Source organism: Myodes glareolus, chromosome 20, assembly GCF_982192425.1.
Source record: "Myodes glareolus chromosome 20, mMyoGla1.1, whole genome shotgun sequence".
Taxonomy (NCBI): Eukaryota; Metazoa; Chordata; class Mammalia; order Rodentia; family Cricetidae; genus Myodes; species Myodes glareolus.
In genome coordinates, this window is record NC_142045.1 from 14,868,363 (window position 1) to 15,012,541 (window position 144,179).

Consider the following 144,179-nt stretch of genomic DNA (forward strand, 5'->3'; position numbering starts at 1 on the left):
CAGTCATACTTGTCTGCTTCATACCATCTTTTCCTATTCCTTTACACAGGGCATGGCAAAAACTACGCCCAAACTTCCTGTTAACTTTGACTCTCTTGCACCTTGTCTCCACATCTTGAAACCAAATACTGTTGTTTTTAAACTGGGAGAAAAATTTTAGTAAAGTGAATACAAAATTAGCAAGTCAAAATTTGTACGTTGAATTTGGCTGAGAGGTGAAAACACTGGCTGCTCTTGCAGAGGACCCCTACCTGTAACTCTCTGATCAAGAATCTACCGCCCTCTTCTGTCTTCTCTAGGAACTAACGGCATGCATGCTGTGCAAATACAAATGTGTAGGCAAACATACAGGCACACACTCAGGCACACGTACATTTATGCAGGCACATACACAGATAAAAAAATAAAATTAGGAGAAAAAAGTTAAAAATTGCCTTGGTACTTTGCAAAGAAAAGAGCACTTTTAAACTTGTCCTAGAATGACATCTGTGGTGACCGCTGAGAATAGAAAAGAGAAAAACAGTCTTATGAGTAGCACACTGAAAAGCAATTTTATACTTAAAATTAATATTATTAATAACTAATAATACTTCATTACAACTTATTAAGAATGATAATTGGATCCCTTTACATGTACAGAATCCCTTAAATCTTAATGGAAATTCATTGAATCGATCTGATGAAAATTTTTGGTATTTTTCTATGTTTGTTTGTTTGCTTGCTTGCTTCTTGGGACCCATGCTAGTCTTAGAGGCATTATGCAGCCAAGCACAGCTTTTAATAACTTGCTGCGACTAGAGGTATGGGCCACCGTGTCCAGTTTTCATGGTATTGGGGGCTAAAATCTGATGTTTGTGCATGCTAAAGACACTCACTGTCAGCTGAGCTACGGGCTCAGCCCAAATATGGATACTTAAAGTGATTGTGAAGCAAGAGTTCACTCAGTAAATTATTGAGAAAAGGGGGAGACCCATGGTGGAAACTACTTGTCAACCACAGATTTTTAGTGAAAATAGATGGCAAGGTAAAAGGAAGAACAGGGCTAAACTACCAATGTTGGGAACAATCTGAAAGATATACGAGGCCTTACCTCTGTGGGTAAGACAAGGGAATTGACTACATAAGAGGAAGTACTGTAGCTCTTGGAGACAAGATCGATGCTAGACTAGTGTGCCAACTCCATTAAAGCCCTTGGGGAGTATATGGGAGAACTAACCCCATTATGTAGCCTTACCTGTAATGCAGCTAATTAAGCTAGATTAAGTTGTCAGTAAGGATCGTTCCTAATAAGCAGCTTCTACTTATTCTAAAAAGGAAATTACCCCATATAAAACAGTTAAAATGAGCTACCAAAGAAATACTGCTAGGCCATCTTGGTGACTGTGATACCAGCTGATCACACCAACCTGAAAACAAAGAGCACATTGTTTAATTAACTGCAAAACACCTGCAAGGCCAATGATTGACAGATAGTCAAAGTCAGAAGTTAGCGCAGCACACATGAAGGGCAAGCAAAATGGGGCTTCAAGTGCTGTAACTAGGTGGGTTAAATGTGAGTAGAATGTGATCATCTCACCGGGTTGGCAAGGAGCCCATGCAGAGAGCTCAAAGCACTTCAATTGGTTTAGCCCATAATATCCCAGCAAACTACCAATCTTACCAGATATATTACCTTTAACTTTGTCTGGTTTATGTCATAAATCCTAGAAAATAAAACCTAAACAAAACATCCAGTGTCTTCTCCTCTGTTGGAACATGCTCCTTATAAATTCACATATTTGAATACAGAGTCCCTGGTTGGCCGAACTGTTGAGGCAGATTATTGAGTCTTTAAGGTGTAAAGTGTTGGCAAAGAACAAACTCACTGGGGAAAGGAGTTGGACTTTTATAACTTAACCCTTTCACTGATTCGTGTGTGTTAATGAAATAGGATCTCTCTGTTTCCTGACTCCTACAATAAGTAATGACAACTACTGTGTAGTGTCTTCATAAAAAGTAGAACTCTCAAGTCGGAGAGTGGTGGCATATGCCTTTAATCTCAGCACTTGAGAGGCAAAGGATTGTGGATCTCTGTGAGTTCGAGGCCAGCCTGGTCTAAAAGAGCTAGTTCCAAGACAGGCCCCAAAGCTACAGAGAAACCCTGTCTCAAGAAACCAAAATAAATAAATAAAAAGATTGACAGAATTCTCCAAAACACATAAAGAAAAGTTTCCTAATTGTAAAAACATCACAAAGGTCAACAAAAGCATAAATTAAATCTCTCACTAACATTCATAGATCTCTTACCCTTGTATCCTAGGTTGCAGCCAATGTTATTCTGGCTTTTGTTTTCCTCTAGGTTAGTCTTTTCAGTTCAGGCACGTTGCTCTCCCTGCCATTTTGCTGAAAGCCTCTTCTAGTTACTTTGGCCACTTCTGTATATCCTTGAGATCTCAATATGAAAATTAAATTCCATGAGTTAGATTCTGTGCTCCTTGACTTCCAAATCAAAAGCATAAGTTATCTTTTACTGTCATGTACTTTTTCTTCCCTTTATTTGAATGAATATATTTTCCTTCCTCCCTTCTTTCCTTCCTTCTTTCCTTCCTTCCTTCCTTCCTTCCTTCCTTCCTCCCTCCCTTCCTCCCTCCCTCCCTTTCTTCCTTCCTTCCTGTCAGGAGCTATGCAGCCTAGTCTTGGATCAGCATATGACTACCTGTTCAATGGGTTTTCTCCAGGCAAAATACCCATGGAAATGGATTTTCCCTTGTCAAGAACCAGTAGAACATGGGACACACAGGAATTTGCAAAATTAGTGCAGCTCGCAGGGTATTTTCTCTTTCATTATGTTATTGATTCTTTGAGCAGATTTTAAAAGTTTTACTTTACCAGTCACACATGGAACAGCTGTGATTTCCCCCGGAAATTCTGTTCTTTCTCAAATATTTTCCCCTTAGAGTCAGTAGAGGACTAATGCATCTCAAACCTCTTATCTGGATTACTAACTACAACCCCTAACCCGGGGAGCTTTTCTGACTTAATAGAGACCGTCAGGTACATATGAGAAAAAAAAAAAAAACACTTGAAATATTGACCATGTCTCACAGTTCTGGAAAGGAGAGGGGGGCATGGAGGAATACACACAGTGCCAACTCTTGAGAGTAAGTTCCCAGGACATCATAAAGAGTCAATGATATGATCTGGTATGATCCAGTGGGAAAAATGCAGTGAAAAATATGTAATTGATAGGTCCATCTGGACCTAACACAGGAACTTTTACTGGTGGAAGAGGTACAGTATAGTAGGATGGGAAAAGAGAGTTTTATCAAAGTCTGCTTTTCATAGAAAAGTTGAGACATGGGACGCTCCTGTGTATACAAGTGTATCTCACAGATACGAAAGAATTAAATAATTGTCCATGTTTGAGTTTGTTGTCCTTAAAGACTTGTACCCATGTCCATCACTTTTTAACTTTGTAACTGCATGAAGCAGCCAGTTGACATCACTGATGCAAGAGCAGGACGTGTCTGGCTCACGATTTATTTAGGTTTGTAAAAATGCTGAACTCTCTGCCTTGAATAAGATTATATAGGAGGAAGGAAGGTGTATTTGGGGAAACAAAAGGAGAACAATGGGGGATTTTATGATGAATGAATACAATGTATTTCTTTCTCTCTCTTTTTCCTTTCTTTCTTTCTTTCTTTCTTTCTTTCTTTCTTTCTTTCTTTCTTTCTTTCTTTCTTTCTTTCTTTCTTTCTTTCTTTCTTTTTTTAATAGGCTGGTCTGGAACTCACAGAGATCCACATGCCTCTTCCTCCCGAGTGCTGGTATTAAAGTCATGCAGCACCACTGCCTGGTGCACAAAATGTAATGTGTTTCTTTCTTTTTTTTTTACTTATTTATTTATTTATAAAAAATTTCCACTACCTTCCCTCCTCCCAATACCCTCCCATTCCCCCCACTCCCTCTCCTCCTTCCTCTCCAGTCCTAAGAGCAGTCAGGGTTTCCTGCCCTGTGGGAAGTTCAAGTTCGTCCCCCCTCCCTCCAGGTCTAGGAAGGTGAACACCCAAACAGACTAGAATCCCAAAAAGCCAGTACATGCAGACGAAACAAGACCCAGTGCAATTGCCAATGGCTTTTCAGTCAGCCCCCACATCAGTCACATTCAGAGAATCCGGTTTGATCACATGCTCGTTCAGTCCCAGTCCACCTGACCTTGATGAGCTCTCATTAGATTAGTCCCCTTGTATCAGTGGGTGAACGCACCACTCGCGGTCCTGACTTCCTTTTTCCTGTTCTCCCTCCTTCTGCTCCTCATTTGGACCTTGGGGGCTCAGTCCCGTGCTCCAATGTGGGTCTCTCTCTCTATCTCCATCCATCGTCCGATGAAGGTTCCCTCTGATCCTGCCTTCCTTGCTCACGTTCTCCCTCCTTCTGCTTCTCATTTGGACCTAGGGAGTTAAGTCCAGTGTTCCAATATGTGTCTCTGTCTCTATCTCCATCCATCGCCAGATGAAGGTTCTGGCAATCTTGTCTACTTCCAATATCCAGGAGGATAACTATATGATTTTCTTCAGGTTCACCTTCTTATTTAGCTTCTCTAGGATCACGAATTATAGGCTCAAAGACCTTTATTTATGGCTAGAATCCACTTATGAGTGAGTACATACCACATTCCTCTTTTTGGGTCTGGGTTACTTCACTCAGTAAAGCGTTTTCTATTTCCATCCATGCGCATGCAAGATTTAAGATGTCATTGTTTTTTACCGCTGAGTAAAACTCTAATGTGTATATGTTCCACACCTTCTTCTATTGAGGGGCACCTAGGTTGTTTCCAGGTTCTGGCTATTACAAATAGTGCAGCTATGTACATAGCTGAACAAATGCTTTTGCAGTATGATAGGGCATCTCTTGGGTATATTCCCGAGAGTGGAATTGCTGGGTCCTGAGGGAGGTTGATTCCCAGTTTCCTGAGAAACCGCCACACTGATTTCCACAGTGGCTGCACAAGTTTGCATTCCCACCAACAATGGATGAGAGTTCCCCTCTCTCCACATCCTCTCCAGCATAGGTTATAATTGGTGTTTTTAAGTTTAGCTATTCTGACAGGTCTAACATGGTATCTCAAAGTTGTTTGGATTTGCATTTCCCTGATCGCTAAGGAGGTTGAGCATGACCTTAAGAGTCTCTTGGCCATTCGACGTTCATCTGTTGTGAATTCTTTGTTCAGATCAGTACCCCATTTTTTAATTGGGTTAATTAGAGTTTTAGTGTCTAGTTTCTTGAGTTCTTTGTATATTTTGGAGATCAGACCTTTGTCTGATGAGGACTTGGTGAAGATCTTCTCCCAGTCCGAAGGTAACCTTTTTGTCTTACTGACAGTGTCCTTTGCTTTACAGAAGCTTCTCAGTTTCAGGAGGTCCCATTTATTCATTGATTCTCTTATTGTCTGTGCTACTGGGGTTCTACCTAGGAAGTGGTCTCCTGTGCCTATGTCTTGTAGACTACTTCCCACTTTCTCTTCTATCTGGTTCAAAGTGGTCAGATTAATGTTGAGGTCTTTAATCCATTTGGACTTGAGTTTTGTGCATGGTGATAGATATGTATCTACTTTCATTCTTCTACAGGTTGACATCCAGTTATGACAGCACCAATTGTTAAAGATGCTTTCCTTCTTCCATTGCATACTTTAGCCCCCTTGTCGAAAATCAAGTGATCATAGGTTTGTGGGTTAATATCTGGGTCTTCTATTCGATTCCATAGGTCGACTTCTCTGTTCTTATGCCAATACCAAACAGTTTTCAATACTGTAGCTCTGGAATAGAGTTTGAAGTCAGGAATGGTAATGCCTCCAGAAGTTCCTTTATTGTATAAGATTGTTTTGGCTATCCTGGGTTTTTTGTTTTGCCATATATACTTGATTATTGTTCTCTCAAGGTCTGTGAAGAAATTTGATGGGATTTTGATGGGGATTGCATTGAATCTATAGATTGCTTTTGGTAGAATTGCCATTTTTACTATGTTGATTCTCCCATTCCAAGAGCAAGGGAGGTCTTTCCATTTTCTGGTATCCTCCTCAGTTTCTTTATTCAAAGACTTACAGTTCTTGTCAAATAGGTCTTTCACTTCCTTGGTTAGGGTTACCCCAAGATATTTTATGCTATTTGTGGCTATCGTGAAAGGTGATGTTTCTCTGATTTCCCTCTCTGCTTCTTTTTCCTTTGTGTATAGGAGGGCAACCGATTTTTTGGAGTTGATCTTGTACCCTGTCACATTACTAAAGGTGTTTATCAGCTGTAGGAGTTCTTTGGTAGAGCTTTTAGGGTCGCTTATGTACACTATCATATCATCTGCAAATAACAAAAGTTTAACTTCATCCTTTCCAATTTGAATCCTCTTGATCCCCTTATGTTGTCTTATTGCTATTGCTAGAACTTCAAGCACAAAAAAAAAAAGGAGCCAATACTAAAACAGTCCATGCAATGCAATCCTGGTAGAAAAAAATCTGATAGGGTATAAATAAAAACAGCTTAACCTATTTGGGACCATTTGAGTATAATTCAATAATTCACTTGGTGGGCAGATTTTTTTCTTTTGCCATCACCCCTTTCCTGTCACAGGACCAGAACCCAAGAAGAGGGTAGACCACAGCTTGCTCCTTCTTCCTTCCTTCCTTCCTTCCTTCCTTCCTTCCTTCCTTCCTTCCTTCCTTCCTTCCTTCCTTCTTCCCTCCCGCTCTCTCTCTTTCTTCCTTCCTTCCTTCTTCTTTCCCTCCCTCCCTCCCTCCCTCCTTCCCTCCCTCCCTCCAGCTCTCTCTCTTTCTTCCTTCCTTCCTTTCTCCTTGCCTTCTTCCCTTCCTTCCTTTCTTATTTCATTACCTGTGGGAGCCCACATGTGACTCATTTTCCATCTGGAGTCATTACTGACTTCAAGTCATTTGAGTTCAAGATTGTCTGCTCTGCTTACTCCAAATAGTCTTGAGGGCTGTGAGAAAGTTCTGATTAAGCCCATAAATAAGAATATTTTTGTACAGATGAGAGAACACATTATCTATTAAGATTTGGACTGGTGTATGCCAGCCAGAGGCACTCCTCCTTAGTGATTGATAGCTGCTTGCTACTAGCTGAATTCTGATATTTTATAATGCAACTGCTTGAGCTTCCTCCCGCGGACAGTGCAGGGAGGTGGTCAGCTGACTGTACTACTCTTCGTTCTGCCTTTTGCCTGCAGATAGTATATATAGTGGGTAAGAAATAAACTCGGGGCTGTTTGGTATTAACCTTCAGTCCTCCCAGTCTATTCTGTTTTTGTCTTCACTTCTCTTAATCTGCCACTTCCTATAATCTTGCAGCCCCTCCCAGGTACACCTGGATGATCACTGCCAGGACGAGCTCCAACAGTTACTTGCTTTCTTCTTTCTTCTTCCTTTATAGAGAAAGGAGCTCACTAAGTAGGCTCACAGTGATCTGCCTGTCCCTGCCTCCTCAGTGCTAGGATTAGAGATGTTTCCCACCACTCTTGGCTCATGCATTTTTTTAATGTTTCAATTTAATTTAACAATTTTTTTTTAAAACTTGAGGTTGACATTTCCTGTTGTGTGCCTAAACTAAAACGTTTACAATAGAATATATGACTAATAGTTTTGCTTAGCTTTTATGTTCTGTTTTCAGTAGTGAATTTTCGACCTTCTTGTTAAAGGAATCTGAACCTGACCAGTGTGTTAATAACACGTTCCTTTCATGATGACTCAGCACAAGTCTACTACGCTGCTGAGATTTAGATTCTATCTTCTCATTTCAGAATAATATATTTTCATCTCAAAGTTCAGACTCTAGAAGATACACATCCCAAACATGGGGAAAGTTGTTACTTAAATGTTTTCTGAATCCATTGCCTGAATATTAATTCTTTTTTATTTTTATTATGATGGAGAGCTGAAATACATGGCGTTAGCCTGTCAGATTTGCAGTACATTGCTGACAGATTTGGTAGCTGAAATGATCGATAGTGCTAAAATTCCCACAGTTCCAAGTGGGACCGAACTTTCATTAGTATAATTGGCCAACTCACCAGAAGCTAGTTATTGTGACAGTTTCCTTAAATGTAATCCAACTGATTAATCTAAGATTAAAATAACTTACGAAGCTTTGACTTTTGATTTTAAAGATTTGCCTCTGAATAAGGAAAATAAAGTATCCTAATTTTATTTTATTGTTAAACATTTTATCCTTGGTGCTTTGAAAATTGTAGATCATGTCAAAAACCAATCGCTTTAAATTCACAAGAACTCTAGTCACTTGACTGTCTCCTTGTCTCCATGATCTGAAATTCTGAGGATTTATTCATGTGATAACCATTATATCTCTTGTAAATTCAAAATAAGTTCAGTGACTGAAGTCTGAGTAAAATGTTTAAATCTGACTTCCTTACCTACCAAAAAGTTTGAAAGGAAGGAGAAACTGTAGCAACAATTTGTATTATTAAAAGCAGAAAGTATTGATGTGTTGAATAAATTCAATAAAATATGGATTCATGAAAAAGAAATTTAAGTAAGGAAACTTTATAACATTGAATACTAGGAATTTTAACGATATCTCTTTCCCTGTGTTTACATTGAATATCCACTGTGAGCATCCAGAAGTGCCTAGTACAGATGAAATGAAAGCCCCTACCAAGACTGGCTCTACAGATCCAGGAGACACTCTAATTTTTGTCTCTTTTACTCTAAAAAAAGTGATGGCCCTTTTTATAACTAGAAATATTTATATTTTAATAAAATTTGTCTATTTTTTTAGTTCATATTATTCTGTAGTTTAAGTCTTAAAATCATTTTAATGATAAATGTTTTAAGAGATTCATTTCTTTCTCTTTATAAAAAGGAATTTTATTTAGTTGAAAGGTACAGTCATGTTAAAAGGAGTTTAACAGTTCAAAAGTACTGATGTCAAAAGAAGACAGACTTGGAATTCCATAAGCTAGTGTGTGTAATTTTCCACCCAGGTTTTATTCCTTTTATGCATAGTGAGTGACACAGATATATTTAATTGTCACAGTACATTGGTGAGAGTTGAGGCTCTATGATTCAGACATAGCCACATGTCATCAGCTTGTCACATTTTCCTGTTATGAAGACAAATGTGCGTGATACAATTAAATGCCCTACTTGTGTGCCAAGAGCTTGTTGAAACCCTGGGTCTCTACTAGCCTGTTGCTTTAACCATGGGAATAAAATACCCATTCATGACCTATGTGTTCAGGTTATGTGGGGAAAACAAACTGGCAAAGCCCGTTTTCAACTGAAAATATATGATTTCTGAAGTTCTCATTCTAAACAAAGATGAGCATGGTAATTTTACTTCCAAGAGTACCTCCAACACCATGAGAAAATAAATACACAGAGGGGGTTCCAGTAGAGATGAGGCTTCAAGTTGTTGTCTTATTCAGAGGCAACAAGGAAAAGGAGGCTTTGAACACTTCATTGTAGAGTCAAGCAGGTTTTTTTTTTAATTTAAAATATGCTTAAAGGTGGTGTTAAATCTGCTTCCCCTCCTTTGTATTACTAAATGTAATAAAGGCAGAGGGAGAACAAAGCTAATATGTGGTGACATATTTGGACCCACAGAAGCTAAAATACTAAAGTAATGGCTTCAGCTTCACAGCTGCGAGTTTTAACCATATGGACTATTACTGATTTCAACTTAATTGACCCGATAATTCCCTTTATACTTTGTGGCAGCATTTGGTACAATGGTTTTATTTAGAATGGATAACTCAGTGTTTGACATCTTAATTTGAGGACATCTGTCAGTCTCAGTGAGGGCTGATAATTGGCATTTTTAACATCTAAATATTTAAAACGTGTCTATTTATTAAATACTTAAAATAAATTAACTCTCTGAAATAATTTAATCATTTTCTAAATTATGCCTATATAACAAATAAAATATGGTATATTATTGTGGACAATATATTTTAATCTCCATCATTTGTATAAATATTGCGCCAACACAAAAATGCACTACCTACAATTTTGTTTTGAAAGAGTATCCTTTCTCTTTGCTGAATTCAAGTGATGGTTATCCTCCTTCAGTGAAATAAAGTGATATGAATTCAGACCTAACTAATATCTGAGTGTTCTGCCTCTGTTCCTGTGTAATGTTTGATCTATAAGCAAATGATTTCACAAATGTCACCAGTCATATATTTAAAGATTTCCACCGATGTTTCAAAACAGCAACACTTTGGTGAAATTAACAATACTCATAGATAACCAAAATGTCAGTGAGAATTCTCCGCTAACAACCAGGATAAGCAGTTTTTAATCAACAGCTCCTTAAGGTGTTTTCTTTCTGAAGTCCCCACTTCCTATACATTTCTTTAATCTGTTTTATCTGCTGCACAGATAGACAGGAGGGTTTATCACCTGTGTGTTAGATATGTAGAGAAATGACTGAGAATAGCTGTACTCAACAAATTTAAAAATAAGTTCATATTAAACAAAATGCATTATATTCTTCTAATGTCACTACATTAAAGCAATTTTAAGACAATGACAATTGATACATATCATTTATATTCGTTTCCTGATTATACAAAATATGCAAATGGAGTAGTTTATCATTTTATCTTGAGGATTTTTTCAAGTTTTGATTTATTTTTTGAGAACTTCATACAGTATATTTTGGTCATATCACTTTGCTGCCCCAAACTCTTTCTAGGTTCTCCCTCAACTCCCTATCAACCCAACATGATAGTTTTTAGTTTCTCTTTCATTTTGTAGCATGTTTCTTGACTCCAAGGAAAACTTACAGCCTGAAACTGTGTTAAGAATTTTGGTAAGTTTATTCATTTGCATTGATTAGCATTGAACATTATCATAGATATGTTGTTTTGAGGACCACAGATTGCATTGTCCACTTAAGCAAATTTTTCATGCTTGAAGAAATATTGGATTTGAACTTAATATTAACCCTAGTTTTAAGATTGTTTTCTGTTGAAATACCACAACCATTACTTATTTCTTGTAGATAAATTCCAGGTTAACTTAACTGAAGGCCACAATAATTCAGCACTTATGCCCTAGCATAAGTGAAGATGCAAAGAACTTATGTTTTCAAGGAGTTAGCCCATCGACTGGCACTTGGAGAGAGTTATTAAGGTCTTATATCATCATCATTATCATCATCATCATCATCATCATCATCATCATCATCATCATCCTCTTCCTCCTCCTCCTCATCATCATCATCAGATAACCATAGGCATGGTGAGAGTTTCATACATATACTTAAAAGACTTCTTCACTGCTTATTATTTCATTTTATATTACACTACTTAAAAATTCACTTAAAATCTGGTATTTTTAAAATTCAATTTTCTCCTGCGTTTTATTTGAGCTTTCGGGGTATTGGTTATTTTGTTGTTGTTGTTGTTTGTTTTGTTTTGTTTTTCTGAGACCTAAAAATCTGTAGTGGTGCTTTTGAGGAACAATTTTTGCCTTTTTAAATATTGCAGAAAACTAAACTATTTGAAGTTTCCCCCACAACACTAACCTATGTCTATCTGAAAAATAAAATCAGAAATGACAAACATTTTTATGATGAATGAATTCAAATTTATACTTTCTGCCTTATAAAAATAAGACCTTTCAATGCTCCTAGATGCTCCACTAGAGAGGACCTGAATATATCCCGCTGTGGCTCAAGAGATAACTGAGGATCTACTGCTGGTGTGTGTGTGTGTGTGTGTGTGTGTGTGTGTGTGTGTGTGTGTGTTCATTCGTTCATTCTGTTTTAGCATTATCTACCAATAAGGTAAAAGCTATCTAAAATACGAAATATATTGCTTTCAAATCACACAGGGCTGGCAGTTTAAGATTCATGTTTAGTCAGGGTGTATTGGTTGAGAAATGGAGAAGTATGCTCCATATCCGCTGCTTCTAGTGGCTGAATTTGACAGTTCTGCATTTTCAACTCATTTTTTTTCCAGCCATGGTTTTCACTTGCCCCACTTACTCTCCTATGTAACACCTAAGGGACCTAAGTCACATTTCACAGAATTTGTGTGGTAGGATATTGTATGCAGTATTCTCAATCCTTGATATACAACATCTCTCTAAATACGGATTATCTCCACACACAACCCTACCTGAACCATTTACAAAGTTACACGAGTATACTTGAGTCATGGGGTTATTTTCTATCCCAATTTTGTCTTGAATTTATGTGCTCACATTGATCAATTGCTTTTTCTCTAAATAACTGATGTTATGAATAAATTTGCTGAAGACGAAATTTCTGAGCTAAAACACCTATTGATCCATGATAAGATTTAATGTGTGTTTAAAAGTAGAGCTCTATAAGGGTTATTGTTGATGTTTTTGTTGACAGAGATATGCTTCAATCTCACGTCCACCCAATAGGATTAAACCTGCAGACTTGATGAGCTGACAACCATGTCATACAGTGGTGGAGGATACAGTTAGAAGAGTAGGGTTTCTAGGGAAAATTCAAGCACATATGTAAAAATGAAAAAATAATGTGTTTTTTCTCATGGCTTTAAAGATCTTGTATTTTGAGAATTATTCCTTATTTAATCAATGTAGAACATCTAGGGTATAAAGAAAAAATTCTGTGTATTAGTTACCTCACCTAACTTCCTAAAAAGCTTGAGAAAAAAGACAAAAAAAAGGTAAAAATGTCAGTTTCATAAATCTAACCTTGGTGGATATCATTTAAATGAAAGTCAATGAACTTACTTTGCCTGGCCTGTGGATGGCCCGGGACTAGTTCTTGGGGCTATGCTGAAAGTTGTAGAGCAAACCCTATTACTGTTTCCTGACTTAAACTTTGAGGTCAAGATGGAACAAGAGACAAAATTCTCCATTTCTAATGTCCTTCTGTAAAAATCGAAGAATGCTCTCCAACAGCCTGGCAACTGGGTGAGCACTTGCACCTGCTTGAATACAATTTGAGGAAAGGATGGTGAGATGGCTCTGTAGATAGATATGCTTGCCAGGCAAGCCTGGAAACATGAGTTCATACTCTGGAATGAAAAGGTAAAAGGAGGAGGGAAGACAGGACTGTTCCACAACGTTATCGGAACTCCATACATATACTGTGGCACACATGCTCACATACATACATCATACATACATTTACACACAATAATAATAAATAACGACCTTATAAAATAATAGAGGATAAGCATTTAGGAAATATTAAAATCAGAAATGCAAAACTATTTTCCTCCATTGAAACAACCAGTTAAAAAAAAATAGCATCCAAATATTCCTGGTCCTGACGGGATTTGAAGACATCACAGGCTAAGCCCTAAAAAGCATGTTATGCATGTACTAAAGTATAGTTTGGTTTTGTATAGCAGAAGTGTCTTAAGCAAACATCAGACAAGAGAATTTTGCAATCTTCTGTTTTCAAACACCATCATGGAAATTAAGTAAACTCATAATAATTGTTGTTACATATTATTGCCAAACTCTATACATTATTTAAAAACTTGCATTAAAATGAATGTTGGTGTTAGAAGGGAGAACCAATTCCCAAAACTTGTCCTTTGACCTTGACATGTATACCGTTCCATGAACACCCAGACACACAAAATAAATAAGAAAATGTAACATTTTTTAAGAACACCAATGGTTATGTTTCTAGAATTGAGGTCAAATATAGAATCAAGGCCTTGTGTAATTTTTTTTATGAAGCAAATAGAAGTGTATTTATTCAGGAAACAATTTTGCATATCATTTTTCCAAATTCCACAAAGAATGTTAAACATTTTCTATTAATTTTTTGTTATACATATGTTTGTATATAATAAGATTATTATTGTTGGGGGTAGGAAAGCAGAAGCAGGAATGAGCCATAGAAAAAACTAAAGTATATTATTACCTATGCCACACTACAAAGTTTTCAGCTCTCTGTTACTGGTCTAAGTCCTCCAAAGACATCTTTTCATTCAACTATAAAGCCAAAGCTTTATTATTACTCAATGGGATGCAACAACAAAAGGAGTCGTTACTTTTCCTTCCTATCCGGCTACTTACTTCTCATTCAGTCTGCCACAGGAATACTTGCTTCTTTGCTCTCCATTAGGAAAAGTATGCTTGACTCCACCTAAATAAATCTATATACCTATTATCCTCATTTTCTTCTGAAATCTATTTTTACAATAATTTCCATTATCTAAAGTTTCTGTACATGAGAAGGTGGCAACCTTGTCTACGTTCCCCATGGGAGTCACACACAGCCAACAAAGGGTATGAATTGTATTATTCCTATTCATCCATCCAGAAACACCTGTCACCTTTAAAAAAAAAAGATCAGAAATCAGCTTGCTATACATTTGAAATCTTAAAACATTCAGCCCTTTAGGTGCCAACTTACCATCTACAATTTAAAACTTACAGCCAGTTTTGAAATTAAAAGAAAAAAAAGGCCTCCAGGTTTAACATACAGAAGACAGAACATAAGGAAGAGACATAGCCCCTGCTCCCATTTAATATCTTATTTTCTGTGTTCTTTACTTGATTCTCCCCTGACTTCTACTAAATTGCATGCCTAGAGGCCTGTCAGCTTTGTGTCCTATGGGTCTGGTTCCCATGCCTTACCTCTCCATATGTTAGATTTCCAGAGCAGGTGTGGAGTGTAGTTCTGAACCCTACCATCTGCCAAAAAGGTGCAGTGGTGATCACTGAATGGAGGCCAGGAACGAAGCTGGGAAGGGATGGCTTCCAGGCCCAACTGGCTCATGTGTGCTGTGGAAGTCAAGGAGCCAAGAAAAAGTAACTTGACCTAAACTTTTCATCAAAGCAAGGCTGTAATTCTGGAAGCAGGGACGATCTATTTTTAAATCTCAGTGTCATTTGCCAGACGTGTTAAGATTTGAGAGATTCTACTGTCATTTTTCATGGGATCCAACAAAGCCGTTTGCCAACTTCAGCTAACAGGTCCTGAAACCGTGTCCCTCCCTTGTTGCCATCCCAACCTTTTCGGGTCCTTGACTATGTATGGAGTTCTCTCTCTTTGTTCATAGATAATAGCTGCAGCTGGGTTTTAATCAGAGAATTTGTGTAGCTAGGTGATGGGGTATGACTTCTAGGCTATGTAAAATTCCACCTTGTTGGTTCACTTGCTTTAGAGCAATTCACTGCTGGTTGCTGAGGTGTGCAGACACCTAGGAAAGCCAGTCACAGGAAAAAAGAATCACCTGGAGACACCTGGAAAGCCTCAGCTCCATAGGGAGACCTCAGCCATGGGCTAAACAGACACTGGGGCACTCTCTCCAGCAGATACCAGGAAATGAATGCTTCCCCAAGCCAAAGTTCACCTGAGAGCAGATGTTTCTCTTAGTCAATCCTCTGGGTGAAAAGTCAACTCCAACAGACTCTGTGGCAGCCTAGATCACAAGGGAGTAATAGGTAAGCTGCGATCCAGAATCCTGACCCAGGAGTACTTTGAGATAACAAAGTTTAGTTGTTTCAAGCCTCAAGTGTGTGGTAAAAAGTTATACACCAACAAAGTGCAGACTGATACCTAGATGTTTGTCTATAAAGAGAAAAACAGACAGAGTCAGATTCAAACCAACCAAAATCAGCCCATCAATCAACCACCACGTTCCTACCTCAACTTGATGTGTCATGCTTTCTTTGTTCAAGACCCTGGGAACCCTGCCCCTTTCTGAATGGAGAAAGATGAGGAGTAGATGGGGCTGGCAGGAGGTGGGGTAGGAGAGTTGGGGAGTTACCAGGAAGAGAGGAAGGAGGAAATAAATTGAAAAAGTTAATTAACCAGGTGGTGGTGGCTCAGGCCTTTAATCCCAGCACCCAGGAGGCAGAGGCAGGCAGATCTCTGTCAGTGTGAGGCCAACCTAGTATACAAGAGCTAGTTCCAGGAGAGGCACCAAAGTTGCATAGGAAAGCCCTGTCTCAAAAAACAACAACAACAACAACAACAACAACAACAACAACAAAAGTGTCAGTATAATTCACGATAATAGTATGACGTCATACCAAATCCTGGTCGGTGGTGACTTCAGCTATATTAGTAACTTGTGTTTAGAGAAACTGTGTAAGACATGGGGTTAGAAGGAGGAGTGCTCTGATAGCTGTGATTGGGCCCATCAGAGGCAAGAGGCCAGGCAATGGAGAGGTTGGGACACCAGGTGGCAGGATCAATGACGGCATCTTGAGACCTCCAGTTGTTGTGGAGATGGAGGAGGGTCTTCATATTTTGGTCAACCAATCCCGATTCATTTAAATAAGAACAACATTCCTCACACAGGATGACACAAGTCTACCTCCCCCACATACACACCCTGATTCTGCTGTCAAATAGTCTAGAGCCCTTCTGTTTTGTAGTACAGCTTTGCTAAGGGTGGCCGTTTGCCGTTGGAGGGCACCCACCATGGCTGCCATGGCTTTATCTAGTTTAACTTTCAAGTCCCCAGCTTGGTGGCAGGTCTGTATCAGAGACACTCAAGCTGTCTCCACTGTTCCCCGTCTTTGGGAATGATAGTCCCCAGCCTGACTAGCAATGCGGTGAATCTTTCTCTTATTGTTTTGTGGAGGTGTGGAGGGCTGCCTCATCATCTTCATATAGATATACCTGGGGAATGAATATAACAGGAAAGCAAAACTTGTTAATGCTTGCATTGGCTCTGGGGCTTATAGCCCTCTCCACCCCTCCCACCCCCCACACACACACCAGAGGAACAGGAGAGGACATGGGATGTTCCTGTGGTTTCAGTAAGGAATAGGGATAGGGGGACCGGCCCTCCAAGAGAGGGCTCTCCTGTAAGGGTTGATTCAAGGAGAAGCCTGGGTGTGAGGAGGAACCATGCACTGTAGTGTTAGCAGGTACCGTGGCTAAGTGGGGATGCAGAAAGGAGGCATAGAAGAAACAGGGAGAGGCATTTGGGTAGGTTGTAAGGGGCAGCAGGACAGTGGTGTATTGGACATACTGCAATCAAGACATGGTGATTTGTGCATTTCTTCTCAGTTGTGTTTCTACTTCAAGAATATCTTTCTGTTGTAACTTGATAGGGAGGCTTGCAGCAGCTGCTGAGACATATGAATATTAATTCGCAGAGGGAAGTGTAGCATGATCAGTGGGATGTAGTTGTTCACAATTCTTGCTCTCCATCTTTCAGCCCAGGAGTCATCTATATTAATGGTGAGGTGGTTATTTAGGTTTTCAAAGAGGCTGCTTCTGTGGGAACTGAATTCAATTTTGTAGGACCAGTCAAGGAAGATGTTGTAATAATCCTAATGGGTAAGGCAGCAAGCTTCCCCTTTGCGACCCTTTGTAGACAGGTGGTTGTAGGTCACAGAGGTGGAGTTAGGATAGACAGGAATAAAAACAGAGCTTTAGCACCCTGGGTTGGAGCAATCATGGGACCTGATTTCCTGCCTCTTTCCTGAATGGAGAACTCCAGCGGTGGATGTTGAGGAAAGAATTAGGAGTCTGGGTAGTAGTGAGATAGCTGAGTAATATAACAAAGACTGCCATTGAAATAGCAGAGAGAAAGGCTTGAGGAGGGCACATGCATTATGTGGGTGCCACAAGTTCATGGTCCTTCCAGGTGGTTTGGTTCCTAGGTCTCCTTTTAGGTCTCTGCCTTCAATGATAGGCAGGCCATCTTCTTTGCAGGTGGAGAGCTGCCAGACATTTCACGCTGGTATACAGATAGCCCTAGACTGATCCTGTGGGAATATATAAGAAAAGCCTCTTCCTGTTGTAAGGAGGAGTCAGGTCCCTTCCAGATCTCATCTATGCGTCCCACTGTATTACTAACAATGGAAGGGTTAATTGTAATGTATGCCAATGAAGAACAATGGGGGGATATTTTGTGTTTTTATATATTTATTAAGCATGGTTAGTTTTGTTAAGGCTATTTCCAATTGAACATTAGGAGGTTAAGAAGTTGTGTCTTGCCTGGGTTTCAAGCATTTAATATGCTTTTATATTATACGTTGTTCCTAGTGATAATAAGGGGTCCCTGTATGGCAATCAACTTTCCATGTAGAGCAGAGTGGTTTAAATCAGATGCTGGTGAATGTGGGGGCATTATCAGTTTTGAATTTGTGGCAGGCCCCTAATGATGAATGCAGAGTTCATGTGTATGGTTTAAGTTTCCTAGAGCTTTCTCCAGTTTGGGCAGTGGCCATTATAAAGTGGGAACATATGCGCATACTATTGCTAACAAAAACGTGTATTTGTCACCTGAATTGGGATGCATGGGTCACATCCATCTGCCAGAGGGCATCTGCCTTGCGGCATTGAGGATTAACTCCCATAACACATAGTGAGAATCATTCAACATGAAAGTAAAAAGGTGCAGGAGAAATACAGTGTGGCATGTGGAAATGCTGGAAATTTGTCAAACAGCAACGGTCACCATACGATCTTCATTGTTTCCTTCTTTTTTGTTTTTTAATTTAGACATTTAGAAATTATGGCAAAGATATCTAACAGGACTTGTCAGTCTTAGGAGGATGAATGGAAGGAGACTGATGGGAATGAGTACTATCGCTAGAAAGTGTCTAAATTGATTATTTATTATCATAAATTTATTATCATAAATGACCAAAAATTTATTTTTCTGTCACAAAAGGAATTTATAAGTCTTTCCATCACCCTGAAAGCTGAGAGATAATGCAATTTAGCATGGTTTAATCATAGCAATTCGATCATGTACAGTCTATAAATCCATAAAGAAATAGAACCATCCTGTATGCTCCAAAGATGAGTCTGGACTTGAGGCCATGCAGCCTCAAATGAGTCATAGGGAAGAAGAATGACACAAATCCTTTTAAAATATAGGGCAGAGTATGCCAGTCATACCCTGTAACAGGAAGGGGAGAATGTGGCAGCCACATCCAGCTTTGAAACATTCAATAGGCACCTCATTCTCTTGTCCCAGGTTTGAAACGGGTTTATATTAGGACATTTGAAACTTGGTCCTGGTAGCTGTGGAAAGGTAGTCTCAGATTAGGAATGGGGAAGGATTCTTCCTCACTCCAGAATGGGCAGGCGAGGAAATAGACTATTGATTGACAGTATTTATGTGGAGTCCCCTCGACTGTGAGAGGTGGATGGCATTGTTTGTAATCTCTACTGAAATCCACATTGTAGAAGAGGCAGTTAACTGGTGTTTGATAAACTATTGAGAAAGACTCATGCCTTTGCGTCCTACCAAAAGCTATAACTCACAGGGGTTCCTTATTTTTTACCAGATGAGATCAGGTATTTTCTGGTTCCCAGACTATAATCTAAGATTTGCAACTCTGAGTTTCTAATCTGAAAGATGTTATGAGTTTGTGGTGCTGCTGTAAGATTGGGATGGGACTACTAGATGTTCTTTATAAAGTCGGGGCTAGGGAATACCTAGTTTATTAATATTTCAATATAGTTATTATGATTTTTAAAAGAAAATTTACAAATGTCTAAATATAGAATAATGCAGCAGACACATGTTTGTCTCTACAATTGTGCTAATAGTGAGATCAGTGAAAGAATTTGTTCCTCTTTATATTAAGAATTATTAAATTGCCTGCTCAGAACTTTAAAGTTAAAATTATTCCTTACAAAGAGAGTCAAAGACAGCAATAACAACTCTCTAAAATTTGTAATACAAAAATTTATACTATTAGTGAATGATGTATATGAAATTGGTATTGAAGTTACAGAAAAATAAATGTGTTTATTTACTGTGGTTGGTCTTGGTAGAAGACAAAATTTAGATTTCATTAATAGCAGTCCCCTATTATTCTTTATGTATTATATCTGGTGAGTTTGATGTAGAGTACCAGGGATTGAAGTCAGGGTCACATATATCCTAGGCCTGCACTCTTACCACTGTGCCATGTTCTCAACCTATTTATAGATTTTAAAATAATATGAGTAGTTATCTATCATAGATGATGACATATGTTATAGGTGAAGACTTGAATGATACTCATGACATATTTTACATGTAGAAAGAAATAATATTAATCATACTTGTAGTAATGAGAACCAGCCACATCCCACCACCTGGCTAGCTTAATCCCCAAAATAACCACAAAGAAATTGTATTAATTTCATTACTGCCTGGCCCATTATCTCTAGCCTCTTCTTGGCTAACTCTCACATATGAGTTTAACCCATCTCCATTAATGTGTATCACCACTTGACTATGGCTTACCAGCATGAATCTAACCAGTGTCCCTCTTTGGCAGGAGAATCTTGGCAGGAGAATCTTGGTGTCTCTGACCTGGTGACTTCATGGCGGCTCTCGCTGTCTGTTCTTCCCAGCATTCTGTTCTGTCTACTCCACCTACCTTAGACTGCCCTATCAAAATGCCAAGGTAGTTTCTTTATTCAACCAATGAAAACAACACATAAACAGAAGAATCTCCTACACCATATACTTACTGATGAAATCACTATCCACACACTTTAACTCTCTTGAAGAAAATACCAGTATACATGTGAGTGAGAAAGAGTATGTACTTTGAAAGTGTGTATAGAGGTGCTCATGTTTGTGCATATGTATGAAAGGCTAGCAGAGGTTATTGGGCCTCTGCTTCATCATTTCCCTTCTTATTTCCTTGAAATGGGGTCTCTCACTGATCCTCAGGATAAGCTGGCAAACAGAAAATCTCAGGGAGCTTCATGTCTCCTTTCCTTCACCACATTCCACCCAGAGATGGACTCACACGCATGTGTGTGGTCATGCCTAATGTTTGATTTACGTGCTTAGCGTTCAAACTCAGGCCCTCAAGCTTGGAAAGCAAAAAAGTCAAGAAATTTTACTTATAGAACCATCTCTCCCATATAAAAATTTGATTTTCTAGCAAAATTTATAACACTGGAGCAATCACTGCCTTTCTAAATAAAGAAGACCCAATAAAAATCATCCACATGCTACTTGTCATAGATAAACCAGAATTCCAAACATGGCCAAACATCATCACAAAGTTGAGTTAAATTTCATTTAGCATAATTGCCAAAGATCCATTTGCCCAATAAAAAGGTAATTATTCTCTTAGCTCTCCAAACTGCTGACTCAGAATTTGAGAATATAAAAATCTGTTTTTAGAAATGCATTAAAATTTGGTTGTAGAAAGTAGTAGTGATTCATTTAAACTTTCAGATTAGTTTATTGTTATAGTTGTATTGAAATTCAGGTTGTGCTGTGGGCCCCTAGAAATTAATTGGAAACGTAGGTGATGCGTCAGTTATGTTTGGGAGTTGACTATGATTTGAATATCAAAGAAGCAGTACTTGAGATGCAGCCGTACAAAAAAATGATGGATGAAGTGATCATATATATATAAATATGTATATATATACATATGTATATATACACAAATGTACACACATAACCGCACATCAATATGCTCGTGTGTGTGTGCACATATGTATAAGATTTAGCACCAAATCTATTCATGCACACCTTCAGCATGGTGTTGCAATGATTTTTATCAGCTATTTTCATTTTGATCAGCTAATGTCCTTTTGCTTTCAAAAGAGGACTATAGTTCTCACATCATTTTAATTTCACATTCAGTATAACAAAGTGTACACATATTCTTTTTATTTAGTACTACATAGCATTCTGTAGCTTGGTTATTTAATTCAAAGAGCTATCTCAACCCAGTTCCTGAGAAAGTTATTCACAGCTTAGATCTTTAGACATGCATAGTCATTGTCTACAATTGGAAGTTGCATGTTTATTTATTCAATCAACTATGGATGGAAAATATCTAGTGAAACTAGCATATGAATACTGAGTGTTTATCCTCTGTTTCCTTGATCTTAGTCCCCAAACAGCTCTGAGTTCATTATTTATGCAGCATTTATATTGTTTTCACTCTTAAACTCCAAGACTTGGTTTAAGAGCACCAGAGGATGTATATTGGTCATAGGCAAATAGTTATTTTCTATAAGAGTTTGGGTGCCTACATGTTTTCATATTTGGGAGAGTGCTGGATGCAATTGTTATAAATATTTGGACTTCACTGTGGAGGAAATTTATATCGGATTACCTATAGACATAGTGATAAGTAAGAAAGAAAAAGATATATCATTTCCCAGAAACATCAAATGCTGTAAGAGATCAATAGAGGTACCGCTGAACAATTCGGACATGCTGACCAGATGTTCAATAAAATGTTCTTTGAAGTGTTTCTGTGAAGATTTTATTGTAAAGATTGCATTTACATGGTTGGGGGCTGTATAAAGCAGAGTAGCTTCATGATGTAATAAGTGTCTTCCAGCCGTTGAAAACTTTAATGAAAGAATATCTTGCTTCTTCCGACTAAGAAGGAACTATCCTAGCTAGCAGGTTGCCTTTCGACTCCTCTCAAAGTATTCTCAGCCCCAAGGTTGCTTCTACAACTTGTAGTCCTTGAAGTTTTCACTCTTCTCAGGACCACCTTGGAATCCCTCTGTCACTCTGGGCATGTACTTATTACACACACACACACACACAGTATATTATTTTTCACTGGGGAGGTAGAATTAATAAAATTAGTTCTGTCATTTTGAACAACTTAGGCAAGATGAATGACAATTCCCTTTTCATAATGCAAAAAAAAGGTGGGAGAATGGTTTTATATATACCTTACACCCAGATTTTCTGTAAGGTGTGTGTTTGTGTGTGTGTGTGTGTGTGTGTGTGTGTGTGTGTGTGTGTGCATATGCATGTACACAGGTGATTTTTGAAGGACAAAGAATATCAGATGTTTCTTGCTATTGCTCTACGAATTTTCACAGGTCTCTCGCTAAAACTGTAGGTAGTCTGGAGACCAGCAAGCCAAAGTGATCTTCTGCTGTGTTGTGGTTGCATCTGCAGAAAACGACACCCAGGTTTTTGAGAGGTACAAAGTCAGGTCCTCATGTTTGCATAATGAGCACTTTTACCTACAGTGTCATCTCATCTCCGCATCTCTGTGATCTATTATTTTCATGATGGATTATGAAAGGACCATGAAGTAGAAAATTTTAAATGGTTGCTTTACATTTTTGTGCTTGACCGCTTAAATTTTGTGCAAGCTAATGACAATTTCATTGAAATTGAAAATATGAAGATTGTTACCCAACTAAAGTTCTACATACATATGTTTCTAAAGAACCTAATTAATATCTTATGATAAGATCCTGAATGACTAGGGACACTCACACACACACAATCAATATGTTCTTTCCACCTGATAATTTATTAATAACCCTTTTTATTAATAACTTTATCAATATATAATTTTAAATAATAGGGTGACCATGACAACTCATTCTTGATTACCATTTGGTTAAGAGTTAGTTCTTCAGCTGGTATTATATTTCTTTTAAATAGTTATATCACCTTTGTAATATTACCTTGCTTTTAAATGTTAGCCATCTATAAAATATTGTCATGCAAGTGTCAGCAAACACATTTACGTAAAGACACAAAATAATTTATTTGCCTGGAAATCCATCCAGGCTGGCAACTAAAGGTTTGAAGCAGATGGCAGTGTGATAGATTATCCAGCATGTAGAAATCATGGTCTGCATGTGGAAGCCTTGCACAGATGCCTACGCTGGGATGGTCATGATCACACAGCACCTGTGCATTCAGAGAATGGCAGCGCCTTCTGTGAGGAAAGACAGCTAAATGGCAAATCTTCCTTCGCCACATTTAGCCACGATGCTTTTGTGCGAGGGTGAAACATCCCCTAGTGAATATATGCATTGTATTTAGTGTGTTCAATAATTAAAGGTAAACCAATACTCACGAAAACTTGGTCGAACGGATCAATTGCCAATGTATGCGTTTTAATAAAGAGAGCTAAAGATGCTGTCTGTTTAAAGGGAACAAAACACAGCTTTCCAGATTGCAACCCAATTCTGAGTTCCAGCTGCAGACCTCTCTACCTTATCAGGAGAAAAAAAAACTATCATTTTTATGTGGAGAAAATATTGTTTCAAGTGTAAAATAAATGCTGATATCAAGATTGATGAATTTTGGAGCTGTATCAATTTTCCATAAAATATAGGTTACCGATTAACAGATAACATGGACCATTCAGAACAAAAGGCTTTTATTCATAGGCACAAGGCTAATCAGACTTGCTATGCAAAGGACTTTTGAGATAATATAAACAGAGAGCCAGTGACTTAGAATGTTGAGTGATGGTTCCTGAGAAAGGCAGATAAATCACTTGACATAACATGAATACAAATAACTGGCAGAGGCACTGGTCAGGAGGAGTTTCAGGTGCTTTAACACTAAAATATATAAATCTTACTCTGAATGTAAACCCTGAGTTTCTCTGGTTCAAGTATGTAGAACTTAAAGCTTGTAACAACTTCCAGGCTCAATTGCTTATAAACTTGGTCCGTATTTTTTAAGTCTCATACACTACTATCCACACAGCACACCTTTCAAAATTTGTATTCTGATCACCCATCTTCCTCCCCCAATCTCCTCCCAGATCCTCCCTCCCTAACCACCAGCTACCTCCATGCCCTTTGTTTCACTTTCTTAAAAGAAAAAAGATATTTCAGGAACATCTTTCCTGATGCTCCATGATGATGGAAAAGAACATTCAGGAACAGGAAGTATATATACACACACACACACACACACACACACACACACACACACACACTACACACACATTAAAAAAATCAACTGGGAAGAACAGATATTACACCTAATCTAAGCCACAACGCTGCATAGCTAGCTCCCTGGGAAGGGAGTATGGAATAGATTGTGGGTGTGAACTGGGCACAGGTGGGGAAGCAAACAGGAAGGATCAGGTGGAAGCAGGATGGGGGAAAGAGTACTGGGAAAGACAATGGCAATGGGGGCAGCCATTTCAGGGGTGAGACAGATATCTAGTGCAATGGAAACTTCCTGGGATCGATGAGGGTGACCCTACCAACAACTTCTAGTAATGGGGTTATGGGCATGGACTATGATCTTCTACAACCAGACAAGGCCTCCAGCAGAGGGACTGTGACACTAACCCAGCCACAAAACCTTCGACCTACAATTTGTCCTGCCTGTAAGAAGCAGTGGCATAAGTGTGACGCAGAACTTGGGGATGCAGCCAACCAATGACTGGCTGGGCTTGAGACTCGCGCCACAAGAGGGAGTAAGGTTCCTGATACGGCCTGGAGGGACGGGAACCAAAGATAAGATAGTCCAGAGACCTAGTCTAAAAACCAAACACAGAAACAAAACATACAAACAAAACAATCAATGACATGATTCTCAATGATGGTCTGCTATCCTGGAAGACCAGAGCCTAGCATATTCTTCATAAGAGAGGCTTCATACAGCACCTGATAGGGGCAGACACAGAGACTCACAGACAAACATTAGGCAGAGCTCAGGGAATCCTGAAAAAAGGCGAAGGAAGGGATGTATGAGCCAGAGGTGTCAAAGACATTACAAGAACTCAGCCTAAGGAATCAACAAAGAGGGGTACATAGGGGGTTCAGAAACTGGAGCCACAGTCAGGGAGCCTGTATGGGACTGATGTAGGTCCACTGCATATATGTAATGGTTGTATAGCTTGGTGTTCTTGCAGGCCTCTTAACATTGGGAGGGGGGTGTGTCTCTGACTCTTGTGCCTGCACTTAGGACTCTTCCTCTTAGTGGATTGCTTCATTCAACCTTAATACGAGGGTTTGTAACTAGTCTTATTCTACTTCCTTTGCCATGTTTGGTTGATATCCCTAGGAGGCCTGATCTTTTCTGAAGAGAAATGGAGGTGTGGATCTGGGAGAGAGGAGAATTAGGGGGAGCATGTATTGATGTTTCATTTGTATTTTAAAAAATAAGGTTGGCCTGAAGATCAGAAAGTAAAACAGTTGCTTTAGCCAGCCTTACAGACCAGGCAGTGGTGACACACACCTTTAATCCCAGAAGCCACACTAGTTGCCATAGAAACCAGATAGTAGTAGGGCACGCCTTTAATCCCAACACTAGAGAGGAATATAAAATGGGAGGAGACAGGTTGCAGGCTCAATAACATTCTGAGAATTTCTGGAGGCAGGATCACCATTTTCAGACTGAGGCAGAGGTAAGAGCCTGTGACTGACTCTTGTGTTTTCCTGACCTTCAGTTGAACCCCAGGGGAGAGAGAGCAAGGAAACTGGGGTAGGATTGTAATAAATGACAAAAGAATAAATAAATTAATTAATTTAAGCAACAGCAACAACAAAAACAACCACAAAAACTGTATGGTATTTTGAAGGATAGTGGCTCCCACAGGCTCAGACACTGACATGCATGATTTCCAATTGTTGAAAGATTGTAGAGCGTGGCCTCCATGAAAAGGTGTGTTCTTGATGGAGAAGTTGTGTCAATAGGGGTTTTTAGTTTCAAAACCGCATGTCAGGCCTGGTGTCTGTCTCTCTACCTGCCTGCCTGTTGATAAGGATGTGAAGCTCTCCTGTATTTCACCAGCATCATGGCCGGTGCCACGCTCTCTGCCATCATGAAAACGGACGAAGCCTCTGAAACTAAGTTTCAAGCTAAGCGCTTTTCTTTATTTGTTGCCATGGTCGTGGTGTCTCTTCACAGCACTTAAAGGGTGATTAAGTCAAACAGACATCAAAATATCCAAGCAAAAGTAAATAAAATTGCAATGTTCAAATTCCACAATATTCTGTTCCTTCTAATGCATACTGTTGTTAATTTCATGTTAGGAAAACTATAATAAAATTTTACTGGACAATTTTCTTTATAACATGTAGGAAATATAGATTGCTTTATAATTTGTACTTCAAAGTAAATATATACATATATGCAATTTGTACTTCAAGGTAAATATACTTTCTGCAAAAATAGTTTTAAATATTCATAAAAATTATGGAAGGATGAGCTTACTTGTAAAAAAGGAGCTGTCTCGCATCGTTTTACTTTTAGTGGATACTTCCTTTGATAGATTATTCTTATGAAATTTATCTGTGCTCAGTAGTTTTAAGGAAACATAAAATGATCCTTGACAGTCTCACCAATGGTTTTATTTATATGATTAGGAATTATTCTATTGTTCTGAGACATTTTCAGGGATTGAATAAAGTCAGAGCTTTGCCTAACACTGAGCCCTTGTTTTCCTTTGGGTGGGCATAGCGTGTGTTATAGGGACACATGCATGTGGAAACCAAAGAACAATCTCAAATGACTTTCCTCAGGAGCTATCACCTTTCCTTTTGTTTGAGACCTCTCTTTTACTGGCCTAGAACTTTCCAAATATGATACTCTGTCCAGACAGCAAGCCCTCGGGCCTTCCATATGAAGCTCCCCAGCGCTGGCTTTACAGCTGTGCAGCTCTGCACTTGCCTGCTATACCTGTTCTGGGGACATAACCAAGGTCCTCATGTTTGCAATGTTAGCCCTTTCCTGACTGGACCATCTCCTAAGCTCATGTCGCAGTGAGGCATGTTAACTGTTGGCATTCTTCTACAGATGGAGAGGATGGAGAGCATCCCTGGACCTTCACCCTGAGCAGCTAGCCTCTTCTTTTATTTCTTCCCACAATCATTAATTTATAAAGACTTCCTGAATTTCTAAAGGTGCAGGACTTAGCAAACTAAACTCAAAAGCTGATATGGTATACCACATCTTGCCACATAAAATTAGAAAAGAATATACAAATATAAAATCAAATCCTTTATTTGTCTAAAATGTTATTTTATATTAATCATTTGTTAATGATAACATACAATTTCAAAACTAGCTTTAAATAAACAAAAGATATTTTTTACATTTATATTTATCCATTTTTTATATTAGTGCAAATAATAATGAGCTCAGATCACACACAAAGGTATTTGCATTCTCAATCCTTTGTGGGCTCCAAAAGTTTTAACATTATGCTTTATTACATTCTACTACTTTAGATCACTTTTAATTTAAGTCTTAAAACTTAGTGATCAGGCTTCCCTAAACTTTGTACTTCATTCTGCTGCTAATCTAAAAAATGGAAAATGTAATTATGAATTGTGATTATGCTATCTTTTCTGATAGCCATTCTCATCAGCGTAGAACATGAAACCCAATATGGACAAGCTCAACAGAACTGCCACATACAGACTACCCCTGCTGCCTCAGCATTGCAAAACTAAAAAAAGGAAAAAGTCTTTTCTGGTGGTATAAGAATTTCTCCCCTGGAGAGATATAAACACTGTCTACCTGCCTCCCTATAATGTCCCTATGACAAACCAAGTATGATTCTATGAAAGTACAATTTGGGGAACCAATAGTTGCATCGGGCTCACTTACTACATGGGTGAGAGACTCTGGGTATGAGCATGAGTGACCTTCAAGCATTCCTTCTGGAACTCTGCACCCAGCCTGGATGGATGACTCTCCATGGCCACTCAGATAGATCCTGTCTCCAGTAACCTTCCCCAGCTGGTATACTCTAGCCTCTTCCTGAAACCACTGAGCCTCCAAGCAATAAGGGTGAGTTTCATACAAATGGCTGAGAGTAGTGGTTGTATACTCAAGTGGGGATCGGTGTCCTTCCTCACGCCTCCTTGTAGAACGAAATGCTAACAGTCAACATTTTTGAGTGCAAGAAGGCATTGTTGATCTCATGAAGATGGCAACAGCTTTGATAAGAAGAGCAGATTCTTCAACCCCTGGCATGAGAGTATCTATATTCCAGATTTTAATATTCAAATTATTGTGTTAAGTATTAGGGTTAAAATTTTAATAAAATCCTGTGTCAGTCTCAGAAGAGCACATTGTCCTGAAGCTATCCATAGTTCTAAACACAACAGGGGGATAGGAGTTCATTACTTTATGACATTCCTGACTCAAGGTAATAGAGTGTTTCACCTATAAAGCAGGATTTCTACAAAAGAGCCCTGCACTGTCAGCCCAGAAAGGAATATTTGCAGAGATAACCTATCTCCCAAAGTAATCTGTCTTGCTTGAAGCAGACAATTCAAGGAAACAGAGACTGCAGAATAAACAACAGATTCACCCCACCCCTACTTGCCTATGGCTGCAAACAGTAGCCCATCATCCTACCTGGAAAAGAGTCACAGCCACCTTTTCCCATGAGAGACTTTCTTGTCATTTTCTGTTTAAAATAAACAGTTCAATCTGCTGACACCAGACTCCTGTCTTTTTCTTCCTTCTGTCTCTCTAAGATGCCTAAAAATACAGCACAAAGCATGATGTCTTGACTGCTACTTTGCACATAAGATGGTGCACCACGCTGTCTTTTCTTTGGAATCCGAAAATTGAGTACCAAGCTTCCTCCATCTGAGTTTCTCTTCTTATGCTATGTGTGCTGCCAGAGAATTTTGAAGTTCAAGCCTGGTGTGGTGATGTAGGACCAGGCTTTTGAGTGTTAGACTAAACTCCTTTTCCTGGTTATCCTAAAAGGTAAAAATAAGTTTGTTATTGCTTGGAATTTAAATTGCCATATGAACAGTGAATGTTTTCTTTTCTGCTAAAGGGGAAAGGGAACCCCCTTGGGGTTCTTAGTCCTATTAATAGAATAATTCAAGAATGGATTAAAGGAAAAGCTCAAGGACAATTTTGCTAGAGTTTAAAAGAAAAAAAAGTGCAGTGTAGTCAAGCTGTAAATCTCAACAGGAAAATGGAAAACGAAATAAAGCCATGTCATTGAAGGCAGTATGAAGGTCATATGAAGGTCAGGCATGGGTGGAGAAGCACAGAGGTGACAGAGGGAAGGCCAAAACTTCACATGCACCCACAGCGTAATGAATGGTGCTAAAATTAGGGGTAGAAAGAAAGAAAGAGAATTTAAACTGCTGAGTTGTTGAGATGACTCAAAAGCAACAAAGCAGACTTTGAAGCTGCATAGTTGCATGACTAGGGCGCAGAAATACACTGGGGGAGATTCTCAGATGAGAAAAATACAGCGTCTTATTGAAGGCATAACTATTCCACCTCTCGCTAGTGCCGCTTAAGGTGAGCCTGCCTTCTTCGGCATGGACACTTGAGCAGGAGATTGACCAGTCCCAACTGCAATGGTAGGTCTCTAGCCAGACCAAAGACACCTTCTCTTGACCATAAGGAGTTATTTTGTTTACTTAGTTATTTTTCTTGCTATATAACCACCCCCAGATCTGTGTGGAAACCTGATCCTCCCAGGTAAACTGCATGGAAATGGGAAGAATTATTATCCCAGTACTGAGATAATCTACTTTCCTGCCCAGAAGCCTGCTATCAATACAGATTCTTTTAGCTGCCTCTATGTAGGGCAGCACAGTGAAGCCTTTGCCTGGAACTGTGGATCTTGTCAACTGTTCTGAGTTAGGAGAGGAAGCACCAGAAGTTTACATATAATTCTATTAAATAATATTTACCAGAATGAGAAGGCCTCAAGTTCTTGACTGGGGCTAGAAAGTGAGTCGGAGAGCCTTAGAAAGAAGCAAGACAGTGTGTGGAGTTTTAAACAATAAACACGATGTGACTTTAAAGGGAAGGAGGGACTTTCCTTTAGAATTCAGAGTGGAGCTTCAATACAAATGAAGAGAGAGAGAGAGAGAGAGAGAGAGAGAGAGAGAGAGAGAGAGAAAGGTGAAATATATTGCAGAATTAACTGGAGAGGAGAAGTAGAGGGGAGAGGCCTCTTAGGAATCTCAGATTAATCTCCAAAACCAGGTCAAGTCTGAGTTTTCTAACCTTTCAGAAGCTTTACATATGTGTTTTGTTCAGCATAACGTGTGTGTGTGTGTGTGTGTGTGTGTGTGTGTGTGTGTGGTTTGTATAAGAGAATGGAGCATGGACACAGCCGCAGGAAGACATGATCTGATCCAGGCTACAGGGACCGGCCTAAAGCCGCAATGTTTGAGCAATCGCAATGCTTGGAAGGCTGAGGTGGCCCTGGTGACAATGTGACTTCCAGAACAACTCAATGTTCACAATGAATTCTGCTACAAGTGAAGGAAAACAAATATAAAAAGGAAAATCTTTTTTTATATCTTTTTTTGTTTATTATGGGAGAAACAAAAAGCATCTGAAAAACAAAAATTAGCCTATAAATGGTTGTTTTTAAGACTTAAAGCCTTTGATTTGAGATCTGTAAAGAGGACGAATTCTCCAAAAACATAAAGGGAGAAATTCAACCCAGCAGGCCCCCAATTCGCACTACAAGATTCGAAGTAGCCACATGTAACATGTGGCTGGGTTTCTGCAGATGCTCCTTCCCTTGTCCTGAAATGTGAGTTAGAAGACCCTGGAATGTGACATAAAGAGCTAGCTGAGGCAGATCAACAGAAAGAAGCAAAGTCATGCACAACCCTGACATCCACTGGACCAAGAAATTCAGAGAAATGCTTGGCATCCACGATAAATGTCATACCCCAGGCTTCACCCACGGGATCCCGTGAAGCATGCAGGGTATACCTCCCAATATTGCCTGGCAAGGGACAAAGTGAACCACTTTCTGAAAGATTATTAAGGGATCATCCCACAGATGCGCTTGTCACTTTTGCTGTAAGATCGTTCTAACCCTGGCAATTCCAAATTGCCAGGGTGACACTTCAGTGCTTTCTTGCACGACTTTTGTAAGGCCTAACACAGGAATATGTGTGAATACATGAATATTTGTGAGGCTAAAACATTAAATACTTCATTGTCTCAGAGAGGATGTTCATGCCAGACCTGGGTCTAGTGAAGACTTATGTTCATACCATGCAGTTACTATCTACCCCTAATATATGTCCTCATTATTTAAAGCCAAAGCAATGAGTCTGTAGGAAAACACACACACACACACACACACACACACACACACACACACACACACACACACAGTCTAAAGCAGAAAGATAATTTGACATACGTATGAATAAAAAGGAAATGACGACAGAGAATACAATATTGAAATCTCCCTTGGACTCTAAATTTGTAATATCGTCTATCCTACAGCTGGGAAAGTGAACACCACATCCCTTTGGAGATGTCTTGGGAAGCCAGAGAAGCATTGGGGTCTTACCATTATTATGGCTCTGAAGACACCTGGATTGTCTGGAACCAGCTGCAGCTATGCAAATCACAACTGGAAAAGGATTTGTGTGTGTTCAGAGAATGCTTCGCCTGTGCTCGCAGAAAGTTGTTAATGTGAGAAAAAAAGTTGCTGAATGAAACGGGGCTTCACCGAATTAGAGTACTTTGGGGGACAGAACCCAGGAATCCTTGCCTGGTGATTCCAAGCACGCTTTGACAATGATTATTCTTTGTAAGTCATGGTGCCCTCTTGTGGTCAAATATGGTAATAGCAAGTAGCTTCTTGATTGTACATAATCATACTAGAGTAATAATTGGCCAATGACAGAAAAATAAAATGTCGCGGTATTCAGTTTTCAACTTATAGGATTAAGTGGAACTGTTACATGAGGGTATCTTTTCCCTAGAAAACAATGCTGTGAGGGGTAAAACGAAACTATGACATTTTTCAGATTAAAGTAACATCCATCTATGTACAAGTATCTCTTCTGTGCTATATTGCATACACCGTATTAGAGACAGATACATACTTAATCTGAGTTGCATTTTATCTGTCTCTAATATGGTGTGTGCAATACAGCACAGAAGAGACAATTTTACATATTGATCTTAAGTTTCAAAGTGGATCTGTTTTAGTATGTGTGGTTATAATCTTGCTATAAATTTTCTGAAACTTTGGAGGTTCTTTTTAAATATCAAGAGAAAACTTCTTTTTAATGAGGTTTCCACTTTAAGAAGCTATATGTGTGTGTGTGTATATATATATATATACATATATATCATATTAGATACCTTCCCTTTCATTTCTTAAAAAATAAAAGTTTAAGCAGTGACAGGAATGTAAATTTCCAGAATAGAACTTCGATGTTGAGGAAGTTTTTGATAATCCCCAATTGGAAACAATGAAAGAAAAAAAAGTAGGGAAGGAACAAGCATAAGAAAAAGTTCTGTTCCCTGGTTCACTGTAGCCACAGAAGACCAGAAATAGCTGCTCGACTTATAGATTGAAAGAGAGGTAGAAGCATGCCTGAGGGAGCTCCGAGCCCGGGTAAGGCAAGCAGAAGGCCCACGGGCACCCTACTGCCTCTGTGAAAACGCGCTTATACCAAAAAACCTTGTGGCCTACAAAGTTCCCTCTCTGGAGTGAGAAACCAGCAGAATTCAACAGTCTGTGATCTGATGCCACGAGGAGCATACACAGGGATACCGAATGCTGCCTGAGAATCTTAAACCAGCTGCAAGCAAAAGGAACTTGGCAAACATCAGTTCAGGACCAAGTGCCTGAGCAAAGCCCTGAGTATCCACGTGTGTGAGCGTCTGTGTTCTAAAACACATGGAAACGTGGCTTGGGACCAGGAGTAAACTTTCAAACGTCATGTCTAGAAGAGACCACTTACAGGAAATGTTTTGATAAGATTGCTCACTTTCTATTTTTGGAGTGCCTAAGGATAGGATATTATCTTTCTATATGAAAAAAATGTAAGATTAGAAAATAAAAGGACCATTGTTCCCATATCATCAAGAGAAATGTATTTTTATAAGACAATGAAGTCAGTTATAAAAACAAATTTCAAATATAAAACTAAATACAGAAGAAGTCAGTATTATTTCCAAAATCACCTAGGGTTTTCCAAGAAAAACCCTCTCTGCAGCAAGCAATCCACTTTGGTAACAGCTTGGGTGAGAGGATCAATTTTCTGTCCAAGGCAATTTTGTATTTGTCCCTACATAAACGCGCACTATTTATCAAAAACCATAGTTCTGTGCAATTTATGTACTGCATAAGAACAGCCTTTTGCTCCGTATGCTATGCTCTCGAAAATAGATTTTTGTTCTCATTCTAGAATGCCTTGAAATAAATCTGAAAAGAAGCTAACACACTCAAGAAGTTCCAAAAAATACTTTTACCAAAGCCAATAAGACTTGTTTACCGCAGTTCAGCTGAGTAACAAGGCATGTGTCATTTTAAAACACTGGCACCCATTCCAGGCCATCAGATACAGCACACAGCCAAAGTTTGAGTGCAAACAATCCAAGATATGCTACAGAAAATGATACCAAATGTGATAATAAATGCCTTCTATAAAAGAAGACTTACTCATAAAAGACATTCTGTGTGGACGGATAACTCACAGTGCCAGCATGTGAAATTCCGAATTCTTTAGGTTCTTTTTCTGTTGCCTTTATTTCTGGGCCAAGTTTATAATGATAACTGATCACCATCAAAAGATGGTCAAGGATACAATTCAAAGCAGAATTAGAGAGCTGGGGATTGACAATATGCGGTAGATAAAAATAGTTTATGTGTAGGTGTATAAGCAAGGAAAAATATCAAATGGTAAAGATCATACAGCAGAATATGTGGTTCCATAATGAACTTTACAGCCTTATCCTTACACCAACGTTTCTGAATAGCACAGTTTCAAAATGCAGCCCTGAATCTACTTGCAGGGTTGCTTATGCAGGCCTGCAAACATTTCATTGTCCTTGTCAGTTTGTCTGTGGTTCGCTCTTGCAGGTGACATTGTTCTTGAGCAATAATCAATTGATGTCGCAGTACCATCTGGCGTTCTGCTGTCTAGCACAGCTGCATTGCTATGAGATGAAGTGAGAGTGGCAAGAGGCAAGGTTCGTGTTCATCAGCACGTAACTGTTCTGACGGCACAGTCAGTAAGTCTTTCCTCTGCCAGACCAGGCCCATGAACTGCTTCATTCTGATAAGTGATGCAATACCCAGGTAATTCATTTTCAAAATGGTGCACATGATTAATTTCAATGAAATTTGAAAACTTTGCTTTTGCACAATGAGTTTCAAACTAGTTTCTGCCACAATGACTACGAATGTGTCACTAATGCCTATATCATTGTATCAGAAAAATCTTACTGAAAATTTTGAATTCACATTTGCTTCTCTTTTCTCTGACATTATTTCTACTTCTCCTTGACTCATATTATGCATCTATTTGTAGAGCCCTATATAATTTATCACTATATTTCTTATGGGAAATTCCAGTGTTATTGATAATTGTATCTAGAAATCAGGGGTGACGTGGAGAAACATAGTGTGTATTACACTAAATATAATATTTAAAGAAAGCCAAATCTTACCAAAATAGTCTTCAGAAAATTGCTATTGATAACTTTGATTTCAAAATACTCTAAAAAACATGCTCTTCTTGAATGTGGCAATTTTACACAAAATTTATTCAAACCAAGAAGATTAATGTACTTACTGAAGTTATAATGACCAAAGAATGTATGCCAGAATATTCTATTGCAGGAAGTACTACTCTGCTCCTGACAGCCAGAACCAAGATAACCCACCTTAGAGATGTATGTAATGGAGCTTAATAATAGTTTACTGAATTTATTATCCTAGATCAGTTTCTGCTTTCCTGAGACAAAAGATTTATGTCTACCCTTCAAATAAGTTGTTCTAAGAGTATCCAGTTGGCAAAAAAATAGTTTAGAGAGTCCAGTGGAAAAAGGTTCTGACAAAACACTATGGCAGGTAATCAGCTATAGCAGATGAATAGTTTCAAAAGACACCCCCAGATCTAAGAAGCACTTTTGAACTGTGCATTTCCACAACAACAACAACAACAACACAACAACAACAACAACTGTGAGACCCTGTCCTCCCTGTTCCTTGAGGCCAAAACACAGGATGCAAGTAATGTTTATGCTAACCAGCTAAGCTTCCTGCTAAATTGGGTCCTTGCTTCTGCTACAGCCTGGTGCAATAGCCTGAGGGGTCTATTTTACTTTAAAATGGTAATTTCTCAATCTGCCTGAAAGAAGCTCTGGCATCAAGGCCCATCTACCCTGTCTGACATTGCCTTGCACCCTCAACCACCTGCCTGAGGCCAATTTCCCCAGCCCCCTCTGGGTGGGAGGAGTTTTTCTTTACTGGGGCCAAAAGTATTTAATCCTGGATTAAGTTGAATAAATTGGGCATTCTCTTCTTGAGGATGACTGGAACTCTGTATCTGTTTGTGTGCATCTTGTGTTTTAACCCCTAGGACAATATGGAACTCGTGGGAGGTGGGTGGCATGGAACGGCGACCCCCACAAACAACAACAAACTGTCAACGAAAAGGGGGCCTTAAATCTCAATCAATTTATTTTTATAACATTAATTCCTCTGTTGCATCAGTGGGTAAGTCTTATCAGGAGAGTTACTATAGCATACAGGGTTCAGGACTCAGTAAGATTAAGCATTATTTGTCTCCTCCAGGAGCTTGTATAATATCATCCTGAACTATAAAAGCTAGCAAGGAGGGAGACAGCTTCCAGGCCAGTGTGACCTTGATTTTTCATAAATTTATGACTTAAAAATTTGATATCTTTATCAATAGAGTCTTATTATGCTCAAGTTCTAGAAGGTAATCAAGAGCAAGGCAATAACCTGAAATAGTAATGGGTGTTTGAGACTCCCCTTGACTAACCACACAGAAAGAGGTAACCCATTCCTGGTGCCACAGGTATTGTTTGATCACAAGGGGGAATTGTTCCCCTCTTAGAGATAAACTCCATTGAAATTCTTTGTAAGCATATATGTATGCATTTTTAGGAAGTTTCTACACTAGGTTTGCTTATGACTTTTTCAAAAGGCTTTTAGGGTTAGTTATCAATACCCACACTGCCTTCTCTATTCTTCACTCCTATGAATTCCACTATTGCACTAGTAGGCATGTCTTATTGGAAGCGTTACTACGGTTAACAGAGCTTATGGCTGGGTAAGATTAATAATTATTTTTCTTCTGCAGTAGCATGCATAACATCCACTGGTACCATGACAGATATCCAGGAGAAATTGTTTCAACCTCTTTCCCCTTTTCTCCCTCTAGCACCTCCAGAGTCATAGATCCAACTCCTTCTATGTACTCCAACATTCTAAAATTGATAACTTCTTCTTCTCTAATTATTAATGGTGTGTGTACAAATATATACACAATCTGTTGGGTTCATTTTTTGTTGTTGGTGTGTATACAGTTTCAGGGCTGACCTATTTGTTTTGGATGATCAATTAAGGGCTCATGCCTGGAAGTTGTTAACTCTGTCCTCTGACAGCAACCATTAATTGTCTGTGGTTCTTTGGCTAGAGGTGGGATCCCACGAAGAAAAGAATCCCTTTCTCATTAGAGTAGCTTTTGATATTGCCATTGTTCAGATCTTGTTCACGAAGCCATTTCTCTCCCAGACAGCTTCACAGCACACTTCCAGGTATTTTGGCTCTCACACCCTTTCTACCCCCACTTTCCCGAGATAGAGATGCAGGAGTATCTCTAGATGTGTGCACTGAGCCTCCCTCCATTCAATCATTCAGTGTTTTACTTGATGCATGATGTTTCTTTTAGTTTGAGTGTTTCTTTATGTTCTATGTTCAATGTTTACCTAGAAAATATGCTTTTCCTCTTTCTTTAGGCTTTTTCTTTATTTGAATGTCTTCCTTTAGGCTTTCTCTTTATTTGAATGTCTTCCTTTAGTCTACAGTGAAGCATTTTAGGTTCACTGGTCCAATTTATCAGTTCTGTGTCCTAATGACTGTGTTGAAAGATCCTGTTTTGAAAGTCTTCTCTAACATCTATAAGTGAAAGTGCATTCCCAACTTTCTTTATCAGATTTGGGGTATCAGGTGCAATGATGTGGTTCTTGTTTCATGTGGAGTTGAGTTTTTTCCCTTCTTTTTTCATTTTGTCTCTGGCTTTTGAGGTTATAACATAATAACATAGTTTCTACCTTACTTCTGCTCCCTCTAAACCTTCCCTTGTACTCCACCTTGTTCTCTTTTGAAACACATAGTCTCTATTTACTGATTGTTATTATATGCCTTTATTTATATACATATTTATTCATAAACATAGCCTGATGAGTCTGTATAATGTTGCTGGCATGCATATTTTCAGGGCTGACCATTTTGTATTGGATAATCAATTGATGTGCTCCTCCTTAAAAGACTACATCTTTCCCTATACATTCTCCACTCTGAGAATTCCTTAGCGGCCTGCAGGAGAAGCCTCGTGGTTTTCCTCCCTTTGGTGTATTTCTTGCTGCTGTCCTTGCTTAGCTCATGTTTAAGCAATCATGATTTTATGAGTGAGACTTTATAGGTGTAGCTTCTCATGTGACTAAGGACAGGCTGAGAGCAAACTTGCTGATCCTCTCTGACTCCTACAATCTTTCAGATCATTTGTCCCTTTCCTACAGTGTTTACTGAACTATAGGTACTAACTTTTGCAGATGTTTGTAGAGGCATAAGGACTGGGGCCATAACTTTACCTTTTGATTGACTATAATTTTCTGTTATAACTTCAGTCTATTCTCAAGAGACATTTCCCTCACGAGAGGAAGAACCTCCCTTCTCTGTGGGTCTGAAGACCAACATTTGTGTGAGGTGAAACACAAGTATCTAATCGCTTTCCTCTACACATAGATAGTCATTTAGATCACCACCATTTGTTGAAGAAGCTGACTTTTCTTCAGTGTGTATTTTTTGCCTCTTCATCAAAAATCAGCAATAAGTTAGGTAGATATACACAGGTCATTAGTTATATTACATTGATGTATGTATCTGTTTTTGTACCAGTACTGTGCTTCTATTGAAAAATAAATTTCTATCACATAGCCTAAAAGCTGTAAATAGTTACTAGAGCTGTAAATAGTTCTAGTAACTCTTTCTTATACAGGATTGTTCTGGCTGTCCTATTTTTGCTTTGTTTTGTTTATTTTCTGCGTGTTTCCATATGAAATTTTATTTTATTTTCATTTTCATTGAAGAGTTCCATTAGATTTTGATTGAGATTGCATTGAGTCTGTAAATTGATTTTTGACAGGATGGATTTTCATAAGAGGATGCAGATCAAGGACAGTTGCAACTTTTGAGCCTAGAAGCAAACCTTCAGCCAATTTAGAAGATTCCTGCTGCCTATTGTCAGTACTTAGGGAAGCCTCATCAGGTTCTTCAGGGGGGTTGCAAGTACCATGTGCTGGAGTCAGAGTGGGAGTGGGAGTCTATTGTGGAGACAGGGTGTAACATGGCACACCTCCCTCAGGTTTGGGTGGTGACGCCGGACTTCTGGTACTTACCTGTCATCAGAGACCCCATACACTGTACAGTCCTGAGGCTTCCTAGATTGGTGGCAGACCAGCTCTGGGAGGTCTCTACCTGGGGTTACAGGTTACAGAGCTTCATGTGGCCCCACCGTCCCCCATATATCGCTCAATAACACAATTTATTTCTATTGTACCATTATGAATCAAAATTATAACCTTGTCTGATAATAAAATGTGTTTTAGAAAATTTTCAAAATATCTTTAGCATCAAAGAAATTGGTAGATAATGGTGACTTCCTTTGTCTGTCCAGGTCAAAGCACTTTGTCCTCCAACTGTAATAATATTTTATGGCTAATTTTAGTGTTTAAAATAACTAATTTTCATTTTTAATGTACATAAATTTGCGATGTGAAAGGTTGAAAACACAAGGCAGAATATTTCATTAATATTTTCATAATATCTCATTCTTAAAATTTATGTGAGAGTGTAGAGGTTTATATTATTACTACCTATAATTTGAACCCATGATTGCTTTATCTATTTTTCAGGCAACTGCACTGTCAACTGCATTATTTTTTGTTTGTACATAAAGATATTTTGTCTTATTTTCTTCTTTTTGTACCTAGCATCTTCTTTTTCAAAATAGGTATTAATTTAATTTTTCCACTCATTTTGGAATGTTATATGTGGACTCTTAGCTTCCTGCTCAGATTTTCTGTCTGAAAACCTTGAGAGGCTATATTTTATCTTTGACTGATGCCTCCAACATGCTTGATTATATACATCCACATTTTATTTTCTAACTTTGTTCTCATCTTTCAGCTTAGTAATCATCTATCTGTATTTAATTTGTTGTTCTACCAATTTGCATTTTTGTAGCAGCTTTCATTCCTCTTCCCTCTCCCTGACCCCCCTCCAGTGTGTGTGTGTGTTTGTGTGTGTGTGTGAGAGAGAGAGAGTGTGTATGTTACAGGAGATTGAAAGCACTAACTTGTACATGATAATGAGTTAAGTGTTTTGCCACTGAGCTGTTATATCTTCAGCCCATTGCTTTGTGTGTGTGTGTGTGTGTGTGTGTGTGTGTGTGCACTTTCTTTGCTCTCTTAAAAATTACATATATAGGATCAGAGGAAATGGTTTATTTAGTATAGTGTTTGTCATCCATGTATGAGTTTCTGAATTTCAGCCCCACATCTACAGCTTGATACGGTGCTCTTTACAGTCACAGCGAATTCTGTAACTCCCCTGTGCATTAATGAGATGGGATGGTCCCTGCTTTCCCACTATGGGGTGCTGATAAGGGAAGTGGAAACAGGAGAATTTCTGGAATCTCTTCACCTGCTAGCCTGTAACAAGAAGCAGAAAAAGTGTGTGTGTGTGTGTGTGTGTGTGTGTGTGTGTGTGTGTGTGTTTGACTGTCTCTAATAAAAAAAAAGCAAGGAATAACATTCAAGGTTGTCTGTCCTGCATGTGAGTTTCACGGGATGTGCACATCCTTGCACATACAAATTCACAGACACATCATAAATATGTAATTATTCTCCTTTATTGTACTGTATGTCTTTATATTTGCCTTCTGAGTTTCTTACTTAGAACTGTAGTTCCGACTTGCTGTCCTGGCTGATCTTCCAACACCGGGCTTCCTCAGCAACTATGACTTCCTATCTTTAACAAAGCTGTGTGTTTTTATTATTGGACTTTTCTTTATGTCGCAACTATTTGTGGACTAAATCATGAACCATCATAAGGAGAGAAATTTTGAGTTTTTGTTTGTGCTTCCCAGGAGTCTCTAGAATTTCATTGTCTAGGGATTGTTCCTCACAGCATTTCTTAGTTTTTACATTCCACGTTCACAGAAAGTACCAGTTCTAGTGTCTTCGTTCTTTTAGCACAATTCCTTTATTTCTGTTTAAGGTAAATAAATTGTCCTACTTGATAGGGTTCAAGTGGACTTGCTTGTTGGTGTCTGTCTGTCTGTCTGTCTGTCTGCATATCTGTCTATAGGTCTGTGTATCTCTGTTTGGTTTCAAATCAGTGCATGCAGCTTATACTGAAACTTTTCTACTAAAACCACATTCAATTTAATTCATAGCTTTTTTCCAAGTTTTTCAGTTTCTGACCACATGAGAATCAAAGTAATGACTAGGCATTATAATGCCAGGCATCCACTCTACACATATAATTTTAATAAATTAATTAAAAATCTTCCCACTCACCTAAAGCAGGGAAGGAACAACTCTAGCAGTCTGACAAATAAATGTAAAGATATCATGCTGCTATGGATCAGAAGACTAAATCCTAGACCAGAGATTCCCCACCAGTAAGCAATTTATGACAGGTTCCTGACAGCACATGCGTAATGATAAGAAATAAGGCAGTGATATATAGTAATACATATTACATACTATATGACCATGTGAAACTGTAATTTATAACAGACTTTCTGTTGCATGACCTCGCATGCATGCTTTTCTTAACATGAAGTGAAGTAGTAAAGACAAAATGAATATGCCTCCTTTGAGATTTTAAAAATTTTAAGACTAACCATCAAAATGTTTTCAAAATCCATATTTCTGACAATAAACCACACATTCCACTGGTCATGTCCTTAATATTTTGTCAAGGCAACCACTCAACTAATATTTCACTATTTTGATGAAAAGACTGAGCAAAGCATCTTCATTTTATGAATTACTTTATTTATTAAAAGTTGACTTGTTTATTTTCATATAATGTAGAATTTGAGTCTTAAAACTCAAGAGTGAATAGATGAATGATTTTAGTGAAATGAGATAGATTTGGTGACATGACACTCTGTACCTAATATTACGAAGGTTCCAACACTAGTGATTCTTAAATGGGCTCTGCTTGAGTTATGGAATTCTAAATGAGACCTGCATGCTTTCTTGGGAACGGCAACCCAGCTCCCTCAGTCACACACCTTGTCAAGTTGACCAATTGCTGGTTATTTCCTGAGTCAATTTCACCAATTCTGTGAATACTTGTTTCTAACACATGTTCTTTCTATGGTTTCTCTTCCATTTAAAATCAGAGCTGTCCCTCAATATCAAGCCAATTTTATTTTATAATCTGTTTGTTGGTAATCTGCTTATTGGACTGTTGTTTATTATCAACCAGACAAAACCTGAAATACCTTCATTAGAAACAGAGCTTCCTGATACTGCAAATAAATGTAAAGTTCATAAAAATATGCTCATATTTTTATAAATACAGAGAACACACATACACACATGCAGGTCACTTCCTCTGTCCTTCTGCTGATTCACCTCTTCAAATATCAATACCATTCTTTTAAATGTTAAAATTGGTCTAAAGGTGTATAGACATTTTTCTCATCATGATCTTTTAAACCATATTGTATATCATCTTTGTACAGTAATAGGTAATAGAAATAAATGAGAAATAATTTAAAGTCATGGCAATTGTTCTTAGACTATATGCAAATATTCTACCACTTAAAATAAAGTATTTGAACATTTACATATTTTATCAGTGGGTGTTATTTAAATATTTTTTAAATAACATATTTAAATAATATATTCAGGCTTTTCACACACAAAGCCTGAATATATTATTAAAATATTATCATGTGGCTATTCTGCATAACAAATTCACGAGTTTTATAAATGTTATCTAAAATTCTTATAAATTTGAAATTATATATATAATTAATTCATAAATATTACAAAGACATCAGAACTTTCTTGATCATAATGAATAGACAAAGCATGCCTAATCAAAAGAAACTAAGGAACATGATTTAAAAGTTACATTTTATCGAATGAGGAAGAGGGAAAAAATTGAAACAAAATCTTTTTCCAAAGAAGGTATGCATTTTCCTATACTTCCAGTATAAATGTTGCTAACATCATATATGTGTGTGTGTGTTATATAACATTACATATAGATATATATAAAACTATATATATATATATATATATATATATAAACTGCTAACTGATAATAAAGTTATTATCCATAAGTTGCAGACCTCTTAGGCAATTGTGATTTAATATATTATTTGGTAAAATTGGGTAAACAAAATTTTGAGAATAAGCTATTTTTTTCTGGTCTTTTCACAGAATTTCGGATGTTATTTATTTTAATTAAACTCTTTATATACCCAAAACTGCCTTTGAATGCTTGATTCTACAACTTCCCCAATGCTAGCATTTATATTACTGTTTCAATGGAAAATGTCTATATTTTTACAAGAACTACTCTGGCTGAGTTAAAGCATTGTCTTATTTATTGTTTCTATTGCTGTGAAAAGACACCATCACCTCAGCAATACTTATAAAGGAAACATTTAATTGAAGTCTTTTGTGGAATATATTTTGAAGGTGGTTAGATTTGTTTATGCTGTGGAACATTTTATTTTTTTTTAATGATGTAAAGATGTGCTCCCTTCTTTTATGTTGCATTTGTTTAACTCCGTGAAGCTGTGTTACTTTGCTTGTCTAAAACTCTTGATTGGTCTAATAAAATGCTGAATGGTCAATATCAAGGTGTGAGAAAGAATAGATGGCTGGCAGGAGGAGAAAATAAATAGGATGAGAAATCTAGGGAGAAGAGAGGAAGGAGTCAGCCACCCAGCTACAAAGTCGGATATGGATTAAGAGGTAAAGAAACCATAAACAGAAATAAAGAAAGGTAAAAGGCCAGAGACAAAAGATGAATGGGATGATTTAAGTTAAGAAAAAATGGCTAGAAACAAGCCAATTTAAGGCTGGGCATTCATAAGAAAGAATAAGGCTCCTTGTGATTTATTTGGGACCTGGGTGGCAGGCCCCCGAAAGAGTAAAAGGGTTAGAACAGCAGCAACAATAACAACTGGTTTGTTTGTTTTAGTTTCAATGGTTCAGTCCATTATCATCATGACAGGCAGCCCAGTGGCATGCAGGCAGAAATGGTATTGGAGTAGTAACTGAGAGTTCTATATCTTGTAGGCAACAGAAAGCCAACTGAAACACTGAACAGTATCCTGAACTGAAGAAACTTCAAACACCACCTCCACAGTAAAGCACTTCCTCCAACACTTCCTTCCACCTCCGCGCCCGCTCCAACAAAATCACACCTCCTAATAGTGCTGCTCTGTATGAGATTATGGGGGCCAATTACAAACTGCCACATGTGTATTCACTGAACCTGCTAATAAGCAGACAATGAAGTGAAAATATTTGATGATGGACTGGCTAGTTTTCTGTCAGCTTGACAAAAGCTAGAGTCATCAGAGAGAAGGAGCATCAGTTGAGAAAATACCTTCAAAGGATCTGGGAAATTGGGAAGGCCCAGCCCATGGTGGCTGGTATCATCCCTAGACAAGCAGTCCTGGGTTCTACTAGAAAGCAGGCTGTGCAGGCCAGTAAAAGCATCCTTCATGGCCTCTGCATCAGCTTCTGCCTCCAAGTTCCTGTCCTGCTTGAGTTAGTGCCCTCACTGCTTTTGATGAAGAACTGTTATATAGAAATGTGAGGGAAATAAGCCCTCTCCTCCCCAGGTTGTTTTTGGTCATTGTGTTTCATCACAACAATAGCAAGCCTACCTAAAACAAGTTGGTACCATCCTAGCAGGGTATTGCAGTGAAAGATTGACTACAGTTCTGAGATTGGAGAGGAATGTGTAACTTTGGGCTAGAAACCCCACTGAGTGTTGAGAACTCAGTGGGATGTTCTATAGCAGCTTGGGAGATAAGGATATGAGAGCAGGGCTGAACGACTTATCAGGGCCTTTGCTATTTTGAATTGTGGTTCTTTTGTTCTGATTAGCTGGGGCTGAAGAGTCAGCGATGATTAACAAGAGACCAGCACCACAGAAGTGATACCTTTGCATTACTCGTACAATAGATGTTGATTAGCATGAGCTAAGAAATTAACAGTGATTTAGAAGAGTCCAACATCACTGTGGTGAAGTCATTTAGGAAGTGTTTTCTTAGGGTTAGTGTACAGAACCTGTGTTCCAGAAGTGGCTGAGGAGGTACCTTGGGCTGGCAGCCAAATTTGGTAGTGTAAGTGACATGCAGGTGATTCTGGTTTTGAAGGTCTAGCAGGATCATAGAGAGTAGCCGAGGGTGTGCACTGTGTGACGTGGCAGGGCAGGAGTCTCTGAAGTGAGCCTATGAGAGGCTAGTGGAGAAAGTGTAGTCTAGATACAGCAAGAGACTGCTGACAGAGATTTCTGGTCCACCTGATCCCTCAACCGTTCAGTCCTAATGAAACATACAGAGGCCTACATTTATTATAAACTTCTTGGTCTGGTAGCTCAGAATTCTTATTTGATGGAGGAGGGTTATCTGTCTATTGTGTTATTTTCATTGGTCAATAAAGAGACTGCCTTGGCCCTTTGATAGGACAGAAAATTAGGTAGGCGGAGTAAACAGAATAGAATGCTGGGAAGAAGGGAAATGAGCCAGAAGCCATGGAGCCAGCCACCAGGTCAGACATGCTGAATCTTTTCCGGTAAGCCACCACCTCGTGGTGCTACAGATTATTAGAAATGGGTTAATATCAAGATATGAGAGTTAGTCAGTAACTAACTCTCTAGAGATAATGGGCCAGGCAGTGCTTAAATGAATACAATTTGTGTGTTGTTATTTCTGGGACTAAACTAGCCGTGCGGGAGCCGGGTGAGGCGAAAAGCAGGCCTGCCCGCAACTCCTCACTACACTTATTGATTAATTCTTACATCTTAAATTAGCTCTATTAGCTAAGTGGCTCAGTACCTTTCATCAGTGAGGCATTTCATTTTTCTTCCTCTCTGTCTGGGTGACGACAACAGACTGACTCTTTCCTCTTCCCAGCATTCTCCTGTTCTCATCATCCCACCTCTACGTCCTGCCTATATTCCTGCCTGCCTACTGGACAATCAGCATTTTACTAAAATATAAGTGACAAATCTTTACAAAGAACAAATCCATTGGCCCACAACAAGGGATCTCGCAGTTTGAGGGATGCTGGTATCATTTGATGACCACCAGGAATAACAGTCGTCATGTGGAGCCAGTTAAAGCCTGGACAACAACCTGTGTGTGCTGCAGAGAGAAGGGCTGGAGAAGTGACCAAAGCTCCATGGAGGAGTCCAGAAAATCATGGGTGCATCTTAGATAATTGGGTGTTATTTATACTGTTGGAGTGTGGTTTTGCTTTGTTCAGATTATGTCTGTGCTCTTGTTCTTCTCTCTTGAAATAAGAAAGCATTTAACTTAATTTCAATTTTTACAGCAGCCCATACTTGAGAGATTATGAATTCTTAAAAGTGACTTTAGGTTTTTAGAAGAGACTTAATGCTTTAAATGAATTACATTTTTAATTTTTAAATAGTAAGGGATTTTAAAATTATCATTTTTTAATGTAAGATTTTCAGAATGAAAGAGAAAGGAATGGTTATGGTTTAACAGTGATGCATTTGTGGGCCAAATTGACAAGGGTAAAATGTGCTGGATAGATTTTTGTCAACTGGATTCCATATAAAGCCATCTGAAAGGAGAGAACAAAAAAGTTGTTTGTAAAAATGCTATAAAGAGACCCAATTCCTGGTCAGGCAATTAAAAATACAAAACACAACAAGCATCAATTAAAGGTAACTATGAGAACACTCTTGTATATGGCATTGCCTACAAGAGATCATTGTGTAATAAAATGATTCACACTCTTTAAAATCTTCATGGCTACTGCCAAGAAAGCAATGAACCCAATAGTAACTGAATTCGGATAAAACTTTAAACCTGTAAAGTGCTACGACTGTCTACCTAAATGTGATCACCGAAGGCAGCTTACAGGGCTAACCTGAACTTTAATCATGAGGAGTCAGACTTTCAAGGGTACTCCATCCGAACCATTGACAACTAGTAGGGAAGACTTGGCCATAGTGTTGGCCAAATACCAGGCTATGAGATAACAGTGTGAAACTTGGCCACCTGACTCAACAAGCTCAGGGCACATGACCAATAATCATCACACCGGAAGCCTGAGAAGAAGGGCAGCGGCACAGAAGTAAAGCACCTGCTGTGCACCAAGTTACAAGGCAGTGATCAATAACACAGGAAGAAGAAAGGCTTTAAGGCTGAACTAAAGAGGTGCATAAGTAAGTCTTGCAGCTGAGGAACGAAGACACAAATGACCCAGTAGGCCTGGATCCCAAGTGGTTCACTGATGTAAAAATTCTGAACAAAAGAAAAATTGAAGCCCATAGCTGGCTAGCCAGTATAAACATGCATTTCAATCTTCTAGTAACCGATTTTCTTATTTTCATCACTATTTTAAAACAAATGCATATATTATACAGTCTGAAGTAGACCTGAGCAGGGTGCAAAAAAAAAATTATCAGAGAGTCATTAATTAAGATGAGGGTTTGATCCTAAACCTGGTTTTATTCTACTAAAGAAAACAATGCAGTAAAGTGGTTTCAAAAGAATAATATTGACATTTGAATTTTATTTTAAAAAATCACGCATTCTAGGGGCTAGGGAAATGCTTCAGCAGTTTGTAACACTTGTGAAGCTTTCTCTAAGGACCCAGATTTGGTTCTTAGTACCCATGTGATTCCTGTAAGAAGCTGTAACTAAAGTTCTAGGAAGCTCAACAGCTTCTGAACTGTGAGGAGAACAGGCACGCATATGCGTGTAGGCAAAACATTCATACACACACATAAAATAAAAATAAATAAAATCTTAAGGAATAATACCTCCTGAACTAGTGGATTTTCAATGGGATACCCAAATGACTGTGGTTTAAATACAGCTATGATGACTTTCAAAGCATTGTAAATTGACAGTATACTTTTAAAAACTATTACTTGTTGTTAGAAATATATCCCTCCTTTCTCTCTTTTGAATTCACAACCAAAACCAATCAAGAGGTAGATTTGTGGAACCCATTCCAAAGGGATGTATCTATCAAACCTTCTAAACCTAAGGCTCGGGGCTCATCGTAGAAGAGAGAGTGGAAAGCTTGTAAGAGTCAGAGGATGAAGGAGTTAGCAGTGAGATCGTATCTCCTAGTGATGTCAGAAGCTACACCCATAAAGTGTCACCAGCATGACTGTTTAAAAAGATCTGAACAAGAACAACAACAATAGATGTGTTAAAGTAGGTGGAGGAAAGTCCGTGAGGCTTCAACACCACATGAAGAAGCTTAGAAAATTGGGAATTGCAGAGAGTGGGAGAAATATCTTTCTAAGGGAAGAACACACCAATTGGTTATACGGCACCATAATGTATAATGTTACTGAAAGCATCCATACAAGTAACATTATACATACTAAGCAGACTGTACTTATATATTTAGTAATATATATGAATTATATATATATATCAGCATATAAAGAAATGAATATGGTACTTTTTTAAGGCTACAAAGGCGTTAAATAATATTAATAATATTTATCATAAATGCTTGTGATTGTAATGTTTAATATTTAATCAATATTGCCTAAGTAAAAATTTCCAGGAAAAAGATAATTTCAGCTAAGAAAAATGTTTGTGATCTGAGAAGGACTTGCTATAAAATGATAGCAAAAATATCTGATTTGAAATTTCAAGTACAAGTTCTTATAGTTGGTAGCATAGCAAGATTTTGAGATTTTTTTTAAGAACAAATGTCATGGCCTAAAATTTTGATTAATCATGTTAAACTCGTGTTTGTTAGGTTGATTTATTTATAAGCCAATTTGAGTCACAATGGTTGTCATTGGTCAGAATCAAAGTCCAGTTCTTATATGTACTGTTTGAAATGTTAACAGACAATTAAAAACAAAAACAAGTTTTTCTACAGATCCAGTTACCGTTTAATCTGTAGTGAGCCCGTAGCTGAGAGGTTTGACATTGAAATCTGACATTTACGGAAGCTTCAAGGTGCAACTGGATGGAGAATCAGTTATTATAGTGTTCCTTGAAGGTTTCTTCTTATTGTTTTGCAAAGTACATGTTTAAAGTCTAAGCGTGAAACATGAAAATATATGTTCACAAGCACTGTCAGTGCCTGACTAGAAATGTCCTTTTAACTGTTTGCTGAAGAACTTTGGACTTTTCATGTGTCTTATAAACCGTGACTTTTCCTCACATGTATTTCCAGCAGGGACTTTGAAGAGCTGTTAGTAACTGCAAAATCTGAAGGGGTTAAGTAAACGTTGATGTGCAGGGAACAAGGCCGGAAAGTAAACAATCTTTTGATTTTCAGAGTTTACATCTAGATTGTTTGTTTTATTTCCTATTTTCTTTTTTTATGATGCTTTATGACGGCACGATTTGTCACAGATGAAAGGGACACCGGCTTCCAGCACATTTCTTTAGAACAGTGTAGACAGTGTTCATTGCTGTAAAACTCTTCCGTGGAATCCAAACAAAACAAAGCAAAACAGGAAACTTTGAAGCTAGGACAGAGTAACTCGCTCATTTTCGATTGCGAGGCGCCTCCCCGCCCTTGCTTCTTTCCAGCAATCCTGTGTGTGATGGTAGGGGCAGACCCCCAGCAGTCTCTGAAGGCGTGAGCACGGTACTCCTGCCATTAGTCTCTGAACAGATGTCAGTCGGGAAAGCAGAGCCAGTGCCAGATCAAGTTGCTGCTGCCAGCTCTCGCGAGCTTTGTCAGTAAGAGTTGACTGAATGTCAGCGCTGTGCAGTTCACAGGCGGAGCGGCTGCTGCATCCCGCCTTTCCCCGAAGTGTTACATGATTGCCACTTTGCAAACTCCGCAGCATCCTTTTCTACACAGATTCCGGTGAGTTGCTCAGAATTGGCACCCCTGGTGAGAAGGTTCCGGTGTAGAACTGGTTGAGACAGAAAGGCGAATTCTTCAGCGTGTGCGGAGCCCCTATGCTGCTCCTTTGGGAATAGTCCCTGACTAGCTAGCTAGTGAGACCGAGGAGACTGGCTAGCAGGCACTGCATCAGAGTTTTCTATTAATCCAGAATCACAAATTCAATTCCTTTCGTTGCAGAGGCTATGCCGAATTTGTTTAACTTTGCTTGAGGAGATACGGCACCTGTGGAGTCTTTCTCCTTTATTTATTTATGCTCTCTCTAAGGAGACTTATTTAGGGCTATGGTTACTCTTTAATGCAGGATTAACTACCTTATTCTTAACAACAAAAGCACTGTTTGGGCAACCTTGACTTATTTCCAATATCATCTGTTTTGCAATGACAATGTATTTTCTCTTATTACTTAACTTTTGTTACTCAACATTTTGTCCTTTGAAACTTTTGCAACATCAGCTGGCAAGCAGAAAGCAGTAGTTCCTTTTATGTCTAAAAAAATCTATTTCCTAATTTGATCTACAAATAGCCCTTCCTCCATTATTGACCACTTTTGAATGTTTAATCTGGAGTAAAATATTTTATGTTTCCATTGTTTTATTATATATAGGAATACTAAAAAAAAAAATAGAAAGTTTCGGATTCTCCTAGATTTTTGGAAACCTGACATCATTTTTAGGGCATCAGATTTCCTTGAGTTATTGCCTATAAAATTTATGAGGCCAAAAGGAAATTGAAATATAAACAAAATTATTTTATCAGATTTCTATGGGCTATACATTTTTTTCATAAGCAGGTACTCTTTATTTGTAAGAATGTATTCCAATTAGAAGACACAATGTTTCCTTATATAGACTATAGAATATAGAATATTTATAATAAATATGACTACAATTTATTTTGATAAAATCATATTTGAAGTTAGCATTCTTTTAACATGTATCTTAATGATTTGACTCATAACTCTAGAGTTCTCGTAGACAAAAGACCATTGCTTTAGGATGCCAAATCTAATGTCTAGCTAGATTTGAAAAGGCATGCTTTATTCTTCGATTTGTGTTATATTTGTTGGTATATAATATCCAGCATTTTTAATTTTAGGACAAACATCTGAAACCTATTTCACATTATATTTTTATAATAGATAAGTGAAGAAGATCTTATAGGGTCTTGAATATATTTGCCTTTATAAATTTAGCCTTCAATTTGATTCATTACTTGGTTACAAGTGATAATGCAGTTTACATTTCATCCTTGTCTTTGTTTTGACATTTTGCCAAAGTCTGCTGCTTCTTACTGAAATCGATTGTCTCTGTTGTTATCAAATCTGGAGGCCACAGCCTTTGCCTGAAGCCAGGTTTGGCCACACAGGTCCTTATTAAACAAATTAAAAGAACTAAACTAATACTGGAAAGCAGAAAAGGGACACGTATTCATTGTGACCACATTGGGAAAAGTGACAAAGACTTCCCTTCCGTAGCCCACAGACCCTCTTTATGGCTTGAAGTGAGATTAAAGTTTAAACAGTGACCCAGCAATGTGCCCATCCAACACATCCTGGTTAAAGGGTGGTACCTCGTAGCATTGAGCCATCTTTGTCTTGGCTTCAATCTCATCCTGCAAGGTGTTCCCACAAGTTGTTGGAATTGAATGAATCTCTCTCAAGAATGTACTTTTCTTCTTATAAGAAATTTCTGGGGAAATTTCTATTTCTCTGGGTTCCATTGTTTTGGCAGTATAGTTACTGAGAAAACAAGTGTCTCTTTTCAGTTTTAACTCTACCAGGCCATCACAGCCACAGATGGTAAATGTCAGTAAATATTAGCAAGCAGAGAAAATGCAGCTTCCAAAGAAAACCCAGCAAATCTAATAAGTTAATATTCGGTTTATTAATATAATCTTGTGAGTATTCATTGAGACTTTGGTCAGGAATAGATCTTGAGTTCTCCAAACTCATGTCATCTTCTGTCTACTTGGATGTCTTAGCAGACATCAAAACTCTGTGGAAGATCGTGCTATAGTCCACTTATGAACAGATTTCCACAAAAATCTGCTTTTCTTAGCCTGAAACAAAACAGTACTGGATTTGGCATAAGGACTTAGCTCTTTTAGTCAAATAGAATTCTAATACTGCTCCTGGATCTTTCTAGTGTAATCTTGACCGCACTTTTCCAACACATTTAAAAAATCACCATTTCCAAATAGGATCCACTAATTTTAGTGATATTTTTAAGACAGGTATACAATACCTAGAGAACAATATTGAGAGCATTTTAGACCTTTTTGTAACATTTTTCCATTACTTTAAATTTTTCACAAACAAATCATTTATAAAAGTAAGTGATAATAAATAGCTTTTTAAATATAAATAATTTTAAAATATACATATTAAAGTATAATGACATTGTATATTTTCTCATAAAAGTGTCTGGGAAATTTAGATTTCAAATTTGAATTTTTTTTAAAAGAGGTGATTTACCCTTTACCCTTTTTACTTTAAAAGTTAAAATTTTAAAAAGTTTAGGATTTGTAAAATGTTAGCAGTAAAATTTGCTATCAGGTAGCATTTGTTAAACTTGAATTCCTTAGTTAAGGTACTTTCTTTTCCCCACCTTGATCACCTCTTTACTTTGGCCTCATGAGTAAAGTCTCCTAATCTTTGTAAATATTAACTGCCATTTCAAGGAATGAGCTTATCTACATTAAGATAACTGTATTCAGTGTGAAAGTTTGTTTCATTTTTTTATAAGCACATTTCCCTGAGTTTAATGTTTTATTTTTTAGCAGTTGCCAGTTGTACCACAATTTGAGAGACGCAATGGAGTTTTATAGAATCTAAATCATAATTAAGAATCAGCTAATGAATTAATTTTGAAGGCTTGTTTATTTATTTGTTTTGATTGTTTGTGTGATGATGATACATATTAAAGTATGTCTTTAGTATAAAAGTGCAGAGTACCATGGAATTATGTCAGATTATGCAAATAATGTTGATTTAAATGTAGCACATTTAGACTGTACTGAATGTGGGAGCGACTGCCTTTTCCTTTTAGCACTGCAGATTTACTGATATGGTGTATAACTTCTTCGTGGGTAATTCAGGAGAAAGAACTGAACTGCCATCTTAACATTATGTATACTTGCGGCAATTGTTTCTAATGGTATACTTTACATTACATACAAGAAAGTCTCATAGGCGTCATTATTGAGAATATGATTCTAATTCATATAAACAGTTCTCTGGAAATTTAAGGTCCATTTGGAGGAAAATGAATATTAACTCACAAGACGAAAAGCTCTATTAATATAGATACCATGGAACCACTGGGTGAGAGCAGCTGTTTTAGAATATTATAAAATTACCATAGTTGGTACATATATTCCCAGCAAATAACAATAAAGGTAGTTGTATTTACTTTACAAGGAACTGCTGAAGAAATGTTTGTGTGTGTGTGTGTGTAATTGTTCACATGTCCGTCTGTATGTGTTTGTGTACAGTGTGTCTGTTAGTGCATTTGTGTCCTCAGGCATGCTCAGTTGGTTGGTGGAGGCAAGAGGTTGACATCAACTGTCTTCTTTGATTGCCTTCCACATTCCTTACAGAATGGGTCTCCTACAGACCCAAGTTTCACAGATTCTTCTTGACAGTTTGCCTAAGCAAGTCCCTAGGATCTCCTCCTTTCCCTGCACCTGAGTTGTCTTGGTCACAGAGGGGCACCACCACACCTGAATTTTTATTGTGGGGGTTGGGTTTCTGAACAAAAGTCCTGGTTGTTGAGAAAGTCCTGTACCAATGGTGGCAGATCCCTAAATGCTAAACAAAAGTTTAAGTTATCAAAAATTGCTAGAAATTGAAATTATTAGCATTTAATTTGATCTTTATAAGATAATATTTCAGCAAAACTTAAGAAAAATAGCCCAGATCATCCATACAATGGACAGGGCAAGAACCTGCTCTACAGGTCACACACCCAGAGACAACAGCCAGAGGTCCTAGGCTAGCTTACTGAAATATGCTTAGAACAGACAGGTCCAGAACCTTGTTATTTTCTCTTGGCAAAACTGATTTTCAAAAATGACAATAAAACAAACCAAACCAAACCAACCAACCAACCAAACAAACAAACAAAAACTCCACATGGCTTTTCTCTTCTCTTTATTGAAGAGAAAAGGTTTTGTCATTATCAGGGAAAATGTAGAGAAAGCCACAAAGAAGAGTAATCAGTACATTACCTCCTGTCCAAATATTAAATTGTCTCAGTACCTGTCAAGTTCCCAGACCTCTACATTATCATTGTATGTTTGATTATCATTATTTAGAAATTACACTTACTGTGAGTACACTATTTAAATGTCCCATGAAACTTATCATAGTATGTTTTAACAATACATTTAATGAGTCTTAGCACATACCCAATTGTATCAAAAGGACATTAAAAAAAACAAAAAGAAAACTGTGACTTCATTTTAAAACCTGAACTTATTGCCATAGCAATGAACTTATAAGACTTATTTACATGAAAGCAGTTTAGTTTGGATAGATATAGATATTAATAAAATTATACAGAGATGTAGTCATAAAGTATTCGGTTGAAAAGTAAATGTTGCCATTATGGCTTATTTTATTTGTGTATTCATTGGAATTTGATTGCTAGATTTCTTGTGAGCAGGGGTAAATGATACTGATTTAAAATTAGCATCTTCTAGGTATAAAGTGTGGGAAGGTGGTTTGACGGATAAAGGGTGGAACAAGAGAAGAAATTCTGAGCTGTCTTCTGATCTTCGACTTATACTGTGGCACAAGTGTCCCACCTCACAATTAAAACAAATGTAAGTAAAATAAAAAAAGATATTCTTCATGGTCAGGGAACATAGGTCTCACATCTGTTTCTTTCTCATGGCCTAGCAAAACAAACTTGATTATACATGCAGAAAGTCATAGGAAATGGTTGGTGATGGAAGGATTGACTTCCAGAGCAGGCAGGTGAAATTTAAAACTAGTGCATTACAAAAGGTTACAGGAGGGCTGTGCATTTGCTAGTGCTGGCCATTGTTATGTGGATGGAAGCCAGTGTCTGGTAACGAATATTTTAATTGTGTTTCTTGAAACTATATAAATGAACATCGATTCCTTTTTAATGACATTTTCTTTATCCTTTTCATCACCTGGAGTTTGGAATGTTTTATTTCAAAGAAACTGATTTTTATGTTATGAATTGTAATAACACTGTCACCAGACAAAAGAGTCTTCATATGACTGTAAATAAATATTACCTAACTACAATATTAGATACACTTCATTTTGTAGTTTTCAAAGATCACTCTTTCCTCTTCCACTTATTCCAGTCATTTCTCAGCACTGGGTCCTCTGATTTCGATGACTTGTGTACACCATAAAAAAGCATGAGTATCCATGACTTTGCTAGCAAATATAGTTAACTACTTTATGTGTGCTTCAATCAGTTTACAAATTATTTGTTGTTAGCCTTGTAAACTTTCTGTCTAACCAATGTCATCTCTAACATAAATATCACCTGGGTCTCTCACCAAGTAGATTGTGATTCTAGCAGAAAATTCTCATTGTTATCAAATAAATTGAGAGAACTTCCGTGAAACCTACGGGTAATACAGCTCAGCAACCTGTGTTTAATAGCCAGAGGAAAAAAACTGGCTTGTTAGTGCTGATATTTGTAACTAAAGTACATTTACTTAATTCTTAACATTCTGCAAATAAATTGTCTTAATTTTCTTTTGAAACAAACCAAAATTGTATAAATCTTAAAAGTGGGGGGTGGCTATAAAAAAAAAAAACATGGAATACAGGAAGACAGTACATGATCAGTGCCTCCAGATTTCTCAATGTTCTTAACTGACTTCTGTCATTCAGCCATGCTATTTCAGAAAACAATTGTGTTTTCCCCTCCAGTCACGTAGAAATTACTTCTGACATGTCCACTCATAGCTAGTCCACATTTAATGTGGCCATGTGTAGTGAATGATAGCATACACACCTGGGACAAACTACAGGCTAAAACTTCTTACGCATTCTTAAAAATGTTTTTTTTTCCTCCAAGGCAAGATCATATATAATTGCTTGCTATGTTTTTTTTTTTTCTTCTAAGTGGTTAGCAATTCATTTTCTTCTTAGTACTTATACATATCCAAGGTTTGGTAACATATTCATTAGGTCTTTTAAGTTTAGGGTAATTAGAAACTACTGTATTTTAGTGACTAATCGTCATTGGGCCATAACACAGCATCTACAAGACTGTTGAACCCTTTTGCTTACTTTTCTCTTAGAAATCAGCATGCATTTCCGGGGCACCACCGTCACAGAGACCCACTTCCTCCTGTGCATTTTTCTTCTCTGCGTGGTTTTTGGGAAGACACACGCTGAAGAAGACTTCATAGTCACAACCAAGGCTGGTAGAGTTCGGGGACTGAGCCTACCTGTTCTCGGTGGTGCAGTGACTGCCTTTCTCGGGATTCCCTACGCACAGCCTCCTCTTGGTAGGCTAAGATTCAAAAAGCCACAACCCTTAAACAAGTGGTCTGGCATCCAGAATGCCACCAAATATGCGAATTCATGTTATCAGAATATAGATCAAGCCTTCCCTGGTTTCCAGGGGGCAGAAATGTGGAATCCGAACACGAACCTCAGTGAAGACTGCTTGTATCTGAATGTTTGGATTCCATCACCTAAACCGAAAAATGCCACCGTCATGGTATGGATTTATGGTGGTGGCTTTCAAACTGGGACATCCTCTCTACCTGTTTATGACGGGAAATTTCTAGCTCGGGTTGAAAGAGTTATTGTAGTTTCAATGAACTACAGGGTAGGTGCCCTAGGATTTCTAGCTTTACCAGGAAACTCTGAGGCTCCAGGGAACATGGGCTTGTTTGATCAACAGCTGGCACTTCACTGGGTCCAAAGAAACATAGCTGCCTTCGGAGGGAATCCTAAAAGTGTAACGCTTTTTGGCGAAAGTGCTGGAGCAGCCTCGGTGAACTTTCATTTGCTTTGTCCCCAAAGTTACCCTTTGTTTACCAGAGCCATTCTGGAAAGTGGATCCTCTAATGCCCCCTGGGCAGTAATGTCTCCGGAGGAAGCCAGAAACCGAACTTGGACCTTAGCTGAATTTACTGGCTGCTCAAAGGAGAATGAGACGGAGATGATTAAATGCCTTCAAAATAAAGACCCTGAGGAAATTCTTCTGAATGAAAGGTTCATTCTCCCCACTGATTCCCTCTTATCGATTTATTTTGGTCCAACAGTGGATGGTGATTTTCTCACTGATACACCCCACACACTGCTCCAACTCGGACAAGTGAAAAATACTCAGATTTTAGTGGGCGTTAACAAAGATGAAGGATCATCTTTTCTAGTGTATGGGGCTCCTGGCTTCAGCAAAGACAATGACAGTCTCATTACTCAGAGGGAATTTCAAGAAGGTTTAGATATGTATTTCCCAAATGTGAGCAGCTTGGGAAAGGAAGCAATCCTTTTTTACTATGTGGATTGGTTAGGTGACCAGACACCGGAAGTCTACCGGGAGGCTTTTGACGATGTAATTGGAGATTACAATCTCATCTGCCCTGCTCTGGAGTTTACCAAGACATTTTCAGACCTTGAAAATAATGCCTTTTTCTACTATTTTGAACACCGGTCTTCCAAAGTTCCTTGGCCTGAATGGATGGGGGTGATGCACGGCTCTGAAATCGAATTTGTCTTTGGTTTACCTCTGGACAGAGGAGCGAATTATACGAGAGCTGAGGAAATTTTGAGTCGTTCCATAATGAAATTTTGGGCAAATTTTGCAAAATACGGGTAAGTGGTGATTTCTATAATCATTGCCTGGTTTTGTTTTGCTACGCTTGGCTTGACCTCTACTGCAGACTTCATTAGAAGCATGAAAACATTGCAAGTATTTTCTCTTAGTAGCCAAGCTGCCTTTGTATATCATTATATGTTGAGTTTGAGCTCTTTGTTTCTCAATGCGTAAGAAAAATTACCGGAAAATTTTTCTGTTAACTATTTTTTTTTTACTTCATTTCCAAAACGTTGCAAAAACACTTTAACGATGTTAGCCAAAGTTTGGAAATAAATGTTTGTATCAGAATTACAATAGTGAAAATACTTTCCCACCCACACATTTGTTCAGGTCACTAGGTTTAAGAAAGAGAAAGAATATGTCTTCTCACTGTCTATAGCCTTGAACAGTGACATCAGGCAGAGGAGTAAACATGTCCCTCTTAGGAATATGAATGGGGCAAGAAGGTGAGATAGTTCTACCCTCACCCCTTATTCTCAAGTCTCATAGTACCAGTGTTTAGCAGTATAGTTCTAGAAGATTCTATCAGACCTTTTAGATAAACTGCTTCACTTGACTCTTGAGGTCGCTCATGTTTATCTAAATTGTTGTCCTATTGGAAGAGTTTTGTGGCTAGCTTTCATCTTATCTTTGTGATGCTGTTCTGGACTCTTAATAAAATATAGGCTACGCCTAGTTGCAAATGGGTCCACTTGGGCTTTGTCTTCAGTGGGATCTTTTGGAGTTGATAGTGTTCACTAGAAATCATACTTTGGATCTATCTTTTCCTGGATTAGCAATGTGAGGAATTATAGTTTCTCAGGATGTTGGATATCCATGGCAATGAGAACTCAGCCTCAGCCAACACACTTAGTAGCAAAGCAGCCAGCTGCCCTGACATTCTACCTTGTTAAGCTAAACTAGCTTCTCTAAGTCTATTTTCAGTGTTGCCTGCTCCATCGTAAGATGAGTCTAGGTTTACTCCATCATAAGCCTAGAAGCATGTACAATCTCTTTGAATTTACCTCCCCCCCTTTTTTCTTCTAATCTTTAAGATAGGCTTTCCCTATATAGCTCAAGCTGGTCTTCAAATCAACTCATGACGTTGATGTCTGCAAATTGTAAAACAGTTCATATTTTCACGTTAATAATAACATAATAATTCCCTGTTCCCATTAACAGTATTAATAGAATATATCTAATATCTTATTTATGATATATAGCCTCAGATCAAAGCAGAGAGTCTTTGACATTTAATGGAATAGTTTAACCCTAACTAAGTACATTTCTGATGAGTGAGTTTTCCTGGGGAATAAATGAAGGTTGGCTTATTAATTATAATGTGAAACTTATAAAATGATATTTATAAAACAAATTACAAAACTTTAAAATAGCCTTACAAAGTTACAAAGTAGAATATCCACACAATAGATTTCACTGTTAAGGCAATTCTCCTCAGAGTCCATATTTTTAGTTGAACAAAGGAAGATGTCATGCTTGCTTTGAAATGAATGATAATATTAACAAGTGATAATATTAAGTGACTTTCAGCAGAGGTAAAGGAACCAAGTGCTACTTTAAACATGCTTTGATTCTACACTTCTCAAGTTTAGACAATTTGCCTTATATACCACCCTGCTGGACTTGGCGGACACTTGACTCTGTCTGGAGCCCATTTTGGGGTAGCAAAAAGTATGATATAATGCCTAGAACACCAAACAAACCCTTAATATTTCAAAATGTTAGACACACCAAGGTCGAGAACATGTGATAGCCTATTTTTCCCACACTCCCAATATGTGTTTTCAAGGAAGGGAAAGTTCTAGGCCTCAGCCCCTGATTCCAAGGGGAAAAGTGAGTGTGCTATCCACCCATTCTGTAGTCCCATGGTGCAAGACAATCAGATCCAAAGCCCCAAAACTCAGGACGATCAGTAGTGATAGGGAGTCAAGTCAAAGCAGGAACTTAGTTTATTACTGTAAGCATCAGGTTAAGTGACGTCATGTGATACAGAGGTACCTCCAGCCAATGGGAGACAGCCAAGCCCTTCCTCTGGATGTAGAGGCATCTATCTAGATTTTGCTGTCTCATCCTCACTTGGTAGCTTTGAGACTATCCTTCAAACTTGAGCCAGGCTTTTCTCTGTCCAACAGACTTAAAGGTATAGGCCCTGAGATAATTTTGGCCCAGTAGAAAAGTAGGCTGTGGCTCTTTAAAATTTTACACCCATTCTATCAGGAGATCTGAGGTCTTTTCTTTCTATTAATCTTCATGTCCTAGCCTATATTAAAGAGAGTAAAGAGAGGTGGAGTAGGATTTGAAGCTGTGATTATCATTTAGGAAGAAGAATTTCATGTTTCCACCACAGTTCCAGTCAATTACTCTTACATGTTCGTTAACTATATGTGGGTTGCTTATGAGCTTCATTGGTATATAATTTTCATACCTAGTTCAATAAACTTTGACTAATCTCTATAATTCATCATCCAGTAGCACTGTTCTTTTTGCATGGCTCTTTTTCTCATTTATTTTTTCATGCTTGCTCAGTACACTGCATAAACTTCAGTCTGACAACTTTTGATTTGTCCAACATGCCTGTAACCAGACCAACAACTCAACGTGTGTGTGTGTGTGTGTGTGTGTGTGTGTGTGTGTGTGTGTGTGTGTGTGTATTTATATGTCCTGCATATACCTGGTTATCTTGGAGGCCACAAGTGTATAAATCCAGGAACTGCAGTTACAGCCACGTATCAGCTACCATGTGAGTATTCGGAACTGAACTCAGGACCTTTGGAAGAGTAAGAAATGCTTTTAATCACATAACCAACTCCTCAGCCCACTTCTCCTTTTGACACGCAGGCTTCTGTTCTCACAGATCATAATACATTTCAATAACCTATCTATAAGCATGTTTTGCTAGGGAATATTATGAAAAGATGTCTTTGTATAATATGTTGTACTGTATTATCCCCTTTAGGGAATGAAGGAACACAGGAATAGGGATTGCTGGTATGCTAACCCAATCAATACTCTGTATCTTCAAGGAAGCTTGGAATAATCAGCTTTATTTTTTAAAGTATTATAGTTCTGCACCAGGATCATCTCATGGTTGTTTAGTGTGCATGCTCTCTCTCTCTCTCTCTCTCTCTCTCTCTCTCTCTCTCTCTCTCTCTCTCTCTCTGTGTGTGTGTGTGTGTAAGAGAGGACATGCTTATGAGTAACAATTTACATATAAAATATGTATATACCTGTATTATGTGTTTGAGCACAAGATTCAGCTGCCTATACACGTCAGAGGCATAGGGCCTTTTAGAACTGGTGGGACAGGTTGTTGGGAGCTACCTGATGTTGTACTGGGGAACAAATTCAGTTCCTCCATAAGATCAGCAAGATCTCTTAAACACCGTGGTTAAAATTACAACAGTCTGTGTAAGTCAAATTTATTTAACAAGGATTTCGTGAATATTGTCTGGGTGTCTTAATGTTTTCTTCTACCCTCAATCTTGATTTTGAGTTATTAAGTGAAGTTTTTGATTGTTTAAAGCACAGAAAATCTGAATTTAATTATTTTCCATATTATATTCAGATTCTCCATTTTCTTAGGAAAAAAACCCAACTTCTTTGCCTATTTAATTAACCTTGAAAGACAGGTGACAAAATCTATATAAATATAACTGAATGTGAAGACCATTTATTCTTTCTAGTCATTGACCTTGTAGCTATGAGTTTTTAGATTTATTTATTTTTATTTTATGGTGTAAGTGTGTTGCTGTGCATATGTGTATTTTGTACAGTGGAATGGTATTCACTTATTAATACCAGTGATAGCAGAGGCAAAGGACAAAACATTGTTTTTATTAGTAATTTTCCTTTTAGAGTATAAATCTGTGCTACAAGCTCATTGAACGTTCATTAATGTATATCTCTGGTTGACTGTTTACTACTATCAAATACTTTTTTGAGTCTGTTTTGTTTAGTACTGAGATATGTCAAGCTATTTGGATTCTTAGCATATTTTGTGGTATCCTTTAATTTTCAATCTATCTGTATATTTTAAAAAAAACATTTACTTGGAGTCTGGAGAGATGACTCAGTAGCTGAGAACTCTTACAGCTCATTTACGGAATCCAGGTTCAATTCCTAGCCTCTAAATCAAGAAGCTCACACCTGCTTGTAACTCTCATTCCTTCTATTACTGATGGGTACTGGAACACATGTGTGTAAATACATGCATGCCAGCACACACTCGTACATGCTAAAAATGAATAAATATTTAATAACACAGGGCATAGTCAAGTCTTAAAAATAGCCTTTCATACAGTGTGACTATTTTATTTTTCAGTTAATGTAATCATTAATTTAGCTGAATCTATACCTATTTTTTATTAATTATCCATCCACATTATTTCTTTGTAGCTTATTTGAATTTAGTAAATGTTTTTAAATATTTCATTTTATTTTCTGTTGACTTAATTGGTTCTTGGATTTTTCTTTCATGATTGCTTTAGGGAAAACAGTTGTTTCTGATAACTGTTTGATTATATTAAACTTTGGTTCCATTTCAAATTCACAATAGCATTTCAAATGAATAATTCCTTCTAACAATTCATCTTAATAATTTCCATACATTCTCATAAATTCACAAATGCAAGAAACATATAGTGTTATGTATTCACTGCTTTTTCTTTATTCTACTTATATGTTCACAAGAATGTTTGAGACTTTTATTAAATGCTATGTATCTTAAATAGTTATTTGTATATATGTAAATGTATAAAAGAAAATGGGAACAGTTTTTTATATTTATTCAAATATGCTCAATTTTAATGCTTCTTTATAATTTCACATAGATTCAAAGGCTCCAGTACATTATTGTCTGGTAAACCAAAGAATGCTTTCTAGACTATCTCATTGTATAGATTGATTTAATATAAATGCTTCCAGTTTTCTTTTATTGGGAATTTACAAATGTTTTGCTCCCACTGAGCAATATTTTTGAGAATATCCAATTCTTTTTGGTTTGTTTGATTTACTTTCTTATTTAGTTGATCAGTTTGAAGACGCATTATGGCTCAGTTAAGGTTTTTATTGCTGTGAAAAGACACCATGACCATGACAACTCTTATAAAGGAAAACATTTAATTGGACCTGGTTTAAAGTTCAGAGACTAAATCCACAGTGGGAAAAATAGCAGCATATAGGCTGATATGGTGCTAGAGAATGAGCTGAGAGTACCACATCATCGTATCCAGAAAGTAGAAGTAGACTGTGTGCCACACTGGGCCTTATCTGAGCATCTGGGGTCTCAAAACCTGCTCCCACAGAGACACACTTCCTCCATCAAGCACACATCCACTTCAGCAAGGCCATACCTCCTAAGAGTGCCTCTCGTTATTGGCCAAGCATTCAAACATGTGAATCTATTTGGGGCCATATCTATTCAAACTACCACATATTCCAATCTTGTACTTCCTTTTGGTTTCTATTTTGATGTGAAGTAATTCTGTATTCATATTGTCATCTTTTATAGGAAAAATCCTTAAGTGTTTTATTTGGCACTAAAATGTTATTTTTATATTTGATTTATATTTGACTTTCCATAGTTCATCTATGATGTCAATGTATGAATTTATGGATGGTGTGGGCTTCTAAAACTATGCCCAAGTTGATATTTTTTGTCCTTTAAAACACTGATCCTTTTTTTTTTTAAATCCACTATTCCTCGAGCTCCTTTCATATCCAGCTACTTCTAGAACTAATTATACATATGCTGGGTTAATTAATATTGCTTCAAAGGGCACCATATCTTTGTTAATTTTACTACACTTGTGTTTCTATTTTTCAAATTAGCTATCAATTTCTGTGCAAGCACACTGTGTCTTAAACTTTATTTGTGCCTTTGTTTTTTTTTTTGGTTATTTTTTTATTTCACTTAATATTAGTTTTGATTCCAAAATATATATTCTTCTATTTTGCTTTAGGAGTGTTGTGCTTGCTACTTGAGGAGATATTCTTTGCTTTTTAAATATCTTAAATGATTACTTTAACATTTTTATCTTTTTTCCAAAATCTTTGTCATTAGAGGTCAGTTTCTCTTTTCCCATTTTATTTTTTCTCGAATTTTCTCTTTTTGCATTTACAATATGCTTTAGTTTTAAAAATTATAACATAATGCATGATATTCATCCTTCCATTCTTTTTCCTTTAACCCCACCATGTACTCCTTCCTGGTCACTGTCAAATTCATGGCCCCTGCTTCTTTTACTTATTGTTACATATTCCTAAGTACATAAGTATAAGCAGCTCTAATTTTCTTCATTTGAAAATTAAATATTTTGTTGTATGACAGATTATGAAACATTCCAATCAAGCCTGCCCCAATTGCTTCCAATGGCTCTCTAGCATGGACTTTTCCCTCCCAAGTTCATGTTCCCTCTGAGTATGTTTCTCTGTCTGTCTCCCTTTGTTTATTATATCTCTGTGTCTCTGCCCCCCACTCTCTCCCAATTGCCAAGTTTTCTTAGCAATACCTGTATGGATGTGAGTGTAAGATCATCCACAGTGATTTTTAAACTTGGAATAGAATTTCTCTCATATGCAGGAAAAGTCTTATTTTATCAAGATCTGAAGAATGTGTGTTCACTAGAATGTTTAGTTTTACTTAATGCATGACCCAAAACTTTTTAAGCTCATTTTCTTCCGTGATAGGTGTACAGCTGTGTTCTAGTCAGGTTTCTATCACTGACAACACGCCCAAGATAATCAGCTGACAGGGAAGACTTGCGTAGGTAAATGGCCCCCTAGTTTCAGACAGTGTGATGTGAGTTGCCTTAGTTGCTTTGGGAACGACATTAAGGCATTTTGTCATGGTGTGAAGCATGTCGTAAACCTGAGAGTTTCTCCTCATGAAAGAAAGAACATGAAAGGAGAGAAAAGGAGAGCTGGCATACCAACTTCCTATTAAAGATTTGACTGTTAGTATTTGTTCTCACCTGAGTTTAGAGTCACATAGGGAACTGCCGAGGCATTTTTCTAGGTGTGTTCTCAAGATTGGTTCCAGATAGGTTCAATGAAGAGAAGCATCTACCCTAAATATGGAATGTGCCATCTCGTGGGCACAACTCATTTTCAGATAAAAACAGACTAAAAATAGTATAAAATGGGGGAGTTGCCAGCATTTGTTGTATTTCTGAGTCTTCTGTGGTCTTTCTTGAAAGCTCTCCTGTACTGCACATTGTCAGTGTCAGTATTTTCTTCTTAGCTGTGTGGGACCCTGCAACTATGAAATGGTCCCCCTGAAATCAGGATCAAAATCCATCCTTCCTTCTCTTAAGTTCTTCTGCCAAGTATTTTATCGCTATGGCAAAACAGAAGCCATACCTATAGTACTGAACTTCCTTTCACTTGGTCCAACTTGGAAGGGTTGCAGCACCACTCAGGGCCTGCGTCAGCAAAACAGCCTCTGCGCATGGTCCCTTGGCAGATGCTTATTAAACCACAGATGTTTGTTGCATGTGTTTTTTAAAATAGGAAGTCCATACAAAGTCAAGAAAATTACAGCTGTATCAATTTTGTAGAAATTGAATTTAAAAAGTCAATACTCTAGAAGATATTACAGATATAGGGCTTCAGGGTATTTTGTGGTGACAAGATTCCATACCTCATTGAGTTCCTTATTCCTACTGTAAGTATTCTCCTTAATTAATTATTGAGCATTAATGCAATATTAATGAGATAAAACAAAGTTTTTTACCGCTCAGTAGTTCATACTCAATTTTTTTTTCTAGTTCTCCTTAATTCCTCCTTTCTGTTTTCTCTCCTATAGTGTGGTTTCTCTTCTTACGTTCTCACACTCATACTTTGTATATATTCAACTCAGTACTCAGCTAAGATCTACAGGGAACTCGTTTCAAGAAATCTCAGGTATCGTCATGTCTTGCTGCTTCTTCTCTGAAATTCTGTCCCCACAGACAACTAGTTCTTCACATACCTGGAACTGTGATTTCTTTCTTTTTCTCATTGAAATGACGCTACTTCACCTGAGATCATTATTCCAACATCTCAGTAAGTTATTTTCAGAAGGATTCATGGTAACCATGGACTTGCCTTGGAGTTTTCCTTTTCTCAAAATGCTTGAGTTTGGGATGCCTACAACTCGGTTGTTGAAAACCTTTAATATCTGGTTTTTGTTTTGTCCACTTATACAAATGTTGATTACTGGGATTAAAGCTTTACTAATCTGTCTATCCTAAGTGAAGCCCAACACCACACCTTTACATATATGACTCAGCTACCCAAACGTCTCTCTGTTACACTTAAAGATTTCTTTTAAACACACCTGGGAGTAACTCACACACTAGAAGGGGTACTAATCAGGATTGGAGTTCCATAATTTTCCTACTCCAAACATAATTTTTTTCAAAGATTTATGAAAACTCTTTACATTTTATTTATTGAGCAGGGATACTAGGAACATATCTAAACATAATAACGGTAATATACAGAAAGCCAACAGCCAACATCAAACTAAATGGGGAAAAACTCACATTTTTTTCCCACACAGTGATCCCACTGAAATCAGGAACAAGACAAAGTTGTTCACTCTCTCCATAAATATTCAATATAGTTCCTGAGGTTCTAGCTAGAGCAATAAGACAGCAAAAAGGAGATCAAGGGGATACAAATCAGGAAAAGAAAAGTCAAACTGTTACGATTTGCTAATGATATGATAGTTTGTATAAGTGACCCCAAAAATTTTAACAAGGAACTTCTACAACTTACTTATTTTAAAGAAATACAGTGAAACAGATGTTAGTAAAACTTGCTGTGCTATTACACCAAACAGTAATACCAAGTCTAATTTAGTAAAAGAGCCATTAGAAAATAGAAGCTATCTTATAATTTAGGATTTGACAATCATGGGTAATGTTATACATGCTTTACTTCTACTTTTCTTCTAGCCCCACTTTTAAATTATATATTTTTCCCTGTAAAATGAGAGTCTCAGTATACATACCCCATTATTATATTTTAAAATATTTTATTATAACAGTTTTTTGCATTTGTCCTTTCCATTTGAAAATTCAAGTTTCTTCTACTAGGCATAAAATATATAAGTTTATTGTCATCTTATATTAAACATGTTTTCTTCTCCCAAAATAAACAGATGTTAATTTTCCTGACTTAGAACTAATTAATTATTCAATTATATATTCAAGAAAATAAAAAAAAATTCAGAGTTGATTATCTTGATTCTTTGCTTCATAAACAAAGTTCTGTATTTCCACATTTTTTTTGTTAGAAATAAGTGTTCTGACACATCATTGTTTTTTACTTTAGAATTATGGGGACAAAAGTGTACTTCACAAAGTGCATTTAAATCATTTAAATTCTATCATAACATATTTGTTTATGGTAACAGAGTGCACCATTTTCCTCAACTGCTGTGTTGCCTTAGTACATGAAAGTTTATCACAGAAGGAATAATTTATTAAGTGTAAAGAAAATGTATTTGTGAACATTTTGTTTATATGGCTTTAATATTAATTCGAAAATACTTATAGGCAGTTCTTATTTGTTTAAATGTGAAGATGGTGAGATTAATTGAAATGTTAAAGCCATACCTTGTTCAATGAAATATAGAATTGTCTTCATTTTATTTATTGCTGCATTAAGACACTATGATGAAGTAAACTTTTAAAAGAAAGGATTTTTTTTTAAGAAGTGGAGCTTAAAGGGGTTTGGTCTATGACCTTCATTGATGGAGAACCTCATGGCAGGCAGGCAAGCAAGTTAATAATGAACTTGCTAAGAGCTTACATCTGCTAGACGATCATGAGTTAGAGATCATTAACTGAAAATCATGTGCTCTTTTGAAACTTAACTCTACTCCCAGTGACACTCTTCCTCCAACCAGGCCTCACTTCCTACTCCTTTTCAAATAGTTTTCCTAGCTAGGGAACAAGTATTTAAGTATACAGGCCTACGGAAGGTTTTCTCGTTCAAACCATGACGGCAATCTTCTATACAATAATATAAAATTAGAACTTACAAATTTGACAAATGTGAGAATGAGAAAATTATTTTGTGATTCCAAGATGTTGCACATGTATCCACATGGGCAAGCACACACCTCAAACACATGAAAAGAGGAGTCTTCACATACACAATCATAACTTTATAACTCAATCAAGAATTTATTAGTATTATTGTATTTTCAAAATTTATAGCATGAAACGAGTATTTTTTGTCTCCTAGTTTATTAGTTTTCATATCAGAAAGTAGTTGGTATAACTCAGTTGTCTTTCCATTTATTTTGCAAATAGAAGCTTTGTGTGTGTGTTCTGTTTTGCTTTTTTCATGCAGTCTCTCAGTAATTTAACATAAAATGGAAAAACTGAGGGGAAGACTGAAGAGTTCTCCTAAGCCATCTAACCAGGAGAGAGGGTCCTGTAGTCACATGGACTCCTGTGTTTTCAACATAAACAATATACATTCTAGAGCCCCATGCATAAGACCAAACTCAAACCTTTCATTGGTTCAAGATAAACTGAATGGTGGCATTAGCCTGAAAGGGCTTGGAATGCATTGTTATGAAGTATGGTATTATGAAAAAATGATGAAATAGTGAAATTTCCTAATTTTAAATGAAAATATTGTAGTCTGTGATAAAACAGTGAATTGGCACTAAGAGGCGACAGAACAAAGGTGAAGCAATACTTTCACTTTCTTGTATTATAAATTTGCCATGAATTATTAGGGGCAGTCGTTAAATAGGCTTAGAAAATGCATTTGGTTGCAGACTTTTAATTTAACATGTTATCATGTTACTGCCATCCTAGTGAATGTTTCAGAGATAAGGGCAGAGAGTGGACTAATATTAGACTGCATGCGATACGGAGATAAATTTAAATTTGTGAAGGACTGTCATCTGGCCATCTGTTCCAATTCTTATCAGACATATAATTAGATTTTGTGATAGATAATAGTTTGTGTGGTGGTTCCAGACTGAAGAAAAATATACTTACCCTCCGATTCTATAATTATTTGTGGTATATTATCATAATTAACCCTAACAGAACATTTTGATGACTTTGCAGAAAGACCAAGCCTAAAATCCCCATGGATATATTTTGTTCCTATCTTGACAGTTTGAATTTTTTACTGTTTCAGCACTCTCTTCCCCTAGGAATTAGGTGAGGACTTACTTAGAAATAGATGAAACAATAAATGCTAACTGCAGCATTACTGGAAGTTCTTATAACAGAATATAAATGTAGGCAAAAAATCTGATGCATTAATAAGAACCTATTTGAAAAGGACATATTGCATTATGGGACAATTTAAAGTCTAGCTTACATTACTCCAAGAGCTATTTCATAGAAAATCACTATTTTACCATCAATAATAGCAAAATGAGAGGAGGGAGACTCAAAAGTTTCCTTCCACCAAAGACTGGGTCCATGCTTCAAAGAATATTTTGGAATACACTGTTTTTGTGCAGTTTGGATTAATGTTATATTACAATAAGAAGGCATCTTAAACTAAAAACCAACATTTATCACATCCATTTACTTGGAGTAATGTAATTTGTCTCCTATTCATCTCCAAATATCATCTATAATTTGAAAGTATATAACATTAACCCATTTGTACATATATCCATTTTTGTCTTGTTTTGTTTTTGGCTTTTTGAGACAGGGTTCCATCTGCCTCTGCCTCCCGAGTGCTGGAATTGAGGTGTGTGCCACCACCACCACCTATTACTTGTATCCATCTTAATGTTAGAGTTGATGACTTATTTTAGAAATCATTATTTGAGGACTGTACACAGAAAGGGATTACCAAAGAAAAAACATACATAAAGTCTTACCTTTGAATATAGTATAGTAACATGATACAGTAGCCAAATGTTATTGTAAATATTTTATTGTATAAAATAGCACACATTTCTAACACATAGCTCTGTCTAAACTGTGTTAAATGAGACTTATGAGTTTCAAGAAATTCTTCCTTCTCCCACATCCTTTTCCAGTCAGGAACACCTTGGATCCGCATACTAAAGAGTTATAGGTCTGCAGACCCAATGGGTTCTTTCCTACTTTATGTCATCATGATAGATGCTATTTTATTAACCTGAAAGCATTAACTATTGACTTTTTTATAAGTTAAGTGTCAATATTAATGGGGGTTATAGCTTTACAGTTTTTTTTTACTTTTTAAAATTTAAATATAATTTTACCATATTCTTGCCCTCTGCCAAGCTTTTCCAGATCATCTCCTTTCTCCTACCCACCAACTTTAAGTTTGTTGTCAAAAATCAAAGCAAAATCCAAATACACACACACACACACACACAAAATTTAACAGACACTCAAAACCTAGAAAACAAAATACACTATTCAACTTATAAGAAAAGAAAAAAGAAACAAAATAACTAACACCAAACTGTAACCAAATAAAAGCAGACACACATTCCAGGCAGATAAACAGACACACACACACACACACACACACACACACACACGCAAAACAAAACAAAACTAAACAAAACTGTGGAGTTCAATATTTGTTGGTTAACTACTCATGAGCTGCACTGAAGCTTTTAATATATCTAGTACTATTCCATTGAAGAAAACTGATTTTTCCTTCTCCCAATGGATATAAATATGTTTCTTTGTTAACCTTTAACCTAATGGATAGGTTGCATTTGTTCATTCATTTTTAAAAGCAAAATAAAAATATAAAAAGTAAAGCACAATCTATCACACCAAGGTGAACAAGAAAGATGAACAGAAGAAAACGGAGCTCAAAAAAATGACAAAATAGTCAGAGACCACTAGCTTGCATGCTCAAGAATACTACACTGTATTCTTGAACATAAGAACACTACACTGTAAAGCATAATATATACACAGAGGACCTGGAGGCCCGTCCAGACCCTGTGCAGGCTGCTTATGTCTCTGGGAGTTCAGATGAGCTTTGTTCAGTTGATTCAGAGACCCTCCTTTCCTTGGGTTCCTCCTTTCCATCTTTCTCTTTCCTCTTTCACAGGATTCCCTGAACTCTGAGGAGAGAGACTGAATAGAGACATCCCACTTAGGGCTGAGTATTACAAGGTTTCTGCGTATTATCTGGCTTTAGGTCTTTATATTTGTTCTCATCTGCGGCCCAAGGAAGCATCTCTGATGATGGCTGAAAAAAGCTTGTTGACCTATGGGTATAGCAGAATATAATTAGGAGTCATTTTATTAGTATATTATCTAGACCACACCTATTTGTTTTTGCTTCATGTTCCAGGGCTATCTATTCTAAGGTTCTTGGTCACCCCAGCAGTATCCAGTACGGTTTCTGTCTCATGGAGTACACCTGAAGTCAGAGCAGTTATTGGTTGGTTATTTCTACAAACTTTGTGCCACTACTGTCCTTGTAAATCTTTCAGGTAGTATACCAAGGTAGATAAAGTCTGGCTTAGTGTTAGATTTCTCTTTGATATTAATGGTTCTCTGTTCAGAAAGTATTTTTCTATGTTCGAGTCTCTTCCCTACTTTTATTTCTTTCAGGTTCAGTGTCTCTGTTTTTTATGTTGAGGTCTTTGATCCATTTGGGGTTGAGATGTGTTTTTCACGGTGATTAAATATAGACCTATTTGGATTCTTTTCCATACAGCCATCCAGTTTGACTAGTACCATTTGTTGAAGATGTGTCTTTTTCTGGAGGAAGCCTTCTTAGCATTGCTTAATGCTGTCAAGAGTGCACAGTTCTTTACCTCAGTTCTTTTTGCTATGGGAATAACAAGAACAATGGATGCTATGCTTTTTTCAAGAAAGACCACTCAATTATATTTTCAATTTAAGTTTACTTATTTAAAAGTATTACTTTCTTATTAGCTATTATTGTTAATTTCCTACTGTGCCTGGATTTACTATGATGTTAGGCATATAACTGAGCTTTTTAGTTGCTAGGTAAGCAAAATATCATTGAATTACTTCTTCAGCCTTTCTAATTATAATTGAAATATTACCATAAAATATATGTATAGGGGAAAATACATACAGGATTCAATACTGTCTATAATCCCGAGCATTTACTGAGGTTCTTAAATGTACCCATAGAAAAAGAGACTACTGCAGCATATTTTTACAATGGTAAGATCTCTGAAAATAAAAAATATATCAAATCCAGTTAAGGGAAAAGACCTTAAAAACATGAAAATATACTGCTAAAGTTACATAAAACCAAATGGCAGAGTTAATTACGTGTACATGAGTGAAAGTGTGTCTCAGAAGAGAGAGAAACAAGAGCCAGACCTATGACTAATCAATGCAGAATTCTGCAGGGCAAAGAAAGCTGGTATGACTGTGAGAAGGATGGGAAGAGAAAGCAGTAGGAGGTAAGGTCAGAAAACTGCAGGGGGCAATTTGCAAAGCCATTAAAATTGTATAAACATCTAAAATGTGATCTGAGTTGCATGATAACATTGCTGTTATTTGGCATCATTTGATGCAAAATTAATAAAGATGTCTGCTGGCTTGTTGAAATGCCACTGAAGCACAGTGAGACACACAGGAAGGAGTACCAGGAGACTACAGGGTCAATCCAGGTGAGAAATCACTGTATTTTGGATTGGGTACAAGTGGAACAGAATGATCAGACTCAAGAAATACTTAAAGAAATATCCACCAAAATTTGCTGTTGAAATGGATCTTGCATCTAAATGAACAAAAAAGTAACCACCAAAGAACGACGACACAATTTTATTAAGTGGAGACCATGTTGGACAGATGTGGTTGAGAAGGTACAATCTAGAGTTACATTTTAGACACTTTAAGATGCATAAAATATTTAAATTTTTGCTATAACAAAGAAACATAGTATTCTTAAATTTGCAAAAGATATGGAAGAAATGTTAGTCTCTAATAAATCATGGTACAGGTTCATATAACTTATTAAATTTGTAGATAGAAAAGGTATCGGATAACTCCACAGTTGAAAGGTAAAAGAAAGAAAAAATAAAGTAACAGAGAAAAATGAAACTATCAGAAAGGTTTGGAGAGGACATGGGAGAACACGGTATCACTGGCTTTGATTTGATAAGATTGTTCTTAGGGTTCATAGGTTTAAGGCTTGTTTTTAATTGTGACAGTATTAGGGATACCTGAATTTTCAGGAGGCAGAACCTGTCGGGTCATCTTTAACAACCTGTCATCAAAGAAGCTTAGGGAGCTTTCCTGAGATGGTGCTGTAGGAGCAAGCTTGCCCGGGATGGTAAGAGCACCCTCCTGATGGCACACACCACAGAGCTTAGCTGATGCTTCTTCCTTCCTGGAAACTTCCAAAGCTATAAACCAAAGTCAAGGATTTTCTTACACAGTTGTCTGGCTTCAGGTATACTGTTACAGAAATTAAAATAGGCTAATATTTCTGCATCGACAAACGAATGCACCAATGGAAGGAGTGACTGTGTAAATTGTGAAAGGGGAGCAGCAAGGCCTCGTCCGTTGTTTCATGGCATTTATGGAACGGAACCATTGCGGTTCTAAAATGATACGGGGAAAAGAGCATTGCAATTTTTGTCCGATTCTTCAGGAATCTTTATTTTGAGTTGGAGAAGAGAAGTCCAGTCAAGGGATACAAAGACAGTAGCCGACAGGAACCGCCTCTTCGTTTTCATTTGCTCATTACCAATGCAGCTCCACATACCGTATAGCAGGGACTGTACCATTAATGTTATTAACTTAATTTCATGTTATATCGTGATTAACTGATTCATTTTATTTAATCATTTACACTTATAAAGTGAAGCTTTTAGATAAAATGCAAGGCATATAATTAGAAGTAAAGTTATCAGTGACTTGGATTGTAGGGAGTATAGAGAAGAGGAATCAAGAGACAGAAACATAAGAGAAAATAAATAAAGCTTTCAGGTATTATAAACATCAAAATCAACAGGAATGTTTATTTCATATTTTATTCCAGAGGACACAAAATGTTTTGTGACTCTTTGACTTACCACATATCCTAACTTCTAAGATCATACCTTTGACTATTTATTGTTTTCCTTTCTCTTAAGATGGAGTATTGTTTATGCAAAAGTAGCATTGAATTATGAGCTCAGAAGATTCTTGCATTTCTGCATCCCCAATAACTGGGAAGAGAGCAAAATTACAGCTGTCAGTTTAGGTCAAAGCAGAAAATGAACAACATTACACTGAAATTGAATTGTCTCCAAATAACAGCAAAAATATGAAACCAAAAAGTGAAGATGGGGCAAAATATAAAGTAGGCCCATTATATTGGACCCAACCACAAACCCTGTAAAGTTTTAAATGTGCCCTTGAAAATTCAGGATAATAATATGTTTCTTAGAGAATTAGTGTTTTAAAATAGAATGGATACGCTTATGATTAAGCCTCGTCTTTAATGAAAGTGCTTTTCACTTCACATACTAGCAAACATAGCTTAGCTTATAATGAAGACAGGATAGCTCAAGAAAGTACTGATCGGAGAATATTTAGTTTAATTATTTTGAGATAGAGCATTGTTCCTGTTGCTAGCAAGAGCCGCTGTGTATGAGCTGCTGACGTATCCTAGCTTCCTGCTTAGTTCTTCATCTCATTATCATAGCAGTGCCCATTGCTATCAGCAGGTGGAAGGAAGAGTGTGGGGCACAAAAGCTTGCATTGCTCAAGTCTGCAGAGCTCTTAGCACAAACCAGTGTTTCACGCTGAATTCTATCTGCAGTGGAGAAACCTAGGTACATCTTCCCTAGCCTTTGTTCTGTTTCTAATAGAAGTTCTGCGTATCATCTGGGGCAGGGAAAGAGGCGATCATTCCATTTTCACCTAAAAATGAAATAGGAATACTCATTTTCTCTTTTCTGGGTTGTTTTGGATACTTGAGAAACAATATACAAAATACCCTATGTTGCTCCGGCTTAAGTGGGATTGCCACATAAATTATAAGACATTTCTTAAAAGATCAGGTAAAAATAAATAACTGTTAATAAGATAACTTCTCATCATTCTTCATGAAACATTGTTATGCTGAAAACCAAGCATTGATGAAGATTCTGACTGCGTAAGAGACTGAGGCTTTGGTGCTCAGTCCCAGAAGTTTTCCAGCATGGTAACAGAGATCAACATGGTGGCAATGAATCACATGGTCCTCGTTTCTTCTCAGTATTTTGTATACACTTCCCAAAGAACAATCTCAGCTGGTTATTAGGCACATAGTTTTTAATACCAGGCTCTAAAGTATGGGATAGAGGTATCTGGAGACTGAGACTACGGTGGGTTACATATTGAGTTCAAAGTCAACCCAAATAACATATCAAGGTGTCTGAAAAGAAGCAAAATTAGAGACTGTTGTGGGGGAGCACTTATTTGGTTCTCGGCCCCTGGGTTAGGTTATACCTGAAATAATCACGCTGAAACTGTATTAATTTAATCACTGCTTGGCCTATTAGCTCTAACTTCTTATCATCTAACTCTTATATCTGAATTTAACCCATCTCCATTAATCTGTGTATCAGCATGTGGCAGTGACTGACAAAATTTCAGCATGTCTGCCTCTGGCGGCTCCAGAGTGTCCTCTGACTCTGCCCTTATTCCTCCCAGCATACAGTCTAGCTTTTTCTGCCTAGTTCGGTTCTGCCCTTGCCATATATCAAAGCAGTTCTTCATTCATTAATGGTAATCACAGCACACAGAGAGGATTCCCACATCAAGAGACTAATGCAACTTAAATGAATTACATTTTAAATTGTTACTAGCTGAGCAGATGTGCTTGATTTCAATAGAGTCCGTTTCGTGCCCAGACCTATTCACTGGCAGAATGGTCTCACAACTTTTATGCTGGTGCTGTAGCTAAGATAGTCAACCTTTTTGGTTAGCTGGTAGACACATTCAAATAATCCGTATTGCTTAAATCCTTAAAGATTGTTAAGAGCTGTGATTTATAGTTCAACATCATAGCCAGAGTAACATTTCCATCTTGTTTCATGTGCTTTGTGAATGACTCATGTCTAGTCTTTACGATACTCAGTTGAAATGCAAACCTCACTATAACACATAGAAAGAGTAAGAAAGGCTTTCTTTTCTTTTCTATTTTTATACTAATTATTAGTAAATTAGTTTGAGCTACTTGGGGAGAGATAGTGGTAGAGTCTAATCATAACATGCTGGTGGCTATGGATTCAATAGTTTGCACTACAAAATGATAGATGGTAGATAGGTAGATCGATCGATCGATCGATAGATAGATAGATAGATAGATAGATAGATAGATAGATAGTGTGATTGAGGATTGATAGATAATACATTGAAAAACTGATTTGGTGACTAGATAGAAATATTTACTCTCCTTCCTTCCTTCCTTCCTTCCTTCCTTCCTTCCTTCCTTCCTTCCTTCCTTCCTTCCTTTCTTTCTTTCTTTCTTTCTTTCTTTCTTTCTTTCTTTCTTTCTTTCTTTGTTTTTAGCTATGCAGAGATCAAACCTAGGTTCTCTTATATGTTAGGCAAGTACTCTACCACTGGCTTCATCCTCTTGACCTTCACATTTAGCTGAATGTTTTGTGTTGGGATTTTGCCAGCTCTGATAAGCTCATATTTAAACTAAAAACATGGAGAAAAGAGAAAATAGTCTCTAGCAGCAAAGGTTTAGTAAAAACTAAGAAAAGTGTCAAAGAGAAAACTAGCAAAGGGTACAGAGATTGGTAAGAAAATGAGAAATAACTATCAGTACCCTGCAATTGGGAATTGATCCTGACAACGGGATCAGCACAGTGGAGTTGGAAGAACGGGGACTGAAGGGTGAGAGAACCCCTCTGTGTTGTTCAGAGTGTTCTGGGAGATTGTCCCAGGGGCTTGGCAGGTCTCAGCAGAAACAGTTCAGATTTCCCAGGAGTCTTAGTGAGCAAAGGAAAGAAGGGTTAACACGGATGGGCTAAATAATCTGAACTACTAACTTTATAAAAGAGAGAACGATTCTTTTTCTTTAGCTTTTTCTTTAAGCTTTAGCTTAAGCACTACAAATAGTTGTGAATTTATTTTTTTCCTGAACTCTCTTTTATTTTCTTTTCTACTCGAGAAAGGATAACCCCTTTTAAAGAATTTTTTTGTGAGAGTTATTTTTAAAAATGCTGAGTCATGAAATGAAGAATGAGAGGAAAATGGAAACCAGAAACTAAAATATTTGCAGAATATTTAAACTAACCCCTATTAGAACTGACAAGCATGGATTTCATTTTTAAACAATCAGTTCCTAAAATAACTACCACAGTGCACTGTTTACTTAGGAAGTTTGAGCTACTGGAAAACAGTATTCAGATCTTGTAGGATAGGGAACCACCTACATTTTTTTGAAAGAAAATAATTGTAGATGTTAAAGAAAACTTATATTAAAAAACTGTGGCAGTTTTAAAGATACACAGATGTTGATATTGTCTTCTTCACCAATTTGACATTCAAATACTCTACCAATTCCGTAGGCTTATAATGAAATAGGTATAAATTAAAAGTGTTTAAATTATATCAGAGATATTCATCAATTAATTTCTATTTTTCCTTTTAACTACAGTACCTATAGTATACTGGAGAGCATATATGTAACAAGTATATGATGTTACATTAAAATAATTTCTAAATTCTTAATATTAAATTAAAATTAATTTCATTACTCATTCATTCAATAAGAACAGAAATTTTCTTTGAAAGTAAACTGAATTTTATTAATTTTTATTCTTTTGGTTTTGCTCCAGTAGATATTTCAGTATAGAGAAGTGAACCAAAATATTGGAATGAATTGCTTTCATAATAAACTGTCAGCCAAATTTTCAATGTAGCTGTTTGAGTAACCCTTATTTTTAAGTAGGGATAAGTTTAAAGTTTACTGATATGCTGCATGAAGTTTTCCCAATGACCATACTAGAGAAATAAATATACCAACACGTATTTATAAAGCAAATAAAAATAAGATGTTGAAAATTTAAAATAGATTTTCACATTTTATTTACAAACTGGATTGTACTCACTTAATCATGTGGAAAAACAGAAAACAGGATAAAGATGTAGTTGTAGTAAAACGAGGGGCACAAGGCACTAATCAATCAATAAGTGAAGTTGTGGAAATTAACACAACGTAAGAAAGTTATCATAGATACATCCACATTTCTTTTAAACATTTGATAGTATCACCTATCCGCCATAGAGAAATCATGCATTAAACCTTGCAACATTTTTTTTTGTTTAGTCCACTGTAGTCTAACTTATATTTGCCGTGTTTAATTTTTGGTATGATCTTTAAAATCATCATCTTGAACAGTTACAACAACACTGGATGCTGAGAACATTCAAGGAACGGTTGAAAATGAAAGTGGTATATGCAGGAATTAGAGAGCTGTGGAAGTCTCACTACATTTTTATGGCTCCAGGAAAACTTCCAATAGTGACAGGGAATAGAATATTCTGCAAGAACTCATCCACTGAAAATGTTCAGGCTCGTGGTCCCTTTGATGGGTAATATTTAGCACATGGAAGGGAAGCTCTAAAAAACACCTTTCTCCCCTGTACTCCTGCATAATTAGGCTGGGTACCTACTGAGACAGGTGATTTCTCAGTCCTAAGTGAAACAACTTAGGAAGTCAAAATGTTTATTTGGGTTCTGAAGGAACACTAGTCCACTCAAGCATGTGTCTTTGACAGATCCTCCCTTTTCCTCAATTCCTCTGCCTTGCTAAAAAGCATAGAATATGCTTCAGAAGCTAGCTCCCAAGGTCTGTGTCCTTACTTGGTCACTTCCTCCTCCTGAGTCTGACTACCAAAGTCCAACTATGAAATTATTAAACTCCAGCAATTAAAATCTCCCGTTGGTTCAACTAATTAGCCTGCCCAATCAAAATATCCCACTGCATTCTATCCCATGCTAACACAGACCTCTCCTCTTCCCTTCCTAAAAATTATACCAGCAAGGTCATTTGCTGCAGTCGAAGGCAGCGACGTTACCCCCCCCCTCCACCACCACCACTTAATAAATCCCTCTGTAAAACAAATGTTTAGGGTTTGCTTTGTATCTGATCAGGGCTCAGGGACCACCGTCATGCTAAGTTTCAGAGGCTATACTCTGTAGTCGCTTGGCTCCATTGTTTATGCTGAGGCAAAATCTTACTCTGGGGAGAAAGTAATATAACCAACCTTATAAACAGAAAGAAGAAAGCTCAGGGAGAAGAATAAACCCCCCAAGACATGTCAACAGTGTAGTCTCTAGTGTCTAAATTCTAACACCTACGAGTGGTGCTTTAAGCTGTAAATTCAAATTTGTCTACAAACAGCCTACTGTTGAAGGTGGAAATCTCCTCTAAACAAAGATGCTCAGAAAAGGAAAGGAAAGGAAAGGAAAGGAAAGGAAAGGAAAGGAAAGGAAAGGAAAGGAAAGGAAAGGAAAGGAAAGGAAAGGAAAGGAAAGGAAAGGAAAAGAAAAAGGAAAGGAAGGCTTTCATACAATGACTTTGGGGGAAGCACCAAGATACAAATCCTAATGTGTATATACAGCCAAGACTTCTTGATATACATTATTTATTAAATACTTTTAATTGTGGAAAATTATGTTAGAAAACTGACTAGACAGTAATTATACTGGTGGAAACTTAACAAAAATATGTAAAATATTTCATTTTTTAGATCTTGTGTTTTCTGCAATTGTTAATTTTTGAACAAAGCAAAAGATTAATAGGAATAACCACTACTATCACTGAAATTAGAAATAGCAATATACGGCATGTAAAATAATAATCAACCTTTCCATTTAATTGAACATATACTATGATTGTTATGATTACTATAGAATTTTATCTCATCTAATAGGTGATAAATAATTATTATTCAGAGGCAATGCCTTAAACTACATCAGATGACCAATGGAGCATAATAATTTTGTATTTTGTCTGTAACAACAGTTCTACAAAGAACAGCAGACAATTTCCTAAGTCCCAATTTTTATTCATTTATTGACTCATATTTATGTAATCTTTTTGAAAGGATAAGATTTCTTACTATTTATCAGTTTAGTTTTTGAAGAAATTTTTTCTCACACTCAATACTAACGTTGTTAGAGTGAATAAAGACACAAAATAGTCATTTTTATTAAATATAGGATTTTTCTCTTCAAGATAGAATTCCTTTTCTCTTTTTGAAAGTCTGTGATCACAGTATGGAGGATGCACTTGCAGAAGCTCTGAACTATTGAAGTGAACTTTTCAAAGGAAGTGCTATAGATAAACAATAATGGGAGAAAGGGGAAAAAAGGACAGGGAAAAGAAAGCTGATTTATCACATTTTTTGAACAAAGTGTCTTCACCTATTTAATTTTAGAATAAATTTTCTCAAAAATATCATATAGACATTCACACACACTTGTACTTAAATTGGGCAAGGTTGAGTTACTAGACATGGAATGAAAACTGCTTCACATCTGATTCTATCACTTCACTGAGATCTTATCACTCTAGATGTCAGAAGTTTCAGTGCTACTTCTAGTCTGTACTGTGGAGAGGACCGCGCCCAGGTCTTCAGGAAGAGCGAGTGTTCTTAACTGTTGAGTCAACTTTCCAGCCAAATTAACAGGGTTTTAAACAACTACAACTCATTTTAGTGTACTCGAATGCCTTTGTTCTACACATGGAGATTACTCAAACATATTTCTTTTTTAAAGATTTATTTATTTGCTTGTTTATAATATATATGGGGGCTCTATTTGCATGTACATTTCTATGCCAGGAGAGGGCATCAGATCCCATTATAGATGGCTGTGAGCTCCAATGAGGTTGCTGGAAATTGAACTCAAGACCTGTAGAAGAGCAGCCAGTGCTCATAACCACTGAGCCATCACTCCAGCCCTAAATATATTTCTTCTTAGACAAATAAATTTTGGGGACATGTGACACCAAAGTATGTTTATCATGAGAGGCTGAAGAATAAAATTCTGTGTGCAGTGTGCAAAATTAGACAGACAATATAGCTCAACAGTTTAACTGAAGAACAAAATGCTTTGTTATGAATTTACAGAACTTATCAGAGATTGGATACGTTTATTTACCATCTGAAATGTAATGATCTCATATAGTTTAATGGCTACTTTGTTCTATCATCTTTCAGCTCCATTTTTAAAAATAAAAAGAATTAACAAAGTTTTATTCTCCATTTTCCATCATAGCAAAATGAAAGTAAAAAAAATGACTTTTTAAGGAAAATAGTTATTTTAGGAATAGAGGATTTTATTCCATTTATTTACCATATGAGCTCAGTGATCAGCCATTATTTATAGCTGCTTCTTTAAATTACAGATCTCTATTTATGCTGCTCTTCGTTTCCTAATTAAATGATGGAATTTTGCATAATCAATCAATTCTAACAATAAAAGGATCCATTTTGGTAATTACAATGATCAGAATAATATTTCTTTCATTTTGACTGTTATTCAAACATATTAAAATGAACTACATAATTATTATAATAAAGAAGCAATTATATCATTATTTGGGCATCTGGTTCTAGTCTCTTTGTCTTCTCCAACATTATGAATACAAATACTTTTATAAGGCAATTTTGTGTTAAACTTTATGTCACATCTGAATAATATTTTATAATTTAATTAATTTAGCAAATATTTACAGAGTATCAGTTATAAGTCATGTATTTGGCTGCACAGCACTTTATGTGCATAACTATAGTGGTGGATAAGCAATTTGCCAGTGTGCTGAGGATTGTTCTGTGGCTAACTAAAGTAAAGGATATTTAAAAAACAATACAAAACTGAGCAACCTAGTCCTGGATGCTGCGGGAGATAAAAGAAGATACCTTCTGAAGATGAAACTGTTCATGCAAAGTCACGAAGTGATAGAAAAATAGAAGGAAAACACTATAAGGCAGGCATATGGAAACACTAAACTAGAGGATTACATAGGAAACAGATCATGTGTGTAGCACATAAACGCTATGCTAGTTTATGATTTTATATCATGGATGCCATATGGAAGTGAGGGTATTTTTTTGTTGTTAGTTTATATCAAGAAGAAATATAGACAAATTTCAACTGTAGAAGAGATAAAAATCATTTTGTCTTCCAAAGACGGAATGTCCTGGAAGAGACAACCAGTATGGTGAGAGGGGCAGTGAGTAGTAGGCGTGATGCTGCACCCAGGACAGCAGGAAGAGTGGTCTAAAGTGCAGGCCATACTGAGAATGCAAGACAAGCACTATCTGGAGAGCCTCAGAGAATGCAGTCCGCAGGTCTTCTGCATGGAGGGAAAGCATGGAGAGGACCAGTGAGTTTTATCTAGAATCTGATTCAGCAAGTCAGTATGTTTTACTGAATTTGGAAAATCTGGAGTAATGAACATCTGAATAGGAGTAAAGTGATAAAATAAGAGTAATAATAATAATAATAATAATGATAATAATAAAGGATATACTTTTAAGACAGTGAAAATAAGTTCTGCAAATAATTTGAAATTATTTTGGCATTGGAAATACTGCAAACGCAGCTTGTAGATTCAATGATTAGGTCATGCTTACCAATTCAGCTAGCTGTATCTTAGGTTTCAGCGACTCCTATGATGAGAAAAATCTGTCCATCTGCACATATGTGTACATCAACGTACAAACTTCATATCACCTACCCACACTATGTGACAAACATCTTATGCCACAAACATGGGATAAAAGAAAATCAAATATCGTTTTTTGAAAGAGGCATGCTACTTTATAAACTATCACTAAATTTTGAACTAATCAAGTGTATTTCCGAAACTTTTAAAAACCCTAATTGATTCCCTCTAGGAAAGCTTTCCAGTGTAGCAGGAAAATTCAGTGTAGTTAAACATTTTAGTGATTTTTCTTGCTCCTTGGTTTTACCCAACCTGGATGTTCCTGAAGACTCTCTTCCATTTCCTTCTAGCTTTCCTTACCCCTTTACTTGCACATAACTTCATTGTCGTATACTTCTGAAGGCTCATTCCTTTTTCTAAAATATCATTCCTGCCTTCTTTAACTTTGTCGGGCTGGACCATTGAGTTCTCCACATCATGTTTATTGCAGATGTGCTACTATACAGCATCCTTCTCCCTGCTATACCACGAAATCACATAGGAACTTAAAATTATTTCAGAGTTCATGCAATAAACTATCCAAAGTTTGGGTCTCTTTCAATCATTTTTCACCAAGGAAACACAATAGAAAGAAATCTAAATATGTAATCACCAATTTGTCCATAAACACACACACACACACACACACACACACACACACACAAGCAAGCATGTGTGTGCACAGACCAGAGGAGATACAGACAAATAAGGGAGGTGGAATGACAAAATCTAGTGTTGCTCCCACATGAAATGTTTCTATGCAATTCTGTCTGTTATCTCTTCTACAGAATAAAACATTCTTTTTACAGATCAAAAATTCCTCCTGAAGTCACATTTTTAGTTAAGAACTTGCTTCTTATACTAAAGCCAAAACCGGACTGGAAGTGTGACGGTGCTGTGAATCTGAGTGTTTGTTTCTGAGTTCCATCTCAGCCCTCATCTGAGATTGCTCAAACCTGAGACTCAAGCCCGAGTGGATGCCATGCTTTCTATTTCTACTGACCTTCTTGTGTACTTCACACACACACACACACACACACACACACACACACACACTGAAATTAAACCAAAAATAGAAACAAAATAACAGCAAAAAATGATAATGAGCAATGATGATCCAATGTATCTATTTCCACAGTAAGTTTTTCAATAAATTCTGTCCATTTGGCTTTTAAAAATATACTCATCTAGAGTCCTCTTCAAATAGTATATTAAAATAGTTGTGATATTCATTGCATATCATATAGCACAGCCTGGTTGTTACAAATTTAAGTGGTTACTGTAGAGTTTATTATGTGACAATGTTGCACATCTGTCTAAAGAGGAATAATTTTCTCATTTTGAGAAATATAAGCTGAATTGTTTAGTAATACAGTATTAGGTTTTTTAATATAGCATAAAACAAATGTAATGAGTATCAAGATTTTACTGTTTCCTTCTCCATACTTAATATTTACCTTCTTAGTTGCTGGAGACGTAGGCGGTTTGGAGGTTAAGAGAACGTGCTACACTTTCAGAGGACGAGATTTCAGATACTAGCACTCACATCGTGAGATTCACAACTACCTATCATGCCTGCTACAGGGAATCCAGTGCCCCACCCTAGCCTCTTAAAGTACCTACCTCTTCACATGAGCACATGACCTCATATACACACATATGCATGCACATGTGCACACACACACACAAATAAGTCTTTAAAAAATATTTCCTTTCTTTTTTGTTTCTTCTTGTTAGATATGAGCTGATCTTGTCCATCGTCACTTTCTTTTACAAATATGTAAGTAAAATATTTATCTTGTCCAAATCTCTAATAGTACTTATTAAATTCTTGCTTATATAATAACTAGTCAGTGAGTGGTTGTTGAGAAATAATTTAAAAGTTGGGTAGATTTTTGTGTCCTCACTTTTTTCAAAGCTTCCCTTTCAGATCTACCCCATCATCAATATCGTGTTCTCTCTTCAACCGTCTTCTCTATTGTCATATCATAAAACATCATATGTAAACTCATAAGTTTATTCATTGCTCTGTAAATGTTACATTTACTTAAATGTCACATTGCTTAAAACCAAGCATTTGCTGTGTTTTAGTCCTTTCCTATGATATATTAGCAAATGTTATCACTTCTGCCTCCAACATGCACAGCAAGATAATTTAGACCTCACCTGTTCACAGTCACATGCTTGATATAAGGCAGCCTAGAATTTTCTCTGGTACACTGCACTGGTCAGGCGACCTCTCTTTTCTCACTCTTGCCACTCCAAATGTTAGCCTCCTCATGCTTTTAGGAGTGATATTTTCAAGTGAAAGCCAAATCTTATCACTTCCTATGTAATAATTTTCCTGTGACATTTCATTTTGTGTATAATAAAGTTCAAATCATTTTAAATATCTAATAAATACCTATATGACATTGTTTAGGATGATTTGTTCCCTTGTTCATCTTGTTCCTACCATCTTAACTCCTTATGTCATTGAAACTAAAAATGTGTTGGTGCTGAGAAGTTGAATTATTCATTCAAGTTCAATTTTAACTACTGGTCTGGTTGCAATGCCTGTAATTCTGAACAGTGCATCCCAGAGCCCCTCACACCCAGGCTGCAATATGACTTGAAGAAGGGTGGCATGCATACATAACATAGAAGAAGATAATGTATACTTTTCATAGGAATCAGAATGATGAGGGTATGTATCAACAGTATAGAAGAAAACATGTGAATGTGATAAATATAAGTTCATGAATAGAGTCTATAAAAATGTATCGTAGGAAATACTGTGGAGTCATTGGAATTTGCACTAAATATAATGAAAACTAAAAATGATGAGCTTTATAAGAGAGTGAATATATAACAAAAGAAATAATTGTAATATGGTTGTTAATTACAACACTTAAATGCCAAGGTCTTATTTGTGGGTCACAATGGACCGGGATATGTGACAGTGATTTTGAATAATATTTATGTTCCTTGTGATTTCCAGTTAATCGTACACAGTTTTAAATGCTTGCAATGGGCTTACTCCTCAATATCTATCACAACAGTAAGTGAATAAATATGAAATTCTTGCAACGACTCAGTTGGAAATTGATGCATGGCTGTTGGTTGTCACTGCTTTCTCATTCATATTTCCTTCTCCATTGAGGTTATACAGTAGCAAAAGTACAGGTTTGGTTTGCAAGAAGAACAGTTGAGCAATTTGGCAACACAGTGAGAAGAGATTCTGAGAGCTCAGCTAGCAGAGTGCATAGAGGGTTTTTATAGATTCTGTAAGGGAGCAAAACGCAGAAATCCCTTGATCAGTTTGGGACAAGATGTCAGGGGTACTTACATTATTCGGTCACAGTCTGATCAGTCTGACCCCTGGCAAGTCTGAAGCTGAGGTACTATTTGGCAAAGGTGGTCGATCCCTAATTTGTTTACCAACCGAAATAGGTTGTTTTTCTTTTCTTTTCTCTTTTTCTTATTTGTTTGCTTGTACCTAGAAAACTGAAGTACAGAAATGACCTTAGAATAATGGCCATCTGCATAAGAAGTAGAAATATAACCAAAATGGGCTTTTAATTACACAATCAAAAGTGATTAACAACTTGGGATAAAGCAACAGAGGCAGTAAAAAAGGAGCATAATAATAAAAAATATTTTAATTAAAATCCACCATGTGGATTCCTGTACAAGGCATAGGGAAAAAGTATATGGTTTAATAGTAGAGGCTTGTGTGAAGGAATGAGCTCCAATAAAATCTCAAAATGATATATATAACTCAATAAACTGAACATAGCAGTAAATGAATATTGGTAAATTTTAATCCCAGTTGCATTGAAATCACTCACACTAAGTATAGAAGATCTAAGCACACATTTATGTGCGTGTTTCTTGCTCCCATTTCCATCTCCATTTTTATTGATATTATATTATAGTGCATCAGAAAGAGCAAAGAATTAGACAAAAACACTTCATTCTGAAAGTCATGATTACCACATATTTGCCAATTATACCAATCCCATGTCTGTTTCCCTATAAAGTCTACCTCAAGTGTTTATTGTGAAAATCTGTCTTGATATAACTGAGGATGCATGCAGACATGGGCATATGTACAAAAGTCTGCAGGCAATTGCTACCATGAATGTGGGCTTTAGAGTTTATAGTTATGGTCTTTTAACTGTCATAACCTCCCACTTCTTTCTGCTTATCATTATAATACACATTTCTTAAGTACTTGGAAGTTGATACAGAGTTCTAAATATTTGGTAAATAAAATACATTACTTTGTAACTTATCTAAAAACTCATATCTCTTTTTCTATTTATAAAACTATTGATTAAAAGAGAGTTTAATTAAATTAAACAAAGCTATGCAATGAATTTTACTTAAAATACATACTGCTTCAATTAGGCTAAAAAATGCATCTAAGCTGTGGTATCATAAGGTAATACACAAGGACCTGGGAAAATAGCCAGGTTTATCAGAGAACTGATTGCTCTTGCAGAGGATCTGAGTTCAATTCCTAATTCCCACATAGTGGCTCACAGCCATCTCTAACTCTAGTTCCAGAGGGACTACTAACTTCTTCTGTATACATGCATATGATACGCATACATATGTGCAAAAATATTCGTATACATAAAATAACTCCTTAAGAAGAAACACACTAGCCTTATTTAATCAGAATGAAACGCAAACAGTGCGATGCATATGCCGTTAGCAGATATTCTTTTTCTAAACCTTCTGTCTCCGATATCATAAACTCTTCCATCCCTCTGAAAAAACAGCTAATTTAAGATTCCCAATAAAAAAGATACACTTTATTTATATTATATAACTCATGTTTTATTCATGTTTCATCATTCTGTTTAGAATATGTTGGGGATTGCCTGGTTGCAACAATATTTATATACCCTTAATCATATAACAATAAGAATTTTAATTGCAAATATGTTTTTATTCTTTTGCCATTTCCCCAGATAATTTTCCATAAGATTCATGACTAGATTTTAAGATACACTGTCTTCAAATCCATGGGGTATGAAATAATTCGTTTACAAAAGAATTTTAGTTGTAAGTTTTCTATGATATATTTGACTTGAAAGCAAGAAAAAATAATGTGGTAATTTTTTTTTACAATAAACATGTGAGTTAGAGTTTACTAAGGAACTTGAAATAGCAAGTTACTCAGAAAGCAATTGAACATAGTCTCTAAAGAAGACCCTGGGAGGGGCTATCTGAGCTGTATTTAGCATCTGTGAGAAAGTAAGTCCTCCATGCTCATCTTCTCACATTTCACTTGAGCAGCAGAAAGCTCTAGCCAAAGCCAACAGAAGATGAACTCTTTCCAGTGTCTTCTTATTAGACATATGATTGCTGTCTATGACTGTAACTTTTTCTAATGACTGAGTAACTTTTTCTAAATGTAAGATATTTGATTGTGCTGCTTGGACAAGGGTTGGAGATGTCGATCTATTACAGTTATGTCATCAACGACAAATTGGACATAGTTTTCAGGGCTCAAGGAGGAGAGCTGGTAAGGGAAAAATAACTAGTTTGAGCTTATTATTTTAAAAAGCACTTGTTTGAAAAATGCTGTAACAACTAGAAATCTACAATGGTTAGACCATTCTGTCTAATATATATATATATATATATATATAATTATTATGTATCTAATACATATATATGTATGTATGTATACATATATATGTATACAATATATATGTATGTATCTAATACATATATATAATTATGGACAGTGAGCTAACTGAAGCTAAAAACCCTTTTTGATGATATTGTAGGGGGAATAAAACACTGTTTATCCGTCTTAACTCAAAGAAAGCTCTAATGTGTTTAAAAGGTTTAACACTTATTTTTGAGCAAAAATAGACTATTCACCTCACAAAAAGAGAAAATATAAAGCTGTATTCAGATAGAGTTATCCTAAAACACCAAGGCTTTTGATTTTTAAAATATTTAGAGTATATACTAATAAAAGGGTTTATTGGGAAATTAATGAAATCTAAAATGAAGTTCCAAAGTTTCAATACTATATGATGCAGATTAATTAACTATTGGTTAACTAATTAGCATTAGTTAATTAGTATGTTAGTTGTCACTAGAAAAAAAATAATTTTAAAAAAATAACACGATATTCTATACAGAATGTATATAGTAACTTCTATAAAAGTAGCAATGATGCCAAAAACCACATCAATGACCAGGATGCCAGGATAATGCTAAGACTGCAGTAGTGGCATGTATAAACTACTGGTTGCTAAGAGTTTTCTAATTGGATGTAGGACCATCTCAACAAGAGGGCATTAATGACTGGTACTGGAAACTTAGCTAACTACTCAGTGCAATTCACGGTTATTAGAGAAGAATCTACATCCACTAATTTACTAAACCAGTGTAATTCTTAACGACAAAAATCTATAAACATTTTTCTTTATACCCACATATAAATGTAGTCTTCACCCTTATCAAGGAAACTTATCTTTTTAACAGATGAATATCTCTACATAAAATCACAACCAATCAAAGGCCAGAGTTGCAAAGTCCCTTCCCAAAGGATACATCTACAAAATACTGAAGCAGCAAAGGCTTAGGAAACACTGCCAAAAAGAGGGCAGAGGATCAGGGACTTTGTGGTGAGGTTGTTTCTTCTAGTAGTGTCAGAAGCGACATCCTTAAAGTGTCACCAGCTTGACAACCCAAATGTAAGCAGAACAAGGATGACAGTAATGGAGACACCAAAGTGGATAAGGAAGAATCTAAGATACCTCAACCATACACAAAGAACTGTAGGCACCTGAGGAACGCTGCAAGTGAGAGAGGTGATCTTCCCCAGAACTGAGTTTGCCATCTGTTTGTCTAGTGCCAAAAAGGTCGGTCCTGAAAACACACATTCAAGTAACAATTTAAGGAAAGAATATAACGCTCTCTCTGTCTCTGTCTCTGTCTCTGTCTGTCTGTCTGTCTGTCTGTCTCTCTCTCTCTCTCTCTCTCACACACACACACACACACACACATACACACACACACATACACATACACACACACATCAGCAGTAACAATTAGTAAAAAAGTAGTTCAGTCCATGGATTTGAAGAAGAAGACGGAGGGGTGTTTGGGAGGGATTGAAGGGAGGAAAGAAGAAAAGGAGAAATTTTGTCATTACATTACAACTTCAAAAATAATAAACACTTTTATAAAATTTACATAAAATTTCTATGATATAAAAATACAAATTTAGATTTTGAAGTGTATAACATTCCTCTTTACTTATACACTGTTGATGTTGATCTCACATATCCTCAAAGCACATCTTATTTCTCAAAAACATCAGTTGTTTGAACGAAAAATAATTAGTATTTTTCTTGGTATAAGTAGACTATAAATGTTAGGCTTTTATGATGTGTAACTAATTTGTAGTGTTTTTACCCTTATATGTATTTATTCCATGTGTGTGCATTCATGCATATTTTCAAGCACATGCCACTGTGAACATGTGGAGCTCAGAGGATAACTTGCAAGAGTAGGCTTTCTCTTCTCACTGCATGGTTCTTTGTGATGGAACTCAGGTTTTTTGGCTTAATTGCAAGCACCTTTATCTACTAACACTCCCTGATGTTTGCGATGTTATTTAGGACAGCCCAGTGACTTTGAGGTTCTGTTCAAAACAATAAATTGCATGGCTTATTTACTTACATAAGTAAGTGTTAGGGTCAATAAAATTTGTGTGAAGCGGCTTCTATTGAGCATTAACTGTTCCTGGATACAGGAGAAAACAAAATACAATGTAGCTTTTGCCCTCTTTACAGTCTAGAGAAGTTATTAAACAAATATAATGACCGTCCACTAATTAAAACACATGTACCACAAACACATGCACAAACACACACACACACACACACACACACACACACATACACAGAGAGAGAGAGAGAGAGAAAAGGAAGAAAGGAATGAATGAAGGAAAGAAGGAAGGAAGGAAGGAAGGAAGGAAGGAAGGAAGGAAGGAAGGAAGGAAGGAAGGGAGGAAGGAAGGAAGGGAGGAAGGAAGGAAGGAAAAGTAAAACAAAACAAAAACAACAACATAAAGTTTTTGATTTTCAAATAAATGATATGTCCAAATTGCCCTTAAAACATAATTTGCTCTTAAGAGCATTCAGTTACCCAAAATACTTTTGAATATTCCAGCATCCCTTTAGAATGAAGATATTCCAACTGTAGAACAAAGATTCCAGGATGTTTTCTTGGCATTTTCTTAGCTAGTTCCTGTAACTGCTGTTGCTCTTATGGCACAAACTAGAACAAATAGACATGGAGAACAAATCTGAAAGCTATCAGCAGAATACAGAGAGAAGCCAGTTTAAAGTTTGCTTTGCTTTCTTATTGAAATTTAATACAAATACTCGCCTATTATTTAATTGGTGCTCCGCTGCTATTAAGTGAAGGGGCATTAGAACGCTGCAGGTCACTGGGCCGGAGTTCCTTTGGGGCACATGATTGCATCCAAATGGTGACATTTGCTTTCTGTCCCTGGGAAACTTCAGTGGACACCAAATTCATGCATCTTTACTTTTAGAAAATAGCTTATTAATCTGGTTATACTTGCCAAGTTAATAAAAAAGGAAAGAAATACTGATTGAGAAATGGAATATAGGAGAGAAATGGGAAGGGATGAGGGAGAAAGAGCAAGGAAGGAGGAAAGGGAGATAGGAAAAGGTGGAAGCAGAAAAGAGAGGAAATACGGATATTGCTTATCTTCCAATTGATCTATTATTCAATGCAATTTATTTTTCTGGAGAATTGGGGGGGGTACTAAACTGCCTGACACTACTTTTTAACTTTCCAGCTAATGAAACAAATCCCTCTGTCCAAACAATGTGGAGGAAAGAACAAAAATAGTCATTTCCAGACCATGAGCTGTTTACATCCACCATGCCAACTATACAGTGAAAATGTGTGTATGTTGTGTGATGTGTGAATGTTGACTATATCCCAATCTAGACAAGTACCAGGAAGCTATAGAAATAAATTTGTTTTCAGGATGCTATTCGCCTACGTTAGCTGAATATTCCAGACACTAAATTATGTATATGTATGTCTTTCAATGCAAATTAAGGTTTATATATTCTCATGAAATACAGAAAATGTACTTTAAAATGGGCATATAATCTCCAGATATGTATTTAAGACAAAAATAGAACTTAGGAAAGATCAGAGTTTGGGGTAGATTTTATCTTGAACTAAAAAGAGAAATGTGTTTTATTTGTTGAAATGAATGGCTTTTCTTAAATAAGCTTGATTTAAATAACACTTATTTATAATCCAGATAAGGCTTTACTAGTCGGTTCCAAAAAAAGAAAAACATCATCAGGTAAGGTGCCTCCCAGTAGAGACAGTCAACTTTGTGCTCCTGAAAGATGAATACTTAACTATTTGCTTATGGCCAGCCATAGAACTTCATTTAATATTGTGCCTGTCTGCAGTGACTGTGGCTATTACTAACCTTCAACCTCAAAGGCAATGTGCAGATAAAGATACATTCTTTTTAGTACACATTTAACTTAATGGAACATGTTATCTTTCACTAAACTCTGTGGAAAGAATTCTTCTCATTTCCCTTTCTTAGAAAGTTTGGCGTGTTAATGAGTTTTGTGTTTTGGTCAGATAATTCAGCTGGATTATAGTAGTTATTTTTTCTATTCATACTTTTCTGGATCTTTCTTTTCTTCCTTTCCCACTTGTTACAATCCATTCTTTTCTCTTGCTTTTAAAAGTCAGTTCTCTATAAAAGTAAAATATTTTTGTGAAATAATAAAACAGGACTTTTAAAAAGTCTCCTCATATTTACTTACTGTTTAATTGATGTGTGTGTACTCATACAATGTGTTTTATACCATACTTAAGGAATTCAGGGAACATCTTGGGAAGCAGGTCCTCTCTTTCTACCATGTGAGTTCTGAAGATCAAACTAAGGTTTCGGGGCTTAAAGTGAGTAGCTTTCATTGCTAAGCAATCTAACAGGACCCACTGCAAAATTTTGTAAAAAATATAAATGTGAGCTCCACTCATAATATATTTAGGCTCCAAAGATAATTATTAGTGAATCTCTGTATTGCAAGCTGTTAAGATTTTATGTTACAATTATTTTTTCTTGAGAAATAAGATTGATGAGTAGAAGAACATCCCATAATGCTTAACTAAGAAAGAATCTAATAGATTAATTAATTTAGGTAATTGTTTCTCAATAATTATCTCTCTCATTTCCACAATTTTTAATAAACATACTAGGATATGTGAAAGCAAAAACAATTAAAATGAGCTAAGTTTTCATACTTCTATTAATTATAATCTATGTTGCCAGTATCTGAGGTAGGTGTTAATATTTCTATGAACTATAATCTATTTTGCCAGTTTTTCACCAGCCAAAATTCCCATGAACTCATGAATTATTATGTAATCTAGTTATTGTTTTATGAACTAATCATTTTTCTATTATTACATTAAGAAGGAAATATTTCCAGTCATTAATCCCGCTCTATACAATATAATGAGTCAAGATGTTGGACTTAAGTGGGCATTTGGAAAACTGAATTAAGTTTCCATTTAAAAAACAAGGTTAAGAACTAGTTACATGGCTGAGACTAGGAAAGCACCCAAAGTCAAATCCATCAGAATGAATTCAGTTCCTGAACCAAAGCTGTGAAAGAAGATACGAGTCCTCTAAGCTGTCATCTGATAGCCACACACTCTGGCATGACGTACAGCAAGATATAAATGAACCACATAAATATTATTAAGATTTTTTTAAAAGTGCGAACAAATTGAAACACACATATGACATAAGAAACAATGTATTGTATTACATAAATAATGTAGATTTCAATACATTATTTGAGGACTCATTATTTTTTATTAATTTTGGAATAGTTATATTTCTAACACGTTTCTCAAACATTGAGAATAAAGGAATGTTTCATTTTCATTTTCAAAAATATTTTATGTTCCATGAATAACGTTGAATGTACTTAAGATATAGTAAAAGTTCTGCTGATAATTCACTCAGTTCTCGTGGCACAAAGACTTTGGTAGACTGAATTTTTCCTAGACCGGTGCTAGACACTAAGCGCATACACCAGACTCTTTCCTTATCTACCGTGGGAGAAACAGAAGGAAAGTGAATGCAAACCAGGTCGTGGGCCCCTGAAGGGCAGCATATCTGTCACCGCCTTCATCTAGGACTTTCCAGACCTCAGACTTGTGACACTTGGTTGCTATGCAATATGAACAAACTGATTATTGTTATTCATGTGTATGTACAAAAAGAAAAACATATTTAAATAATTTTAGATGTTTTAAAATTAAGTTTGCAAAATGTCGTTAAGTGAATTATATGAATTTCTTTATGCCCTGGACTTTGATATGGACTAAAATAGAGAAATATTTCTTCAACTATGGGCGATTCAGCCACATGGGTTTATCTTGTAAGTTGTGCTTGAAAGATTCAGTGGCATTAAATTTTTTATAGTTGAGCATGTAATTATAATAAATGTACTAATTCATTAAATTAAAAAAGTCATTTTGACATATTTTAAACTATTTAAAAGATTTTAGAACAATTAATTATATGAGATCAATATTAAAACTTGATCAAATGAATAAAAATATTACAGTAATAGAAAATCCCCCTAGAAAGAATTTAAAGTGCACTTCATGATCAAATTTAGCCTAAGGAGTTTTGTTTATGCAAAATGAGGCACAGGAGATGATCTTGGAGAAAATCCAAATTTATTCCTTCTTGTCTGTGGTTTATTCTTTTCTGTTTCACTCATTTTGTGGTTTAGACAAGAAAAGTCTCCATAAACTTCCTGTTTTGCCCACTGATGGGCATTCATTCACACTGAGATTAGATCAGGAGGGTTCTGACTTCACCTGTGGATCATTCATGTCATTCGTGACTTGATGAGTAACTGCATTGTGGACAATGAATGAAATGCAGAACTAATAAGGAGACATACTGGAGAAGTAGTCCAATTAAAGTGCCCTGACCGACCACCCTTTGCTATTGGTCCAGACTCTTTTTAATTCAAGGCATGCATTGTCATGTATTCTGCCTGATTCCAACAGCATGATGTTATACCACTGCCCAGTCTCAAAGCAATGGAGCCAGTTGGTCATAAGAGGCAACTCCAAAATCATGAATTTGAGTGTGTCTTTCCTCCTTCAGCTGTTTTACTCAGGTACAGCTCTAGAAAACTAACATGGCTGGAGTCTCTCCTGCTGAAACGGATTATGTCATGTGTTTATTTTTACCATGTGTGTAAAGACAGAACATGAGTTTGTTTACTATGTGAAAATTGTTTTGCCTGTTCATTATATAAATATGTCAAAATAATGGAAACAACGTGTGAACATTTTCATTAGCTAGCAACTCTGCTAGTCAAAAATTGAATGCCTTATTTTCTCATGCTCTCCTTGCCCAATTAGACTTTAATTATTCCTGGTGGCACTAAATTCACTATATCACTTTACTTTGTAAAGGTGAGAGTTTAGAGATACTTTATATTTTGTTATTGATGCTATTGAGTTAAATATGAAATTATCATGGGAAAATAATGAGGAAATGCGGCATATTTTTAATACTTTCTGAAGTCACAGATTTATGAAGCAGAATCTTTCATTAATTGAACTTGAACCTTTCTGCTCAAGGTGGAGAAACTATCATCTTAACATGTACATTTTTTGCTTGGAAGTTTTCATATGAGATCGTTCACAGATCGTTCTATATTACTGTTAAAAGAAGTTAATTAAAAATAACTGCTGTGGTGCTTTTTATTTTGAAAATAACTGGGCCTTACTTCCTTTGAAGGATTCAGGCTTGACTTCATTCCAGAAATAAGAAAATCAAATGTTGGCTTGCGTGAGCCTTAAACTTTATGGAGAAAGAGAGGAAGCCAGGGAGAGTGGTAGAAAGAAATAAAGCGAGAGACCCTGAAGGAGGGAAAGCAGAGGGGGGGGGGGGTGAGCATAGGACAAGACTGTCTTGCAGTGATCAAGGTGTCTGCTTCAGTGTGATCATTAGGGAAGGATTCCCAGAGGATGGAAGGGCAGAACCGTTTCAGTAAGGACCCGAGGAAAACAGATCCTAGGCAAACTGCAGACTGGGCTTTTCTAAAAAGTGTCTGTGTTCACATTAACATATTGACTCACATTTTTGATGCTTCTAGGAAAGCACTATTTTAAATACAGTGTGAATCATTTGGAATGTAAAGTTTCTGTCAGTAAATAAAGATTAATCATTAAAATTTAACTGCATACATACACCTACATTTGGATCTCAAATTTAATGTGGAAATGACTCATGAATAAGTGACCGTAGCATATAAATTCTTGCTTTATTTTATATTTTTAAATTTATAATCATTTAAATTATGCATTAGGGAGTGTACCAGATAATAAATCAAGAATTATATAAAATTATTAAATCAGTGACACTATCATTTCAACTTTTTAAACTTTATGCTAATGACTAATGGTTGGCTGTATATGGAAGGGGCAGTGTGATAATTCAATGCCCAAGTACAATCAGTTAAGATATTCAACGTGGTTTCTCCTTGGCATTACACTGTATGTGGAATCCTGGAAACCCTTTCTGGTAGGTTTTGATACCATCTATAGTATGTGAGCAATGGTCACCTTGCCTCACTGTAGAACAGCATGGCTTAGTGCTCACACTTGCTCTTCCATGTACTTATTTTCTAACCTTCCTCTAGTGACACTCTGAAAGTCATCCCACCACATAGTGATGGTAACTATATTCATCTCACAATATTTTAGAATTCCCAAGCAAGAGAGACTTTGACACACTTATATTCCTATGTCTGAATTATTTTACTTAGTGTAATATCTTCCACATCTCTCCACTTTTGACTATTTATAGCATATCCTTTTAATGTAAAATAACATTTCCTTGCATATATGTATATATATACATATATATAAAACACGTATGAAATATTTATCTCATCTATCCTTCTATAAACGAGAAAGAATACTGATTCCATGTCTAAATGTGTTAGTTTAATTTTACTTGCTGTGACAAAATACTCTGACAAAAAGTCACTCAGGGAATAAAGAGTTTGTTTCCGCCTCCAATTCTAGGCGAAGTTGCACTGGTAGAAGCCTGAAATAGCTAGTATCGGCACATCCAAGGTCAAAAGTAGCAAGAAGTAAACATGCATGCTTAGTACCCAACTAGTTTTGCCTATTTTCATATTGTCCAGGGTCCAACTAGGTGATGCTGTTGCCCATTTGTAGGCTATATATTCTCTCATCAATCAGACAGTCAACATAATCTGCCCAGACATGCCAAAGGGCCAAATTGTTTTCAAGATGCATTATTCTCATATATTATGCAAATCTGGACAGGGGCTACTAACAACCTCGGGATCTTACTTAAGCTTGTTGATCGCACTGTTGTGTTCTTTTCCTTTAGACACCACGTTGATGGTGTCACTGCTCATGTGGCCGAGCCCACTCCCTTCCTTAAGAATCAGGCTGGCACATGAGTGGAAGTCTTGGTTTCCTAAATGAGTGAGTGGTGTTTTTCCCAGATCTTGTCAACTCCAAACCTCCAATTATCAGTATGGCTAGCCCCACTTAAAGCCACTCTTTTGACCAAAATTATTGCATGGACTTGATGATATATATACCTCGTGGTATAAAGTGTCAGACATAGTGTGAGAATCCAAAATGTATAATAACTACAAATAAAATCTATGGACTGTATTTTAGGTAGCTAGAAGAATTTTAATTATGGAAATGATGTGTTTGAAGAAATGGTTATATATAATATGTATTCAGTACATAAATGTATCGAAGAGTTACATGATACCTCATTAGTATGTACATACTCGTTTATCTTTAAAGCTAGAATAAATACTTTACTTTTTTACATTGCCTCCTGCTATTCCAAAACTTATCCACATTCTCCTTTTCCTATTTTCAAGTCTCCATTTATAGTCATATATCACTTGCATTGCATTTTATTTATTTATTCCACTATCTCAAATTTTATTTTTATTGCTTTTAATTATTGAGCTATATATTTTTCTCTGCTCTCTTCCCTTCCTCCATCTTCTACTGTATCCCATGATTCCCACACTTCAAATTTACTCAGGGGATCTTGTCTTTTTCTACTTTCAATGTAGATTAGATCAATGTATGTCTCTCTTAGAGTCCTTCTTGCTGTCCAAGTGCTCTGGTGTTGTGAATTGTAAGCCGGTTTTTCTTTGCTTTATGTCTAAAAGCCAGTTATGAGTGAATATATATCATATATAGTATATATTATATTTTTCTTTCTGTGTCTCGGTTACATCACTCAATATGATTTTTAGAATAGATAAGTAAAAATTCAGTACTTCTTATTTTGCCTGTTCAACATGCAATGACTGGGCAAGCTCGAGTTAGGTATCTTCATAAGTCGTGTTCCACATTATTTTGAGACAGATCTCTTACTGACTCTGAAGTTAGATGATTCAGCTAGACTCTCTGGACACCAAGTTCCAGGCTTCTGTCTCCTTCCTCTCAGCACTGGATGTTGTGGAAGAGCTGCTACAATGGGTTTGTACATGGACATTCTGGATCCAAATTCAGCTCATTGTGTTTGTGCAACAAGAACTTTACTGAGAGCCATTTTCCTACCCCAAATTTATGTATCTGAATTCTTCTGCTAACATAAGAAAGATTATGATTTTATTTTGCAAGAAAGTTGCAATATGAAACTAAATGTCCACTATTTCTTAACAGGATACAGTAAGTTAATACATGTTTTTAAAGCTATTTCATAAAGAGTATATATATATATATATATTCCCAGATATTTATAACTGGCAGAGTATGTTTCTGTACCATAGGCAAAAAGAAAGAAAATCTCTTTGGTTGGTTAGATAGGATGTCTCCTAACCTTTCACACCTACATAAAACAGTGATTATAATAAGTGAGCTTTAGAACATTTTGTATATCTCAAAGTGAAAAAAAGATCTGGCAATAAAAATAAAGGATAGCCTACTGTTTCTTGGAATTTTTTATGTTGTAATCACTTTCAAGTCTTTATTTTGTGACAAAGGCAGAAAATGTTTTATAGAAATAGCAAAACTCAAGATGTTGGAATGTATTTTATATGTGAGATCTAAATTACATCCTGTTTCAGAATTGTGTGTCTGGGAAATACATGGCATTTCACAAGTTTTTAATTGATACAGACAGGAAGAGAATTGCATCTCTTTTCAAGTTTCAATTTGTGGAAGATTTCCTTAAATTACAGAGTAAGTTGTCTGTCACTTAAAAGCTGCTTCAATCATGGTTTTGAAAACCATATCTGCATTCACAAGCAGAGGAAATTTATTGCCCCCAAGTTATAGCATGGGCCATCATAAGTCATTTCAAAGGACAAGGTTTGTTAAATGCACACTGATGCTGCCATTAGTGTCCTGCTTTCGAACCCAAGAGAAAGTCAGTTCTGTCTCAGCCACCCATTGCATCAGCTAGGAAGGCGTGTGCAGTGAGTGCATTGCTGTAAGTTAATTAGAGAGGACGTAGAAGGAAAGTGTGCAGTTTACAACACAGAATCGCAGTTCTGAGTCGCACCAGTGGTTCCCCTCGTTTAACAGCCAGCCCCCAGCAGCTGGACCTGTTTGGTTTCCACAATGTTTAGAGCAAAGTAAAGGATTCCATGATTCTCCCGGGCTGTGCGCCATCTGTGATCAGGCTTCATTTTCCTCTTGACCTCCTTCAAATAATATCCTCGAGCTGGAGATTTCTATACTAGAATGATACCGATTTAGCTTAAATGACTCTGCTCATTAATAATCCGTCCTAAATCATCCAATTCTGCATAAAATCAACTAGTCCATCGGGAAGCTATTTCTTGCTAAAGCTCCTAAATTCATGCCTGAGTACGCCTGTGCCTGGGACGATATGTGCTTTGGTTGTGTTTATTTAATACAAGTTCTTGGTACAATCTGCTTCTAGATAACTATTTTGATGAATGCTACATTTCAGAGTTTCCTCTCAATCTCAAAGTTTTGTATTGCCTAACTCTGCTTGTAAATTTCTATTGAATAACTATCTACAAATATATGAACAATGAAGTCTTTCATACTGTTTCTAGAAAGTTCAATGAGAAATTTTCTTCTGTAATTCTGCATAAAGAAAAAAAATAAGAGAAAGGAATGGATTTCTTATTTCTACCACTTTAATCCTTTCTTTGTTATAGAAATATAAGAATGCACCTCATAGGCTTAAATAGCATTCTAATTACCACAATAAAAAGTGACCCCAAATCCCTCGAAGAGCAGGAAATTTCACAAGTGCAATCCCACTGTTTTCTAAGTTTGTCATATATAATGCTAATATCTAACCTAGCTTCTTGGCTCTTAACTGTGAAGACATTGTTTATCATTTTTGGACAAAACAACAGATTCAATATTTACTTTTGCTCCAATTCTATTCCCTCTCTGTCTTTCCCACATGTCTTTCTGGCTTATGTTTTTTATTATTATTATTATTATTATTATTATTATTATTATTATTATTATTTACTCCAAATCTCATAGTGCCAAATCCAGAGTATTATAGAGGATTATACATAGAACATAGTAGAGGCAATGCAGTTTGAGACGGTGGTAATACTATGACTAGAAAAGCTTAAGTCTATAATAGAAGAAGATAATGGAATAAAAGTAACATTGCCTTTTCTGAGTGTGTTTAAGTGAGAATCAAGAATTCGCCAACACAAATAGGTATTTGGTGTATTTTTTTTTTTTTTTGCGGAGGGGAAGTAATAAGTGTGGGGGAGTGGATCTGGTGGAAAGAGGAAGTGAGTGTGATTTGGGTTCATTGTATGAAATAATCAATAAGAGTATTATGTTGGAAAAAGAGACATTTTGAAAAAATTAAAATGTGTTTTTATGTTGCACATAAGTACATGCATGGTCTGTATAGTTTTCATTAATATTGTGACTGAAGAAACTGAAAAGAAAGCTCATTCATGCTTGACATCTTAAAACCCAGTTCATTTTCTCTTGCCATCATCAAATTATGACCACAGGTACTCTAAAATTATTGTTTGACAGTTATTGGCAATTTCAGAGAAAAATATTTTATCCAACAATGATTTCATAAAATCTCTAACATCTCTTTAAATATCTAGACATCCCAATGGGATCCAGAATGATAGCACAATGTGGCCTGTCTTCACAAGTACGGAACAAAAATACCTAACTTTGAACACAGAGAAACCAAGAATAAACTCGAAACTCCGTGATCCACAATGCCGATTTTGGAAACTATTTTTCCCTAAAGTCTTGGAAATGACAGGTATGTGTTTTTCTCATTTGTTTCTTTAGTAGAGAGATGGTGGGTTGTGCAAAATTAGGGGGAAATGGACTATTGTATTTTGAGAAAGTCTTTACTTGATCCTAGCTCAAATGCTAAAGTGGGGTTTAAGTGACTTTCTAAATAGAAAGAAAAAAAACTATCCACTTGGATGAGTAGGGAAGTGACGAGGATCTGAGAGGACATGAGGGTGATAACCTTTCTTCCAAATACGCTGTATGAAAAAAATGTTTACAAAAATTATGGATAGATAACCTGGAAGACGATTTCTGTGCAAACAGGAGGATGTGCGTTTTGTTCCCAGTACCACATAATACCCGAGTTTGTGGCCATGGTACATACTTGTAAATGCAGTGCTGGAAGGCCAAGAGAGGAGGACGCCCTGGGAACTCTATTAGAGTCAATGTCCTCCAGGGTCAGTGAGAGAACCTTTCTCAAAACGTATGGAATTTGCTCACATAGAAAAGTACACATACACAAAGAAAAATATGTATTCCTTCTCAAATGTGGTTAAAATTAAATGTGCAATAATTGTTGCCTTAGTTATCTAGGTATAATTACTAATTTTAATCTTGGAAATATTTAGCGTTTATATCTCTAAGATACTTTATTAACTAGGATTATTTTTCAGCATAGTTCATTAATTTTTCTCTCCAGAAGTTAATATTTTTTGCTTTTATTATTATTAAATTTCAAGGCTAATGCTAGTTGAGTACCAGTCTACTTCCATAGTGCATATTAATTCTTTATGATTCAAAGTTTAATATTTTATTTAATTTGCAGCCATCTCCTATTATCAAGAATTTTGTTTCAACTCATTTTAATTTAGACTTTCCACGTTTATCTACAGAACGCTTATTAATGAAAAATGATGGTAACATTGTCAATTTTATTTTTTAATTAAATTTAAATTTTATCTGACCATCTAAACATATTTTCTTTGGTGAGAAGTATCATACTTATGATCAAAATTAAAAATGTGTGGAATTGTTATCTAATGTTAGTTTAATAATCATGTTCTATTTGTTCATAATTTAATGTTTTATTTTTATTAAAATAAAATTTCAATGACCCGTCACATTGTCAAAGTGTGTGTCTGATATCAAAAATAATGCATATTGTTGATTTCTTTTTCAGAGAATTTGGGTTAGTTTTTTAAAAAAAGCATCTCGGAGAAGTGTCATTATGCTTATTATGCCCTTTGATTGTCGACATTGAGCAACAAACTTGTAATTGTGTACTTTATCTGTTTGAAAGAGCTTAATGATATATCTGTGCTCTGAGCAAGACCAAATGTTCTGTGACATAAGATATATCCAAAGCTGAGTCTCTGTGTCCCTTGGCAGAGCAACAGTGCTGTCCTTGTGTTCTCCGGGTGTGAGTAACAATGAGGTAACTCACATGATCTGCCAAGAAACCCAAACAGATACCATTGAACATACCACAAATCCCAGATTCTGGTCTCTGGAAGAGATCAACTTAAAGGAGAGGGTCAGGTTCTACAGGGAAGAATTAGTAATGAGCGTCTGAGTAGGTAAATGTAAGTGATTTGATTCTTTAGTTATTAATGTTTCACGTCTGAAGTACCAGTGATTTTGAAAGTAGGATGCAAAAAGATCTATTTGAAATCTTTCCTGTCTTAAGCTTTAGTTTAGGTTAACTTATACTGCTTCTGAAAGCTGTGAGCATCTCTTAAACTTAAAAAGAAAAGTTTATAGAACATCTTAATTTTCTTTGAGTTAAATTTAGTGTTCCTTAAAATATAATTTCATATTTGTTCGATTTCTAGTGTATTCTGAATATTCCTCCAAATGAGTTCAAATTTAATATATTTTCTAGGAGTTTGAAGAGATGACTCATTGGGTAAATAATTCACTGATAAAGCACAGAGACCTGAGCTTGAATTCTTAGCACTAACTTTAAACCCCACACACACCCTAGAATATATATAAATATATTACATATATATATATATATATATATATATATATATATATATATATATAAACTTGGATTATAACAAACAAACCAATAAAGAAGTGAAGGCAAAACTGGAGGGTCTGAAAAGCTGAGTATGATATCTTCCAACCCAACACTGGACAATGGGGACAGAGACAAGTAGATCTAGGATGGGGGATTCTTCTCAGGTCATCCAGTGATTGAAATATTATTGAAAGCACTCCCACATCAATCTATGACACACCTCCCGTAATACCCAAATAATCATCCACAACTATGCACCCATCCATGGTCATGTGTGTGTGTGTGCGTGTGCGTGCACGAACACGCACACACACACACACACACACACACACACACACACACACACACACACCATAACACACCACAAATGCATAGAGAGACCAAGACACTGAGAGAGACAGAGACAGAAATAGATATAATTATGCTGACGTGCCCATGCCCTGGGTACCCTGTTTCTTTAGGAGACAAGCCTTGCCCACTTCCAGTCTTCTCCTTTCTGTCTGAGACAAACTGGTCTTCACTTTCTTCCTCTATCTGTCTCTCTCTGTCTCTCTCTCTCTCTGTCTCTCTCTCTCTCTGTCTCTCTCTCTCTCCCTAAGTTTTCTTCTGAAGAGGTACCCTTTGCCTTCCTTTTCCCCACTCCTCTTCCCTCTCTGTCTTTCTGTCTCTTTACATCTCTCTCTTTCTGTCTCTTCCCCCCATGTCCCATAACTTCCCATATCCTCTCAATACCCACTAAACAAACTCTCTGTACCCAAGCTCTCTCTGCATGGCCTATCTGTCTGTCTCCCACCTGCTGTGGGACCTGCCAGGGCATATGTGCCATAAATCATAACAGAGAAAAATTAATAATGTATCTACACACATAACTTAAAGTTAAAGGCAAATAAATCATATCATTTGAGGGACAATGTATTCATTTAAAGTTGTCACATTTAGCCAAGTTTAAGGTTATAGTCTGTCTTTTATAAATACATAATGTTAGGAAGAATTCGTTTGTAGAATATATATTCAATCTACACCTTACATTTTCAGATATTAAAATTTGTATGATTTGTTGGATGGTAGTAATGCGTGCCTTTAACCCCAGCACTGGGGAGGCAGAGGCAGGTGGATCTCTGTGAGTTCAAGGCCAGCCTGGTCGACAAGAGTTAGTTCCAGGAGACAACCCAAAACAACAGAGAAACCCTGTCTCGATAAACAAAAACAAACAAACTTTGCATGTTTTATCTTTAAAGGTTCATATATAATATTTTAAGGCTTGGACTGAAGTTATTTTTTTTCTAAAGGTAGATCTACCAGCAAAAGAAACTTTCAAAGAATTACTACTGACTGCCTTCCTTGAAACAGGAAATGCTTAGTTCCCTTCAAATGAAAGAGCAATACGCTTTCCGAAGCACCACTTCAGTTACAGTTTACATAAGAGCAATAAATGCTCTCAAATTCAATGATTCTTAAGATTCGTTTAAACACATAGCTTCCAGCACTTCACTTCTGGGCTGTCCTTCAGTCCATGCTTGACTATTATTGCATGTCCTGTAAGAAATACAATGTCTCATGTTTGTATGAAATATTTTTCTGTTCATATTTCTCCAAGAATACTATCATATAAAAAGTCATAGTTATTTTTAAAAGGAGCCAAATTATCCACTCATTGTCATAAGTGATAGAAATATAGGATGAAAGTTAATAGAAAATATATTAGCTTCATTTTATCTCACAAGGAAACACATTACACACAGCAGTTTCTCGTCTGATGTTTGAGTAATCATGGAGCATTATTGTTGCCAATCTAAAGAAGACCCTATCTAAATTTAAGTGCTCTTGGGGTCTGTGGAGAAGACTGGCTGCTTAGTGTTTTGATTCCCTAAATCCATGTAAGTACAATTAGTCTTTGAAGGTGGAGACAGAGGATCCCTAGAGCAAACAGGAGATCTACACGGTAGTATGAAATACATCATACAGACATGTATGAAAATGAAAAAAAAATTAAATTGCTCAGACAGTCTATAACTTGGTTACTTCCAGAATCATTTACTGATAGTTCCAATTAGTTAGCAATGTTAAGATTAATAACTGAAGATAAGACCTTGGAAAGCTAACAGGGAGAAAAGTGCTACCATAGTTTCATTATCAAAATGTGAATTTACCATCATTAAAAAATAAATAGACAAAAGTTATCTTTATGATCAACTTTTATCTTTCTGCCATAGACCATGGAGGCTTCACATTGCTCAACCCAAATTTATTTTATTTTTAAAATTTTGATTAATTTTTAAAATTTCATTTTACATTCCATCCACTGTTCTCCCACCCCAACCTGCCCCTCCTCCTGCACCGGTTCCCACCTTCCTCCCAGCCCAAACCCCATCTACTCCTCCCAAAGGCTAAGGTTATCAAAGTCTGGCACATTAAGTTGGGGCATGTCCAAGCCCCTCCCCACTGCATTAAGGCTGGCCATAGCATCCCACCATAGGGAATGGGCTTCAACAAGCTAGCTCATGCACCAGGGATAGATCCTGGTCCTATTGTCAGGTGTCATGCAGATAGTTCAAGCTTTACCACTGTCTCCCACAAGTGGAAGGCCTAGTTTGGTCCCAAGGAGGCTCCACAGCTGTGGGTCTAGAGTTCATGAGTTTCCATGAGCTTGGTTCAACTGTCTCTGTAGATTTCTCCATCATGATCCTGACTTATCTCGCTTATATTCCTTACTCCATCTTTTTGATTGGATTCCCATAGCTCGACCCTGTCCTCGGTTGTGAATCTCTGCCTCCAGTTCCGTCATTTGCTGGATGAAGACTCTATGATAATAGTTATTGTATTCACTAATCTGATTACAGCGGAAGGCCAGATCAGGCATCCTCTCCGCTATTGTGAGGAGTCTTAACTGGGATCATCTTTGTGGGTTCCTGGGAATTTCCCTAGCACCAGGTTTCTCCCTAACCCCATAGATGCTCTCTCTCTCACAACTTCTCTCTTCCATTCTCTCCCACTCTGTCCCTGAAGCCTATTTTAATAGGACTCATTCTGGCATCTCATTTAACACCCAGATTATGACAGGAAAACTAATTAGCCTTTGACTTCCCACATAAAGAGTTATCCATATTCTGATACTCTCTGTAACTTGTTTAACTTAGGGAAGTAAGGCAACAATTGGCTTGGGAGCTTTTCAGTAAGCCTCTGTTCAGTTCATGACGGATGGTTTCAAAATATCGAAAATCGTTGTCTGTCAACTTGAATACTTCCTCTAACTTTACTTCTATGAGAAATTTGGAACAGTTCACACGTTTTCCATTTCCTACTAAATATTTGTATCCTGAACTCACATAATGAAATTCTAACTTTGAGGGTAGTCGTTTTCAAAGAGGGGTCCTTCAGTAGTCATGAGATTGGAAAAGAGGAGCCTTCATCTGTGGGATTAGTGAGTCTTCTTATTAAATAAGATAAAATAAATGGAAAAAAATAAAACAAAAACCTGGGTTGACTTTCCAGTTCCTATATATGTGAAGACACAATAATGAGGCTCTCATTTTATGCACCAAGAACAAAATCTCACTTAAGTTTTGGTGACTGAAGCTTTGACTTTTCTCCTGAGAAATGCAAGATATAAGTTTCAGTTGTATTAGATGTGCTGTGCTCCAAGGAACATAAACCACCCCATATCCTGTCTAAGACAAACAATGATGATCATCTTCACAGAAAAGAGAACCTCATACTTTCAGATGAGACACAGACATGGGAGAAAACAATGATAACAAAAAGTGAATTGAAAAAGTCAGTTTCTATATAGCCTCCTCTTCTTTATTTCAACACCCCCATGAAACATCAAATAAACAAACGATTATTCATTTATCTTCCCCAATCAGTCCAGAGGCCCCAAACACAGACAAATAAAATAAGCTATTTATCTTTTATACTTAGTGTAACATATTTTTTGTCATTTGAAGCAATTTAAAAGCAACAAAATCAGTCATAGAACCAAATTGTAAAAAATAATTAAATTCAAAATTCAAGATGTCAATGTTTTTTACGGCTGAGTAAAATTCTAATGTGTATATGTTCCACACCTTTTTTAACCATTCTTCTATTGAGGGGCACCTAGGTTGTTTCCATGTTCTGGCTATTACAAATAGTGCAGCTATGAACATAGTTGAACAAATACTTTTGTAGTATGATAGGGCATCTCTTGGGTATATTCCCAAGAGTGGAATTGCTGGGTCCTGAGGGAGGTTGACTCCCAGTTTCCTGAGAAACCGCCACACTGATTTCCACAGTGGCTGCACAAGTTTGCATTCCCACCAACAATGGATGAGTGTTCCCCTCACTCCACATCCTCTCCAGCATAGGCTTTCATTGGTGTTTTTGAGTTTAGCTATTCTGACAGGTGTAAGATGGTATCTCAAAGTGGTTTTGATTTGCATTTCCCTGATTGCTAAGGAGGTTGAGCATGACCTTAAGTGTCTTCTGGCCATTCGAAGTTCATCTGTTGTGAATTCTCTGTTCAGTTCAGTACCCCATTTTTCAATTGGGTTATTTAGAGTTTTAGTGTCTAGTTTCTTGAATTCTTTGTATATTTTGGAGATCAGACCTTTGTCTGATGAGGGGTTGGTGAAGATCTTCTCCCAGTAAGAAGGCAGCCATTTTATCTTACTGACAGTGTCCTTTGCTTTACAGAAGATTCTCAGTTTCAGTAGGTCCCATTTATTCATTGTTTCTCTTATTGTCTGTGCTACTGGGGTCCTACTTAGGAAGTGGCTTTTGCATGCAAATGGATGGACATAGAAAACGCTTTACTGAGAGAGGTAAGCCAGACCCAAAGAGAGGAATATGGCATTTATTCACTCATAAGTGGATTCTAGCCATAATTAAAGGTCTTTGAGCCTATTATTCGTAATCCTAGAGAAGCTAAATAAGAAGGTGAACCTGAAGAAAATCATGAAGTTATCCTCCTGAAGATTGGAAGTAGACAAGAGTGCCAGGCAACCTCGGGTGCATGGGGGGGTGGGGGGACTGTTGGAAGGGGAGAGGGTTAGAGAGAAGGGAGGAGGGGAGGAATGGGGAAAGCTGGGGGGACTGGGATCGGGGGGAGGGAGGAAGGATGGATATGGGATCAGGGAAGAATATATCTCAACTAAGGGAGTCATTTTAGGGTTTACAAGAGACTTGATTATAAATGGGATCCCAGGTCCAAGGAGAGATTCCCCAGATTGTTCTCTGGACAGAGGAGAGGGTGCCTGAACCGGCCTTGGCCTATAACCATACTGATGAATATTTTGCTTATCACCATAGAACCTTCATCTGGCGATGGATGGAGATAGAGACAGAGACCCACATTGGAACACTGGACTTAACTCCCTAGGTCCAAACGAGAAGCAGAAGGAAAGAGAATGTGAGCAAAGAAGGCAAGACCAGAGAGAACCTTCATCCGACGATGGATGGCCATACAGACGGAGACCCACATTGGAGCACTGGACTGAGCCCCCCAAGGTCCAAATGAGGAGCAAAAGGAGGAAAACATGAAAAAGGAAATCAGGACCGCGAGGAGTGCGATCACCCACTGATACAAGGGGACTGATCTAATGAGAGTTCTCCAAGGCCAGTTGGACTGGGACTGAATGAGCACGTGATCCAACCAGATTCTCTGAATGTGGCTGGATTCTCTGAATGTGGCTGGCCCGGAGTCTTTCTGAAAAGCCATTGACAATGACACTGGGACTTGTTTCCTCTACATATACTAGATTTTTGGGATCCAGTCTGTTTGGACACTCACCTTCCTGGACCTGGAGGGAGGGGGGAGGAACTTGAACTTCCCACAGGGCAGGAAGCCCTGACTGCTCTTAGGGATGGAGAGGGAGGAGGAGTGGGAGGGGGGAGTGGGAGGGTGTTGGGAGGAGGGGCGGAAATGGAAACTTTTATAATTTAATAAATTTCAGACAGTTGAAAAAAAACAAATAAAAAATTTAAAGAAACAAAAAAAATAATTAAATTCCAGGGCTGGAGAGAGGGTCCAGGAGTTAAGAGCATGTGCTTTTCTTGCAGAGGACTTCGTTCAGTTCCAGCACCTGTGTTGGGCAGTTCACATTGTTCTGGAACCCCAGCCCCAGGACACTGAACACTGGCTTCCATTCCCTGCTTGCATTCCACACACAAGCACAAACCCCCACAAAGACCTACACACAATGCACATAATTTTAAAAATTTTAAAGTAACTACATTTAATGTAAGTGTTTTAGTGCTAAGTAGCCAATTAATAAGTTACATAACAAGATGCATTATCAATTACACTTACTTGGATTTGTATGTATGAGGTCACATTATATTTATGTCCCACTAATATACCCTAAAGATTCAGATGGAAATTGCTTGCTTATTTATAAAGAACGTTTCTATTTTCAGGAAATTCTTAAGTCCAAACTATCACCTAAGTTGAATTTATTTGTTTATTCTATTATAAATATTTAAGTTTTCTGTTCATTTCGCATGGTAATATTAGACCACTATTGTTGAGAAAATAAAAACAGCATTATTTATTATTTGTCATATTACATAGGGACAGTTTTAACTTCCCTGAATTTAATTTTATTCATACATTTCTAATCATTGATACTATATTAAAAAGTTAAACTTTTTTCTTTCCTGTTTAGTATAAAATGTATTTGTATTCATTTGAAGGTATTGATATGTTGCCTAGTTATAGATTAATATGAATGAAACCGCTGTAACACTCTTTTCAGAATATCACTTAACAATCTTGCTAAAAATACAATAGAATGTTTTCTTTGGTGGGTAGCTGGGTGGCAGCTAGTAAAATATAAATGCTTGTATATAACCATTAAAGAAAAAAGAGGCAATGAATTTGAAAAGTAGCAGAGAGGGGCATATGGGATCATTTGAAGGAAGCCAATGTAATGTGAAATGGTGTGATTAATTTTAACTAACATAACTGAGAATAATTTTCCAAAAGAAACTGAAGTTTTAAGACATTGGTTAACACAAATTATATAAGATCCCTGTATTCAAAACAAGAAATGACATCATCAATTATCCACAAGATATTAAAAGTTGGAAAAAATAATCTCTAAATAACTAGTCGGTTCAAGTAGATTGCTATCATTATGGGTTGGCATTTAACAAAATCTTGTCCAGGATTGGGAAGTATAACCAGATACGGAATAGAAATATGATTTCCCTTCTTTACATCTTCATCAGCTAATATGATAACTGCTTATACAGTGTATGCTCTGTTCCCTAGCCCTAGAAAGGGACTGTGTAATCCATAAAGCCCCTCATAAAAATGGCGCATGCTCACTCACACTAAATTGGCAGAGGCACGGTACAGGATTGTGGAAAGCTATTAAGAGCAGACACCTGCACTGAATCTTAATAGGAAGGCATCCTGGAGAGGAGAGCCGGATAACCAGGGACCTGGGACGACGTGTCCTCTGCACCGTGCTAAGAAATTTCAATTCTGTCTTAAGCACAGCTGCTTAGTAATTTCAAGTGGAGCTCTGGCAAGTCCCAGTTGTTGATTCCTGGATGCATTAGCTTTTGCGGCATGTCAGGCTCTCCTGAATTGCATTATGAAACACATCCACACCGTCATTCCATTCCTCAGGCCTCGCTGCTTTTGTTTGCCAGGTCCTCTCCAGAACATGCTAGTTTTGTTACTTTGTATGTTAATATATTTCATCTCTATTTATTTTTTAAAAGTATTCCAAATATGTTTTTCTTTAGTATGAAAATATTAAATGTTAAATTTGCCTCTGACTGGTAATTTTTAGTTGAAGAAATGCCTAAAATTCTGCAATCGATTTTTTCTTATTATGATCTATAATTTAAAAATACAAATATAAAAATATAAATAAAAGAATTATATTTTACATATTTCAATATAATCTCTTCTGGAACAAATAACGAGAGCTATTAATTTTATGCATATTGGTGAATTTTATCTTATTCTTAATGAACTTTAGACACAGATTACTTCTATAGTTGTTATTCATATCCAAAACAAATTTTTAAATTTATGTCACATATCTATGTAAGCTTTTTTGCTTTTCAGAGTTTCTTTATTTTGCAAACACTATTGAAAGTGACAAACTGAAGACAATGGATGAGTACTCTTTGTTTCACCGAGGTTCATATGACAAAAGAAACAAGTTTAATTTCTCACATAGACTTCTATTATAGGGCATCAGTAGAGGGGATCCTTTCAAGTACTCTCTCCACTAAGTTCTAGGGAAGGCTCTTCTTCACAAAGGTCATCAGTCCACGAGATGTTAAGATGCTCTTTGCATCGTAATGTCCCACTCATAAACTCGTGCCACAGTAGCAAGAATAAAGAAATTATATTTTTATATATGATTCTGTCTATAAAATAGAATTCTCTCTAACAACAAATGGAAAGTATACATAGATATATTCTTATATTGAGGGAAAGTCTACTTCAATATTTAATGATGTTTATCAATAGTTACCATAATTTTAATACCAATCTTCTAATTTCTTTTTTACTTTTCTAAATGCTTGCAGTTGATCCTCTTAGCAATTTCATTCTTAAAATTTCTTTTCCCTTCATCATAAATGAATGTATACATGGGGAATAATGATTAATGGCATAACCATCAGATGAAACTACATATGATTCACAGGCTAAATGAAGGCAAATATTTTCTTAGTTATCTTTGTGTTTTACAAAGGAAATATTAAACTGCTTTCTGTAGCCCACACTGTAAACAACTGAACATCATATGGATGAAAATTTATTTTAATTACTGTAAAAGCCTGTATGGAATGATAATTATGAAGTTCTCATTATAAATATTTACTTTTATAAATACTTTAAGTGAAGATAATACCCCAGTGTCTATGTGTGACTAGATTTTGAATTTTGAAGATTTTTTTCTATGGCTTTAAGAGTTCATAAATAGAAGTAATATCTACATGTCTTCGGGAAAAAAAGAACATATAATAATTTCACATGATGCAATTTATGTTTTCACATTATTTTATTTTATATACCTTTTAGTTCTATTATTTAATAAACTGCATAAAGTTTATTAAAAGCTTTTTGGGTAGTAATAGAAGTTCATAATACATAATGAAAAGTAAACCATTGCTACGCTGTATACTAGCAGAAAATGTCATCTATAATTAAAATTATTTTTCAGGTAATGTAAACAGAGATTAAACTTTAGATTAATGCAATGAATTCTGTGTTTTACAGGAAATATTGATGAAACAGAACAAGAGTGGAAAGCAGGATTCCATCGCTGGAGCAATTACATGATGGACTGGAGAAATCAATTTAACGATTACACTATCAAGAAAGAGAGTTGTATGGGCCTCTAATTAATAGATTTACCCTTTATAGAATATTCATTTTCCTGTAGATGAGAACAAAAATACCAGTAGCTCTCTCCGCACATACCAAGAATGCTATTATACAGCAGAGAAACAAATGCCAGAGGAGAGTATTGATTCCTCGCGTCTTTCACTTAGTATCTTACCTAACCTTTCAGAACCAAGTCACCATAAGTTGATTTATTAATTTATAGAATACAAACTGTGGGAACTGTGTGTGTATAAATACCACGTGCTGCTCTGATCTTGCTTTCCTGGATAACCTTATGTGTTCGCCTCCAAGAAGCACACACTTTTTGTTAACTCCTCCATTTTCAGAACCACATAGAAAAAAGTATTTTGAAAAACTGAGTCAGATTTTGAAACACTAGATGTTATAGCTTATATTAGTGTTTCCTACAATTTGTTTATTAACCTAGTGTTAATATGAAATAATAAAAAAACAAAAAATTGGCTAGTCATATATACAGAAGCAAGAGAGAATAGAAAAACAAGAGTCAGAGTATTTGGGAAAGGTGATAGTGAGATAAAACATGACTAGTACAAACTCAAGGAATTTCATGTACCATTGAATAATCAAACCAACTTGCTATCCTGCATCAGAAACATGTTTCAGGCATCAGTTCCTGAAAATGATTTGCCATATGAAGCTGCTCCCATACAAGAATTCCACAGCAAAAAAATACATTGTTTAAAAGAGAACCCTTTGCCTCCACACTGTGGTTTGGGGTGGACCCTAAAATCAGTTTATAGGAACTCTTGGATATTGTGCCTTTAACAGATTCAGAGATGAAACAAATGTTCGATTTAAATTATTTATGAATTGAATATATGTGAATCTAAACTCGACATCAGTCAGTCCTCTCTTGGGTTAATAATGAGAAACTGTTACTACAGAACTAAAATCATAGGGCTCTCACCTAATTTAGGTGATCTTTTGATTCGTTTCTCAAAATATGACAATTAAATGTGTCTTTGATTATAGAAGGATAAGTGTGGCTAATCCAGGCAGCTTAGACCTTCATTTTGATCAATTACTTATATGCTGAAAAATTATTTTAGTGGATTAACCTTCAAATTTTGATTTATGAGAACTAAAGCAATAAGCCTCATCTTTTAAAAAAAGTACCCTTCTTATAATATCTGATTTTTGAAAAATAACATACTGAACGTTATAATGATGGGATAATTTTAAAAAGTAAAGTAATTAAATTCTTATCAATCTGATAATTTCTTGGATAATTATTAATATAATTTTAGGTGTGACACAATTAACCCAATGCCTAATAAATAAGACGATCTATACATTGCTGAAGAAAACAACAAAATTAATAGTGAAATTTCATAGTGTGGTTGTTTATACTGAACTCAACAGCACCATCTTAAAAAGCAGATTATATAGGATGGAAAGGGCTTTGCCTAAGTAGCCTGAATGTAAATCATTATTTACTATCCTTTCTCACTGATAAAGAATAAAGAAAAGTTCATCAGCAGTTATAAAAATGCATACAATTGTGTATTAGGGTTCTTTAAAGGAACAGAACAGATAAAATAAATACATATATTAGAAAGACATTTATTTGAGTGGTTTAGCAGAAATATATTAGTAGTTCAAGAATGGCTGTCTCAAACTTGAAAGGCCTAGAATATAGAAATTGTTCAATAAACAAGGCTGGAAGTCTCAGCATTCCCACTCAGGTGCTGGAAGCCTCAAGAAATACTACAGAGCTTCTGGGCTTTTGTCTTTTTTGGAATCTCCAAAAGTGGATTCTAATATTAGAGAAGGGATGTCACATTAACAGAAAAGATGAATTTACCTGCAAGAATTAGACCAAGCAGGTAAAATGAAAATTTTCCTTCTTCCATATCTTTTGATCTGAGCAGGCACCATAAGGTGCATCATGCATTTAGGATGGATCTCTCTGTTTCAAATAACCTGATCAAGAAAAATCACTCTCAGGACTGTCCTGAAGCATGGGAATAAGTTAATTTCAACAACCGTCAAGATGACATCAAAATTAGGCATTACAAATCCATCCCTTGTCAGCCTGACATATAGCTAGATTTCCTCAAGCAATGTTTAATTTCCAAAAGAAAGCAATAATCAAGTCATAATTACACCTAACAATCTATAACTGTCTCATGAAGAACTGTAACTGTATTATCTATTTTAGAATAGCTAGCAAAGTCCCTTGAAGAATCCTTAGCCTTTTAGTGTCTTTCAACTTAAATATGACAATATAGATTTACAACACTTAACCAATGATATTATCTCAATTGATGTTACAGTGCATGCTAAAGAAATAGAGGGAAGAAATTGAAAATATCTGTGTATACATGCTAACATATTGTTAATAAGACAAAAACTCATACCAATTTCAATCATTTCTGCAAATGAATCTTGGCCAGTATTTATAACTACATTTCTCTACTATCCATTTCTTTTCCTCCACGTTTAGCAAGCAGCTTACCTTTATGGTTTTCCTGGAGGTAATGCCAATTAAAAATTAATATCCAATAGGCTATGCAAATCAATTGTTTATTTTTCCTCAATGCTTAGTTCCTCTAGTAAAAGGCCATATGTCCTTCTAGAAAATGATAGGCTAACAGTAAAACTCTTCAGTATGCTAACACAATCCTAACTCAGGGGGACTTGGCCTTCCCTCATTCAAGAAGGTCTAGGTTTTCTAACTGCCTCAAGTCTAGAGATTCCTTATTGAGACAATCCAATTTATCCTTTCTTGTATTCGTTCTAAAGTTTTTCTTCTTTCAAAGATGAAACAAATGCTTAGATAGACTTCTATTTATTTTCTTCCTAGAAATACCATGTTTCACTAGACAGTACCAAAGATCCCTATGGGTCAGACCTTTGCACACATTGCTTTGTCTGTGTGGCCCAATCCAATCCCTACGCTTGTCTTGCCTTTGACAATTCAATGATGCCACCTGACCTATGCATCTCAGTGGCCCAATTAAACCCATTACAATTAATTCATGCATTGAGCAGCAGCATCTTCAATCCTTAGATCTGACATAAGGAGAAGGACAGTAAGAAGGCTCTTCAAATGGACTGGAGCCCCTCTGACCATTTTCCATGCTACCCACTCACTGTTTTCTGTAGTGCAGGACGTGTATTCTTGGCCCTGCCACTGTGAAGGAAAAGAGTTTTACAAGTTTATCTACTCCAGCGTTCCAAATTCTGAGTCTTAAAATTCCCATCATCAACAATAAACCCTTTCAACATAGTAGGCCCACTCAGTTTCCTCTAAGTAGAATATCATTTGAGAAATAGATCGGCCTACCAATTGTATAAACCTTTTGTACTCTTTTTCAATTGTGAAAGCTTCCATATTAAACCGAGAATTATCATTCAGTGGGTTTATATCAATAATCTGAGCCTGATCCAGTTTTATGCTCCTTCTACCATTCTACATCCTTAAAGTCCATTCCCACACACATTCCCTGGACCTCTACTTGCATGAACTAGAAAGTTCATTAAATTCTTTAGTAGACTCTTTCACCTCAGACCTCACTTCTAGGAGTGTTCTTAGTCTCCTTAAGGGTCTACAGAAAATAATTAGTTGGCACCAAGGGACATCTGTATGGTCCTGTCTAGAATTTTCTTCAGGGAAGGTAATTTTGAGTTCTTTGTACAAAACAGGGTCAATTTTCTCAGGCAAGGATGGAGAGAGCAGTACTGGGAGGGATATGTTTGGGATGCATACTCTGCTAAGTGAGATGATAAAGCGATTTGAATGAGAACACCCCTCCTCCACGCACAGGCTCGGCTATTGGAACTCATGATCCTCAGCTGGTGCTGTTTGGGAGGTTTAAGATGAACAACCTTGCTGCAGGAAATGTTTCACAGTGGATAGGCTTTGAGATACCTAACCTCATTATTCTTCTAGTCCACCCTTTCTGTATCGTGCTTGTGTTTGAAGATGTAAGCTCTAAGTTTCCTGTCACAGGCACCATGATTGCTGTTTGCTACCATGTTTTGCACTAGAGACTGTTATCTCTCTGGAAATCTAAGCCCAAATAAATGTTTCCTTCTATAAGTTCCCTTGGTCATGGTATTTTATTATAGCAAGCGAAATGCATCATGCATACACATATTCATTTATACAAAGAGCCTCTTCCATCATAGAAGTAGATCAAAGATATTTGTTAAAAGGCTTCATATGGTAAAAAAATAGAAAGCGAGAAAAATAGTAGGATGATCACATGATATTCATCTAATTAATCATTACAATTAATGCAAAATGATGTAGTATATCTTATAAAAGAAATATATAGTCATACAGTTATAAAATATGAATATACACAGCTCCTCTCATGTACATTACATTTGAGCCAGAAGTGGCAACTATAGCAAACAGTTTGATGCTATTGAATGTTTTATTTATAAACTAATTGAGGGAGAATTGTTTGAAAAACCCTGCTGATCTCGTGTAGAAGTATTCGAACTTTCTGCCAGTTGTTTCTCAGTTTTGCCTCTCAGGGAAGATTGTCTTTCTCAATCTCCTGGGAATCATCACTCTGAAAGGGAGACATCCGAAGAGTGTTTCCATCTCTGCATACAAGAAGGAGAAAGCCAAAATTGGTCTTTGAAGAACAGGGATTACTTTAGTAGATTATGCAATCACAGAAAAAAGACCTTGAGTGTTGCATATCCTTTTGGTCATCCGTCTCCAGCCTTCTTCCGTGCCACCCACTGAATCACCTCCGCACTTTAAATCCACTGAGGTTTTCACTCCGTGTCTGTCTTGTAATTCAGTAGTATCAAAGGAAGTCTGTGTCCTTTAGCCTTAGCTCACATTTTCTTTAATAATAAACAAAATTCCAAATCCAACATTTTTTAACAGGTCCCAGGTCCACACCAGCTTTTACCAATTTCCTATCATTATGTACTAGAAAAGAAAAAATTGCTTGCAGAAGACATATTTCAGAAATTGTGATTTCTTTGACAATCTAATGATGAGAGCAGTAGTCTAATTTTTAAGTGAACTTTTCCCAATATCTTTCAGAATACAGTCAGATGATTATACATAATTGTTAATGCCAACACCAGTTTTAATTTTCAGTGCTTCTTGATTTTTTTGAGCTTACATTTTTTTCTCCTCTGAGTGAAATTTATGTTTTCATGATTATTTGGCTATCCTCTTTGACTGCTGCTAACAAATTTTCTTCTTCTTGGATTTCTTTTCCCTCTGCTCTTTTGTTGCTGTCCTCCTTCTGCTCGTCCTTATTTTTGTGTTGGTTATTTATATTTTTTTCCTTTTTTCCTTTCAATCATGCAGAGCAATAGCTTAATTTTCTCTGATGTCAATCTAGGAATACCTGGTTAGCTCCTGGCATGTACACTTGTACTGTGAAGCCAGTTTATCTTAACTACAGCTAGAGATCGTCACTGGCAAGAATCTTCCTATAGGAAATTTTAATTTAATTAACACATTCTTTTCTTAAATAGGATTTCCAGAAAAATGTTTCAGGATATTGTAAATAGGACTTAGTTTTCTCTCCAAATGTCATTGGCCATTTTTCCCAGGCACTTTTTTTTCAGTTTTATAGTTTTAGAGCAGCCAGTCTTTCCAATAGCTCTTCAACATTATCTTATTTTCTTTAGAAAATAATCTTTTTTGTTTTTTTTACAACATTGTTAGGCAATAATTTGGAAAATGTCTCTATTTTAAGCAAATATAAAAGCCATCTGATTTCAAATGCTGCTGGATTAATTCAACATACACACTTTGAATATGCCTTGACTTCAAAATTTAAGTCAAAAGATATGTTACTTTGGAGAAGAGATTTTGCTTTTGTTTTCACAGGAAATGAGACATGGTTTCTCTGTGTATCTTTGGCTATCCTGGAACTCACTCTGTAGACCAGACTGCTCTGGAATTCATAGAGATCCATCTGCCTCTGCCTCCTAAATGTATGTGCCACCCCATTCCCAACTACTCTCTTTCTTTCTTTTAAGAACTTTTTCTATCCTACTTTCTATTCTCTTCCAAACCTAAATATATTGTTAAACACACTGTAAACTGTTTAAAGATTTTTCTCATATTAATATGTCTTTACTGTATATTTCTCTTTTTCTGACCACATGAGTCTTTAATTTGTTAAATGAAATGGCTAGGATGAAAGCCAGAACTTTGGTGGCTATGGCTAGGATTAAAGCCACAGCTTTGGTGGCTATGGCTAGGATTAAAGCCACAGCGTTGGTGGCAGGATACGCCTCATTCCTTGGCTTCTAAGAGTCTAGCTATCTTCATGGTGGAGGTATTCGTGGGAGCCACTTTTTTCCCCTAAACTCTGTAGAGTTTCTAGGTTCATGCCACCACCAAGAAGCATGCCAGCAGCTGCTCATAAACACCACTTAAGTGTTTGGTAGTAGGGCCTCTTAAAACAGCTGCACAGGTTTTTGCTGCTAAGGCTAAGTCAGGAAGCCTCTCTTAAAGAAGCCGTGCCTTTGCTTGCCTCTAGAAAATTGAACCCACCTGAAACAATGCTGCTATCAAGAAGTCGTATTACCAATCTCCAGGAGGAAAACTACCTGAATTTTCTTCAGGTTACCCTCCTATCCAGCTTCTCTAGGATCACAAATAATAAGCTCAAAGACCTTTAATTATGGCTAGAATCCATTTATGAGTGAATACATACCATATTCCTCTTTTTGGGTCTGGCTTACCTGACTCAGTAAAGTGTTTTCTTTTCTTTTTTTTATTATTTTATATTATTTTTTATTTTTTTATTTATTTTTTACTGGGAACCCCTCCATAATCAAGTCTCTTGCAAACCCTAAAATGGCTCCCTTAGCTGAGATATAAACCTCCCTGCTCCCCTCACCATCCTTCCTCCCTCCCCCCCTCCCATTCCCCCAAGCCTTCCCCAATCCTCCCCCTCTCCCCTCTCCCTGACCATCTTCCCTTACTTCCACCCCCCCCCACCCCCCATGCACCTGAGTTTGCCTGGCAATCTTGCCTAGTTCCACTATCCAGGAGGATAACTATATGATTTTCTTCAGGTTCACCTTCTTATTTAGCTTCTCTAGGAACACAAATTATAGACTCAAAGACCTTTAACTATGGCTAGAAAATTCAGGTAGTTTTCCTCCTGGAGATTGAAAATAGACAAGAGTCCCAGGTAACCTCGGGTGCATGTGGGGGTAGGAGGGTTGTTGGAAGGGGAGAGGGTTAGAGAGAAGGGAGCAGGGGAGCAATGGGGAATGCTCGGGGGACTGGGAGGGGGAGAGGGAGGAAGGATAGATCTGGGATCAGGGAAGAATATATCTCAACTAAGGGAGTCAGTTTAGGGTTTTCAAGAGACTTGATTGACACTCACCTTCCTGGACCTGGAGGGAGGAGGAAGGAACTGGAACTTCCCACAGGGCAGGAAACCCTGACTGCCCTAAGGGACGAAGAGGGAGGAGGAGAGGGAGTGGGGGGAGTGGGAGGGTGTTGGGAAGAGGGGCGGAAATGGAAACTTTTATAATTTAATAAAATTTACTTAAAAAAATAAATTAAAAAAAGAGACTTGATTATAAAGGGGATCCCAGGTCCAAGGAGAGATCCCCAGATTGTTCTCTGGACAGAGGAGAGGGTGCCTGAACTGGTCTTGACCCATAACCATACTGATGAATATTTTGCTTATCACCATAGAACCTTCATCTGGCGATGGATGGAGATGGAGACAGAGACCCACATTGGAACACTGGACTTAACTCCCTAGGTCCAAACGAGAAGCAGAAGGAAAGAGAACGTGAGCAAGGAAGGCAAGATCAGAGGGAACCTTCATCCGACAATGGATGGTGATAGAGACGGAGACCCACATTGGAGCATTGGACTGAGCCCCCCAAGGTCCAAATGAGGAGCAGAAGGAGGAAGAACATGAAAAAGGAAATCAGGACCGCGAGGGGTGCGATCACCCACTGATACAAGGGGACTGATCTAATGAGAGTTCACCAAGGCCAGTTGACTGGGATTGAGCAAGCACGTGATCCAGCCAGATTCTCTGAATGTGGCTGGCCCAGAGTCTTTCTGAAAAGCCATTGACAATGACACTGGGACTTGTTTTCTCTGCATATACTGGATTTCTGGAATCCAGTCTGTTTGGATGCTCACCTTCCTGGACCTGGAGGGAGGGGGGAGGAACTTGAACTACCCACAGGGAGGGAGACCCTGACTGCTCTTGGGGATGGAAAGGGAGGAGGGAAAGGAGTGGGGGGAGTGGGAGGGGGTTGGGAGGAGGGGCGGAAATGGAGACTTTTGTATTTTAATAAACTTTGAGAAAAAAATTAATGAAATAGAAATAAAAATAGTATAACGAATCAAAAAAAAAGAAGTCGTATTACTACAAACACTGCAGTACTTTTTTTTTTAAGAAATGAAAAATATTTCTATAACAGGGAACTCAACACTGCCCTCCGGTATAGGCTGAATAAAACTGTTTTTAAGTCAGTGGTTTTCGACTGATTCCATTTAAATTGTGCTTGTATATGAAATTTACTCTGACCTGTGACCATGTTTCAGGAAGGAGTGAAAGAGAGTTCTTTTCTTAATACAGAAAAATCTCTCAAGGACTTTGTTCACTTTCCAAAGCTACGTGTTTACATTGTACACTGTGACCACGTTGCCACTTCCATCGCAAGCTTGAATATTTAAATCCTGTACTTATGTCTATAATATTGCTTGAAATTTCCTGTTTGTGATTATTATTATGCCTTTTTACCAAAAAAGATGACTGTAAATTATTGCAAATGTATTAAATGAGCTTTCCTTCCTTACCAAAAACAAAAACAACAAAAAACCCAAACAAACAAACAAAAGAGAAACCATATTTGATTTTGATCTTTTATCCTTCTAGAATGCTAAAAAATAGAAACAAAAACAAAACAAAAAAAAAACAAAAGAAACTTTCTCAGGATTTATGTGGTAATTGTTGTCAAACATTTATATTATTTGAACAAAATAAACATACCAAAAATCTAACTATATTGACCATATATAGTATCATTCCTGATTTCAGTATATGCATATCACTAAATGCCTATACTTTGGAAAAAGTCTTACTCAGGTACTTCAGAATATAATATAGGGCAGACTGAAAAGATTTTCATCTTTTATTTAATTACTATTATTTTCTTTTATATTTTAGATCTTTCTTCCACAATAGTGTTCACAACAGAAAAGCTTTTCTCTTTCTTCTTACCCATATTTTAGTGGCATGAGATATATAAAGATAAACAGAGAGCTTCAGAATTATATGACAATCCATGAGTAAGTTTAATATCGACAAACTTCAAATAGAGATTTGTAGTAGGTCAGGTTCTGACTGATGAATTAACAAAAGACTTGTCAACCGCATTGTGAGTGATTAATGTACTAAATCATACAAGCATGGTAAAATACCGAGTGAAGCCTTCTGGGGACCAGTGTGATGGTGAAAGATGATGTCAGAAAGTAAGAGGTGTAGATTGGAAGCCACTGCCAAGTTTTGAACACATAGTAAGAATATTTATTTTAGAAGGACTTCTCTTGATCCCGAAGGACTAGACTACAGGAGGGCTAATGTTGGTGTGGATACAACATTTGACCTATTAAGACAAGAGATGATGGTAGCTACAACTTGCGGTGGCTCTTAGAGGGGCTAGAGGTGCTACATTATCAACATCTCTAAGCAACTGATAACAGGATTAGCTAAGATAAAGGGTATAGAAAATGAACGCAGTGTTCTCCACCTAAGGTAAGTGGTTGAAGGGAGTTTTAATGTTCTGAGAATGTCAAGTGTACTTGTTCAGCAGGTCTGAAGAGAATTGAGATTTGGGATTAAATCTTTTTAGCTATTAGATGCTAGCTAAACACGCAAGAAAGAATCCAAGATCACACTGGGTTAAGTGAGAATAGAGTCTGGTGGATTATAAGATTAGAGGTATGATTTAATTGGAGATATTAATTAGGAAATTTGTCCTGTGGTTAGGAAATATAGCCAAGACAATTGGCACTTATGATGGGACTTAATGTAGATGTGGACTAAAAGGGCTGGCAACTCAGTACTGAGACTCCACTTGGCATTTACGTCCCTGTTAGAATTCATTGGTTATTACCAATACTATCTGAAGCGCCTTTTCTATTTAATTACACTCATTATAGCATACCTGAAATTCACCAAAAATTTAATTTATTTGCCTCATGAAAGATAAACCATTCTTTTCATTGCTGAGAAAATTTTTTAGTTGTTTTCTTAAGTAAGAACCTGATTGAATTTAAAATAGCCCTATTAATATACATTCCTCTTATTAACATGAAACTCTTTACAAAATCAGTGTAATAGTAATGCTATTTTGATCTATTATAGCTTCTGTTTGTGTGCTCGGAGGAAGAGTACAAACATACACAAATACATACAAATCTGTAGACTTGGGAGTGGGTTCGAGAAAGATAAGGGCATCCTAGTTTCTGAACATTTCTGTGTAAAAGTATACAGCAAACCCTGTTTTCAGAAGATGTTGCGTTAAACACCTGGATGGTTTTCATCGATTGTTACAGTGAGGTCAAACAATGATCACATGAAGAGACTTAGATGGAGCTGTTCCCTGGGATCCTTTCCCCCTGCGTTGCCATCCCAGCTCCTTGCCAGTCCTGCTGCTGGGCTCAGCTCCCAATCACCATGGACTTCACGACTCAGGAACAGGCCACACTAGCCAGAAACAGTGAGTGGCCAGGCGGCAGGTGAAACTACTCCACTTGCTGGATCCAGAATCCCAAAACCTCGCCTGCTTATCACTGGTCCACTCCTGGACCCTGCTCTACATCCTGCTGGACATTCACCAGGAGCTGGCCACACTAGCCAGAACCTGCAGATGCCACACCAGTCAGAATAGGCACAAGCCCCACCAGCTTGAACAGATTTCAGTTGCTGAGTTGCAGGCCACACTCAGAACAGAGACGCCCTGCTGTACCAAAGGCCAAGCTAACTGCTGGAAGACAAACTCCCAACTTGGAAGGAGAAGTTCAACTAGACCAGAGGTCATGCCGGTCAACAGAAATCCAGGGCAAAAAGACTAGAAAACTAAAGAGGAAACAAAAATACAAGAAACAAAGCACACATCCAACAATGACCAACTAACAAATCAGGGACTAAAACTAATAGTCTTAAATCCAGATGGATAACCGCCTGTGTAAAACTACAATCAGCAACATTCAGGGCAATGTTATCACCAGAGTCGAGCTAGCCTACAAAAGAAAGACATGAATATTCCAACGTAGCTTAAACACAAGAAAGCGATATTATAACCTTATAAAGCAACTCATATGACTATGATAAGGTCCTTGGAGCCGGAATGAAACACCCCCTTTAAGAAATCGAGGAAACAACTTAATTGGAGAAAGCAATAACTGCTACCAAAGAAAAAAGCCATGTATCTTTAAGCTAAGAATGACAGCAGAAAGGACAAGGGATTTATTTTCCTCTGCAGCCTATGAAGAACAGAGAGAAGAGGCCCATCTTTAACTTTGGGTTGACACACTGAAATATGAGAGAATAATTTCTGTTTAAGCCCAAACTTATTCTATTACAACAGCCTTGGGAACACACACACACACACACACACACACACACACACACACACATTTGTGTGCATATACCAGTACACAAATGTGTGTATCTCCAAATATCCAAATATATCTCCATTATATTTTAAAATATTATTTATTGTTCGTAATGTGACAAAGTTGTTTAACTTTCAAGTCTGTGGGTTTGACTCTATTGTTTTTGGTTCTTTGTTTCTTTTTCTGATTGTGGTAAATGGGATTACAGGCTGTAAAGGCTGCCCTGTCCTACGCAGGAGTGTAGGCTGATAAGATGCAATCACAAGTAACTAAAGTTCATTAAAGAAGTAAAGACATGATTTTACATAAACTACATCTATAGTTTGGATTGAGAGATACCTCAAAAACTGTAGGTTTGTGTCTGGGAAATTAATAGAGCTACAAAAGATGAAAAATTCTTCTTAACACATGTTAATAACTTTATATAGAAGATTATTTTTCAGTGTAGTAATGTTTATAACAAATTTTGTTGTTTAATCAAATTCTCATCTCAGTTGCTAAGAAACTTCCAACAAACTCCAAAATAATAGAATGTGCTTTATTCTTTATCTTTTCCCTGCCGTTCTATTCTTTAACTAACACTTCGACTAAGGATTTCATTTCTTTATATTACATTCACAAACACTGGCAAAGTAATTATAATATTTCTTTGTTACTGAAAACTTAGGTGAGTCCTGTCTGAATTGACACAAACTTCTGAGGACATTGAGGACCACTCTTAGAGTTCTTAATCGTGTTAATAAAGTACTAAATGAGTGAATTCAGAAGTGAGTCTAAGGGCAATTTTGTTAGAATCTAAAGGCATGTGGGGGGAGATAAACAAACAAAACAAAACAGGATTATGAAACTACATCGTTTGGTCATTGTCCAGAGCAAGGAGACAGAGAAAAGGAAGAGAGAAAAGCTAGCCCTTTGTAAATAGTGCCATAGCAGAAAGGGCAGGGGCAACTTAGAAAAAAAAAATGTTTGAAATTCAGCGTGTCTGGGAAAATGTGTCCAGAGATTTTTGTTGTTGTTGTTGTTGTTGTTTTTTAAGTTGCATTTCTTTTGGTCTGAGAACTCAGAAAAAATGACAGACAATAACATGACTGAGCCTAGACTCAACAGAAACAAGTATTCTGGAAAGGAGAAGTACATTATTTCATTAATAGAAAATTATTACTCTCATTTCTTTACTATTTGCTTAATGCGAATCAACCTTCCTGTTGGGTGGTCCTTTAGCCAAGTCATGGGTTCCCGCATCTGTTTAACTTTTAAGGGAGAAAATAATGGCATGGTTCCACACTGAGGGAGATTAAGTTCTTTTAACTGGAAGGAAGTAGCATTTCCTTAATGGACCTCCACTGCTACTGTTTCATTTATATGTTTAGCAGGGTTTAAGACTCTTTTATTATTTAGCAAAGCATTAGCTGGAAAAGGCTAGAGGAGAGATTGGAAAAATAGGAGCCTACAGTATAAAGACTAAGAGAATCACTAGAAAATAAAAATTATTTAGAAGAATAATCTAAAGTGAGATCAATTCCAGTCATGGTGGCATATGATTCTGTGATTCTGAGTGTGCAGAAAAACAAGATCAGAAGTTCCAGGTTAGGCTGAACATCACAGTGAGAGATACTGCTTAAAAACAATGTAAAAGGGAAAGCTAGCACTCAGTGATGTGCACTTGCCTGTGAGTATAAATGAAACTATGGGCTCAGACCTTGAAAAAAAAGTTAAGAAGAAAGAAAGAATTTTATGATCAATTCTATTGTCTATTATCATTAAATTAGAGCATCTTAATAACAGAACAAGAAATCGCGTATTTCTCGTAGTTGTTAAATGGTATTAAAATTCAGGAAGGGCATCATGGATAACAGACAGAGCACAAGCAAAAGATATGGTACAAAGGCTGTCAGTTCTCAGTTTTGAAACACACATTAGGATCAATATAAGTGACAAAAAACATGGCTTGAAATAATAAAAATATTAAAGACTTAAAAATAGAAGAAATAATGGGATTGGATCGATGACTGAGCAGTTAAGAGCATGTAAAACTCTTGAATGGGACTTCAGTTTTATCCCAACACCCACACTATGCAGTTACTATCACCTTTTAACTCCAGATGCAAGGCTTCTCTAAGACCTGTACCCGTGCTCATGTTCATATCTCAACACACACACACACACACACACACACACAGACACACACACACACACACACACACACGCAGACACACAGACACACAGACACACACACACACACACACACACACACACACACACAAATATGCAGGAATGCACAGATACACCTAAAAATAAACAGAGATAAAATGAAACAGAAGAAAATTATGAAAGATAATTAAAAGTAATATATTATCTTTTAAAAAATAAACTTCAACTCTTCAATACAATTTGAAAAGTGCAATGCCATATGCAAAATAATTAAATGTAATTCAAAAAATATATACTAAATGAATCGTTTAGCCTGTAAACAGAAGGACCATTGTTTATCAGCAGAAAGTATTCATAGTGCTTCACACATTCCAGAATTTCTGAAAGACCATATTGACATTTTTTGTTTGTTTCATTAGGAAAATAAAAAAAATCTGAAATATGCCCTAATTGAAAAGAAATAAAGTTAACCTGGGTCATTCATAATCTAGATCATACTCCATGCAGTAGTTAGATAGAGAAATCTCTAGATGGTCTCAATTTCAAAATAAATCAATGTTAGTGCTATTATATATGTTTTAGGATTTCTACCTCAAAATCAATGTGAATGGTTTATGTGCTCCAGATGCACAACCTGTCCCTAGTAAATGTATCTCATGTGGAACAGCTGAAGTTTCTATCCCACGGCTATAGCAAAGAATGGAAAAACGAAGTATTTTTCCTGTCTTATCTTGTAGCTCCTTTTATACTTTGTACCATTTGCATATATTACTTATTCTTAATAAATATAATTTCTATACTTATTCTTAATAAATATAATTTCTATAGGAGGTAGACTTGGTTGGTTGATTATTCTCATGGAAATGTTCCCAATAACTGAATGCTAATGCTATAGGCTCTGCAAGTGGTACCTAGCATCAAGATGGATAAAATAGAGTATGCTAAAAAGCTGCATCCCAGGTTTGCCTGTCTTAGACTGCTGACATGGATGCTGTGAACAGTGGGCAGCCAACTAACTTTGAATGACACTTGAAGACAATGCTATCAAAAATTGTATGTATGGCGATCTTGTATCCTCAGTGGTACACACCTCTGGGATTACAACTAAGGACTGTGTGCAGGAAATAAAATCAACCAATAGAAGTCCTTGAAGAAAAATATGACTTATATTCACTTATTTGTAAAATAGTTACAAGTTCGTTTATAGTTTGCTATATAGTTCATTAGCAATTTGACTATTTGTACAAAATTGATAATAGGACAGGCCTAAATTCATAAGCTTTCTCTGTTTCACAAAATAAGGAAGCACCAGAAATTATCTTTTAAAAAGATGCAATGCCTTTAACCTTTTTTGTACATACACTTTTGATACATTTTCTTTACTGATATGATATGAGCAATGGTGAACAGGGGCAAATACATTAAAATTTTGTGTTTAAGACAAATCTTCATATTGCACATTTGATTCTGTTCAAGATCTATCTTACTCTTTGCAGAATTATCATTCATATATATATATATATATATATATATATATCTATATATATACACATATATATACACGCAGTGTCTTCGTAAATTTTTCTTTTTGCTTTAGAAAAAGACTTTTTTAAATAAAGAAACCCATGTCTTGTTTTATACTCTGGTTGGCATTTTTTATTTCCATTCCTAAGTACAAAACAAACTAAAGACCTTATTTAATAGATTACTGTGATCATGTTTGCCTACAGAATGGATATAAGAGTTATGAAATTTCCCTGAAGACAGTTATAATTACATCTTAGTCAAAATTGAAACAGGTATTTAGAAGATGTTTTTTTTTGTTTATATGTTTGTTTTGCTTTGTTTCTTTCGGCACCAATTACTCACTCACAAGAAACTAAAAACCGACAGGAAATCCTACACCTCTGCCTTCACTTTGTGTCTGTCTTTCTTTTTATTTTTACTTTTACATTGGATTTATTGTATTTTATTAGGTATATGATGTTCAGAATATGTGTGTGTGTGTGTGTGTGTGTGTGTGTGTGTGTGTGTGTGTGTAAAAAGAAAACTTCAGAGACCAGAGAAAGAAATCAGAATAAGATTCCCTGCAACTGGGGTTATAGGCAATTATGACTTGGGTTGGGATGAAACACTGGGCATGTAGGTTATTCCTTGATTCTGGGGGTGTGGGCAGTTATAACCTGGGTTGAGGAGAAATACTGGTCCTCTCCCAGAGTAGCAATTGCTGTTAATTTCTGAACCATCTCTGTAGCTCTGTTTTCTATACTTTTAAAAATGTTCACTATGGTAACTTATTGTTCCTAATCTTTCTCGTGAGCCAAACTGAACTCAAGAAGAAACACCGTGTAAGACGGAACCTTCTCAGATGACAATATCTAAGAGGGAGATATTGGTCAATTTATCTGACTATATTGCAGGGCCAGACCAACCTTGCAGAACTTAAAGTGAGACAATGAGTAGAAAACGATGAGGGGAATCAGACTTTGGTCAAGATTACTTAATTATGTCTACCAATTGTCCTCTTTTCAAAACTGCACTACAGCTCAGTACCCTAAAGAAAAGATTGAGAATACTATGGTCATTCATATGTCCATCTTTCTAGTATGACTGTGCTGAATAAATATCATTTCTCTGGTTTCTTTTTTTTTAACCAATACTTCTTTATTTATTTGGTGTAATGGAGACTGTGGCGAGTCTGCAGAGCCTGGTAAAACTAAAGTTTTAGCCCTATAAACTCCAGTAACAACGAAAATGAGGAGCATGTTAAGCAAAGATATAAACATCAATTCTGAGCAAAATGCTTATATATTTAAGGAAAAGGATAACTCATAGGAGGGATAGAAAAATAGTAACAGATGAAGTTGCATTACAGAGGGTCTTTGGGTTTTTCTAACATCAATGGAGAGCAGTTGAGAAAATAAGAACAGGAATCTTATTTAGAAGTTCAACCTTATTATACCTCCCCTGAGGCTAGCAGAATAATGGTAAAGACAGTCCCGAAAGAATCAGGAAAACTATTAAGGGGACTACTTCAATTTTTCAATAATTTGGCTCTGAATGACAATACTATAAAAAATGAGATAAGAAAATGACATATGCTTCGGAAGTGAAATCATCAGAGCTTTTAAATGTATTGTTATATGTGTTACAAAGGCAAAAATTATTTGAAAACCACTAGGATTTATCTTAACTAATTCAACCGATTGTAGGACCCTAAAGTGAGACAGGGAAAGGAAGATGCCCAAGCTCAGATTGTAGAATAACATTTTTCCTGAGGGTCTAATTCAAATGCTGTGTGTTTTGGAAATGATTATAATGCAATTATTTAAATAAGGCCTATATTCCTTATGATAAATTATTAAATCTTCCATTTTGATCAAAGACTCTTCAAACACATCGCTAGTCAACTGTAAAACAGAGATGAATGTTGCATAAAACCAAAGTATTTTAAAAAGCAGAAACAAATATTGCAGCCATGATAACTTTTGTGTGTTGTATGTGTGTGTGTTGTGTGTGTGTGTGTGTATGTGTGTGTATGTGCATGTAACATTAGGGATAGAACTTGGATCTATGTGTATATTACACAAGTGTTCTACCATTAAGTTGTAACACCGGGCATCTCTCTATTTAAAATAGCATATGAAAGCTGTTTGAAATTATGTTTTGTGTTATTTTCAATTTTCTTGCATCCATATTGTATAATATTTTCATGTTTCACACTCATTTACATTCTAAATGTCCTATCCCTTACCTCTTCTTTTTTTTTTTTTTTTTTTTTTTGGTGATTCACTGTCTTGCTTTATTTCTTCAATTTCAGACATCCTAGTTACAAAGAGAATGTTTTAGTAAACCTCAATCCATGGTAACTTTCTTATTACAATTAGAGATGTCATGTTCTTTATTTTTTTTCAAAGTTTATTAAATTATGAAAGTTTCCATTTCCGCCCCTCTTCCCAACACCCTCCCACTCCCCCTCTCCCCCTCCTCCTCCCTCTCCATCCCTAAGAGCAGTCAGGGCTTCCAGCCCTGTGGGAAGTTCAAGTTCCTCCCCCCTCCCTCCAGGTCCAGGAAGGTGAGTATCCAAACGGACTGGATCCCAAAAAAACAGTATATGCAGAGGGAACAAGTCCCAGTGTCATTGTCAATGGCTTTTCAGAAAGACTCCGGGTCAGCCACAAATAGTTCCCCTTTGCTTTACTTTTCTTTTCTCATCTCTTCACCTTCTTTCTTTTTTCTTTCCACCTTTCTTCCCTTTCCCTTCTTTGCTTGTATCTTTGATACAGGGTTTCAGTCTATACCCAAAGATCTCCTCAATCCCATGAATATCTTCTATTGTCAGCCTGCCAAGTGTAGATTATAGGTATAAACTCCCTTGCAACTTATTCATTTTTAAATGAAGTACTACACATTTTACCAACCTTAAAAATGTGTCGGTTTCTCTTTCAAGGTTGTATGACCCTTATAAAGGATAATTATTTCTCTCTAGCTGAACTGTATCACACTTTTAAAATAGGATAATATCACACTGGAGTCCTCGTTAGCATGAGTTGACTATCAAGGATGAACCTTTAGAAACCCATTTCTGTATTTCTGGGAACTAGTTCAGTGTCTGTGGTATTACAATAGAAGATTTTCTGTACTTCCATCCTAAAATACACATCACAATAACATATGTATGTATATATATATATATATATATATATATATATATATATATAGAAAGTGCAATCACTGTTTGTAAAGATACACTTTTATTTTATTTATATCCACGTAATCATGGCTGTGTGCTCGTAGGGAATGTGAATGCTCTTGTCTTGTCTGTAGAAGCCAGAGGCAGACATAAGTTCCCCAAAGTTAGACCTATATATGGTTTGAAGAAGCATGGCGTACGTAGGTACTGGGGCCCAATAATGGGTCCTTTGTAAGAGCAAGAAGGGCTTTAGTTCACTGAGCCAGCTTTTCAGCTCCAGAAATCACTCTTTTAAAAAACATCTTTAAATAGGAAATGGAAATTGAGGTTACAGTTGGAAAATTAGTAAGAAAACATAGATTTCATCAATATAAATATTAAATGTGTTTCTTTTTATTTTTTGAAATCTTGTATTTTGAATAAAATTGTTGACTTTTCCCTGAGTTCTCTTCTGACTCCTCTGTTGGTAGAAGTTATTGCACGAAGGGCTACAAGGCTGCCATAATAAACTTGTTATCGTACGACTTAAAATAAATGGCTTACTCCCAATTTGTAGTTATGAGTTAAGAACCTGACAGTGATTCTGGAGCTAAGATGCATTGAAAACACTATTTCTGAACTGAGCTGTAGACCCATTACAGAGAAGGTTGGTGCCAGTTGAAAGAGGATGTGAGCCCTTTTTCTCTGCCAAAAGTTTGCATATAGCTGGCAGGCACGCAAAGTCAATCTAGGCACCTGTGTTGTGAAACCTAGCAATGGCATGATTGACCTCAGCGATCCATCTGTGAGGCTGCTAGTTGCCACATGTCAGGTGATTCACTTAAAGTGAGATAGGAGGGAAGTTGTCCTAAGGAAGGAGGGCAGCAAAGTTAATGTATTATTTGCTTTTTCTGTGATTTAAAAATATTTAGGGAACATTTTTTGAGAAACAGTAATTATATAAATGAATAAAAAGTAATAGTGACTCTTGCATAGAAAAAGTTAGAAAATTACAGTTAATTTTAAAAATAGATTAGAATTAATTTAGCTATGACTAAATAATTTTAATGTCTCATTATACAGAACAGGATTTCCAAAGCCTAGTAAAGTCTTCCAAAGTCTAATAAAGACATAAAATAAGGTTTTCCTTACCAAAGAAACTACAGCATAGTGTAGGACTCCTTTGCCTACAAACTTCTTTTAAGGGAAGTCTCATTGACGGGAACCCAGACACTTGCACATTTTTTAATGCAGAGTGAGCTGACACACAAAGAAAACTGCTTCCCAACACTGTACCTAATAAGGGTCTGGAGAAATGGATCGGTGGTTAAGAATGCTCGCTGCTCTAGAAGAGAACGTGAGCTCAGTTCCCAGCATGGACGTGATGACTCACAGCTGCAGGTAATTCTGCCTAAAAGGGAGCTGGCACTGTCGTACAGCTTCTGCCAGCACCACACATACATATGGTCCACATGTGTACCTACAGAAAAAGTTCACAAACACATAATTACAAATATTTTTAATTAAACTAAATGCAAACATTGTTCGTGGAAAAATGTTGAATGTTCTTTTGAGAAATAAAAGGAGAGCTCTGTAGATTAAAAGTTGATATTATTTAAGCAACAGAGAAAGATGAGTGTTTTACTAATACAAATTGTCACATAGCTTATGCTGTGACTTTATGAGGTGCCACCCTTGTTTTATTTTAATAATTTTTTTTCTGTTCCCGTTATAAAGCTGAGGCTCAGAGAAGTTATTCATTGTATCATTTAAGCAAGAAAGACTGCTTAAATTTTCTTAAAAGAAGTTTCATTTCCTTTCTATCATTTTTGTGGCACTCTTTGTGGTCCATTAGGCAGTACTTGATGAACATTTTATTCCCTGAGCTATGGAGACAGTACAATCCAATAGTATTGTATTATGAACTATGTGCACAATACTGTACCAGCTGTGGCAATCAATAGAACATAAAATACCCATGGAATGGACCAACAAGAAGTCTGAAGTAGAAAAACAAATGTTTGTCATGAGAAAATTCTGGTGGGAAATTCGGTGGTAGATTTGGACTTGAAAAAGCAGATTTTCTGACTAAATCAATTAAAGAACAAAGATAACATACCTCTACTGTCTACTTGCTCTATGATCTTGAACTTTGAAAAGAAAAATTACTAATACAAATCACAGAATGTACAGTGGATGCTTTACTGCAAAGAGTACACCGTTTGTATATTCAAATTTTGATTTACTATTTCTACAATGCATGAACAATTAGTATTCACTGATGAATTATAACACTGAAACATCTAAGATGACATACTGTACTCAGTGAGCAAATGCACATTGATCTAGGGACTCTAAAGGTGATGACATAAAGTATTATCCTGAAGACAATGAAAGCACTGTATTTTCCTATATCAATGCCTTGAAATTGCTTACAGAAGTCATTAAATACATTTATTACCTTATTACTAAAAGATTACAATAACACATGATAATATGATTCACAGGACAAGGTCCTGAAAGGAGTAGAGGCTTTTCTCTTGCAAAATGAGGATGCAACAACCTCCAGAATACCGAAGATATTTCTACCATGAAGTTTCGCAACAATCATAATTTGTACATTTTGCCAAGGTTTCATCTTTCCACTTTCACTGATTAATAACTTAATTTCTGATCCTTCTCCTCTCCTTCAAATTTGGAAGATAAGGAGTCTCCAAGCTTGCAATCATGATCTGTTGTTTTTGTTGATCAGTGCAAATCTAAGAAATCAATAAAATTTGCTTCATTAGACAAAAGATGTTCCTATTACCCAGGTTAATTTTAGAATTTTAGAATCTCTGTGTCATAAATAGGGTTCAAAACAAAATACTAGAACAAAAAAATGGTTCTGGCTCCACTATTATAAAGACTAACCAATGAAGTGCCACCTATTATAAGAAAATAATGAGTCTTTCATTTTAATTTCTAGTTTCTTCAATTGTTTTGGAATCTCCACACTATGCAATGGAGATAGAGACCAACTCATGCATAATGGCTTTGTTTGTCCCCATCAAAATTCATAGGAAATTCTTGTACTTAACATCATTCTGTGTATGTGAGGGTGAAGATTTTATCACGAGGTAATTGTTGAAAAATGTTGATTCATGGAAGTTAAAGATTAAGTACTTGTTACCAGAGGACAAGGAAACAGTGAAAGAAGTGGAAGGAAGGATGGTAAATGGGTCTAAAAAATGCTACAATACTGTGATTACAGAAACAAGAATGTACATTTCATGATGTTAAAAAGAAGGATTTTGATCCATCTCACCATGAAGAAGTGGTTAACATGTGAGAAGAAGCTGTTTCACTTGATCTTGAGAAATGACTTGGTAATAAGATCTCTGTCCGCTCCTGGAAGACTAAGCCAAGTTAAGTTCCTAGCACTCCCAGGGCAGCTGACTGTGGCCTGCAACTTCAGTTCCAGGGAATCAAACACTTTCTCGTAGATGCTCCTGGAACTACAGACACATGGAGCAAATTCATAAGTGCAGACAAAACACTAATATACAGAAAAAATAGAATAAAACTTCATTTGAAAAAAAAATATATGTAACTTGATTGAAACATTTCACAATGCAGGACTTTGTGAAACCAGGATATTATATAACACACCACTCGTATATACAATAAAAATAGTTTGTATATCAGTTAATTATAAATTAAGCAAAGTGAAAAGGTATTAGAATAAGATAAAGCCGTTCTCTTGTTACATGTACATGTTGTAAAGCAAATTAATTTCTCCTCATATTTTGTGGTTAAAAAATCATTAAACAAAATCAGACAACATATTTCTTAATTTACAGTGATAAATAAAAATTATTGTTCTAATAGTTGATGAGATTTTTCTTTTAGACATCTTTTATTCTCTGAGATTTTTAAAATCACATTTCATGATTTGACTAGCAGATATCTGTGAAGGAGAAAGGGAGACGACCTTACCCTGAACGCGGTAAAATGAACTGCTGTGGATAGACAAAATGATGCCCAACTGACATAAGGTGCACCAAACAGTTACTTTAATGAGATTCTAGGTAGTTAGTCTCTGCTTTGTTACAGGAGAGTCTTTACATGAAATTGAAGGACAGTCTTTCTCTGCTATGAGAAGAATTGGGTCAGCTGGGTGTCTGAACTAGGAAACCAACCAGAGCGATGACAGATGGTGACCATTGCACTAATGGTCTCATTTAATTTTCCTAGACTGTCCACAAGGCCTTGGGAACTGTGAATTTTTCTTGTGTTGTAGTCTGATGATAAGTTTTCCTTTCAGATTAAATGGATCTTTAGGAGTTTGCTATTTGTAAGTTTTAAATATTTTTCTATAAATTATGGCTTGATGATCTTGACCTTAAACATATTTTCACGCTCTATTGCAGATATGTATCAAAATTTAGCAAGTCTAACAGCAAAGTTTGCTAGCTATAATCACCTTCCTTAATAAGTAATGCCATAGAATAATGAATTTCTCATACATCCAGGAATATCTGTTTGCACTCTTAAAAGTCGATGTTAGACTAAAAAGGGATCAAGAGGCATTGAAGAACTATCTCACCATCATTTAAATTATTATCCATTTTATCTCCTCTACTTTGTTTCTATAAAACATTAATAAGCCTGTAAGTCTAAGATCTTATGTCATTGGAACTGTTCATAGCTTTTGGACTTTACAAGAGATTGACTCCAAATATGGCATTTTCTTGCTACGCGAAATGTACATGGAAGAGGCAATAACTCATCTCTGCAAACTCTAATTCCACAATAATTTATTCCAGGGCCTTGGCAGCTAATGCTTCAAGCACTATTAATAGAAAACTGTACAAGGAGTGTAGGTGGTACTTTCAGTTTGGTAGTGCTGCAGTTAATTCCCTTAATTTATAAAGCACTTTTTAGTCTCATCTTTGCAAAGCTGATGAAACTGTGTAGGTAGAAACCACTTATCTCCTTATCTCACAGCCTCCCAAATTATATCCACATGAGTAGCCTGGCTAATCGCTTTACTCTTCTTACAGACTCTGTTGGGTGATTCCCACCTGCAACTTTGCATCTTCGAAATGGATGGCTATTTGCATGGATCATAATGGGAATGATTTTCTTGTTCCAATAATTGTAGTAAATTTTCTGTAAGATGTAACAAAATGTCAGCCTCACTTTCAGCATTTAGCTGTGTGCATTCTGGTTTATCTTGTGCTATTGTAATAGTATTGAATCAATTTTAATTACTATTTTTGACTGCTCTGTATCTTAATAAAACTTTATTTACAGATCATGCATGACATTTTATGCTTTTTGTTCACATCACACAGTAATGTCTTCTTCTAAAATTATTGCTAATCACTTACAACATAAAAGCCATTAATGGCTGTGGTGGTTTGAATAAGGACTCCACAGATTCACTTACTTGAGTATTCAGTCCTCAGCTGGTCATACTAATTTGGAGGTTATTAGAAGATGTGACTTTGTTAGCAGTGGTTTGTCATTAGGTCTTTGATTTCCAAAAGCCCATGACATTCCCAGTTAACTCTTTCTGCCTCATGGTTGTGGATTGGGATATGAGATCTCAGCTACTCTTTGAGCACCATGCCTGCAATCCTGTTGCCATGTTCCCACCGTGATGGTCATAGATTCTAACTCTGAAATTGGAAGTTCTAAATAAATGCTTTTGTTTTATAAATTGTTTTCGTTATGATATCTCATTACAACAATAGAAAAGTAGCTAAGGCATTAGATTATACAGCCAACTGGTCAGATTTAATGTCTGAGCCATAGTTTAGCAGTTTCTACTGGACAACAGAAACTAAACTTTGTCATTCACAAGTCAGAGTTAATGTGTACAGTTTATTTCATTTTCTAAGTTGTTACTGTTTATTTAAATTAAGCAAGACACCTCCAATTGCCAAGGTGCATAACTTGGAAAGAATGCTATAATATGCAAAATATATTTAAAAACTGACATTAAATGTTAGTGACATAAGGGTGTTACATAGAATAATTAATGGTACAGAATTTATATGTAATAACATGTAGCTTATAGTGTATAGTCGAAGGATATATAATATATTTATAGTCATTATATATACTCAAACTGTCACATCAAGAAGACAATATTTTACATATTTTCATCATAAAAGGTATGACAAATACGTCATCAGATAGCATAGCTGTTCATTTACAGATAATCTTCCATTAAGCACCACCGCTGTTAAGCTTCCCTAAGGTTGAACATTGACCACTAACATCTTGTTATAAATAGTTAAGATATTGAACTGAGACTGTAGCTCTGGTGTTAGAGTGCTTGCCTAACATGCAAGAATACCTATGTTCAGTCCCAGGCATGACATAAACCAGATGTAGTGGCTTCTGCCTGGATTCCTAGAAATAGGGATGTGAAGACAAGAGAATCATAAGATCCAGGCAATTTTTAATAAATATTAATTTCCAGACCAGACTGGGTTAAATAATATCTTACCTCGAAACAGACAAAAATAGTGTAAAATAAAAGAAAACAGATTCTCCGATGTGCATTATTGTACAATAAGCAATGATAAGACATTTCTTATTTCAAAATCTAAAAGATATATTATGATGTTTTTATCATAACTAATTAATGTTCAAATAGAGTGTCTACTCTGATTAAAACATTGTCAATGCTCTCATACATAAAAACACCACACAGTAATTAACCAATTTGTGTGATTTTTGTTTTATATGCCATTACAATAATTTAAAGATTACATTAGAATTTGATGTGCTATAAAATTATTTACATTATATTCAACTAATAATTATGAATCCCCTTCCTCCCTCTGTTCCTTCATTCCATCCATTCTTACTTTCATTATGCCAATGGCTGATTCACTAGCAAATATCCTGTTATTTTAGGTTTATTCTATTGTTACTGCTATGTTGGAATTGAATTGGCCTTTCGGGTTGTCTTTTATTTTAAAATACCATATCTTTCATTTTTCTTTATTTATTTTTAAATCTAATTCCTCCTACAATATATCCCAACTGAAGTTTTCCCTTGGTCTGTCTACTCCGCTCAGTCCCCCTCCCAACCCTGTTCTCCCCTCAGACCCACTCCTCCTCCATTTCTTCTGAGAAAGGAGTAAGCCATCCGTGGATTTCAGCTGAACAAGGTATAAAAAAATACAGTAAAACTAGGATCAGACCTTAATGCCAGGACTGGACAAAGCAAAACGGTTGGAGGAAAAAGGTCCCAAGTGGAGGCAAAAGAGTTAGAGACATCCCCACTCCCATTGTCCTGTGTCACCAAAACACTAAGTCAACAACCATTAACATATGTGGAGAGGACCTAGTGCAGACCCAGGTAGACTCTGTGATTGTCTACCAGTCTCTGTGATCCCCAATGAGTGCTGCTTTCCTCGTCTAGTGTCCTCTCTGATTCCCACCATTCCTTCTCCACTATTTCTATGGGGCTCCCTGAGCTCCTAGGGAAGCGAGGAGATGAAGACCTCCAACCTAGACTCTCTCTCTGCCTAATGCTGTGGGTCTCTGCATCTAGTCCCATCGAATGCAGGACAAAGCCTGTCTGATGACAGCTGGATTAGCAATCAATCTATAAATAGAGTAGAATATAATTAGCAGTCATTTAATTGATTTTTTCCTACTCAAGTTTGATTCTTGGTAGTCGTTTTTGTTTGTTTGGGTTTTTTTTTTTAAAGAAAATCAAATAGTTTTAGATTTCCATTCTATGTGCTATATAGAATTTTCCTAATTTCAAATTATTTTTATAGTAACTATTTTACCTTTACGTTTTTTCTTAACTTTTAATTCATCTTTAGATAGTATCATTTCATGTCCCATAAAATCCAAAAATTTGTCAATGATAATTATTTACAATCTTGTGTTCACCAAAACTAGTAACTTTTTTTTCCATGTTGTTATGATGCCGGTATATTTGTGGTAATTAAATTTTATCAAAAACTTTTGTTAAAATTTTCTATAACATTATAGAAGATTTTACATATATAAATACTAGTAAGTTGGTTGGGGTGTATGTATATGTGTACATGTAAGCTACTGCCCATAAGTGAGTGGTTAAAGTAAGGAGTTTTCCTTCATTGCTTTCCAGCAGGTTCTATGAATCAAAGTCTCTTATTGTACCTGGAGCTCAGCAATTCAGCTAGATTGGCTGTGCAGCAAGTTAATGAGCTTTTTACATGGGAATTAGAGATCAAAATTGAGGTCTTTATACTTGGTCAGCAAGCATATCACCAACTAAACCACACTCCCAGCCCTTACCTGCTTTTATTGCTTTTTTGATAAGCATGTTCAGACATTGTTTCATTGGTCTCTAATTTACATCGCTTATACTGAGAGAGATTGGTTGCTTTGTTTATTTTTTTCTACTTAATACTTCATCTTTTTTATTATGTTATTTTCTTTTTATTGCCTTTGTTCAATAAGTTCTTTTTTACATTATTTTAGTAGCTTGACAGCATTGTGATCTGGTTTTATTTTTATTTAACCTAAAATATTGATTTCCTTTCGGTTATTTGGGTTAACATAAGAAAATTTTATCTCATATTAATATTTTCTCTCCTCTATCTGGGATTCTGAGACTTTTCACAATAGGCTATATGTAGGGTGGAAACCCTAAGATGCTCTGGTGTGTCTCTTTACAGTTCCAAGAAAGCTCATGGAATAACTCTGAATTCAAAGATGTACTCTAAATTCATGCTGCCTTTGTGTTAGGTCTTTCTGATCAAGAGACAAAGACTCTAAAGATCAGATTCCTATAGGCAAGAGAAGGGAATCTTAGGTCCAGGAGTAGAAGAAGTTATTTGTCATTTGTATTTGACAGCCATGTCATGGTTATGATATAATACTTGAAAATACCATCCTGATTGACCTATTTTTTACTTGCACTTTCAGTTCGTGATTGTTTGTTTCATGTATGTGTGTCTGTCATGAGGTCCAGTGTCATTGTTGAAGCAAGCAGAGGTGGAACAGTTATTCATTTGGCTGGCCAGGACCCGTACATGGAAGAAGCTTGCAGCAGGGCAACTCATTTATTCCTCTGTAGGAATTACCTCAAAAATATACTCAAAGAAGTGTTTTACTAAATTTGTAAGTTTAGAATCAAATTTAACCTTGACAAGTCCATTCTTTTTAAATGTTATACCCAAACGTGATTATCTTCTTTAAATGACAATTAAAAGAATAACAAAGTCACAATTCTCTCTGCTATAACAATAGTGCATACAGTTGAAACATATTCATATCATTCTCAAAATGTTAACAGTTTTCTGCACTGTTCAAAAGTTCAAGGCCAAAATCTTTCTGAAGCACCATGCCAATCTCTAAGCTGTGAGCCCTATTGGAATCAAAAGGAAGTTACATAATTACAGTATGCAAGAGTGGAACAAGGTAAACATTCCCATTCCAAAAGGGAACAATTGAAGAATAGCAACCAATGGTCAAACCAAGGCAAACCAAATCTCAATATTGCAAAAACTGGCACCCAAGGCACTAGTCATATGACAGAGCTTGTGTAGGGTTGTGGAGCCACCACTTCCATGGGATGTAGCCTGTAGTGACTTCATCTGCTACCTGCAACATTCATTGTCAGAATGCTCTGCTCCTGCTTTCTTCTACTTCCTGACAGTTCCATTGCAACTACAGCTTCACTCTCATTGCTTCATGCATGGCACCTTAGGTTGTGCGTTCTTATCCAGGGCCCTCAGCCCACAACACAAGGCCTGGATTCTTACACTTTGTTTTTAAATGTTTAAGTTTATGAACCTGTAAATCTTGCATTCTACACATCTGAAAAATCAGAGTCAAATGAATGATGCCAAAGTAGTTCATGACTTTGGCAAGTAGCCACAGTCTGAATCTTTAAGTGAGTTTACTCCCTTAATGTCTGAAAGCTGAAACCTGAAGTGGATGGAACTGATATTTGCAGAGATGCCAACAAGGCACAGTTCTATTTCCCTAATGGGTGCATTTCGTCTACACACAGAAAGCAGAAAGTGAGGACTGGAAGTGGGAGAGGCTATGAACTCTCAAATCCTGCAGTCAGTTACCTACTTCCTATAGTCAGGATCTACCATAAAAGCTTCGCTAGCCTCCATAGACAGTCTTCTCTACTGGGAGTCAAACTTTCAAACACAAGCTCCTATGTGATACCTCTTATTCAAACCACAATAGTTTCTCTTCCTCCAACCAAGATGACAATGACTAAGTTCTTCTCCCTCTGTTTAATTCTGTTACCTGTCCACCAAACAATTAGATGGCACTTGTGTGAACTGAAGGAGAAATTTACCAATAAGTAAACAAAATTACTTCCAGGATCCTCTGGATAATGATGACAGGTACAACCAGAGAATAATGTTTCAGTAATAATCGAGTTGTTCTTTAATCTGGTTATGCTGATATCTAAAATTAGCCATGATATCATTCAGATCAAAACATTTCTATTAGATAATCATTAATGATAATGTTATCTTCCTCTATTATGTATTCTTCTCAAAATTTTTTTGAGATATAATACTTATTCATCTATACTGTTGTAAATGTCTTTGTGGGTAGTTTCTTTGAAATGATTTCCTAACTCGTGAAATTTTCTGTCAGTTTATTAATTTTTCCAATAACTTATTTAGCCTATTTTGTATGTTTTTTTTAGGTTTTTGCAAATTTCAAGAAATGTGTCACAAGATTGTATTTCTTATTGATTTTCTTTTCTTTCAGTTGATCTCACTTTTCTCCTTCCTCAAATTACTAACAGATTTTAATTACATGTTTAAAATACAGATGCTGTGTTGTAAAGAGCCTTGATTTCCTTTTCATCTGAAGTACGTTTCTACACAGAAATTACATTAGCAGTGGATCATCCTTGCATTATATCAAGGCCTGTGTATTGGACTTCGTTAAGCTAAATCCACTCAGGCTCTATTAATCCTGCATGACTGCCATGGATCTTTAGAGAGGCTCATCAACCTAAATCCCAGACTGTCTGCTTTTCATCAGGATTGCTGAAGTGCTCAGTGTGGTGTGCTAACTTCACAGAAATTAAACTTCAGATTCTCACTTTCAAGACTGGGAAGATATTGAAGTCTCTGATCTTTGATTTCTCCTATCCCTACAATTTCCTTCCAGTAGATCCTCTGAAGTTAAGCTTTCATTCTGCAGGCTTATCACCTACACTTTCATCAAATTTCCCATCTTCCTTCCCATGTCCAATTAGCTTTTGTGTGTGTGTGTGTATTTGGCTATCTCACCTCAAAGTTTGTCATGGTGTTCATAATTCATTGACATTTCTTATAAATAGTCTATTTTAAGTATGATTACAAATTATTAGTGCTCTGGTTCTGTGACAGAGCAAAGAATAAGAACCACCTGCTTTTCATTATGAAAAACTTCATGAAAATCTGTAGCGAGAGGTGGAAATTTGTTGGCAGAGAGAACTTCCTGAGAAATACTCAGGGTGCAGCGTGAATTTTATCCTGTTCACAGAAAGACGTGGAAGCAAAAGAAAACACAAACTTGGAAGGATTGCAATTCGGCCAGGAAAGCAGTGATGTGTATCCTAAAGTATAGCAGGTTGACACCCTGCTAGAAGGACTCTTTGATTGTAAGTAGCTAGCTAGTTGCTTTGATCAGATGTAACCTAAAAAAGCTGTGAGGCCATCTCTGAATTATTCAGGGTTTTCTGTTCTACCACAGTCCATCAACGTTGCAGGACAAAATGGTTTCAGGAAAGGACCCAAAAACAGAATCCCTAGATTCTCACAGTCCATCAACTTTGCAGGACAAAATGGTTTCAGGAAAGGACCCAAAATCAGAATCCCTAGATTCTTGTTGCATAGTGTCACCTTAAGATGAATTTTTCGGTTTCAAACTATAGAGGTGAGCTTTCTATCACTGTGACAGAAATACCTGAGAGAAATCAACTAGAAGGAGAAAAACTTCTACTGGTCATGCCTGGAGAGGTTTCCATCTATGCTGACTTGACTCCATTGCTTCTGAAGTCACAGTCAGGCTGAACACCTTGCTAGGAAACAGGATGGAGAAAAGTGCCACACTGTTTGCTTTGTAGAATACAGAGAGTGTGAGAGAAGAGACCTGGAATAAGATATTTCCATTCAGGACATATTTCAGGTGACTTTCTTCCTCAAAGTAGACAATGCTTTTTAGAGGCTCCACAACCTCTTAAAGTCCATTAATTCAACCATGAGCTCAATCATGTATTAGTCTATTGATGAGGCTCATGTTTCTTTCATTTTGCTATTTCTTAGAAAAAAATCCACAATGCTTTTTACCAAGCATGCTAAAGCTTTCATAAATGGACCCTTGAGGACACAGTATTCAAGTTATAAAGTAGACAGTAGAACACCTTACCAACGAAAACATCATTCAAGGAGATGATGTTGCAATTAGTGTCTATAGGAGTCTTGGCATTCATGATTTGCACATTCCAAACCATGTTATGGGGTAAGGGCACCCAGCAAGGCTCCAAAGCTTGCTGCTCAACCTGTGGGTCGTGGCACCTTTCAAAACTTCTATCTCCAAAAATTATGATGATTCATAATGGTAGCAAAATTACAGTTACGAAGTAGCAACCAACTAACTTTATGGTTTGGGGGTCATCAGATCATGAGGGACTGTACTGAAAGGTCATATCATCAGGCAGATTGAGAATTCCTGCTCTTAAGGAATCCTGGAAAACTAAGAAGTAGCTTTCTACCAGGTTGGATCTCTTACGGAACCCTTATAGAGTGCAATGGTTAGAGAAAACCTAGTGATATAGCTGCAGTAGATACACCAAAATGTCAGAGCTACCAGCAGGATTCAAAGTACACTGGGGGTATAGAAGGCACCTTGCAAAATGATCCCTGAAGAGAAACCAGGTGGCTTTTGAGCCCCAGTACCATAAATAAAAAGAATAGTCACAACTTTCACTGCAGCATGTACAAATTTCTGTTCTTAGAGATTTGGGATTTATTATCTTCCCTTCTTGACTTTGGACTTTTAATAGAACCAGGTCACTTTATTTTCATTTACTTCCTCCTTCACAGATGTTTATCATATACCTGAACCAACATTGTATGTTAGAAATAGTTAATAATACTATTTGCTTGTTTATAGACTCAATTGGAAGAGTTTATCTTGATCTCATGTAAGACTGTTGAATCAATGGTTAAGTCAGTCAAGGTATAGGGATCATTGTTGGTGCAATCACTGTAGTTTGTTTTATGAGAAAGACATGATTCTCAATATAGTTCAAAAATCCTACGATTTGAATATCATGTGGATTCTAAGAATCTGTGTGATAAAATATATAGACAACAGGTCAAGTGTGAAAAATGTGGAAACAGCCCAATTATCACACTCTTCAATAGGAGCTTTGAGAAGTGATTGAAATATTAGAAAGCCACAGTGGTAGCGTCTCATGATTGAACACCTGTAGGTGACAGGAAAGAGAAAGGAGAGCAGAGGGAGGGTAGGAGGGAGAGGGGAGACAGAGTGGGAGAGAGAGAATAAGTGAAAGAGAGCAGAACATACACACAGACTCACACACACACACATACACACATACACACACACACACACACTCATGTGGGCACTCACATAGTTCTTGTCTCTTGGCACAGAAATCCACATGCAAGAAAATAGATTTATGTACTCCACCTTCAAATATAATGCATTATAAACATATTTTCTCTAATCTTTATCCATTTTAGGTATTGTTTTA

At 36.5% G+C, this 144,179-nt stretch overlaps 1 protein-coding gene across 3 annotated transcripts; it reads left to right on the forward strand.

Moving 5' to 3' along the window:
• The first annotated feature begins 49,467 nt into the window (after window positions 1–49,467).
• Bche (butyrylcholinesterase) lies at window positions 49,468–116,052 on the forward strand. Of its 3 annotated transcripts, none has more exons than XM_048424552.3 (5): window positions 49,469–49,764; window positions 54,498–54,630; window positions 56,101–57,628; window positions 100,464–100,630; window positions 111,858–116,052. In XM_048424552.3, exons 3-5 carry the CDS (start codon window positions 56,109–56,111, stop codon window positions 111,980–111,982), a joined length of 1,812 nt encoding a protein of 603 aa, XP_048280509.3. In that variant the 5' UTR covers window positions 49,469–49,764; window positions 54,498–54,630; window positions 56,101–56,108; the 3' UTR covers window positions 111,983–116,052. The 3 variants fall into 3 exon arrangements, with proteins under 3 accessions (XP_048280511.3, XP_048280509.3, XP_048280508.3); XM_048424551.3 differs by having other exon boundaries at window positions 54,508–54,630; XM_048424554.3 differs by lacking the exon at window positions 54,498–54,630 and having other exon boundaries at window positions 49,468–49,764.
• Window positions 116,053–144,179: the final 28,127 nt, after the last annotated feature.

Excerpts from the sequence above, each read along its gene's own strand:
- Bche (XM_048424554.3), top strand. The coding sequence starts at position 56,109 with ATGCATTTCCGGGGCACCACCGTCACAGAGACCCACTTCCTCCTGTGC. Across the intron at positions 57,629-100,463 it reads GCAAATTTTGCAAAATACGG|ACATCCCAATGGGATCCAGA; the intron begins GTAAGTGGTGAT and ends TTAAATATCTAG. Across the intron at positions 100,631-111,857 it reads TAAAGTCTTGGAAATGACAG|GAAATATTGATGAAACAGAA; the intron begins GTATGTGTTTTT and ends TGTGTTTTACAG.